This window comes from Stomoxys calcitrans, chromosome 4 (genome assembly GCF_963082655.1).
Source record: "Stomoxys calcitrans chromosome 4, idStoCalc2.1, whole genome shotgun sequence".
Taxonomy (NCBI): Eukaryota; Metazoa; Arthropoda; class Insecta; order Diptera; family Muscidae; genus Stomoxys; species Stomoxys calcitrans.
Window position 1 is genome coordinate 48,200,709 of NC_081555.1, and position 144,179 is coordinate 48,344,887.

Consider the following 144,179-nt stretch of genomic DNA (forward strand, 5'->3'; position numbering starts at 1 on the left):
GCGAAGGATTTTGAAGGGCCTAACACAACTCACTGTCCAAATTTCAGCAAGATAGGATAATAAATGTGGCTTTTATGGGCCTAAGACCCTAAATCGGTGGATCGGTCTATATGGGGGCTATACCAAGATATAGTCCGATATAGCCCATCTTCGAACTTAACCTGCTTATGGACAAATAAAAAGAATCTGTGCAAAGTTTCAGCTCAATATCTCTATTTTTAAAGACTGTAGTGCGATATCCCAGACAGATGGACGGACATGGCTAGATCGTCTTAGATTTTTACGCTGATCGAGAATATGTATACTTTATAGGGTCGGAAATGGATATTTTGATGTGTTGCTCAACTACCCCTGGATGCGTAAGGAAACTAATCATGACAAGATCCAGCGAATCTTACGAGGGTGAACTCCAGACGGACTCAGGAGACGAGGCTAACGCAGTGGTGGAAGTTCTGAATCCTGAATATGGTTCAGTTACTGCAGATAAATATCCACCTTGATGGCAGGAGGATTTGACGTTGTTCTTATCCAGAAACTTGCGTGGAGGAATGCTTCATGGACCAGGAATTCCTAGCTTTAAACTACTCAAGGGTACGGGGAATAGGAGATACAGAGCCTTTATTCTTGCAAAGAGTAGTCTAAATGTTTTTCTTCTTCCATCGCTAAACTCTTAAGATTCAATAGTAACCAGACTTGAAATAAATATGTCTCATTCACTCACTCAGTCCCAAATAAATCTCACAAGTCTCACTGGCTGGCTTCCCTAGATATGGCACACGATTCAGAGATGACGCCTTCAAGCCTTAGGTTAGGTTGAAAAGAGCAGTACCTCGTACTCGCCCTCAAGTGTCGTATCCGGTCGGAAACCTCTTCCTTTCCTTCCGTGTTTCCTATCGTCGCCTCGATACCATTGCGATGGTATGAGCTGCTCCCATCCTTAATCCAATCCATTCTCCCATCGCCTTAAGTTTCAGAGCAGCAGTGGCTGCCGCACATTTAATCTGTATGTTAATGTGTCGGATATCAAGAATAGTCTCCAGTGCCCTAGTGGGCGTGGTCCTCATTGTTCTGAATATGCCAAGACAACATGTTCTCTGTTGCATGCTTGTTGCAACTTTTTGCATGGTCCTAACGTAGTACTTTTTCTCCATAGCAGTCCACCAAACTACTGAGCTTTATGTAAGTATTGGTCTAATCACGCTTATGTAAACCCAGTGCACTATACTCGGATTCAGGCCCAATTTCGAGCCTACGGGCCGTCTACAGAGTGCCCAATATCTGTGAACCTTCTTAGTACGCTCTTGATTGTGACACTTCCAATTAAGTTTCCTTTCCAAGATCACTCCAAAGTATTTGACCTTGTCAGATATCGAAATCGTTTCATTGAGGAAACGTGGTGCGACATTCGTCTTTCTCGTGAACAGGAATATTTCAGTCATCTCTGGTTAACCTTGAGACCTCTGGGTCTAGCCCAGTCATATGCCATATGCAAGACACTTTCGGCCCTTCTGCATAGCTGGTTTGGATCCTTATCTTCTCTTCAGTCAGCATCCGTAATAGGTTATTTAAGGTGGTTAGCCTAAGGAGTGATGTTAAAATCCCCCCTGTGGCGAGCCCGTTGCCACTTTCTCCCTTATATTTATGTCATGGAACCCGCAATTTATCCAACTGCTCCTTTGCATATGGTTTATCCAGTCCCTAAGCACCCGGTACTGGTCTAAGGATTGGATCAATGTGTCGGTTCGCATATTATTAAACGTACGTCTTGGCATCGAAGGATTCTTCTATTTTATGCACAACCTCGTGTAGGGCAGTCTCCACCGACCTCCCCTTAACATAGGCATGCTGTTTGTATATAAGCTGTTCGCTGGATGTCCTACTCTTTATCATGGTATCCACATTATGTTTCATTGTTGTTTTGAGTAGAAAGGACGTACAGCCTTGCCTCCTCCCATGCTTTCAAAGTATATGCAAGTCCTAGGCACGCTGTGAAAATTTTGGCCAGACGAAGCGCCAGATAGTCTGCCCCTCTCTGTAGTAACGCCGGAAATATTCCATCAGGTCGGGGTGACTTAAATGGTTTGAAGCTCTTAAGGGCTTTCTTGACCATAAATTCCGTTCATTATTCCTTCGATCAACATCTTTATTCCAATATTCCGGTGTCTCCGCGAGTCCCGTCGTATCCTGTGGAAAATGAGTTTTCATCAAAAGCCTCAATATGTCCTCCGTTGTTTCTGCTCTCATTCCCATGTCGTCTACTAACGTTTCCGTTTGCATATGGGTTTTTGAGAGAAACTTTTTCATCTTAGCTGTTTCATTAACGCTATCGACCTGGTCGCAGAGAAGCTTCCAGGAGGCACTTTTTGCCGCTCTGGTAATGCAAATTCAAATTTTGCACTAAGGCACAGTTTGCCCACTTTTCACACATCAATGAGTGCAGTCCGATTCAAGTTTTAAGCTCAATGATAAGGCGCCTCCTTTTTAAAGCCGAGTCCGAACGGCTTGCTGCGGTTCGACACCTTTTTGGAGAGAAGTTTTCATGGCATAGCATCTCACAAATGTTGCCAGCATTAGGAGGGAAAAACCACCTTTGACAAATTTTTTTCTGATGGTCTCGCCAGGATTCGAACCCAGGCGTTCAGCGTCGTTTGCGGACATGCTAACCTCTGCGCTACAGTGGCCTTCACTTCCCAACAGACCTATTTATGCACCAAAATCCGCCCATCCCGAAAAAAATCATTTTTATTTATTGTTATTACTTTTTCAGATAATTGATTTTGAAGCAAACAAACTCGCTCATATCATTCAGTAGTACGTTCCCTCATTACTCATGGTAGCATGTTAATAAAAGTATTATCTTATCATTGAGATTTTTGCGTTGTGTTTCAAAAAAGTAATCGCGAAAAACATCAGTTTTCCACTGTGAATGGTACCGGCCTTTAAACCAGAAATTGCTTTTAAATAACTTAAAACGCTTGTATCTCCGTAACTATAAAAAATATTTTATAAATTTTTTATACTTACATTATACGACCAACTCTTAAGTACGTTATGTATTAATTGATCTCTGAACTGCCGATGCATCTATCATTTAAAAAGTGTAATTCCGTATGTTTGCTAAGTTAGTTCCCAGCAAAAAGAAAATCCGCACATTTTATTTACCTACATACATTATTCATACCTCTATGGTTTTGAATTGCTTGGGTGGCATTTGGGAACAAAAACAATAGAGCGAGTAAGTATCTGCCGTTGGCATGTTGAAAAGTATCTGAGATGTCTACCCTGAAATACAGCCACAAAGGCCAACAAGAGCGTTCGGGTGTTTGTTCATCGCAAAGCAACAAAGTATGAAATGTTGGTATGTATGAAAGCATGACCCATTTTGTTCTCTCAAATTTATCTTTTCTTCTCTTACCACAGGCTGCCAACCCATATATTTCTCTTTTTCAATGGTGCTTGGGCAGTGCGGAACAGTGTGCATTGTGTAGCGCCGATGTAGTGAAGGTTTTTTATTTTATTTTGAGAGATCAAACCTGCTTGTTGTCTACAAATTTAATCTTGGTTCATCGTGCAGACTGTATAGTTTATGTATATTTTTATTAGTTTTCGTTTTGATTTATTATACATAGAAGTGGCTAAACACACCCATTTACACTTGGGTATACATATATGTAAGTATGAAAATGTAGTGCGTGTATGTATAACAGCTTTTTCTATCAATAGCCATTTTTATGCTTCTGTGTGTTGTACAATCTTTTGACATTTCGTTTTGCTTCGTCGCACTTGGGGCTGGTGATTACACACTCGTGCGAAAGTGCAAATAAACAGTGAAAAACAACTGCATCGTGCAATGTAGCGAAATAAACAAAAATTTCGTCGTAGACGTTTTGTGTCTTGTTGGATTGTTATATGTGGTGTGTATTATATCCCTCCAAACATTTGGGAGTGAGTTTCTCACTCCCTGTCAAAAATGTCACTAAATCGACACTCCATTTCATCTATTTGTGAGAGAGATAACAACTCCCTCACAAAAGTGTCACTATTTTGTCGCTACAGGTGGATGTTTTTTTCATCTTGCAAAATTTACAAAAACAAGTTCATTGGTGCAAACTTGTTTTCAAAAATACAGTTATTCTTGAATTGAAAAAGTAAGCAAAAGAAAACGAAAACAATTGGAGCCCAGTTGAACATTGTACATTTGTAATAATTAAAAAAAGTGACTTAAAAATTAAATTGTGTATTATAATTAAACTAATAATATTAAATACTGTTTTGTGAGTTGTAAAATGAGTTCTATGACAAAAAAGCAATTCGGTTGAGAAATAAAAGAGAGACTTCACGGGTGTTGAATTATTTCTTTCAAGCCCCTTGTAATAATAAAAAAAAATAAATTGTGTGAAACAAAAAATGTAAAACATATTTTGCCTGGTGAAAAAAAAAAAATAATAATAATGAAGTACAAGGTATAATAAATGAAATAGTTAATGAGGATGTTTCTAAAATTAATTATGTTTGTGAAATCAATAATGAAGAGAGCACATTAAAATCAAGGCATAGTGAATATTCTGCCAATGAAAGGGAAAACGATGGCAGTGACAAAAATGTGAATTTCATTAAAAGCCTGAGCCAATGGGCAATAAAATACAATGTTTGCAACAGCGCTTTAAACGATTATTTATTAATTTTATTGCGCAAGAATAAAATACCGGTGCCAAAAGATTGCAGAACTCTTAAAAAAACTCCAAAGGACGCATGTGTAAAAGCAATGGTTTAGAAGACGTTCTCACCGATTTTTTTAATCCATAATTAATATGACTTGCAAACGATAGAGATAGACGTTAATGTTGATGGTTTGCCGCCGTGTAAAAGCTCAAATAAGCAGGTGTGGCCTATTTTATGCAGCGTACAAAATTACGAGGACGTCTTATTTGTCGGTGTTTATGAAGGCTATTCGAAGCCAAAAGATCCTAATATATTTCTTAACGAATTTGTAGATGAATTTCTCCAACTGGCAGAAAGTGGATTAAAGTTTAATAATAAACTTTATACATTAAAGATTCGATGTTTTATAATGGATGCTCCAGCAAAAGCGTTTATCCTGGGTATTAAAGGCAAACAAAGAATGCTATTGAAAGTCTGCCAATGGACATGGTTATGCAAATTGGACTCGACTATATGCATATTGTTTGTTTAGGGGTAACAAGGACGCTACTGAGATCGTGGACAAGAGTTAAGGGAGAAGATTATTCACTTTCGTCATGGAAAATTGCACAAATCTCAGATTTTTTAATTCAAAATAAAACCCGTAGAATTTCCCAGAAAGCCGCGATCGTTAGATGAATTGGATAAATGGAAAGCAATGGAATTGAGGCAATTTCTTTTATATTATGGTCCATTTGTCCTCAAAACTGTAATTTCTGAGGAAAGGTATGAACACTTCCTTAGGCTTTCTGTTGCTATTAGAATACTTGTCGATAAATCCAACAGCAAAATTAACAACCACTTTGCCCAGAAACTGATTTTGTTAAAAGTGTGCCGAACTTATACGACTTGTCATTTCTAACATGCAATTTTCATTCTTTGTTGCACATACACGTTGATGCTGAACGATATGGAGGACTAGACGGTGTAAGCGCTTTTCGATTTGAGAACCAACTCCAAAAAATTAAAAATGAAATTAGAAAAAGTAGTAGCGTCTGTGCTCAATTATACAATAGACAAGTGGAAAAAAGTATCATTTTGGAAAAGAGACAAACAACTGCAGACATTATTTACGAAAGGGATAGGTCGTGCGAGAATTGTGAGTGCTTCAAATATGTGAAAGTTCAACAATTCAAATATTCCACAGTGGAGCCCAATAACTTTTGTTACGTGGGTAAAAATGTTGTGAAAATTTCGAAAATTATCAAAATAGGCAATATTCCTTATTTTAAAGGACAAATCATAAAAGATGTGAAGCCTCTCTTTCATCAACCTTTAAACTCAGAAAAATTAAATATTTATGAAGTTTCTCAACTAGAAACGGAGAAAGGAGTAACTTTTTCGGTTAAAAATATTTCTAGCAAGGCAATTATCTTAAAAAACCACCGAGAAAATTGTTTTGCAATAATTCAATTAATTGCATAATGGATAACAACACACGTAAGAAAATTATCTCATTGCAATAGCCTGCGGTTAACAATCACCTTTTTTTTTTTTTTTGTATAGAACCTATTACTTACTTTATTGATGAATCCGAACCGTCGAACTATATTCATTTGCCTATAATGACCCAAGGTATACAATTTTTTTACGTAAATACTTTACTTACCTTTTGGATAATAGATTGAACCAATAACTACACCCAAAGAAAAAAGTTTGCTGATATCAGCAAATAGTGACTGCAGATATTAAAATGTGGTTTGTATTTTTAATTAAACTTTTAAAACAGCTTAACGCTTTAACAATAAATAGGTTAGGTTGAAAAGAGGGTGCGGATATTTATCCAAAATCCCTAATTGTTTTCCATGCTACACCCATAAGTAAGTTCATGTCTTTTATTTTGGCCCACCTAAGTGTCGGTATCTGTTAGCCGCGAAAGCCGGGCAATGACATAGGAATGCTCCAACATCATTATCCGGATATCTCGACATGAACTAACTTGGGGGCGTGATATGGAAAACAATTAAGGATTTTGTAAGTAGCATGGAATTCCTAACTTTAATTTCTTTATTCGAGGTTACTATTAACAATAATTAAACCATTCTGTATAAATTATCTTAGTTTCTATAGTCCCATTTTCGGCACACTTTCTGTTTTACAGCAATAAATTTTTCCATTTTTACTAAAAAATTTCTCTAAGTGTTCACATACAGTGGGTGATGAATTGTTCAATTACACTATTAAGTAGGTATTGGTTCATATGGAACCAGAGGCAAGTAAATAATTCATTTCATTAAAAGATCCTAGTTTAAGGTTCAGTATTTTGAAATAGATTTACCTGTTTTTCCAAATTTGCCGTTCGTTTCCATTGGAGATTTTAAAGATTTTTATTTGATGATGAAAAGCGGGGTCATTTGGTAAGTCAAAAAGTTTAATAAGCACTGTTTTCCTTCCTTAATTAACAGTTTACTACAGAAACGTTTATTACAACGTGTCGGAGGAAAGGACGTAACTTGTTTCATAAAAATGGCTATCAAAACGGTTATTAGTGACGAATTAGCTGTAAACTTAACTTGGCGAGGCACTTCAGAAAAACCAAGCATTCAACAATTTGCAACTTTTAGAATAATAAAAGGTAATATAAAAAACCAACATAATGTTTGGGCAGTCTTATCTTCCTCAAACCCCTACCTTATTTGGACCTTGACGAACCCAACGATAATGGATAATCAAGCAATTGGTTATCCAAAATTCGGCCTGTGTGTCATATACACCGCAAATACGTTGGATAAGCTTATTTTTTAATTGCATTGAAAACGAACTAACATAACTAAACTAAATTATGTCGATAATAAATTTAATTGCAGACCTCTCCCATTTAAATTACAAAACTGCCTCCGTTTTTGACATAAATAGAGTGTGCCAGCAACATTTTTTACATGCAAAAAATCGCGTTAACAGAAAATTGAAGACGGTTAATCATTAAACATAGAAAAAGTATGTTTTATTTATTTTTAAATATGGATTAAATATGTTTTTTTAGTTAGTTTTCTTCCCTATAAAGTTTCAAATGTAGTAGAAGAACTGCATAATATTATTACTAAGATAGAATACGCATGCATGCAAAAAAAATCGTTTCACGTAGAGGACATTTTCGCCAATTAAACTTCTTCGCTCAAGAACTCAACATCGCAAAAAAGTCCCAAACGTTTTATTTTTTATGCGTGTACAAGACTGAACATAATTTTAAGTTATTTTTACTTTTAAATAAATTTACATTTGTATTCAGTTTTAAATGAAATTTGTTTTATTAATATTAAGGCACCCTAATGTGGGACCACAAAAAAGCAATATTAAAAATCGTCTAAAATTCCCTAATCCAAGAATTTCATACTTCTCTAAAAAGTCACTTTCTGGCGTAACTAAATAGTGATAATATTCATCTATCGCCAAGTGGCACGTTTTCTCCCGCACTGAGACACTAATTAGATTAAAGAGATATATTGCCTGAGATAGTTTTCAACACCCTTGAGTGCCAATTTAGTGACTCGGGCGATAGAAAATGTTTGGAGGGATACAAGATGTTGGCACATATATTGGATATGTATGCGTGAGTAAAATTATTTTACTCTACACGTGAAGTAAAATAGCAATGCGAACAATGCCAAAATGGTTCGAAAAGATTAACTTTATGGAACATAATTACAAATTTGATTTTTTTCCTTTTGGTTTAAGTGCACAGAAAAAAAGTGACGGCAATTTTTCAATGAAATTTGTTTTCAATAAAGATTGTGATTGACATTTGTGTAATTTTCAATTAAAAAATAAATTGACTCAATAATTTTACGTACAAATATTGGTTTCCGAAAAAAAAAAACAAATTGATTTCTCATGTATTCACTATTATGTGTTCTTATGTTCAGGCGAAAACTATTGCCTCAGCTGCTTTGAATAATGTTTATGTTCTGTTTTCGTTTCTGCTTGTGTAAAGAGATCTCATACGCACCAAAAGAGTATAAGGTGCTGAGCGAAAAAGTACGGGGCACATATTTTGGCCGTCGCTGTTATATACCTTAAATAAGTAAAAATATCACGCCTCGTTATTATAAGCGTTCGAAGCCATCAATACAACTTCCAAGGTATGCACAAAATCATGTGTAGTACGAAAGAAGTGTAATTTGCCACAGAAAAGAATGTTTGTCATTACACAAAAATACATGCATTGGGAAAAAGTACAGCTAATAGACGGGGTTGTCGAGCGTGTTTAATGTGGTAATTGTATCATAGACGCGTTTTCGCTATTAATACGATTCAAATACAACGTACCAACGCACGGACCTTGAAGCCATCACACCTAATAAGTTTGAAAAGTCTTCTAACCAAAGACGAAACGCGTCCCATAATGGTTGCATCTCCGATCATCGAGCTCGTCTCGAAAGAGAAACAAAAAAAATCGTTAAATTTAATGATCTTTGCCCTAACAGGAAAAAAATTTGAAAAATGCAATCAATCACTATTTTTGCTGAAGAATATTGGAAAACATTAAGCAAATTTTTCCGATTAACCTTTTAATTGATCCAAATAAAAATTCATTAAAACATTTAATTAAAGTTTAAGTTTACTTGATTGAGTTTAATTTAAAAAATCGTGATGGAAAAACTCGGAGCCCAACTACGGTGATGGACGGAAGGGCAATGGAAAATATAGTTCACACACTCTTCCCCCGGCACGTACGAAGAAAATGTGAATAACCCACTGACAACATAAGCCCGTTTACGATAGAGGAGTAAAGGAATGCAGCCTTCAGAGCAGAAAAGACACCGGTCCCGATGGAATACCGGACAAGATCATCAGACAGATAGCTGAAAGCAGACAGGAAATTTGTCTAAAAAATTAAAAGTGTTTTGCCGGAGGTATGGAAGAGACAAAAGCTGATGGTCAAAAGCAAGGGCAAAGGTGATCTCACATCCCATCCTCAGACCACTTTGTATGGTAGATACGGCCGACATGCTTTTGGAGCGACTTATAAGCCTCGGAGGTAGGTGGACTCTCAATGAGGCAAAATGACTTTCGGATAGGATCGTCCACGATCGGAGCTCTCAGAGATGTAGTGGAGACAGTAGAGGCGGCTAGGCAAAGGAACAACTACTCTAGGCCGATTGTACTCTTTTCCATACTGGATGTTAGAATTGCATTCACTAGCTTCAGATGGTCTGAAGCTCTCCAAGCGCTCAGAGAGGACTCTAATATCCTGTCGTATGTGATGAGAATAATGAGAAGTTACTTGCATAACATACGGATGCTGACTGAGGAGGGATTTGAACTTCTAAGTGGTAAGGATCCGAACCAGCTATGCAGAAGAGCCGAAAGGGTCTTGCATATGACTGGGCTAGACCCAGAGGTCTCCATGTTAACGCAGAGAAGACTGAAATATGCCTGTCCACGAGCAAGACGAATTGCTTAGTTGTATGTCCATAGTGGCATGGGGCGGATTAATAAAGGGTGATTTTTTTGAGGTTAGGATTTTCATGCATTAGTATTTGACAGATCACGTGGGATTTCAGACATGGTGTCAAAGAGAAAGATGCTCAGTATGCTTTGATATTTCATCATGAATAGACTTACTAACGAGCAACGCTTGCAAATCATTGAATTTTATTACCAAAATCAGTGTTCGGTTCGAAATGTGTTCATTCACCGTAACGTTGCGTCCAACAGCATCTTTGAAAAAATACGGTCCAATGATTCCACCAGCGTACAAACCACACCAAACAGTGCATTTTTCGGGATGCATGGGCAGTTCTTGAACGGCTTCTGGTTGCTCTTCACTCCAAATGCGGCAATTTTGCTTATTTACGTAGCCATTCAACCAGAAATGAGCCTCATCGCTGAACGGTGAATGAACACATTTCGAACCGAACACTGATTTTGGTAATAAAATTCAATGATTTGCAAGCGTTGCTCGTTAGTAAGTCTATTCATGATGAAATGTCAAAGCATACTGAGCATCTTTCTCTTTGACACCATGTCTGAAATCCCACGTGATCTGTCAAATACTAATGCATGAAAATCCTAACCTCAAAAAAATCACCCTTTATCTGCACCCTCTTTTCAACCTAACCTACTTGCATAATAGGATATTTGTCTATAACTCTTAGGATGGAGCGAGTGAATATGAGATCACATCAGGAACGGCATTAGGTTTCGTCCGGATGGAATACTGCGAACTGAAATGCCAGACGGAACCTCTCTAGTAGGATGTGCTTTTGACATTGCTGCAGTCATCAAGGCAAGAGAAACGGAAGGTGCAGAGTGCAAACTACGAAAGGTGGTGCTAAGGACAAAAAACTGGTTGGATTCCCACGGCTTGCAACTTGCGATGCAGAAGAGGGAGCTGCTACTAATAACGAGAAAAAACATTTCACTGGATGTGGATATGCGCATGGACGACGGACTGGTGAAAGCCAGGAGATCGGTCAAATATCTATGGATCCGACTGGATACAAAGCAAACCTATGCAGAGCAAATCAGGCATGCGACAACAAAGGCCGCAAGGATTACGACGCCACTCTGTCGACTGACGGCAAACATAGGTGGGCCTCTTTTAAGCATTTGCAGACTCCTAATGGACATATGCAGACAGAATGCCGAGCGAAATCCTTTCTCTCGGTACAAAGGACGGCGTCTCTTAGGGTCATATCATACTACCGGACAATGGTATAGCCATTCGCCCTTGTGACAGCCGGAATGGTTTCGATAGACCTACAGGTCTTGGCTTTACACCGGGAGGTGCAACACCCAGAGACGACAGGGTGAGATTCAAACTGATCATACACAGGTCATACGAGAGGAGTCTTTCGATAGATGGCAACAAAGGTAGACGCGGCGATTTATACCCGATTTACAGGTATGGAGAGATAAGAAGCACGGCGGCGTCAACTATTACGTTACGCAAATGTTGCCAGCCATGTTAACTTCCGGGAGCGCGAAAGACGCAGAGAACTGAAAACAGCAATCAGCGACGTTTCTTTTGGAACAATACTCTGGAGGATGCTGGAAGACAATAAGAACTGGGAGGCGGTGATGAAATACACCGAATATCTCAACAAGTACTGCGCAGGAATAAGATGAAACTGGACTCAGTCGGCGTAGGGTATGAATGCGGAGGTCTGGACGCAGACACAAGGAAGATAATATGGCTAATCACCAGATATGGGCTCCACCTCGAAGTAATGCGAAAGCGGTTCCGAAGTGGATTTAGTCCCCAGGGTTGGAAAGAACGGAGTCCGGCGTAAGGCGAGAGACGTACTCGTCACATGCGTAAAACAAAGTCCCATACTGACGCGTAAAACAAATCAGGAATTCGTTCTGCTCACAGAACCCAAAATAGGTACGACAAGTGTGGAGCATGTTTAGAAGATGATGAGGCTTTGGCATCTTGACTTACTTTTTCCATAATTTGTTTTAATTTCAGGATTACATCTACTCCAGATTGGATCATATTTAGGTATACATACTTAACATACATGTAGATCACTATCCTAGTTAAACTTCCCGATTTCATACATAATATGTGGACATTTGGGAAAAGAATATTCAAAGACTTCTTCACCACTGAATTTTTTTTATAATTCTAAATGTTCGCTTCGATATATTTTTGCCAATGCATTGTTTTTATCTACAATATTCTTATATTTACTATAAGTTTAATGTCATTAATAAAGAAATAAATAAAATCTAAAAAAAAAGTGTCCCGGATCAATTTTATAAAATTAACAAGTAAAAGCGTGCTAAGTTGGGACGGGCCGAATCTTGGGAACCTACCACCATGGATTCTGCTAAACTATGGGTTATAGACCGATTTGAACCGTACTTGGCGTAGTTGTTGGAAGTCATAGAACACTATATACAAAATTTCAGCTTTAATTTTAATTTGAGCTTTAACTTGAATCGGATTGCACTCACTGATTTGTGAGAAGTTTGACTCTGTTCCTAAGTGGAATGTTCGTGGGAAAAATTTGCAATTTGCAGATGGAATTTAGTATATATAGACTCCGATTTGGTAGGAACGAAGTAGGCAGTCATACCAAAACGACATATGCAAAATCTCCGCCAAATTTGATAAGAATTGCTCCCTCTAGAGGCTCAAGAAGTCTAATCGGGAGATCGTTTTATATGGCATCTATATCAGGATATAGACCGGTGTGGGCCATACTTGACACAGTTGTTGGAATTCAAACCAAAACGATATTCCAAATCGAGAAAGAATTGCGCCCTCTCAAAGCTCAAGAATTCAAAACCCATGATCGGTTTAAATAGCAGCTATATCAGGTTATAGATTGATTTAGACCATACTTTGCACAGTTGTTGAATGTCATACCAAATTGATATGTGCAAAATTTTAACCAAATCGGATAAGAATTGCGCCCTCTATAAGCTCAAGAAGTCAAGACCCAAGATCGGTTCATATGGCAGCTATATCAAAACATGGACCGATTTGGCGCATTTACAATGCCAACCGATACTAATAAGAAGTATTTGTGCAAAATTTCAAGCGCCTAGCTTTACTCCTGCGAATGTTAGTTGTCATGACTATATCATGAACATACAGGGTGGCTGATGAATATTGCTACAATGATGAATATTGCTACATTTTTTTTTCGGTGTATGGAATACATTTTTCTTTTATTCATGTTAAATTAAATTATTAAATTAATTATTAAATTATTATTAATTAAATTAATTAATTAAATTAATTATTAAATTATTATTATTAAATAGAAAAAAAGTTATTACATTTTTTTTTGGTAGCGGCTTTCATCAGCCACCCTGTATATCCTTTATGGGGTCTTAGACGAATATTTCGAGGTTATACGAACGGAATGACGAAATAACTATATCCCCATCCTATGGTGGAGGGTATAAAAAGTGAAAGTAAACTGAAATGTGGAAACGTTTGCAATACGCCATATTACCGTTAAGATAGCGAAGTGGTTTCGTACAAAAATGCGCCAATTTTGCATTTAAAATTCTTCCTAATAACTCCCTTTTATGAAAATACAAAGAACTGATTATATCTTCATGGCAAAAGTCTACTAAGACTTGTAGGAAATGGATAATTATTTAGAAAATTTTGGGATTTTTGACAAAAAGTCGAAACGTCTACTTTTTGCAACAATAAGTCGAGAAGTCGAAAAATCGACTTTTACTAATTTGACAAAAGTCTAAAAGTCGACTTTTCGTCCCAACTTGAGATCCCTAGTATATCTGGAACATTATTTTCTTTCAGATTTTATGGAATTATATGTAAACATGGATGAAGTTAAAACTTGACAAATTGGTGATGAGGGCATGCATCCCAACAAATTCACCAATTGAGAAATTTCTTTAATATAACTTAAAATGCTTGTGTCTTCTTAACTGTAGATCTGTTAATAAACATTTTTTGTGACCACTCTACAGAAAATTTCATTAATTAATATATTTAATATTTATCATCAAACGATTAATTATAATAACTCACTTCCACGCAATGATTGTACTGATTGTACAGCTTCCACGGTTTTAGGGCTCAGTTTTGTATACCTGCTTAATTATTGTCAAGCAAGCAAAAATAAAAAAGAAGACAATTTACCTAACAACATACATACATACCTCAACGCAGTACTATTGTTTTTGGCGGCTTAACAGCGACTATGTTATCTGCCGTTGGCTTTCAAACGTAGCTGTGACGTATGCCCTGAAATATACTTGCCTTCAAATGTTTTTACATTTCAATGCAGATAAGTATTTGTGTTTATATGTACGTGTGTATGTGGCAGTTTGTTCTCTGAAATTTATATTTATCTTTACTTCTCTTACCACAAGCTACCTGACTGTCCATGTATTTTACTCTTTTTAAATGGTGGCATTGACAAACAGTGTGTATAGTGTACTGCTGATGTAGTGAAGGTTTTTGTTTTATTTAACTTTGAGAGATCAAACCAGCTTGTTGTCTATAAATTTAATCTTTGTTTTTCGTGTACGCTGTGTATTTCACGAGTTTCTTCGCTTTTACACGTGTGTATTCCAATAATATATCTTTGGTTGAAAAAGTAGTCGAACACATTCAATCTTACTCGAATAAATGTAAGTATGAAAATATATTCTGTATGTATAACATTTAACTTTATCAAAAGTGGTTTGCATTGTATAGTGTGTTGTATTGAAAAATGTTTGCTACACTTCGTTTTGCTTCGGCGCACTAAATGAGGCTCTTGTATGTGTGACTGTAAACTAGTGTGAAAGCGCAAATCAATATATTGATTCACCATGGTGAAAGGCAACTGCATGGTGTGCATGGCTGGCAATAGCAGATTTGGCGTTGAAGATTTTTTTAGGTTTTATGTGTGATGTGTATCTATACACATGCGAACATGATTAAATAATCGAACGAAGTACTCACAATACTTATTTAAGGCATTGGTTACGTTGAAAATCTTTTGTCAAATGGCTGTTAAATAAGAGACATGTTATACTGAATGCAGTGTGTTATACACGATTTTGGTTTGGTATATTTCTGCACTGTTGTATTTATTCTCTATAAGAGATATCGTTCACGGCACTCCGTACAGTGGTTCAAAACTGAAAATTTCGCTTAAAACACAACAAAGAGAATCAATCTTCAAACAAAACAAAAATTTATTCTCTTAAAAAAGAGATCATGCCATACTTATAGATGTCATATCTAATTATTCAGTCATCTTTCAGTATCAGTAATTGTCTGCTGAAAATAGGAAAGCACACATGACCGCTGTTTCAGCAAACAAATGGTTGCTGTTTTAGCAAACATTTACGACTATTATTAAGCTAACAAAATCTGCTGTTTCAACTACAAAATCTGCTAAAATATTAAACTCGTATTGTTGTTGGATAAGAAACAAATTTTTACTACCACCGTAGCGCAGAGGTTAGCATGTCCGCCTATGACGCTGAACTCCAGGGTTCGAATCCTGGCGAGACCATCAGAAAAAATTGTCAGCGGTGGTTTTTCTCTCCTAATGCTGGCAACATTTGTGAGGTACTATGCCATATAAAAACTACTCTCCAAAGAGGTTTCACACTGCGCGCAGTTCGGCATATAAAAAGGAGGCCCCTTATCATTGAGTTTAAAACATGAATCGGACTGCACTCATTGAAATGTGAGAAGTTTGCCCCTTAGTGGAATGCACACGGGCAGAATTAGCTATTTGCAGAAAATAAATTGCTCTGCATTAAGAGCGAGTTGTTAGTTTCAAAGATTTTCACATATAGTGTTTTACTTTTCCATTTTTAATAATTTTTATACCTATGATGGGAGTGTACTAATCTAGTCATTCCGTTTATAACACCTCGAAGTAGTGGTCTAAGACCCCCTAAAAATTTATATATTCTTCATCGTCTCGACGCTCCGACTCCATCTAGCTATGTCCGTTCGTTTATCGAAATAGCAGTCGAATGCGTAAAGCTAGCCGCTTGAAATTTTTCACAGATACTTATAATTTATTTAGTTCGTTGGGGATTTCGAAAGGGCCATATCGGTTCAGATTTGGATATAGCTCTCATATAAACCGATCTTTCGATTGGAGTTCTTGAGCCCCTGGAAGACGCAATTTCTAATCGATTTGGCTGAAATTTTGCATGAAGTGTTCCGTTGGGACTTCCAATAAATGTGCCAAGCACCGCCTAGATCGGTCAGCAACCTGATATTGCTCCCATATAAGCCGATCTTCCGATTTGACTTCCTAAATCTTACAAGCCGCTATTTTTTTTCTCGATTTCGCTGAAATTTTGCATGTGGTGTTCTGTTATGACTCTCAACAACTATGTCTAGTACGGTCCAAATCGGTCAATAGCCTAATATAGCCCTCATATAAACCGATCTTCCCATTTGACATCTTGAGCCCTTACAAGCCGCAATTTTTGGCCGATTTGGCTGAAATTTTGCATGCGGTATTCCGCTACGACTTCCAGTAACTGTGTCAATTACGGTCCCAGTCAGTCTATAACCTGATATAGCTCCCATATAAACCGGTCTCTCGATCATCCTTTCACGCAGGTTAAGGTTAAGATAAGGCAGTGAATTATTTTAAACCTCCCGACATCCGACCCGAATATGGTTAGATCGGACTGTATTTAGATAAAGCTGTCATATAGACCGATCTGCCGATCAAGGGTCTGAAACCCATAAAAGCTTTATTTATTACTCGATTTCGTTAAATATAGTTCAGATTGGATAATATCTGGATATAGCTGCTATATAGATCGATCTGCCCATATGGGGTCTGAAGCCCATAAAATCTGTACTTATTAACCGATTTCGCTGAAATTTGAAACAGTGAGCTGTCATATAGCCCGAAATACCGATAAAGGGTCTCAAGCCCATAAAAGCTGCCCTTATTACCAGATTGTGCTTAAATTTGAAATAATTAGTTATTTTAAGCTTCCAATCGAAATATAGTTCAGATCGGAACATATCTGGATATAGCTGCTATATATTGGGTTGCCCAAAAACTAATTGCGCATTTTTCATATTGTCGGCGTTGACAAATTTTTTCAACAGCTTGTGACTCTGTAATTGCATTCTTTCTTCTGTCAGTTATCAGCTGTTACTTTTAGCTTGCTTTGGAAAAAAGTGTAAAAAAAGTATATTTGATTAAAGTTCATTCTAAATTTTATTAAAAATGCATTTACTTTCTTTTAAAAAATCCGCAATTACCTTTTGGGCAACCCAATAGATCGATCCGCCGATATAGGGTCTGAAGCCCATAAAAACTGCATTTATTACCCGATTTCGCTGAAATTTGAAACAGTGTGTTGTTGGAAGCCTCCCCACATCCGACTCAAATATGGTTCAGAGCGGACTATATTTAATAACAGCTGCCATATAAACCGATCTGCCGAAAAAGGGTCTAAAGCCCATAAAAGCTGCATTTATTACCCAATTGTGCTTAAATTTGAAATAATGAGTTATTTTAAGCCTCCCGACATCCAATCCAAATATGGTTCAGATCGGAATATATCAAGATATATCTGCCGTATAGACCGATATGCCAGTTAAGTATACGCGTTCGATCTCTATCGTGATTTCGACAGACGGACGAACATGGCTAGATCGATACAGAACGACTAGACAATCAAGAATATATTATAAACATAAACATTAAATTATTAAGCTGAATCTTAAATTTATAAGGACATAATCTCTAAAATTTTGCTTGGATCTGGCACGAATTTTCTTTACCATCTGAATACCGCTGCCGAAGATCACCAAATCGATTCAACCATGTAATGCTGTTACCAAGTTTTGTCTTCCGTTTAAATAACCATTTAATTCAAAAATATATTTATGGCAACAAGAATAAACCAAAGAGCGATGAAACGTAGCACTTGAAAAAAAAGTACATGAGCAAGCAAATTTTGTATCTTTGTGCAGCTTTTTTTCTCTGTGCAGCTTTTTTTTCGACTGTTTTAATCAACGAAATTCGACTTCGACTTTTCAACTTTTTAATCAATGAAAGTCGACTAATCGATTAGTCGAAAGTCGACTTTGGGAACCGTAATCTAGCTATGTCCGTCCTTCTGTCGAAATCTCGATAGCGGTCGAACGCGTAAAGCTAACCGCTTGAAATTTTGCACAGATACTTTTTATTGATGTAGGTCGTTGAAGACCCGTGGCCGCAAGATTTGCCGATTTGACTAGTGCCCTGGTGCCACTTGCAATAACTATGTTAAGTACGGTCCTAAACGGTATTTAGCAAACCAATCTCACGTTTTCTGAAGAGCTGGAGCCTCTATATTGGATGAGGCTGGTTGCAGTATGCAGTTTCGTACCAAACTCCGACCTCAACAAGCCCGATGGAGTTGTGTCCTACGCATTCAACAAGTTGAAGCTGGCGTTCTATAGAAGCGTCGGGGTTGGGGAATTAGGAGATGACTCAGCAGTTGTTGCTAAACACCTGTCTGAGGAATCGTCCACATCCGCACTGGCAATCAGAGCACGATAACAACTCGGCTACGGGGGGCCTTTATTTACTTAAAATGCTTGTATCTTCTACAGTGCAGTCTTAAACTGAAATGCATTTTATTTTGTGCCCATTTAAAACATCTAAATACGTTAGATCGTTATATTAATACCTGATGGGTGTGCTGGACTCTACACAGATGCGATTATTTATTAAATATTTTATATGGTTTGGTCAAAGCCGACCAAATTACCTTTTTACCTACCTACATACATGAAACTTCATTACTCTGGCTAAGGCAAAGTTTACGCCATCCACTTGCTTGATAACACGAATGTCATTTGGAACAGCGAGAGAGCAAACTATCTTCACATGAGCTGTTACACCTCAATTCAGAAGTGCATGTGTTGGTGTACGCCAACGTGTACTTTATTAGTCATAGGGGGGGCATTTCACTTCTGTTCTCTTTTTGTTTTGTTTTAGTGTGAATCAATGGCTGTCTTGTACATTGTGTATTGTATGGCGCTTACATACCGAGAGATCAAACCGGCTTGTTGTCTAACCATTTCATATTTCTTCAACTTGCTATAGTTCAATAATTTCCCCATCTTTGAAAGCAATTATTCTTAAAACAAATTTTGCTTTACAAATACTTAGAGACAAGACTTCTCAAATTGAGTTTATGTAAGTACATACGTGCGTTTTTTTTATTATTATATAAAGTTATTTTATTTAATATCGTGTTGTACTGTGTTATTTTTATACAATGCTTTGCTTCGTCGCACTCGATGAATCTCGTGTGCTGTTCACTCAATTCAATCTCATGTAAAATGTAAATCAACAGTGCTGGCCAACTTTTACGGGTTGTTGTGCGTTGAGCAAAACGCTAAACTGACATCGCAGCTGATGATTCAGGGCCATGGACAGTGTCCATTGGACACACATTCAAACATTTGAAACATATCGACCGAATTCACTCACAATTTATAGAGGCATTCACTTTTGTTTAAGTCCATGTTTGAACTTGCAGGGCGAAGATGTTCTTGACAAATTGTTGCTGCGATGAGAGGCAGAGTCAAATTTATTGGTTGGTATATGTCAGCTCAGAAATAATAGAAAACAACGCAATGTAAATTTTTTAAATTACGTCTTAGGCTGCGTGCCAATTCAAAGCTAAATTTTGGGTTTTGTAAGAAGATGATGTTTGGGTGTAGTGAATAATTTTTGAGTTGCCCAGGGGCTAGTAGGATTTTAAACAGAAGCAATCCAAACTTTGACGTTTATAGAGCAGAGTTGATGTTGCTAGTAGTGAATAGATACGCAGGTCCAACAACATGATATCCCGATTGATGCCAATAAATTTTTTGGAATATATGGAAAAGAAGCTAGGTTTATAAGAAATTTATGCTGCAACCAGTTTGCAAAATCGCTGTCGTAACGACTGCTAATATTCCCATCTCAAGAGGAGTAAGACATGGATGTATTTTGTCACCTCTGCTATTCAACATCCTTTTAGAAACAACAATCCAAGAATCAGTCAAAAAACAAAAAGTCGGTATTAAGGTTGATGCCATCACTGGTAAACTTATAAATAACATACACTCAAAGAAAAAAGTTTGGTGAAAATAGCAAAAACTGTCTGCTGAATACTAGTAGTTAATTTTGCTGCTATTGTAGCAGTAGTTCTGCAATTTCTGAGCAGCAGGCTTACATCGGAAAAGTCTGTTGTTTGCTGAAAAGGACTGCTGTTTAATTATGAAGGGGATGTTAGAAGAAACAAGTAAAAGCGTGCTAAGTTCGGCCTAGCCGAATCTTATATACCCTCCACCATGGATCGCATTTGTCGAGTTCTTTTCCCGGCATCTCTTCTTAGGCAAAACAGGATATAAGAAAAGATTCGCTCTGCTATTAGAGCGATATCAAGATATGGTCCGGTTTGGACCACAATTAAATTATATGTTGGAGACCTGTGTAAAATGTCAGCCAATTCGAATAAGAATTGCGCCCTTTGGAAGCTGTATCGGGCTATAGACCGATTCAGACCATAATAAACACGTATGTTGATGGTCATGAGAGGATCCGTCGTACAAAATTTCAAGCAAATCGGATAATAATTGCGACCTCTAGAGGCTCAAGAAGTCAAGATCCAGTTGTTGAAAGTAAGAATAGAATACGTCATGCAAAATTTCAGGCAAATCGGATAGAAATTGCGCCCTCTAGAAGCTCAAGAAGTCAAGTCCCCAGATCTGTTTATATGACAGCTATATCAGGTTATTAACCGATTTAAATCATACTTGTCACAGTTGTTGGATATCATAACAAAATACTTCGTGCAAAATTTCATTCAAATCGGATAAGAATTGCGCCCTCTAGAGGCTCAAGAAGTCAAGACCAAAGATCGGTTTATATGACAGCTATATCAGGTTATGAACCGATTTAAACCTTATTTGACAGAGTTGTTGAAAGAAAAAATAAAAAACGTCATGCAAAATTTCAGCCAAATCAGATAAGAATTGCGCCCTATAGAGACTCAAGAAGTCAAGCCCATAGATCTGTTTATATGACAGCTATAGCAGGTTATGAACCGATTTGAATCGTACTTGACACAGTAGTTGGATATCATAACAGAACACGTCGTGCAAAATTTCATTCCAATCGGATAAGAATTGCGCACGCTATAGGCTCAAGAAGTCAAGGCTCAAGATCGCTTTATTAACAGCTATATCAAAACATGGACCGATATGGCCCATTTACAATACCAACCGACCTACACTAATAAGAAGTATTTGTGCAAAATTTCAAGCGGCTAGCTTTACTCCTTCGGAAATTAGCGTGCTTTCGACAGGCGGACGGACAGACGGACGGACGGACATGGCTAGATCGACATAAAATCTCGCGACGATCAAGAATATATATACTCCAAGGGGTCTTAGACGAATATTTCGAGTAGTTACAAACAGAATGACGAAATGAGTATGCCCCCATCCTTCAGTGGTGGGTATAAAAATGATGTGGTATCACTAATTTTTTAAAGCAATTGTTTTTTGTTTATTGTTTTAGGTTTACATTATGGCAGGGTCCAATGTATGTCGCTTATGTAGAAGTAGCTGTAACGACAGTATACGGCTGCGTGATTCAAGCGGTCGATGCAATGGGGTTTATAATATCACCAAAAAATATTTCAATCCAAAGGTAAAGCCCACCTCTGCGCCTCATTATAAATAATCCATTTTGTATGTTTGTACTACTTCCGAACATCGGTCCATTATTAATTTCAGTATCTAGACGTGGAACGTGGTTGCTCAACACCAAATGCAGTGCTGTGCATGGAATGTTGGCGTCACATATCCGGTTTCAACAGTTTCCAACAGACAATTCTGCTTTTGCTGGATAATCTTCACAATGACGGAGGACAGCCCGAGGAAGAAAATTTAACATCACAAGAGTTTATTAATGCAAATTCTTTAAAGGTGGAAGAACCTTCCGATGTGATTACTATAGCAGATGATGCTGATGAAAATGAACCTAGCTCTTTTGAAGTAAATTCGGTAGCCGGTTTTGGCGCAGGTCAATTAGTCGTAACAGACTGTGCTGTACAATTTTCGACTGACGTAGGGAATATTGAGCAAAATGCTGCCGGCTCCAATGGCATTGAGTATCCGGACGAAGTAGATCCTCAAACCAGAGAGCCATATGATATCGATGATGATTTCGAAGCGGCAGGTGGAGATGTTTTTATTGTGGATGAGTTTGACAATTGGGAACCGGAAGCAGCTGATTCCGTATCAAGTACGGATGATGGAAATGGTGAGTTAGTGGAACTAAGAACCAGGTCAGAATCTCCTGGAAACTCATCGCCCTTTACCTCCTGGAAGGATGTAAAAAAGAAAACAAATTCAGAAATCGATGCAACTATAGCCCAATGGAAGCCACTATTGACGTGCTATGTTTGCTCAGCACAATTTTCACAATTTTGTGACGTTAGGACGCACTTTAATCAGAAGCACCCCCAAAAGGAATTTTACATTTCATGTTGTGGTCGCAAAATCAAATACCGCTTCCGCGTCGAGGAACATGCCATCTATCACCTTAATCCCCAGGCATACCAATGTAGTTTATGTGGAAGATGTTTTTCCGCAAAATCCACATTAGAGGCGCACGAGCATTTTCAACATTCCATCAAAAAGAAGGATTCCGCCAGTTCATATACTGCGAAATGTACTGTTTGTCCAAAGACCTTTACATATCGTACCGGCGTTTACCACCATATGAAAGCATACCATCCCGAAGAGTTTGCCAAGCGAAAAACAAGAAAACGTAATTAATAATTGTGTCTAGTTAGAAGAATAAGTTCTTACTAGTTATAAGAATAGTCCGTACTTAGTGTATTAAAATAAATAATTTTAAAAAGAATGGTCTCATGCAACACTCTATAAATTTTTTATTGGGAGAACAAAACTAGCAGAGTTCACTTGAGTTTAAATAGTCATGGGATGAGTGGTTACACACACATTCGATCCTCAACAGCCGTGAGGATATTTCTGTCAAACTATAAATGACAACTTTATGATAATTTGTTTTACTAACAGCTCATTATATTGTTTACAAGCAACCTAAAGCATTGCTTGTGAGTTTATTTAACAAGTAAAAAGGCGTTGAATATCCACCACCTCGGGTATATATGTAAACCACCTTTCGTCAAAATCCGGTGAAAAATGTTTACCTTATGCCTCATAGCAGCTATATCAAAATATGTTCCGATTTGGACCAAATACTGATAAGTACAAGTCAAAGATCAACTGTGTATAACAAAATATTGATCTATTATCTATATCTAAAAACAAACCGATCTGAACCATATGCGACACGGATGTCGAAAGACCTAACATAAGTCACTGTGTCAAATTTCAGTGAAATCGGATTAAAATGCGCCTTTTATGGGGCCAAGACTTTAAATCGAGATATCGGTCTATATGGCAGCTATATCCAAATCTGGACCGATTTGGGTCAAATTGAAGAATAATATCGAAGGGCCTAACACAACTCACTATCCAAAACTTCGGCGATATCGAACAATAGATGCGCCTTTTATGGGCCCAATACCTTACGTCAAGAGATTGGTCATCGGACAACAAATGCGCCTTTTATGGGCCCAAACCTTAAATCGAGAGATCGGTTTATGCGGTTTATTCAAATCTGGACCGATCTGGGCCAAATTGAAGAAGGATGTCGAGGAGCCCAACACAACTCACTGTCCCAAATTGCGGCAATGTCGGACAATAAATTCGCTTTTTATGGCCCCAATAATTAAAACCGAGAGATCGGTCTATATGACAGCGATCTGTGCTATAATGCAGAAGTATGTCAAGTTTAACTAAACTCACTGTCCTAAATTTCGGCGACAGCGGACAGTAAATGTGCCTTTTATGGACCCAAAACTTTAAATTTCCAAATCAACCAAATTTCAGCAAAATCAGATAATAAGTGTGGCTTTTATGGGCCTAAAATGCTAAATCGGAGTATCAGTCTATACGGCAACTATATCCAAATCTGGACCGATCTGAGCCAAATTGACGTAGGATGTCGAAGGGCCTTACAAAACTCACTGTCCCAAATCTCAGCAAAATCAGATAATAAATGTGGCTTTTATGGACCTAAGACGCTAAATCGGAGGATCGGTCTATATGGCAGCTATATCCAAATCTGAACCGATCTGAGCCAAATTGACGAAGGATGTCAAAGGGCCTAACGTAACTCACTGTCCTAAATTTCAGCAAAATCAGATAATAAATGTGGCTTTTATGGGCCTTAGACCCCAAATAGGAGGATCGGTTTATATGGCAGTTATATCCAAATCTGGTCCGATCCGGGCGAAATTAACGAAGGATGTCGTAGGGCCTTACAAAACTCCCAAATTGCAGCAAAATCGGATAATAAATGTGGCTTTTATTGGCCTTAGACCCTAAATCGGCGTATCGGTCTATACGGCAGCTATATCCAAATCTGGACCGATCTGGTCCAAACTGAATATAGAAGTCGATGCGCCTAACACAACTCACTGTCCCAATTTTCAGCAAAATCAGATAACAAATGTGGCTTTTATGGGCCTAAGACCCTAAATCGGAGGATCGGTCTATATGGCAGCTGTATCCAAATCTGGACCGATCTGAACCAAATTGACGAAGGATGTCGACAGGCCTAACACAACTCACTGTTCCAAATTTTAGCAAAATCGTATAATAAATGTGGCTTTTATTGGCCTTAGACCCAAAATCGGCGGATCGGTCTATATGGGGGCTATATCAAGATATAGTCCGATATAGCCCATCTTCGAACTTAACTTGATTATGGACAAAAGAAGAATTTGTGCAAAATTTTAGCTCAATATCTCTGTTTTTAAAGACTGTAGCGTGATTTCAACAGACAGACGGACGGACATGGCTAGATCGTCTTAGATTTTTACGCTGATCAGGAATATATATACTTTAAAGGGTCGGAAATGGAAATTTCGATGAGTTACAAACGAATTACAAAATGAACGTACCCCTATCCTTCGGTGGTGGGTATAAAAAAAATTAATTAATGATGGAATGCAAGCGTAATAGTTCGATTGGGTTTTGGTTGGCTGACAAATCGCAACCGGATATTGTTGGCGAACTCAAGCACCTCAAAGTGAAGCAAATTGTTAAATATCGCACCTAAATGATATTGATGCCAAACGACATGATACTGGCACAAAAAAACCGGAACAACACCTGAAATGGTTCGATGAGTGACGGCTCGAATTCAAAGAAATCTACACCCTAGTGTCAATAAAATGGCTAAAGATCTGAAAATATTTTGTGAAGGATGCAACATATATTGAAATATGAGCTCACGGTAAAGCCTTGCAAGTTCTAAATGGCTCACGAATTCAAAAAGTGTTGAGCTCGAAAGAGCAAGGGAAATGCTGCACTTGCCGGAACATAAAAATAAATTTCCAAACTTTGCGTTCTCTGAAGAGAAAAATTTCCCAATTGAGCTATTCGTAAACTCCCAAACTGATCGTGCTTACTTGACCGAGCGCACGTGCGAAAATTCCAGCTTACCCCCCACCGAAGTAATTTTCAACCCACCCCAAGTAATTTTCCATCTCAAGTGAAGGTATAGGCATGTTTGGTTCATGTGTGACATCAAACTGTGTTAGGCTGGAAAATTCATATGTACTAGAAGGATCCATATTTGGATACAGCTGTCATATAAATCGATCTCTCGATTTAAGGTCTACGACCCATAAAAGACGCATTTATTATCCGATTTCACTGAAATTTGACACACAGAACTGTGTTAATCCCTTCAAAGTCTGTGCCGAGTATGGTTTGGTCAATCCAGATTGAAAGTCTTTTACACATAAATGGTGTATTTATTACCAGTTAATGCTGAAATTTAGTACAGTAAGCTATGTTAAGCCATTACATGCGTACAGTCTTGAATCCATTCAAGGCCTTTTTATACCCACCACCATAGGATGGGGATATACTAATCTAGTCATTTCGTTTGTAACACCTCGAAATTCGAAATTTTGCACAGATACTTAACATCGATGTAGATCGTTGGGAATTGCAAATGGGCCATATCGGTTCAGATTGAGATATAGCTCCCATAAAATCGATTTGTGATCTTGATTTTGAGAACCTGGAAGCCGCATTTTTTATCCGATTTGGCTAAAATTTCACGTGTAGTGTTTTGTTATGACTTCCTATAAGTGTGCGTAGTACGGTTCGAATCGGTCTATATAGATCCCATATAAACCAATATTCCGATTTGACTTCCTGAGCCCCTGGAAACCTCAATTTTCATCCGATTGAGCTGAAATTTTGCATGTGGTGTTTCGTTATGACTTTCAACAACAACTCTGCCTAGTACAGTCCAAATCGGTTAATAACACGATATAGGTCCCATATAAACCGATCTCCGGATTTTATTCCTTGAGCCCTTGAACAAGCCTCAATTTATGTCCGATTTGGCTGAAATTTAGCATGTAGTGTTTTGTTATGACTTCCAATAACTGTGCCTACTATGGTTCTAAACGGTCTATAACCTGATATAACTCCCATATAAACCGATCTCAAAAAAATGTTGAAGTTGTAAATGTTGTCCGATTTGGCTGGAATTGTGTACGTAGTGTTCTCTTATGACTTCCAACAACTATGTTAATGATATAGCTCCCATATAAACCTGATATAGCTCCCATATAAACCTATCTCCCGATTTGACTTATTGAGCGCCTGGGAGCTTCAATTTTCAACCAATTTGGCTGAAATTTTGCACATAGCGTTCTGTTATGACTCTCAACAACTGTGCCAAGTACGGTCCAAATCGGTCTAAAGCCAAATATAGCTCCCATATTTAAGCAGAATCCATGGTGGTGGGTTTCCAAGATTCGGCCCGGCCGAACTTACCATGCTTTTACTTGTTTGTTCAAGTAGGTATTAATGACATTACTCTGTTATTTTCAATATTTTTCCGTCTGACAACAGCAGCAATGTTGCCACTGCAACAAAATTTTTTCGACCAACATTTTCAAAAAACCTGCCAAATGCCCCCCCAGCCGACCAAAAAGTAAACTAAACCAAAATCCAAGCAAACTTTCCGTGGGATTTATTATATAGTTAACAGTATATAACATAAATTAATTAAAAATGTATTAAGTCCCGTCGGGCGGAACAAGTCGCCAAAATCCGGTGAAATATGTACCAGTTTTTAATCCAAACTCGTTTCAAATCACTGTTCCAAGTTCCTGTGATATAGGGTAATAAATGAGTCTTATAAGTGTTTAGGACTGTAAATCGGGAGATCGATATATACGGCACCTATATCCAAATATGGTTTTATCTAAGCAATATTCGAAGAGGATGTGTAGGGGTTTATTACCATAGATCACTGTTCCAAGTAAAGCAAACTCGGATAGTAAATAGGCCAAATTTGGGAGAAAGACCTTCGAGACCAATAAGGCCTTTAATCTGGGGATCGATCTATATAAGGGCTACGTTAAGAGATAATCCGATCTAGACCAAACACCACTCACTGTGCCAATATTCAGGAATATGGTGATTACAACAGACAGACGGAATCTTGAAATGGAAATCTTTTAGAATTTTACGATGATCGGAAATAGATATTTCGATATGTTGACTACGGAATGAATCATAAATCTACCAAAATCGAAATGGACCATCCCTCCGACCAAACCCTTAAAATTGAATGTAAATCTTACCAATTTTGGTAGAAAAAGCACAAAACGGCAACACTGAAAAGCAGAAAATGTTTGTTGTTTTAGAAAAAAAATACTGTTGTCCCATTTCAACCGCCCTTCCGTTGATACAGCAATATTTTTTTTTTGTTTTTGCCAACAAATTTTTTAGGGTGTATCCATATTTCCTCTAACAAGGTGTTCGAAAATAAATATATACATATTCTTAAGTTTGCATGTTTCGTATTTTTGTTTTGCAAGGGTTTGACTTATTGAGCTACATAAGACTCGTATGAATTCAAATACTTGTCCCATGTTTTTGGTTTAATATGGGAAAAGTTACCATTTAGTTCTAATATTCCTTCATTACAAATGTATACCAGCCATCAAATCTTTTAAACCCATTTGCTTAAAACTTGGCAACTCTATGCCAACTGGCAAGTGGATGCAGAAAACCAAGAGTCAATGTTATCTGTCACGCTCTTATCTACGTTATCTAAATCAATGAAACAACGAACCTACAAGTTTAACATAACATAAGAGCTTATGTTAACGCTGTTTACACTCGCACTTGGTTGCCTTTATTCTCTAATGTACTCTTTTTCGTTTTATAAACAGCCGACGGTGGTGCTAAATATGTAAACGAAATTCCTTTTTGTTGCCCCAAAGATCTACCCCGCATGCTTGGCATCGACCAGATGAATTTATTCCACAATTGTCTTGCCTGTTGTAAGGTCCTTGGATGACGGCGAAGTGTGTGTACGAATTGTTTATTATTGGATTCGAAATAAAGTAAACAGTGGTAGAGAACTGAGCTGTAGCTGTGTGTAGCCAGGTATGTGTAAATATGTTTATAAAATAACTGTACTACGTGGTTGATGTCTATCTGTAAACGTTGCTGTTCGTAATTGTGTTTTGTGACGAGTATTGTTTGTTTGTCATCATCGTGTGCATATAGTGTGTGGTGTATAGTCTTTTAGGTCTCTTGTTTGCTTGCTTCTTTGTTTATTGTTGTTACTGCAACTTATTTTCCATTTTTACAACAGTTAAAACATTCATGCTTGCGCGAGCTGTTTACAGATAAAATGTAACGAAAAGAATGAAAGTTAAAATAATAGGGCTGCTCGCGTATTTTTGGAGCAAAGCATAATAAACATAGTTGAGTAGGATTGATTTTAATGTTTCTTCAAAGAGCAAAAGAAAAGTATGGCTTCAAAATGTGGTAATGCAAAATTGGCATTTATGTAATTTTTTCTCGTGCGCCGGGTTGTTATGAATTTTTCGTGTGTCGTGTGTATTATTGGGTTGCCCAAAAAATTATTGCGGATTTTTCATACAGTCGGCGTTGACAAATTTTTTCACAGCTTGTGACTCTGTAATTGCATTCTTTCTTCTGTCAGTTATCAGCTGTTACTTTTAGCTTGCTTTAGAAAAAAAGTGTAAAAAGTATATTTGATTAAAGTTCATTCTAAGCTTAATTAAAAATGCATTTACTTTCTTTTAAAAAATCCGCAATTACTTTTTGGGCAACCCAATATTTTTTGTCTCGTCAGCGTGCGTGATGTCGTACATGAATACAATTGTGCTCGCTTAAGCGGGTAAGAGTGTGATTGAAAACTCAGATTGGCGATTCTCTACAAAAAAAAAGAAATAAGTCGTAGAAAAAACTAACAACCAAATTTGTATGTGAAACTTTAAATTCTCAAAAAATTTTAGCATTGAATCGAAGACATTCTTTGTTGAAGTACGTAAGTAAGGCTCTACAAGAGACTTGACAGACAAAGTTATAGAAATTTTGTTGACGTTCAACAAAGTCTTTAATTGAGGTAGTTGTAAAAATAGTCGTACTACCATGTAGAGCACAAAATTCTCATGCCATTCATGACTTGCAAACATAGGTTCGAGTTTTTTTTTTTAGAAAATTCGGCATATAAAAAGTAAGAATTTCGTATTCAGAAAAAAAATTTTAGATTGGTTTTTACCTTTTTATACCCTCCACCATAAGATGGGGGGTATACTAATTTCGTCATTCTGTTTGTAACTACTCGAAATATTCGTCTGAGACCCCATAAAGTATATATATTCTTGATCGTCGCGACATTTTATGTCGATCTAGCCATGTCCGTCCGTCTGTCTGTCGAAAGCACGCTAACTTCCGAAGGAGTAAAGCTAGCCGCTTGAAATTTTGCACAAATACTTCTTATTAGTGTAGGTCGGTTGGTATTGTAAATGGGCCATATCGGTCCATGTTTTGATATAGCTGTCATATAAACCGATCTAGGGTCTTGACTTCTTGAGCCTCTAGAGTGCGCAATTCTTATCCGATTGGAATGAAATTTTGCACGACGAGTTTTGTTATGATATCCAACAACTGTGCCAAGTATGGTTCAAATCGGTTCATAACCTGATATAGCTGCCATATAAACCGATCTTGGGTCTTGACTTCTTGAGCCTCTAGCGTGCGCAATTCTTATCCGATCAGAATGAAATTTTGCACGACGAGTTTTGTTATGATATCCAACAACTGTGCCAAGTATGGTTCAAATCGGTTCATAACCTGATATAGCTGCCATATAAACCGATCTTGGGTCACGACTTCTTGAGCCTCTAGAGTGCGCAATTCTTATCCGATTGGAATGAAATTTCGCACGACGTGTTTTGTTATGATACCCAACAACTGTGCCAAGTATGGTTTAAATCGGTTCATAACCTGATATAGCTGCCATATAAATCGATCTTGGGTCTTGACTTCTTGAGCCTCTAGAGGGCACAATCCTTATCCGATTTGAATGAGTTTTTGCACCAAGTATTTCGTTATGATATCCAACAACTGTGCCAAGTATGGTTCAAATCGGTTCATAACCTGATATAGCTGTCATATAAACAGATCTGGGGATTTGACTTCTTCAGCTTCTAGAGGGCGCAATTCCCATCCGATTTGGCTGAAATTTTGCATGACGTATTTCATTTTTACTTTCAACCACTGTGTCAAATAAGGTTCAAATCGGTTCATAACCTGATATAGCTGCCATATAAACCGATCTGGAATCTTGACTTCTTGACCCCTAGAGGTCGCAATTACTATCCGATATGCCTGAAATTTTTTACGACGGATCCTTTCATGACCATCAACAAACGTGTTTATTATGTTCTGAATCGGTCTCTGGCCCGATACATATCCCATATAAATCGTTCTCTCTATTTTACTTCGTGAGCCCCAATGGGCGCAATTCTTATACGAATTGGCTTGGCAGGTCTCCAACATATAATTTAATTGTGGTCCGAACCGGACCATGTCTTGATATCGTTTTAATAGCAGAGCAACTATTTTCTTATATTCTTTTTAGCCTAAGAAGGGATGCCGGGAAAACAACTCAACAAATGCGATCCATGGTGGAGGGTATATAAGATTCAGCCCGGCCGAACTTAGCACGCTTTTACTTGTTTTAATTTAATTATTTGAGACACTTATTACTGTGCAGCAGTACTTATTGATTTATTTCATCGTAAAGAAGATGATGTCGGTAGGCTAGAGGATGCGTGCAAGACTACCAAACATGAGATCTCATGAGTTCAATATCAAAATTATTAAAATTTGTTTTTAAGGGTAATACTAGAGAGTGACAGAGGAAAACCCGAGAGCAGCAGTAAAACGAACAAGACAAAGCAGCGCAAACCCGAACAAAGAAAACAAAAACACCACCAACCGATTCAAAATTAATTGTTGCAGGAAAATTAACAACTTTCGTAGTTATTTTTCCGACCAAAGTTGTTGTTTTTCACAATTATTTTTATCTGTGAGCAGATGTGTGGATGCGTACTCTAAAAGCACATTTAAAGCACGTTAACATTGAAATGTTTGTGAACTGGACTTAACTAAATCCAAAAACAAATCCTGTACGTTTACAGTGAGTTTTTGGAGATTTAAGTGACATACACAAGCGTACATGCGTATACATGAATGTGCATATCACACACATACATACACAATTCTTGAAAATAGTTGCAAATGTTGCTACTTTTATTGATTATTCAGCCATGAAATCGGTTTTATTTGGGATTTAGAAATAAAACCTGCAAAATGGGATTTATTTTTGTATGATAAAACCTGCAAAGAACCCCAGGATTTAGCACTTAATTCTCGAAAAGGCCATAAATCCAGATTTAATGGCTAATGTAAACGTACTTTTTCACTGATCATCAAAACCTGTTTGGTTTGAGCCATCATTCCGGATTTAATGAGTGTGTAAAAAAGGCCTATAAAATACACTTTTTTGCGTTTTGCGACTTCTTAAACTGGAACATGGGAGCATATGTATCTTTGTTTAATCCGTGAGACACGTTATTTGTAAGCAGAAACTCAATCAGTTGGTTATGCTTTGAAAAAGAAATTTTCATGCGTGAGTGAAATTACAAAATTGATAGGTTTTTATTCTCTTGGTAGGTTGAACTACAGATTTATGAAGGTGCTCTCACGCGAACATCTGTTTACAGCCGGCCAGGATTGACGGTATTAAGTTGTCAGATTTTTGTTTGAGTTCTCTTTGTTGTTATCTTCTTTCTCGCATATTCTCTGCTCATGTACGCTCACGTACATGAAAAATGTATTGGAAAATCGTCGATTAGCTTGATGGCAAATGGGCTGACAAAATGGTCAACTTTTTAGTGGTGGGTTTAAAACCGTACTTTTGGTTTGTAGAACATGTATAGGATTTTTCTTAAATTTTGGCAAGAAGTAATTTTCTTGAGTGGCAACACGACACAAATCACGATTAACGTAAAAATCGCCGCTTAGGAAAAAAATCACAATTCACAAGAAAACCAACAACTTTTGAGAACAGTCACGTCTTTTTTCTTTCGATGACAATGGTTTTTTCCCCCAAAACTGAGACTTGTGAATGGAGCATTAAAGTTAACTCGACTTGTCTTGGTTTCCAGTAAAAATGCAACTCTGCACACAAATTCCACAAAAGCAACGTGGAAAAGTTCAAAAAATTTCAACTTTCACGCTTGAAAGCGGTTGTCATTCTGTGTTGCCCCACTTCAAATAATGCTTTAGTCGACAAAGTTACTTGTTTGCAGAGTTGCATTTTTCAACGCGATTGTTTAGGCTGTAAGAACAGCCTTTACTATATTTTGCTATATATTTGAATCAAACAGCTTGTTTTCATAAAACAGCTGTTCGATGCTGCAAAATTTCTGCTGGAAAGAAATTTCCAAATAGAGTACGCAAACGACTTCCAGTAACAATTTGTGAAAATTTGCAAATTTTTTTTTGAGTACGCGAACACTCTTTATGTGTGTATGCACACATACAAAATATTTCAGCACACTGTGCATTTGCTTATTGACTAGTTACTAGTTGTTTGAAAGAAGTTTTTGTTGTTTATAACTTTCCGTGAGAAGTTGTAAACAAACAAACCCCAGCGGGAAAAGGCGGCGACTTTGAGGCCTTATTTGGCATACCCGAGGCCTGGTATCCGAATTCCATATTTAAATCGTTTTAACATTGAGTGACATTGCCAGGTTTGTACTTGCCTTTCATGGTAAATACATGGCCCTAAAAAGGACAAAATTACTGCTTAAAACCATCGGAAGTTCAAAAGCAACTCACATCTCAGCGGGAAAAGGCGGCTACTTCGAGGACTGATATCATTCCTTGTTTTGCATCCGCAAGGCCTGGTCTCCGAGTTCCAAGTTAATGTCTTTTTAACATTGAATGACTTTGTCAGATTAGAACTAGCTTCTACGGTAAATATATGGCCTTAAGAAGGAAAGAATCACTGCCTAAAAGCAAAAGAACTTCAAAAGACACTCACATGTGTCCCATATATTTTATGGGCTACTTGAGAAGGAAAACAGAAAAAGCGTAGTGACATCCCTTGTCAAACTTTTAGAAGCGGCAAGGTCTTCCTCTTGGAAGCTTCGTTTTAGAAGGCATACTATCCTTTTATTGAAAGGCTTTAAAGTTATCAGGCCTGATTTAAGCAGGCCTTACTAGTTTTGCCACTCGGAAATTCTTTTGTTACTCTTGAGTAACTCGTCGAAACATATTCTTGCTATCTTTTGTGGTCTTTGAGTAACTTTCTATTGAAAACTATCCGGATAGTTTTTGTCTGATTATGCATCTCGTAGCCCTGTCGCCACGAAGCATGTCTGCAATAAAAGTGAAATGTACAACAATAAGAACAGACGGTTACAGGAGTTTAAACTTGAATGTCAATTAAAACTTAAACTTATGACTAGATGGTACTTTTATACTCTCCACCTGCATGTGTAACATCTCCAATTACTCCGTAGAACAGCAAATACAGGGCATGAAAAATTCCAGATTGGGATGAAAGTAATAGCTTAGTACAAAAGAGTTTATAGTTCTCAGGCTAAACTTTTTTTAGGGCACAATCTTTACCGAAGGTTATATTTGAGATATATCAGAGATGGGTGGACCGATTTAAGTGCATTTTTGTTTGTACTTCCATAAATAACCCGAAGGGTATGTATACCGATCAGTTCAATTTGGGACTCAAAGAGAATGTATGTGATATTAGAATACCAATCTGATATTTAAACAAAGTTTCAAGTATATAAGTGTGGGGTAATCCCACTACCAAAAATCATTGGATCGATTGGAATAATGGGGGATTGTCCCAAAACTCCTCAAGAGGACATTTAATTGATCAGCACAATATGGGTATAAACACTGAATCAATAAAATCACGGAAAATAGTAGTTGTGGGTCGAGTATAAATTTGCTCTAAAAAGAAGTTGAAACGTGACAAGTAGAGATGTGCACGTGAGTGATTTTTCACGCACGCTCACGAAACACAAATTATATTCATGCACGACTCATGAAAAAATCACGACGACGGACATGGCTAGATCGACATAAAATTTCACGACGATCAAGAATATATATACTTTATGGGGTCTCAGACGAATATTTCGAGCAGTTACAATCAGAATGACGAAATTAGTATACCCCCTATCATATGGTGGAGGGTATAAAAACAAGTGAAAGCGTGTTAAGTTCGGCCGGGCCTAATCTTATATACCCTCCACCATGGATCGCATTTGTCGAGTTTTTTTCCTGACATCTCTTCTTAGGCAAAAAAAGGATATAAGAAAAGATTTGCTTTGCTATTAGAGCGATATCAAGATATGGTCCGGTTTGGACCACAATTAAATTATATATTGGAGACCTTTGTAAAATGTCAGCCAATTCGAATAAGAATTGCGCCCTTTGGGGGCTCAAGAAGAAAAATAAAGAACTCGATTTATATCGGAGCTGTATCTTGCTATAGAACGATTCAAAACATAATAAACACGTATGTTGATGGTCATGAGAGGTTCCGTCGTACAAAATTTCAGGCAAATCGGATAATAACTGCGACCTCTAGAGGCTCAAGAATTCAAGATCCCAGATCGGTTTATATGGCAGCTATATCAGGTTATGAATCGATTTGAACCATACTTGGCACAGTTGTTGGATATCATAACAAAACACGTCGTGCAAAATTTCATTAAAATCGGATAAGAATTGCGCCCTCTAGAGGCTCAAGAAGTCAAGAACCAAGATCTGTTTATATGACAGCTAAATCAAGTCATGGACCGATTTGAACCATACTTGGCACAGTTGTTGGATATCAAAACAAAACACGTCGTGCAAAATTTCATTCCAATCGGATAAGAATTGCGCACTCTAGAGGCTGAAGAAGTCAAGACCCAAGATCGGTTTATATGGCAGCTATATCAGGTTATGGACCGATTTGAACCATACTCGTAACAGTTGTTGGATATCATAACAAAACACGTCGTTCAAAATTTCATCCCAATCGGATAAGAATTGCGCACTCTAGAGGCTCAAGAAGTCAAGACCCAAGATCGGTTTATATGGCAGCTATATCAAAACATGGACCGATATGGCCCATTTACAATACCAACCGACCTACACTAATAAGAAGTATTTGTGCAAAATTTCAAGCGGCTAGCTTTACTCCTTCGGAAGTTAGCGTGCTTTCGACAGACAGACGGACGGACATGGCTAGATCGATATTAAATGTCGCGACGATCAAGAATATATATACTTTATGGGGTCTCAGACGAATATTTCGAGTAGTTACAAACAGAATGACGAAATTAGTATACCCACCCATCTTGTGGCGGAGGGTATAATAGGTAAAAATTAGTACTTTTCTTATAGTGAGGAAAATGGGATAAAAAAATTGTATTAGCAACCCTTGAAACCAATATGGCTACCATCACCGGTACCATTATACCCTACACCACCACTGGTACAGGGTATTATAAATTTGTGCATTTGAGCTAGACCCATTGATAAGTATACCGATCGGCTTGCATGTCACTTCTATTGCTAAATGATGAACGCTATTGGTTTTGAAAACAAATTAGTTAAGATTTAGATATAGCTCCCATATATATCTTTCATCCGATATGGTCTTTTAAGGCTGTGGAAGCCACAATTTTCGTTCGATCTTTACAAAATGTAGCATGAGGTATTCTATTTGATGTTCCAATACGTGTACCAAATGTCATAATAATCGGCCCAGATTTTGATATAGGTTGCAAATATAGACTTCACCGGATGTGGAAATCCTAAAAGAACATTATGTTCCGAATTTCAGCGAAATCGGGTAACAATTGCGGCTTTCGGGGGCTCAATATCTTAAATCGGTTTATATGGCTACTATATCAGGTTATAGATCGATTTGGACCCTACTTGGCACTGTTGTTGGAAGTCGTAACAACACTTTGCGCAAAATTTCAGCCAATAGGATAACTATTGCGGCTTTCAGGGGCTCAAGAATACAACTCTAATCTTTAAATTTGGGATCGGGTACCCCATCCAAAAAATGCCTCAAACGGACATATATACGGATCGGTTCTTGGGAGCAGAGTACTACTATGATACAGAAATTAAAAGACATATATACTGATAGGTGCGATATGGTGGTCAAGTGGAAGGTATGTGATAATAGAATACGAATCTGATCTTTAAACATGGGTCCAAGTATGTGGGTGTGGGGTCGCCCCACTGCTAAAAATCACCCCAAGTGGACATATAGATCAATTGGGACAGTAAGGGACTCTAATGAAAGGTAAACGGGAGTTGAGTACGAATCTGACAATAAAAACGTGGTCCAAATATCTGGAGGGTCCCACCCACCCTCAAAACTTCTCAAGGTTGCAAGTAGGTAGAAAACTTTTAAGTTAGGGTTAACGTAATAGCTGAGCGTAGTTAGCTTACGTTGAAAAGAGGGCGCGAATATAAATCCACCCCAGACCGCTATGGACTTAAGCCAGTAATCGGCTAGTGGTGTGCTCTAAATACTAAAAAAGTAACCTTGAAACTTTTTAGTTTTAGACCGCTTAACAAGCCGATTACTGGCTTAGGTTGTTATTGCTGTAGCAGTGTGCTGTGTTCTATCTATTGTCTGCTTGATTCTATTTAGGGGAGTAGTCCCTCAAGCATCGGGCGAGAGAAAGAAGATCGATCTGTACGACTCCCCCTTACTTGGGTCTTTTCCAGGCTTCAGTAGCGGGATCACTGCGCCCATTTTTCAGACATCGGGAATTATAAGAGTTTACAAAGGCAGGTTGATGGCAGTTCTTCAACATCAGTGTAGAGATTCCGTCTGGACCCAACGCCTTGGATGATTTGGCGTCTCGGATGTCATTCGTAACTTTGCCCACGCTAAATTGTCATGGCAGTCCACCGGCTCGGAGACCACGCATACGACGAATGGCTTTCCTCCTAGCCCTGCCACTCTCGGGATGCACAATAAATTAACGGTTGAACAACCTGGCGCATCTCTTCGGATCAGTCAAAGTTACATCGTCAAAAGTAACTGAGGTCCTGTCGTCCCGTCTACCGGGGTCCGAAAGAGTTTTAACAATACACCACAGGTTGCCTGTGCGTGCAACGAATCACATCACGCTCGTCTGCGAGAACCACTGCCTGCGCCGGAAAATTGGGCCGCACATGGGGTATTCGACCGGCTGGTATAAATCGAGAGCGGCTGCTGCGTTAATGATGTCTCGGAATTTATTCTTGGCGATTAGCACATTTGAGGGGGTGTCAGATATTGGTGTACTCTCTGAAGCTCACTTTGCCGCACCGATTTTACATAAGTGAGCTCGTAGTCCTATTTGTCCCGTCATGATACCAATAGCTATACTGACCTCCTTCTTGCTTCCTTTCAGTAAAAGCCTCGTCTTCTTACGATCTGGGTCTCCCCATAGGATTTTCGCCGTCCAACTGACCGTTTCTGTTCCACAGGGTTGCATGCGCATTTGTCGCCCACGCCCTTAACTAAGAATGCTCCGACCCGTCAATGGTTACCTCAAACTTAATGTGTATGTCAATGGGTCGGATATCTAGAATGGTCTGGATTGCCCTAGTGGGAGTAGTCCTCATCGCTCCGCCTATGCCAAGACAACAGATTCTCTGAACCTGTTGTATAATCCTAACGTTGCACTTTTTCTCCATCGGCGTTCAACAAACTACTGAGGCGTAATCAAGTATTGGTGTAATCACGATCCTGTAGAGCCAGTGGATTATCATCGGATTCAGGCCCCATTTCGATCCTTCTCTGTACGCTCCTCAGTGTGACACTTCTATTTCAGTTCGCTGTCCAAGATCACACCTAAGTATTTGACCTTCTCTGAGATACCGAAATCGTCAGAATGAGGAAACGTGGTGCGTTAAATTGGCCTACCTTTGTCTTCCTCGTGAACAGGCATATTTCAGTCTTCTTTGGGTTAACATTGAGACTCCTGGGTCTAGCCCAGTCGAAGGCTTTATGCAAAACCCTTTCGGCCCTTCTGCATAGCTGGTTCGGATCCGTACCCCAAGAAGTATTATAACATCATCGGCATAGCAGACGGGTTCAAATCCCTCCTCAGTTAGGACCCGTAATAGGTCATTTATGGTGGCCACCTATAGGAGTGGCGATAAATGTCAAGCTTCTAGGAGGCACGTTTTGCAGCTCTTGTAATCTTATTGTATTCCTTGAGTCGTGTGTAATACACATCCCAACAAACTTCAACTTTCTTAGGAAGAGTATGCGGACATCTTTCCCCTTTTTTAGCGAAACTCCACTGTCATCCAGGGTTTTTCTTGGGCTGATTTCCTTTTCTAAAGAGGACTACTATCTTCGAAGACTCCTCCAGTGCAGTCGTAATCCTGTTGACATTTTTCTTATTGTCTTCTTCTGAGTAGTCTTCCGAATTTGGGTTTCAACTTATTCCGGAAGCTAATCGGATTCGGCACTGGCCGTGCTATTGTAAACCTAATGTGTCGATGGTTAGAGCAAGAGTTTTCCAAAGAGTGTTTTCTATGTTGATTTGTTAAATGTGATTTTTTTTAGTTTTTATATATGATAGAATTTTTAAAATTCTCTGATGTTGAAGTCATTATAAATGCTTGCTTTTATACTCCTCTCAATTCAAGATCCTGTATGCGGAGAAATGTCCGGTTCCAATGTATGCCAATTATGTAGAAACATATCTATGGATAGTGTACGCCTGCAAGATGCCAATGGTCGTCACAACCAGGTGTATGATATCACAGTGAAGTTTTTCCACGCCAAGGTATATATCCAACAGATTTCTCTTATAATCATGCACCCAGTTATCCAACTTTTTTTGTTGATTGCTTGATTTTAGTTTTTGGACGCTGAACAAGGTTCATTCACTGTCTTGTGTATGGAATGCTGGCGCCAAATATCAGGTTTCAACAACTTCCAGCAGTCTGTGCTGCTTTTGCAGGAAAATCTTCACAAAGAAATCCAAAAATCAACAAACTTTCTATCAGACACCATAGAAATACTATCCGATGAGTCCAATGGCGGCGTTGAAATAAAAAAGGAACGCTACTTTTCTAACGTAAACACTGATGTGGGTGATGATGTTTATAAAGTTGACAATCCCTCAAGCTCTTCCACGATCGACGATGATTTCCAGGAATTTGAAAAATACTCCCCAGAAGAAACTATGACTCAGCCGGAAATCCCCGCCACAAATACTTTTGGATCCGGTCAGCTAATTGTCACTGATACAGCTGTAAAATTCGAAGCGAATTTTAAAGTTGAAAGGACATCAGACGAATGCTTGGAATTCGTCGAAAATGATGTTAGTGATGGTTGTGAAGACACAATTACACCCCTAACAGTTGATACCGAAAATGGCGAAATAATGGTCTCCCATCTCAATGAGGAAAACTCAAATGGCCAGTTGGTTGAACATCTCAATGAGGAAAATTCAAATGGCCAGTTGGTTGAACATCTCAATGGGGAAAACTCAAATGGCCAGTTGGTTGACCTTGAAAATGGACCCAGTACATCGGAAAAGTGTGTAGTAAGAAAAAAATCGGACAAGGAAATGGACGCAGTTATAGCCAAATGGAGATCATCTCTAGATTGTTATGTATGTGATAGAGCTTTCAAAACATTCGATTCCATTAAAAGTCATTTTCAAAAGCGTCATCCCAAAGATGAATTTTACATATTATGTTGCGGCCGCAAACTGAGATATCGCGGCAAAATGGAGCAGCATGCAACTTATCACATGGATCCAAAGGCGTTCGCATGTAAACTTTGCCCCAAAAAGTTCAAATGGAAAGCTACGCTCACTAATCATTTGGTTGTTGTACACCCCAAAGAAATGGATCGTTTCTATCCTCAAAATCCCCAATATAAACATGTCTGCGACATCTGTGGCAAGCGTTATAGAGTCCCATGTTCTTTAAGGGAGCACTACACTACCCACACAGGACAGCGAATGCATTCGTGTGAAGTGTGCAACAAAACTTTTAAATACGGCTCTGGATTATCATACCATCTGGCAACAGAGCATCCTGAGGAATCCGAGAAAAGAAAGAAAAAACCTGGCTCTGGAATTATTTGTTGTCCCGTTTGCCAAAGAAAGTTCAAACATCATAGCAGTATGTTTAATCATGTAAAATCATTTCATCCGGAGCAATTTGCCCAGAGAAAGAAGGAAAGGAAAGAAAAGCAGTATTTAAATTCAAATATGAAATATACTGCGCTTAGTAATAAATGTCAGTAAAACATGCATTGAGTGTTAAATGTTGTGTTGTTGGTAACTTGTTGATTATTATAAGAGTTTGTATTGCTCGGTAAGTAAACCTTAATACACTCAACCAAATTTGTTATCAAAAACAGCAAAAATGTTTGCTAAAATAGCAGTTTTTGTCTGCTGAAAATGGGAAAGCAGACATTACTGCTGTTTCAACAAACATAAGGCTGATGTATTAGCAAACATTTCGAGCAGCTAAATCAGCAAACAAAATCTGCTGAATCCGCTGAAACAAAAAATGTTATGCAATATTTTATGTGATGGCAAGTCTTCTTCTACAGCGTATTTCGCCTGCATTTGACAGCATTTTGAGGAAGGAACAGGCAGGTTTTTGGCCAGGACGTTCTTGTGCCATTAACTCCCTGCGCATAATCATTGAACAGTCTGCAGATCTTAATACACGTTTGTCACAGTTTCGAGAAATTCAATATAGAGCACGCTGTTGAATAAGGGCATCCCTGAAAAGATTGTGACACTAATTAGGAAGCTGTATAGGAATGCTGAAGTTTCAGTTCGCTTCAATGGAAAAAAAAGAAAATCCTGAAATCTAAAGGTGTGGAGATTTTACAACGTTTTTCTAAGAAAATGTGTTATGTCAGTTTTAAGAACGATTATGCAAATACATGGCACGGATTTCAAAAGTCAGAATAGAAGTCTTTATGCCAAATTTCAGCCAAATCAGGTTGAAATTGAGGCTTCGAGGGGCTCAAGGAATCAAATCAGGGGATCGGTTTATATTTGCAATCCCCAACAACCCACACCAATGTATTGGTGCCAAATTTCAAGTGGATATCTTAATACATTCGAACGCTATCATCACTTCGACAGACGGACGGAAGGACATGGCTAGATTGACTCAAAATGTCAACACGGCCTAGAATATATATACATATGTATTTACTTTACTAGCGGCCCGCTCCGCTGCGCCTTCATTAACCCTCTAATGTTTTTGTAGGGTGGGAACACTTCGCCCTGAATGTGTATATCGAATTCGTGCCACTGTAGCCTATGTCCGCCTATAACGCTGAACGGCTCCGTTCAAATCCTGGAGATGACATTGGACAAAATTTAAAGCCGTGGCAATCCCCTCATTTGCCATGCATGGTCATGTAAAAAGTTCTCCCCAAAGAGGTGTCGGCATGCCATTCGGACGCGGCTATAAAAAAAGTCCCTTATCATTGAGTGTAACTTGAATCGGAAAGCTTTCGATGATGTGTGAGAACTGTACTGCTTCTAGGTTCCTGGGTAAATTTTTTTATTCCACTCACAAATACCTTTCTTTTGAGTTTTAGAGAGACACTTGGCCCTAAATGTAAATAAACGCTTCGTGCTCTACTTTTAAATAAATTTTATATGAGCCCCATAATGGCATGATCGGTAAATAAATTCTGTTTGAGGATGGGATGGACCCCAGGGACTTTGTTCCGAAAATGAGTATCAAATAGCTTTTATATAATTCGGGTGGGGCAGCTCCCCAAACACATGGCTCTTCAATTGGATGTCAGTTTCGTTTTTTTTCTCTCAAGCACCTTTTGTTTGGGCTCTATATTGTCGTGATTGGTCCAGATACCCATTTGGCGTGTTTTGGACTGCCTCCGAGGCACCCGTCCCCAACAATAGAAACCATGGTTTGTTTTAAATGTGAGAGTGCAAAAAAGGGGTGCTTTAGGGCGTACCCCAAACTCCAAAATTCGATATCAAATTGGATATCAAATTCGTTTTCTACTCTCAAATACCCTTCATTTGAGTCCCATATAGTCATATGACCCATAATATTAACCCAAATTTTAATACGATATTCGTTTTCTTGTCTCCAACACCTTTCACTTGATACCCATATTGTGCCTATCGGTTCACTTTTGGTATTGGGTGGCGTTTTTGAGGTAAGGCGAATACCAGCCCCTTCGATGTCTTAAACTTCTATAGTCTATGTTTCCTTCCAGGCCAACCAACACAATCTATGAAAATTGGTTCAGTCGTTTCTGATTCTACGGAACAAACAAACAAACCCAGTGCCCTATAGTCAGGATTTGTTCATATACCCATTTAAGACGTTTTTGGGGGGTAGGGTGACCCCCTAACTTCAATCTGATTTTGTATGCCAGATTCGTAATCTACTCCCAAATAACTTTCATTTGAGGCCCATATTGACATGAACGTCGAATATGTCTGTTTGGGGTTGAGGCCGCCCGATTGGTACTTAGACACAAATTTGAATATCATATTCGTATTCTATTTTCTAATACCTTTCATTTGATACCCATATTGTTCCGATCGGTCAACTTTTGATTTTGGGTGGTGTTTTTGGGTAAAATGGGAGGGTTCACCCCCTTCCGAAATCAACAAATTATAAAGCCTTTTTCTCCTTTCTGACCATATTCGTAATCTACTCCCGAATACCTTTCATTTGAAAACCTATTTTAAGGGGTTTTGGGGTGGGGGCGGCATATATCTTCTCAAATATCTATATATCATTTATTTGAACCCCATATTGACGTTCGCTAGACAGTTGGCCCCTAATGTTGATATCAGATACGTGGTCTACTTCCACATACCTTTAATTTGGGGTGGTCCCCCTAGCACTTGGTCCGACAATTGGATATCAGATACGTTTTCTTATCCTAAATACCTTTCATTTGAGTCCCATATTGTAGTGATTGGTCTAAATATATGTTTGGTAGGTTTTAGGGTGGGGCGGCCCCCCTAGGTACCTCATCCGAAATTTGGATACCAAATTCGTATTCTACTTCCAAATACCTTTTTTTGAGCCCCATTTTGCGATGGTCACTAAAAAATTGCTGCTTGTGGGGTATTTTGGGAAAGGGATTGACCCCCAGAAAATTGGTCCCGAAAGTGGGTATCAATTCTTGCTCTACCCCCCAATACCTTTCATTTAATCTCCACATTGACATGGTCGGTAAATATGCCCGATTTAGGAGTGTTTTGGGGATTGGGGTGGTCCCCCAAACACTAAGCCCGGAAAATATATCAGCAACGTGCTCTATTCTCATATGTCTATGTATCATTTACTTGAACCCCATATTGCTATTGACCTCAGAATTGGATATCAAATTCGGTTTCTAATTTCATTTAAACTCCAAATTGCAAACGTCAGTAAATATGCCCGGTTTGGGGTATTGGCCCTAAACTTTTCCCGAATGTTGATATCAGATTCATGCTTTACTTCCAAAGACCTTTCATTTGAGCCCCATATGGCTATGGTCGTAAATTTGTCCCCATTGGGGGATGTTTTTGGGGAGAGGCGGCCCCCAAACACTTGGTCCCATATTTGGATATCAGATTCTAATTCTACACTCAAATACCTTTTATTTAAGCCCCATATTCCCATGGTCAGTAAATAAGTACTGTTTGGGGGATGTTTTGGGGAAGGGGTGGACCCCCAGAAACGTGGTCCCACATTTGGATATCAAATTCGTATTCTACTCGCAAATACCTTTCATTTGAGTCCTATATTGCTATGGTCGGTTAATATGTCCGATTTAGGGGTGTTTTGGGGGTTGGGGTGGTCCCCCTAGCACATGGTTCGAAAAATGGATATCAGATAAGTTTTCTTATCCTAAATACCTTTCATTTGAGTTCCATATTGTCGTGATTAGTCTAAATATATGTTTGCTAGGTTTTAGGGTGGGGCGGCCCCCCCAGGTACCCCATCCAAAATTTGGGTACCAAATTTTTATTTTTAGGGTACTATATGAGAGCGCACAAAATTTCGCTTAAATCGCACCACCCATCTCCGAGATCTGGCGTTTCTGAAAATTAGGGTAAGGGGGAGGGTCCACCCCCCTTCAGATATCAAAAAATGTAGTACCCTATTTTCACCATGGGATCATTATGCACCATCTGTGAAAATTTCAAGAAAATCGGTTCTGCCGTTTCTGAGTCTATAAGGAACACACAAACATACAAACAAACCTACAAACACAAATTGATTTTTATATATAAGATACAGATTTGAACAAAATCGGGTAATACATTAAGCTTTTATGAACTTCAGATCATTAATCGGCATATCGGTCTATATGGCAGCTATATCTAAATACAGTCCGATCGTTACTATATTTGGGTCAGATGGCGGGTGGCCTAAAACTATTTACTATTTAAAATTTCAGCGAAATCGGATAAAAAATAAAGCTTTTATTGGCTTCATACTCTTAATCAGGAGATCGGACTGTATGGCAGCTATATCAAAACATGGACCGATATGGCCCATTTACAATACCAATCGACCTACACTAATAAGAAGTATTGTCCAAAATTTCATGCGGCTAGCTGTACTCCTTCGGAAGTTAGCATGCTTTCGACAGACAGACGGATGGACGGACAGACGGACGGACATGGCTAGATCGACATAAAATCTCGCGACGATCAAGAATATATATACTTTATGGGGTCTTATACGAATATTTCGAGTAGTTACAAACAGAATGACGAAATTAGTTTACCCCCCATCCTATGGTGGAGGGTATAATAAATTTATGCAGTTTGGTATTGACCTAAACAGGGGGAAAAATAAAAAATCAACATTTTCAAAGTTTATTGCAGAGCTGCAACCTCGGACAGTTAATTTCATTTGAAAATAACATTTAACATTTAGAAGTGACGTTAGTAATTTTACTTATTTACGAAAACAGTTTCTTAAATATGATACAACGTCATTATTGCCCATTTACAGTTTAAAATAATGGGTTCCCCAAATTTGCCATATTGACAGTACAAACTATGCAGGTAGGATTAAAATTAAGCATTAAAATTTTCTGAAAAATGAATGGCAACTCTGACAACAGCAAAAATTTATGTATCTACAATGTAGATTCTACATTCGCTCTTATGTCAGTGGCATACACTGCAAATTCTCTTTCAATACGCTTCATTTTTCTTGGAACTGCTGTGTGATCGAACACATATGTGTGTATTTGTCCACATCGGCTTAGTTGAGATGATCTTTCCAACCCACTGTATGCCGTCGTTGTTAAATGTAGGCGAGATTATTTTTGCTTTTTTGTGAAGAAAGAAAAGTATGTATGTATGTAGGTGTATGTTGTAATTCGTATGTGCACACATAAACACAGAGCATTATCAATATTTTTCTGAACAGTTGTTGCCGACGTTTCGCACTGTGAGCGTTCCGACACCAGTGGTTCGATTAGTCTTGATTTGTACATCACCGCAGTGCTGTGTTGTTCGCTGAAATCGTTGAAATAAAGCAACGAAAACAAGTTTAAGTAATGTAAGTATGTATAAGTTTGTGTAGTATTGCAGTGTTTTGTGTTTACCATTATTGTATGTATTCAGTTTTCTTGATTCAACAAATGATGAGCACATTGAAGAGTACCTTGGCCATGGCTTCATGTGCACACGAACAACCACTGTGTAGTGGAAAACTATAAAAACTCTATAAAGCTGTAGAAATTAGATATACCCTACACCACTACTGTGGTACAGGGTATTATAACTTAGTGAATCAGTTTGTAACACCCAAAAGGACGAGAGATGGACCCATTGATAAGTATACCGATCGACTCAGAATCACTTTCTGATTCGATTTAGCTATGTCCGTCTGTCTGTCTGTCCGTCTGTCCATGTTAATTTGTGTATAAACTACAGGTCGCAATTTTCATCCGATCGTCTTCAAATTTGGTATGGGCATCGGCCTAGAGACAAAGCCTATTGAAATTGGAAAAAATCGGTTCAGATTTGGATATAGCTCCCATATATATGTTCGTCCGATTTGCAGTAATACAGCAATAAAATAGTCATTTGTTAACCGATTCTCTTGAAATTTGGCAGGAAGGATTTTATGATGATTCCCAATATAACTGGAGAATTTTATAGAAATCGGTTCAGTATTGGATATAGCTCCCATATATATGTTCGTCCGATTTGCAGTAATACAGCAACAAAATGGTCATTTGTTAACCGATTCTCTCGAAATTTGGCAGTGAGGATTTTCTTATGTCTCTCGATATTAGAAGTGAATATTATATAAATCTGTTATGATTTGGATATAGCTCGCATATATATGTTCGTCCGATTTGTAGTAATACAGCAATAAAATGGTCATTTGTTGACCGATTCTCTCGAAATTTGGCAGTAAGGATTTTCTTATGACTCCCAATATAACTGGCGAATTTTATAGAAATCGGTTCAGATTTAAATATAGCTCACATTAATATATATCGCCTGATTTTCGCTCCTAGACCCACTGCAAGCGCATTTATTGACCAATCTTCCCAAAATTTTGTACAACTCTTTCCTCGAAGAATTCCACAATATCCATAAAGTTTGACCGAAATCGGTTCAGATTTAGTTTTAAATATAGCTCCCATCTCCCGTCATTTGTCAACCGTAGTTACTACATTTTGAACATTTTAGCTTTGCTCGAAATTTGATTAATTAATTTTATTTTAATACATTAATTTTAATAATCCATCTGAATACATCCGCCGAGGTCCATCAAAATTGGTTCAGAATTAGATATAGTCCCACTTTTGTATTTAAAGGGTGTAGGGTATTACAAAACTCGGCACCGCCCGACTTTTGCCTTTCCTTACTGGTTACTTCTCATTTTTGTTTGGAATACAGATGATGGGAAATAGTACGATAGTACCGATACTATCGATATTTATTATTAGAAATATCGAATGTTGCGATTGTCGATAGTTTGCCAGCTCTAGTAGAGAAACCTACTACGAAAAAAAGTGCATTAGCGGACAACTGTGCACTTATCTGACATAATCTCAACTTTGATGATGTAGAGTTACTAGCACAAGAGAGTAACAACTACAGACGGTTAACATTAGAGAAGTTGCGCATTATTGACCAATCAACCCTTGTGAACAAACCTTGTGGTGCAATCTGCCAACTGACAGCTCTATCGTAATGCTTGACATTATTGAGGTTATACGTACTCAGAATGTTTTGACATACGAGCGCTATTTGTGTTGTTTACAGTAATCGTGAACATTTTTGTGTGATTATTTTTTACAGCTTTCGACGTGGATTAACTCAAAAACAGTGCATCGATGAACTTAATTCAATTTTTGGCGATGAAGGTCCATCAAAGACCAGTGTTTATCGATGCTATGCTATCTACCGTAGTCTTAGTTCACTCCAAGACGAATTTCGTGAAGGTAGATCGGTTTTTATGGTAGCTTTATCAGGTTATGGACCGATTCATATAATATTTGATACGTATATTAGAGGTCATAAAAAAGTCACTGCGCAAAATTTCAGACAAATCGAATTTCGCCCTTTAGAGGCTCAAGAAGTATAATCGGTTTATATGGGAGCCAAGAACCAAAGAATCCTTCAGATCCTGAATCCATATTGGACCGATTGAAAGATTGCTAAATTGGATGACACCGGCTACCTCGAAGACCTCGATATTCCCACACCCCCATGCCACCTGAGGTGTATAGATAGAAGCGGTGGGTTTGGGGACTGAGTAGATAGCTAAGCAATTGTTGCTGAATACAGATCTGAGGAATTAGCATACACATAGCTAAAGTCTGGCGGAGTGTTGAAAGCCGGTAATCTCTATACCTCGATCAAAAGAGAAAGGAAAGCTCTGAGACGCGTGAATGGGTCATTCGGTTGAACTAGTCTCAATGTGGACCCTGGCGGTATCATAGAAGGTCCATTGAAAGATGAAAGATATATATGGGAGCCATATCTAACACATATTGAAACATTAAAAAGAACTTCTTGTGGCAAATTTTGTAAAGATCGGACCAAAATTGTGGTTACTATAGCTTCAAAAGTCATATCGGATGAAAGATATATATGCGAATGCGAGCTAAATCTGATCCGATTTTGTTCAAAATCAATATCGTTCATCCTTCGACCAAAAAAAGTGACTTGTGCTAAATTTTATGGTAATCGGACAACAAATGCGACCTGTACCATGACTACAGGAATATCGAAAGAATAGGAAAAACAAGTAAAAGCTTGCTAAGTTCTGCCGAGCCGAATCTTATATACCCTCCACCATGGATCGCATTTGTCGAGTTCTATGCACGGTATCTCTTTTCAGGCAAACAAAGAATAGCGAATAAGAACTCTAAAGCTATTGGAGCTATATAAAGTTAAAGTCGAATCGGACCATAAACGAATTCAGTCAATTCGGATAAGAATTGCGCCTTGTATGGGCTCAATAAGCAAAATCGGGAGATCGGTTTAAATGGGAGCTGTATCAAGCTAGAGATCGATGCAGACCATATAGGACACATATGTTGAAGGTCATGAGAGAAGCCGTTGTACAAAATTTCTGCCAAATCGGATAAGAATTGCGCCCTCTAGAGGCCCAAGAAATCAAGATCCGAGATTGGTTTATATGGCTGCTATACCAGATTTGAACCATACTAAGCACAGTTATTGGAAGTCATAACAAAACACTTCATAGAAAATTTCAGCGAAATCTGATGAGAATTGCGCCTTCCAGCGGTTCAAGAAGTCAAGATCCAAGGTCGGTTTATATGGCAGCTATATACGGTTATGAACCAATTTAGACCATACCTAGCACAGTTATTAAAAGTGATACCAAAACACCAGGTGCAAAATTTGGAAGTCATAACAAAACACTTCATAGAAAATTTCAGCGAAATCGGACGAGAATTGCGCCCTCTAGAGGCTCAAGAAGTCAAGACCAGAGACCGGTTTATATGGCAGCTATATCAGGTTATGTACAGATTTACGCCATATTAAGGACAGTTGTCGGAAGTAATAACAAAACACCTCTTGCAAAATTACAGCCAAATCGAATAAAAATTGCGCCCTCTAAAGCCGAAGAAGTCAAGACACCAGATCAGTTTATATGGTAGCTATATTAGGTTATGAAGCGTTGTGAACCATACTTAGCACAGTACTTGAATGTGATACCAAAGCACAGCGGGCAAAATTTCAGTGAAATCGAACAAGAATTGCGCCCTCTAGAGGCTCAAAAAGTCTGGATTTGTTTGCAGAGTTGCATTTTTAATGCGCGCGAATTGTATGTAACGCCACATTTACCTTTTCATTGTATTGTAGTAGACCTCAAACATAATATTGGGTTGCCCAAAAAGTAATTGCGGATTTTTCATATGGTCGGCGTTGACAAATTTTTTCAACGGCTTGTGACTCTGTAATTGCATTCTTTCTTCTGTCAGTTATCAGCTGTTACTTTTAGCTTGCTTTAGAAAAAAAGTATATTTGATTAAAGTTCATTCTAAGTTTTATTAAAAATGCATTTATTTACTTTCTGTTAAAAAATCCGCAATTACTTTTTGGGCAACCCAATATCTATTATATTTTACTTTCAGAACTATATTCAATTGATAAGAACGAATGACAAGTAATCAAAATGTCTGGAAGCAATGTGTGTCGATTGTGTAGATCTACTTGTACTGAAACCATATGTCTTTTTGATCCCAGCGGCAATGCAAATGAGGTGTATAACATTACAGTGAAATTTTTTCACCCAGTGGTAAGTCAGAATACCGTTACCCATTAATATTTTATTATTAATGCTCTCTGGTCTAATTTTTATATAGTTTCTCCAAAATGAATCGAAAGGATCAATAGCTGTGGTGGCAGTCCTATGCATGCAATGCTGGCAGCAAATCTTTCGTTTTCACAATTTTCAACAAACTGTGGTACTGTTACAGGCCCACCTGTTAAATGAACAACAAGAGGGAGCAGCGTTGCAGTCTGATAAGCTCACTACTCTCAGTATCGAGGAAGATATACAAAAACACTTTAATATCGGCGGTGATATAGAGTGTGACGCAAGTGGTTCCGTGCAAGACAGTGAGACACAACCTTCAACCTCGTCACTAGGTGGCGCCTTTGGTACAGGGCAATTAATTATAACAAATCATGGTATAAAATTGTTAAGTAAGTCAGAGTGCAATGTTAACAGAATGCCTGTTTCCAAGAACCCAGAGCCTAGAGAAGAAAGTATTTGTGAAAATCAAGAAGCCGTGGAGAATGAATTACCAGGCGACGATGTTGGGGATGCGAATATGATTTTGGACATTGACGAAAACAGCCAATGCACACTCCAATCCTCTGAAACAGTCAACGTAGGTTTCACTTGCACTTGGAAGAAGTCATCCTCTGATGACGAAGCTCATGCGTTAACATCTTCCACATCCCGAGGCTCGAACCCTGCCTCGGTTAAGACTGAGCTTCCATTCGATGTTGAAGATGATGAAGATGAATCCCGTTCCGACAACACCCTTGACGACTATGATTTATGCACTCCCATAACCTCAGAGAACAATACTAACGATTCGCGCAGAGAAGTTAGTAAACAAACGTTTCAGTTCGACATGGTTATTGCCGAATGGAAACCCACACTAGAGTGCCACGCGTGCGGAGAAATATACAAGACATTTTCGGAACTTAAAATCCATTTTAAGATTAAACACGTTAATGAAAGGTTTTACATTTTATGCTGTGAACGCAAGTTTTCAGAGCGCTTTCGCTTGCAAGAACATGCATTGCTCCATCTGAAACCTGATGCTTTCAAATGCAACATTTGCAGCTTAAATTTGGGCACTAGATTCAATTTAAAGAATCACATAAGGAACATGCATTCGGTCGGTGATAACAGTGAGCACAAGCGATATGTTTGTGATGTGTGCGGCAAGAGATATGCCACTCCGTCAAGCCTGCGTGATCATCATGGGATTCACACAGGTGTCCCAATGCACACATGCGAGTTTTGCGGCCACAAATTTAAGTTTCGTTCAACCTGGCGATACCATATAGTCAAACAGCACCCAAATGAAGTGGGCAATTTAATGTGGAAACGCGTTTCCATTGAATGTAAATTTTGTGAAGCCAAATTCCAAAGTCGCCGCAAGCATGGTGATCATTTGAGAAGCAATCACCCAGATGACCCTGAGGAAAGCAAAACACCAACATAATTCACAATGCACTGTATTTGTGAGCAAAACATGTTATCATTTAAACTTACAATACCTCGTGTTAATAAATTTTATAGAAAGTATGAGCTTTTTTAAAAAGTATTCCGAGTTTTTCAAAAATAGTCCTCTACTACCAAAGGCCCTTCATTGCAGTCCCACAGACACTTTCCCTAAATGTTGGTTAGAGATTCACGGCATTATTCACAAATCTTAGTGCAGATTTATGAATAAGGCCGTAATACTCAACTCTACTTCAATCGACATTTCATATGTCCCGGTAGCGTGAATGGGACATGCAGGTACTCCGAAAGCCTGGCGAAAGCCGATCCTTAGAGACTGCATAAACCATATGCTAAGGAACAGGTGGATAAACTGTGTGTCCGATGACATAAATATAAGGGAGAAAATGGCACAGGGCACGCCACAGGGGGGCATTTATCGCCACTTCTATGGGTGACCACCATAAATGATCTATTACGGATGCTGACTGAGGAGGGATTTGAACCCGTCTACTCCGCAGACGATGTTAAAATACCGTTATGGGATGAAGATCCGAACCAGCTTTGAAGAGAAGATTGAAATATGCCTGTTCACGAGGACGACGAAGGAGACCCAATTTGACGCGCCACGTTTCCTCATCAAAACGATTTCGATATCTGACAAGGTCAAATACTTAGGAGTGATCTTGGATAGGAAACTTAATTGGAAGTGTCACATTCAGGAGCGTACTGAGAAGGCTCACAGATGTTGGACACTATGTAGACGAGCCGTAGGCTCGGAATGGGGCCTGAATCCGAGGATAATCTACTGATTAAACCAATACTTACCTACGCCTCAATAGTTTAGTGGATTGCTCTGGAGAAAAAGTGCAACATAAGAATCATTCAACAGGTTCAGACAACATGTTTTCCTGGCATAGGCGGAGTGATGAGGACCACGCCCACTAGAGCACTGGAGACTATTCTATATAACCGAACCATGCACATACAGATCAAGTGTGAGGCAGCCACTGCGGTTATGAGACTTAAGGCGTTGGGAAAATGGATTGAGGATGGAAGCTGCTCATTCCATCGCGGTATAATCGAGGCGACGATAGGAAACATGGAAGCAAGGGAAGAGGTTGCCGTTCGGATCTCGAGGCGACACTTGAGGTCGAGTGCGAGGCACTGCTGCCATCGGCAAAGTCTTGGATTGACGGAACCCTAATATTGCCATCAGGAAGATCATGTTACACGGGATGATCAAAGCTAGAAGACGGAGTGGGCCTGAGGGCCTACATTGAGAACCTATGGCTGAGATCTGTTTCAGACTGTCTGACCATTATACGGTTCTGCAGGCCGAGATCCGGGCGATGACGGAATGCGTGAGGTGTTGTGGTGCTTATGCGAGGACGTCGAGTGTGAACATCATTACAGACAGTAAAATGGCCATAAGGACAATAACAACCAGGACGATAAGGTTACGAAGGTAAGAAGGAGATTTACGCCTTTTACGAGGATGGCACGATCCGCATCGTTTGGTTACCGAGCCATGGTGGAGTAAAGGGGAATGAAAAGCAGACGATTTTGCAGGGAAGAGCAGAGATTTGCAGGGAGGGGCAGACAATTGATGTCAATAAACTTTGTTAACCCGAAGCTTTTCGAGTTGATGAATGCGCATGTAACCCTGTGGGACAGCGAAACGGTCTGTAGGACGGCGAAAATCCTATGGGGGGATCCAAATCGTGGATCTTCCCCCCGTGCAGGGCATGCGGGGAAGATGATGAGACGTTGGAGCATTTCTTTTGTCATTGCCCGGCTTTCGCGTCTTACAGATACCGGAACTTAGGTGTTGACACAATACCAGACATGAACCAACTTAGGGGCTGGGCATGGAAAACAATTAAGGATTTTGTAAGTAGCACGGAATTCCTGACATTTTAGTTTTTAGAGCGCAAAACAAGCCGATTACTGGCTGAGGTGTATGTCCATAGTGGCATGGGGCGGATTAACATCCGCAACCTCTTTCAACCTATCCTAACCTTACCTAACTTAATTGAAGAAGAGGGGTACGAATCCTAAAAATGATAAATTATAATAAAAACCAGTAAGGAGGGCAAGAGTCGAGCGATGCCGACTATATAATACCCTACACCTACCTTATAAGTAAAGGGTGATTTTTTTGAGGTTAGGATTTTCATGCATTAGTATTTGACAGATCACGTGGGATTTCAGACATGGTGTCAAAGAGAAAGATGCTCAGTATGCTTTGACATTTCATCATGAATAGACTTACTAACGAGCAACGCTTGCAAATCATTGAATTTTATTACCAAAATCAGTGTTCGGTTCGAAATGTGTTCAAATTTTGACAAATTTTGTTCAGCGATGAGGCTCATTTCTGGTTGAATGGCTACGTAAATAAGCAAAATTGCCGCATTTGGAGTGAAGAGCAACCAGAAGCCGTTCAAGAACTGCCCATGCATCCCGAAAAATGCACTGTTTGGTGTGGTTTGTACGCTGGTGGAATCATTGGACCGTATTTTTTCAAAGATGCTGTTGGACGCAACGTTACGGTGAATGAACACATTTCGAACCGAACACTGATTTTGGTAATAAAATTCAATGATTTGCAAGCGTTGCTCGTTAGTAAGTCTATTCATGATGAAATGTCAAAGCATACTGAGCATCTTTCTCTTTGACACCATGTCTGAAATCCCACGTGATCTGTCAAATACTAATGCATGAAAATCCTAACCTCAAAAAAATCACCCTTTACAATGTGGGAGCTATATTAATTTCTGAACCATTTTCGATGGATCTTGGAGAGCAAAAATATGTTCAAACTGTTATAGCTACAACTAATACTGAACCGATTCAATGAAATTAACCAGTAATGTCGGGAGTAATTAGAAAGTTCTTCCTGCGAAATTTCGGGAGAATCGGGTAACAAATGACCATTTCATTGCATTATTACTGCAAATCAGGCGAACATATATATGGGAGCTATATCCAAATCTGAACCGATTTTTTCCAATTTCAATAGGCTTCATCTCTAGGCCGAAAAACAACCTGTAGTTTGAACACAAATTAACATAGACAGACGGACGGACGGACAGACAGACAGACGGACATAGCTAAATCGAATCAGAAAGTGATTCTGAGTCGATCGGTATACTTATCAATGGGTCTATCTCTCTTCTTTTTGGGTGTTATAATACCCTGTACCACAGTAGTGGTGTAACGTACGAAAACATTTTGAGCTAAGTGCCTGTGTGGCACCACAATCTAAAGCCTTAGCTAGTTGTGATTGCCAACAATGTGGAGTATATTTGAAGTCAAGATAACTAGGAATTTAGATTATAAATATTAGTACATTTTTATTCTGTGTATTGTAGAAGGCACAGCGGAGTGTGCTTGGTTGGGCTAGTAGGTATTAAAAGGTCAACATTCTTCAATTGTTAATACAATTGCACTGTCTGTTTGAAGTTCATACAGTTGGTTCTTTCTCGGCTTTGTATATCCCTTTCTAGTTTTGACCAAGGGAACTGAAATCAAAACGATGCGATACTTATTGGTATTTATTTCCTTTAATTTTTGTATCTCTTTGCCGATTTCTGTTCGTTGTATGAGAGTAACAATTCCCACAGCACTAATAAATTCATGGGCCACAGTGTGTCTGTGTGTGTGTATGCGAGGATTTAAGTCCTTTGTGTGCGTTGTACGCGAATGAGTAGTGTGTTTTCCTTTGGTTTGTTTTATTTGCTGTTTGCTTGGCGTTTGTTGCTTTGGTGTTTGGTGTTGGTTTGGTTTATCACTTTGATCTTAATTCTTTGTGCCAATTTGTTTGGTTGTTTTATTGCTGCAGTGTCCTTTTTTGTCCTGCTTCAGTTTCATTTCTCTTTGAAAGAGTTTCAAAAGGAAGTTGGACGTTAGCAAAGGTGTGGTTCTGTTGTTTGTCATAGCCTCATGTTTCACTATTTGCTGGTGTTTCCAACAAGGCTATCAAATACACCACTAGGTTTAATTGTTCCTATCTTGCAATTGTCACATACTAGAATATTAAAGGGGGCTAATGTGTAAGAGGGCCTAATTGAAATGCTCAAAAGTTCAAAAGGTATGAAGCTATCCTCTAGTCAACGAAAATGTCTTCGCATTTGAAGTCGAAATTAATACTCCTAACGCACATCCAGTTGTCAGCCTAAAAAAAGAGAAAGAGGCGGATAACCCTGACGGATGCGCATTTAATCCTAGCCTTTAATTAAAGGTGGTGTTTTCAATTCAGACTCAGATAATGTCAATAAAATGAGTATCGGTGAGAAATTGAAAGACGGATTGGGCAGAATTTTAGCAGAAATGGGCAAGAACATCTCTAAGCTCAAAACAAAACCTAAAGTTTTTCGGGCACATGTGGAATAACGATGATGGCCCACTGACTCTGCTGGAGTATGGTTAGAACAATACTTACTTGAGCCCCAGAAATTTAGCGGATGGCATTAAAGACTGTTGTAGACATCAAATCATCATACATAAAAAACAAGTAAAAGCGTGCTAAGTTCGGCCGGGCCGAATCTTATATACCCTCCACCATGGATCGCATTTGTCGAGTTCTTTTCCAGACATCTCTTCTTAGGCAAAACAGGATATAAAAAAAGATTTGCACTGCTATTAGAGCGATATCAAGATATGGTCCGGTTTGTACGACAATTAAATTATATGTTGGAGACCTATGTAAAATGTCAGCCAATTCGAAAAAGAATTGCACCCTTTGGCGGCTCAAGAAGTAAAATAGAGAAATCGATTTATATGGGAGCTGTATCGGGCTATAGACCGATTCAGACCATAATAAAGATGTATATTGATGGATCCGTCGCACAAAATTTCAGGCAAATCGGATAATAATTGCGACCTCTAGAGGCTCAAGAAGTCAATATCCCAGGTCGGTTTATATCGGAGCTATATCAGGTTATGAACCGATTTGAACCATACTTGGCACAGTTGTTGGATATCATAACGAAATACTACGTGCCAAAATTCATTCAAATCGGATAAGAATTGCGCCCTCTAGAGGCTCAAGAAGTCAAGACCCAAGATCGGTTTATATGGCAGCTATATCAGGTTATGGGCCGATTCGAACCATACTTGGCACAGTTGTTGGATATCATAACAAAACACGTCGTGCAAAATTTTATTCTAATCGGATAAGAATTGCGCACTCTAGAGGCTTAAGAAATCAAGACCCAAGCTCGGTTTATATGGCAGCTATATCAAAACATGGACCGATATGGCCCATTTACAATACCAACTGACCTACAGTAATAAGATGTATTTGTGCAAAATTTCAAGCGGCTAGCTTTACTCCTTCGGAAGTTAGCGTGCTTTCGACAGACAGACGGACGGACAGACGGACGGACATGGCTAGATCGACATAAAATTTCACGACGATCAAGAATATATATACCTTACGGGGTCTCAGACGAATATTTCAAGTAGTTACAAACAGAATGACGAAATTAGTATACCTCCCATCCTATGGTGGAGGGAATAATAAGAATGAGGTAGCCACTTCGGATAGATAGAATGGATAGAATATGGGAGCAAGTCATGCAATCGCGGTTAGATGGAGGCGATGTTAGAAACCTGGATGGAATAGAAGAGGTTTCGGATCGGATACTTAAGACGACACTTGAGGTCCAGTGCGAGATCATACTGCCAGCGCACACTGGTATTGCCATCTGGAAGTTCATGCTAAAGGGACAGAGTTGGCCTGGAAGTCTACATTGAAGACCCAGGGACTAAGATCTGTTTCCGACTATCTGACCACACTACGGTGCTGCTGGCGAAGGACAATAGTGATATGGGCGATCACTATAGTAGATATCCGGCCCATAGACATACAAATTAAGTATGATGCAGCCACCTCGGCTATGAGACTTAAGGCGATGGGAGAATGGTTAGAATAGGATCAGGTCATACCTGCATCGAGGCGTTGTTAGAAACCCGGGTGGAATAGAATAGCTTTCGAGGCATATATCTAAGAGGACACTTGAGGTCCAATGCGAGACACTGCTGCCAGCGGCACAGTCTATTGTTGACTGAACTCTGGTATTGCCACCTGGGAGTTAACGCTAAAGGACATAATTGACCTGGGCCTCTACATTGAGGGGACCAGGGACTGAGATGTGTTTCCGACTCTCTGACCATAATACAGCCATGCAGGCGGAGATATGAGCCATCGCGGAATGTGTTTGGAACATGAATATCTTTGCGAACAGTAAACTGGAACTCTGCCAGGGTTGGCCCCGCTTATTAGTGTTGGTACTACCCCACGAAATGCGAACTCTTACCACATTTCGTGGGGTAGTACCAACACTAATAAGCGGGGCTAAGCCCTGACAGAGTTCTTGAATATTAAATACCTAATAACACTTAATATTGGTAATACCGCTACCTTTGTTTATAGGATAAGGAAGGAGGTATTAGATGTGACGATATGTTCGGAAAATCTAATCGATGAGGCTCAGGATTGGAGGGTCTCCATGGAACACTCTTTCTCTGACCATCACTACATTAGGTTTAGAATAGCACGGCCGGCACCGAATCCGATAAGCTTCCCGAATAAGTTGAAAACCAACTGGACAAACTACGGGAGCCTACTCAGGAGAAGACTTGGGCAAGATAATTTAGATTGTCCCAGCATAGAAGACATTGACGAAAATGTCAACAGGATTACGACTGCACAGGTGGGATCCTTCGAAGATAGTTGTCCTCTTCGGGAAAGGAAATTAGCCCAAGAAATACCCTGGATGACAGCGGCGATTCGAAATATTGGAAAAGAGGTCCGCACACTTTTTAACAGAGCACGTCGTAAAAAGCGGAAGTTTATTGGGATGTGTATTACACACGGTTCAAGGAATACAATAAGATTATCAGAGCGACAAAACGTGCCTCCTGGAAGCCTTTCAGATCGATAGCGTTAATGACGCCGCCAAGATAAAAAAGTTTCTCTCAACAACCCATGTCCAAACTGAAATTTTTGTAGACGATATGGGAGTGAGAGCAGAGACAACGAAGGACATATTGAAGCTTTTGATGAAACCCCATTTTCCACAGGATACGACGGGACTCATGAAGACACCGGAATCTTGGAATAATGACGTTGATCGAAGGTTTATAATAACGGAATTTATGGTGAAGGAATCCTTGAGGAGCTTCAAACCATTTAAGTCACCCTGACCAGATGGAACATTTCCAGCGTAACTACAGAAAGAGGCAGACTATCTGGCGCCTCGTCTGACCAAAATTTTCACAGCGTGCCTAGGTCTTTCATATACTCCGAAAGCCTGGCAGGAGGCAAGGGGGATTTTAACAATGAGTGGAGCGACACACTGATCCAATCCTTAGACCAGTACCGGGTGGACCCGTTCCTTAGGGACAGGATAAGCCATATTCTAAAGAGCAGGTGGATAAACTATGTGTCCCATGACATAAATATAAGGGGGAAAGTGGCACAAAACACGCTACCATACAACAGGTTCAGAGAACATGTTATCTTGGCATAGATAGCCGACCCATTGACATACAGATTAAGTGCGAGGTAGCCATTACGGCTTTGAGGCTTAAAGCGATGAGAGAATGGATTGAGGATGCGAGCAGCTCATACCATCGCGGCAAATCGAGGCGACGATAGGATCCCGGTTTCCTTTCGGGGCTCCGATCGGATACCTGAGATGACACTTGAGGTCGAGTGCGAGGCACTGCTGCCAGCGGCTCAGTTTTGGATTGACGGAGCCCTAGTATTGCCCTCTGGAAGATCATGTTACTCGGATGTATCAAAGCTAGAGGACAGTGTGGGCCTGGGGTCTACATTGAGAACCCAGGAACTGAGATTTGCTTTGGACTGCCTGACCATAATACGGTCCTGCAGTGGGAGATCCGGGCGTTTACGGAATGCGTGAAGTGGTGTGGTGTTAATTCGAGGACGTCGAGTATAAAAATTTTTACCGACAGTAATGTTGTCACAAGGGCAATAAAAACCAGAACCGTAAGATCACGAACAGACTTGGATTGTAAGCAGGAGATTAACGCCTACTTTGAGGAAGGCGCAATCTGCATCGTTTGGGTGCCGGGCCATAGCTGAGTAACTGGGAATGAGAAAGCTGCTCATACCATAGCGGTATAATCGAGGAGACGATAGGAAACCTGGAAGGAAGGGCAGAGGTTTCTGGTCGGATACCTGAGAGAAACCTTGAAGTCGAGTGCGAGACACTGCTGCCATCGGCACAGTCTTAGATTGACGGAACCCTGGTATTGTCTCCTGGAAGATCATGTTACACGGATGGATCAAAGCTAGAGGACAGAGTGGGCCTGGGGGTTTACCTTGAGAACCCAGGGACTGAGATCTGTTTTGGACTGCCTTACCATAATACGGTCCTGCAGGTGGAGATTCGGGCGATCAGTAAAATTGCCATAAGGGCAATAACAACCACGACGGTAAGGTCACGAACAGTCTTGCAGTGTAAGAAGGAGATTGACGCCTTCACTGAGGATGGCAAAATCCGCATCGTTTAGGTGCCGGGCCATAACGGAGTAAGGGGTAATGAAAGGGCAGCCGATTTGTCGGTGAAGGCCAGAGGACTACCGTCAATAATCTTGATTAACCCGAAGCCTTTCGGGTCAACGCAGTCCGAGTTAAGGGAGTGGGCGACGAATGCGCATGCGACATTGTGGAACAGCAAAACGGTCGGTAGGACGGCGAAAATCCTATTGGGGATCCAGATCGTGAGAAGACGAGACTATTACTGAATGGAAGTAAGAAGGAGGTGAGTATAGCTATTGGTGTCATAATGGGACACATAGAACTAGGAGCTCACTTATGTAAAATCAGAGCCGCAAGTGATAGCATGTGTAGGGTATGCGGGGAAGATAATGAGACGTTGGAGCATTTCCTTTGTCATTGCCCGGCTTTCGCGTCAAACAAATACCGGCACTTAATATCTGCACCCTCTTTTCAACCTAACCTGAGCATGGCAAAATCCGCATCGTTTGGATGCCGTGCAATAACGGAGTGAGGGGAAATGTAAGGGCAGATGATTTGGCGGTGAAGGTCAGATGACTGCCGTCAATATTGGCATCTTAACGGGACACAAAGGACTACGAGCTCACTTATGTAAAATCGGTGCCGCAAGTGATAGCATGTGGAAGGCATGGGGGGAAGATGATGAAGCGTTGGAGCATTTCCTTTGTTATTGTCTGTCTTTTACGTCTAACAGATATCGGCACTTAGGTGGAGACACAATATCAGACATGAACCAACTTAGGGGAGTGGCATTGAAAACAATTAAGGATTTTGTAAGTAGCACGGAATTCCTAACTTAGATTTTTATTCGAGGTTACTTTTTTTGTATTTAGAGAACAACAAGTCGATTACTGGCATGGATGTATGTCCATAGTGGCATGGGCAGGTTAATATCTACACCCTCGTTTCAACCTAACCTAATACTGCAGATCAGTGAAACTGCCTTTAGTTATCCCATAACCTGGGAGTATTTTTGTTTTGCAACTATAAATGTTTTATTCGCAGGTTATAAATTACTTTAGGCACTAAGGCCCTTACAGCCATAATTGTCACAGTCACTGCTGTTATTTATTTTAGCTTTTATTGGCATCATAGTAGAAATGAAAAATTTATTTTTTATTATGAAAATATATAACGAATGGAGTGGCTTTTGTTTTAAGTGTTTATCAAGAACATAATTTGTCACATTTATTGCCAGTAGCTGCTGCCAAAAAATGGCAGAAGATCCGGACAAAGATATTAACAACACTTGTGTCTAAGCCCTTAGTTATCCTAATTATGCCAGTAGGCTTATATGTTAACTTGTTTATTTTGTTACTTTCGAGAAAATAAATGCAAATATCTAGCACAAGATATACTCGGACAAAAGGCTTATAGAAAAATACCAATAAATTATGAAAGGTTTTATCAGTTACAGATACGAATCTATGGCGTATAAAGCGTATACAAGCAAATAGGTTAATATAGCCAAATTCAATATTTGAATACCCATTTGCATAGTTAAATCCAATATTACCATGGAGAGTGAGGTAACTGTGAGTAAAATACATGGGTAAGGATATCAAAGGCAAGACAAAGAAAATGTAGCTGAAGGTAAGATTAAATCCAAAAACTACTCACGGATACCAATGGCAACGGCTGTAAAGCTAAATGTGTGGTTTTTAGTAAACTCTATCACTTCACTTCAATCACTTTGTTCGTTGTTTTGCTTTTTAAAGTTAAGGATTCAAATCGACTTCGAATCACTTCAAAATTATTACACCCTACAATACCACTGTCGTACAGGGTACGATAGCTTAGTGCATTTGTTTGTAACAACCAGAAGGAAGAGATATACATAGACCCTTTGTAAGTATACCGATTGACTCAGAATCACATTCTGATTCGATTTGGCTATTCCCGTCTCTCTGCCTGGCTGTCTGCCCATATTAATTTGCGTACAACGTACAGGTCGCAATTTTCATCCCATTGTTTTAAAATTTGACACATAATTTTTTTTTTTGCGTAAAGACGAATTCTATTGAAATTGGAACAATTCGGTTCATATTTGGATATAGCTCCCATATATATGTTCGTCCGATGATAACCAATACTCAACATAACGTAAATTTGATAAAAATCGGTTCAGATTTAGATAACTCCCATACACATGTTCTTCTGATTTGGACTAATATTGCAATAATGTGGTATTTTGCTAACCGAAATTCGGCACAAAGGATTCGCCTATAACTACCGGCACTGCTTTCGAATTTTATAGAAATCAGTTTAGATTTATACATAGCTCCCATATAAATATGTCACCAGGTTTTCTCTTTTAGAGCCTTTTTCAATGCATTTCCTTACAGATGTTCTTAAAATTTTTGGAACATTTCTTCCGACCAATCGATACGAGCATTTTCTTGAGCGAATGACAAATTGTGTGGGATCCAACGCGAATAAATTTTTTGACGGTCAAATATTCTTGCAATTTTGAACTATGCAGGTCCCACTAATGCCTAAGATTGTCTCATTCCCTTGATAGGTCACATGACGATCTTGTAAAATCAGTTGGCGCACAGCATCAAAGGTTTTTGGAACAACAACTGATTTTGGACGACCTTCACGAAATTTGTCTTGGAGTGAACTATGACCTCGGTTGAACTCACCATACAATCGAAAAACACTGGTCCTTGATGGAGCTTCATCGCCAAAAATAGAATTGAGTTCATCGATGCACTGTTGTGGTAAAAAACACAGAAGCTGGAACTTTGAGCTCCGATTTGTGTGGTGTCCGTCGTTACCACGGGAAGCTTAGCTGAAAGCTACCGGGCTCATCCACTGGTTAATGACAATGGAAAGCTCTGTTTTTATGCGGAGTAGCTGCAAATGTGGACGCCGGCAGTCAGCGCTTTTCGGCAGGAGAGTCTCAGTGAGGAGTTAAGTGCCACTGGCTCTTAATTAAATAATGAGTCCCAATGATACTCGAGTTATTGGCGCCTTCAAACAACCAATGGCCAACATCAGCGTCAGTTCCCAGATTAGGGGCAGCTGGGAGCGAGCTTCGAATCTTGAAGCAAGCGGCTGGCCACAACTAGGGCTACATGTGCAATCCCTCAAAACCCTTGCGGTTAGAGCGCTGGGCAGTAACCCGCCTCCGAAATACTATGAGAACTACTATGAGAAACAAAGGAATAGTAAAAACGGACCCCCCTAACGCTGGCGCCCCACGCAAACGAAAAACGGACCATGATTTGCGGATCTGCACCTGGAATGTCCGCACTCTCTATACAGAAGGTGTAGTATACGAGCTGGCGGATATATTAAAGAAGTACTAGGCAGATATTACCGCCATACAGGAAGTCCGATGGACTGGGAATGGCGTCACTACAACACCAAACGGTGACGAACTATGCTATAGCTGCCATAACACGAGGCATGAATTTGGCTGTGGATTTGTGGTTAGTCGGAGACTGAAACACCTTGTCTCCAGCTTTACTCCGGTGGACAAGAGGCTAGCCACAATCCGCAAAAATTACAAATTCTTCAACATCAGCCTTATTTGTGCCCATGCCCCGACGGAAGACAAAGGGCGAGCAGACCAAGGATATTTTCTACGAGCGCCTAGAGAGAGAATATGACCGCTGCCCGCACCATGATATTAAAATTGTCGTCAACAGTCAAGAAGTTTAGCCTCCACGAGGTAACGTCTAGTAGAGGATGATTGATTTCACCGCGGCAAAAAACATGGTAGTTAGTAGCACCAGATTTCAACATAAAAGTATTCACAAAGCCACATGGCTGTCACCCGATCAAAACACGAGGAACCAAATTGATCACGTTGGTGTGATAAATGGATTGCTCTCATCCAACGTGTGGGATGTACGATCGATCCGTGGAGCGAATATAGATTTGGATCATTACCTTGTTGCAGCAAAGGTTCGCACCCGTTTGAACATGGCGAGGAAAGTACGATCTGACACTACACGGAAGCTGGACATTGAAAAGCTGCAAACACAGCAAATGGCAGCGGCATACCCCACTCGACTGACCCAATTGTTTGATTAAAGCACTCCATGTTTCGATGATATAATGGCGCAGTGGCAAACCATTGCCCACTCAATGAAAAATGCCGCAAAATCCGTACCTGGGTAGCGGAAGCCTTCCCATGGTCCAAAACCCATGGTACGACTGGACGAAACCCATGGTAAGAGTGTCGCAATGCTACTGAAGCCAAGAATGCGGCATATAGAGCAAACCTGCATTCAGTAGCAACGCGCCAAGCAGCGGCATCGGGAAAAAAGGAGAGGGGAGAAACGTCTATTCCGCAGAAAGAACAAGTAAAAAGACGTTAAGTTCGTCCGGGCCGAACTTTGGATACCCACCACCTCGGGTATATATATGAAAATCACCTTTCATAAAAACCCGGTGAAAATAGCATACCTTATGTCGCATTGCAGTTATAACGAAATATGTTCGGATTTGGACCAAATACTTATAAGAACAATTCATTGTTCAATTGTGTGTAACAAAATATTGGTCTTTTTAGTAGCTTTATCTAAAAATAAACCGATCTGAACCATATACAACATTGATGTCGGAAAGCCTAACTTAAGTCACTGTGTCAAATTTCAATTATATCGGTTTATAAATGCTCTTTTTATGGGGCCAAGACTTAAGATCGAGATATCGGTCTGTATGGCAGCTTTATGCAAATCTTCATTGATCTAGACCAAATTGCAGAAGTATGTGGAAGGGCTTAACTTAACTCTCTGTCCCAAAATTTCGGCAACATTGGACAATAAATGCGCCTTTTATGGGCCCAAAACATTAAATCGAGAGATCGGTCTGTATGGCAGCTATGTCCAAATCTGGACCGATCTGGGCCATATCGCAGAAGTATGTCAAGGGTCTTAACTTAACTCACTGTCCCAAACTTCGGCGACATCGGACAATAAATGTGCCTTTTATGGGCCCAAAACTTTAAATCGAGGGATGGGTCTATATGACAGCTATATCCAAATCTGAACCGATCTAAGTGAAATCGAAGAAGGATGTCTAAAGGCCTAACACAACTCACTGTTCCAAATTTCGGCGACATCGGACGATAAATGTGCCTTTTATGGGCCCAAAACCTTTCAACGAGGGATGGGTCTATATGGCAGCTATATCCAAATCTGATCCGATTAGGGCCAAATTAAAGAAATACAATATGTTAAAAGGCCTAAGACAAATCACTGTCCCAAAAATGTTGTCATAATCGGATAATAAATGTGGCTTATATGGCAGCTATAACACAATCTGGACCGATCCGGCCAAATTGACGAAGGATGTAGAAGGGCCCAACACAACTCACTGTCCCAAATTTCAGCAAAATCGGATAATAAATGTGGCTTTTATGGGCCTAGGACCCTAAATCGGAGGATCGGTCTATATGGCAGCTATAACCAAATCTAGACCGATCCGGGCCAAATTAACAAAAGATATCAAAGGGCCAAACAAAACTCACTGTCCCAAATTTCAGCAAAATCCGAAAATAAATGTGGCTTTTATGGGCCTAAAACCCAAAATCGGAGGATCGGTCTGTATGGCAGCTATATCCAAATCTGGACCGATCCGAGCCAAATTGACGAAAAATGTCGAAGGGCCCAACACAACTCACTGTCCCAAATTTCAGCAAAATCGGATAATAAATGTGGCTTTTATGAGCCTAAGACCCTAAATCGGAGGATCGGTTTATATGGGGGCTATATCAAGATATAGTCCGATTTAGCTCATCTTCGAACTTTACCTGCTTATGGACAAAAACGAATCGGAGCAAAGTTTCAGCTCAGTATCTCTATTTTTTAAAAACTCTATTTTTAAATATGGCTAAAGTGCGACGGCGCAGTGTGGTGTAATGGTGCCTTGCTGCGATGTTAATGATGCTTTGACGATGGTGTGCCGAAGATAGTACGCTGACGATCATACTACGATGACGCAGTTGGTGTATCACAACCGATGGCGACCGCGGTGTGAAAACGACCAGCGGCGACAGCGGAGGGATCCACCGACATTTTCTCACGAAGTCATGGGGTCTACTGCGGCTCCAATAACCCAAGACCAAAAGCTGATTACTTACAAACAATTAAGTCCTGGTTGCCGATGCATGTATACGCTTGACCACCTAGGGGCTCCTATCGGTAGGCCATAGCTGACTCGCTGTGTTCAGTGCTCGCCGTTTTATACCCTGGAGAGGGACACACACAGCCATTCACACACTTGATCAGCTGTCGACAATGTTATCGTATTTATGGTGTTTTTATCGTGGTGGTGTTGCCAACGTTGTCATCTTGGGGTATTGCCATCCGAAATGTTGGAAACAGTATGCACAAATTGGACTAAGCGGATCGAACATGTGAGGCCCAGTCACGGTCTACATTTGTATGAAATAATCTTCAAACATTATATGGACCGTACCAACGATTAAAATAAAGATTTCATGAATTTTTCGTTTTTTTAATTGAATCAATCAATTTTTTAATTGAAAACGTCTTTATATTCAATATTTAATTGAAAATTTTTTACCGAACTCATTTTTCTGTGTAGCTTTCATAACTAATTTGATCGAAATGCCGGTGTGAACTTGACAACATTTCGGGTCTGCTAATCTGTAAGGTTACTCAATGTAAGTATGTATGTATAGTCGCCTTAAAGTTAGATTTCCTCGTTTGTGAATAAGTAATGGGTTACAGATTACCAGTGGAAATTATAGTCCGTTGTTGTGAAAACCCTTTTTGTTAGTGTAACGCTGTTTTGTATTACGTTTAACTTGTTTGGTTTAAATATATTTGTTTTATTTGGTTATCGTTAGGAATACATAACCGAGAAATTGTCAAAACTCAATATCCAAGACTTGGCGCAATTCTCTTGAATTAAGTTTGTACTCCGAGTAAACGTCAATATTCTTTTGCCTTTCAAAAAACAAAAAATCTTTAAAATGCAAAGTTCTTAATGGTTTTTGGTTGGTGATGTCGAGGCTTCTCTATTTTAGTGTTTTGATAAAATGACAAGCATTAAATTATGCATAATAAAACTGTCTGGCGTAAACATAAGTGCAGTTTGCCAGCCAAATCTAATATGGCGATATGTTCAACACTTCCATAATACAGTGGTGCAATAGCTGAATAAGTCACTTTGAATCTTGCTAGGGCGGACAGTGCCAATCATATGAAAAAGATTAATTTAATTTTTTAATTATTACATCTTATATAGAACAAGTAAAAGCGTGCTAAGTTCGGCCGGGCCGAATCTTATATACCCTCCACCATGGATCGCATTTGTCGACTTCTTTTCCCGGCATCTCTTCTTAGGCAAAAAATATACCTTCCACCATGGATCGCATTTGTCGAGTTCTTTTCCCGGCATCTCTTCTTAGGCAAAAAAGGATATAAGAAAAGAGTTGCTCTGCTATTAAACTGATATCAAGATATGGCCCGGTTCGGACCACAATTAAATTATATGTTGGAGACCTGTCTAAAATTTCAGCCAATTCGAATAAGAATTGCGCCCATTGGGGCTCACGAAGTAAAATAGATAGAACGATTTATATGGGATCTGTATCGGGCTATAGACCGATTCAGACCATAATAAACACGTTAGTTGATGGTCATGAGAGGATCCGTCGTACAAAATTTCAGGCATATCGGATAATAATTGCGACCTCTAGGGGTCAAGAAGTCAAGATCTCAGATCGGTTTATATGGCAGCTATATCAGGTTATGAACCGATTTGAACCTTATTTGACACCGTTGATGAAAGTAAAAATAAAATACGTCATGCAAAATTTCAGCCAAATCGGATAGGAATTGCGCCCTCTAGAGGCTCAAGAAGTCAAATCCTCAGATCTGTTTATATGACAGCTATATCAGGTTATGGACCGATTTCAACCATACTTGGCACAATTGTTGGATATCATAACGAAATACTTCGTGCAAAAATTCATTCAAATCGGATAAGAATTGTGCCCTCTAGAAGCTCAAGAAGTCAAGACCCAAGATCGGTTTATATGGCAGCTATATCAGGTTATGGACCGATTTAAACCATACTTTGCATAGTTGTTGGGTATCATAACAAAACACGTCGTGCGAAATTCCATTCCATTCGGATAAGAATTGCGCCCTCTAGAGGCTCAAGAAGTCAAGACCCAAGATCGGTTTATATGGCAGCTATATCAGGTTATGGGCCGATTTGAACCATACTTGGCACAGTTGTTGGATATAATAACAAAACACGTCGTGCACAATTTCATTCTGATCGGATAAAAATTGCGCACGCTAGAGGCTCAAGAAGTCAAGACACAAGATCGGTTTATATGGCAGCTATATCAGGTTATGAACCGATTTGAACGATATTTGGCACAGTTGTTGGATATAATAACAAAATACTACGTGCCAAAATTCATTCAAATTGGATAAGAATTGCGCCCTCTAGAGGCTCAAGAAGTCAAGACCCCAGATCGGTTTATATGGCAGCTATATCAGGTTATAAACCGATTTCAACCATACTTGGCACAGTTGTTGGATGTAATAACAAAACACGTCGTGCAAAATTTCATTCTGGTCGGATAAGAATTGCACACGCTAGAGGCTCAAGAAGTCAAGACCCCAGATCGGTTTATATGGCAGCTATATCAGGTTATGGACCGATTTGAACTATACTTGGCGCAGTTGTTGGACATCATAACAAAACACGTCGTGCAAAATTTCATTCTGATCGGATAAGAATTGCACACGCTAGAGGCTCAAGAAGTCAAGACCCAAGATCGGTTTATATGGCAGCTATATCAGGTTATGGACCGATTTGAACCATACTTAGCACAGTTGTTGGATATCATAAGAAAACACGTCGTGCAAAATTTCATTTCAATCGGATAAGAATTGCGCACTCTAGAGGCTCAAGAAGTCAAGACCCAAGATCGGTTTATATGGCAGCTATATCAAAACATGGACCGATAAGGGCCATTTACAATACCAACCGCCTACACTAATAAGAAGTATTTGTGCAAAATTTCAAGCGGCTAGCTTAACTCCTTCGGAAGTTAGAGTGCTTTCAACAGACAGACGAACGGACGGACGGACGGACATGGCTGGATCGACATAAAATGTCACGACGATCAAGAATATATATACTTTATGGGGTCTCAGACGAATATTTCGAGTAGTTACAAACAGAATGACGAAATTAGTATACCCCCCATCTTATGGTGGAGGGTATAAAAATCAATTTATGTGTTCCTTATAGACTCAGAAACGGCTGAACCGATTTTCTTAAAATTATCACAGATGGTGCACAATGACTCCGTGGTGAAAATAGGGTACTACATTTTTTGATATTTGAAGGGGGGCGGAACCTCCCCCTTATTCCAATTTTCAGAAACGCCAGATCTCGAAGATGGGTGGTGCGATTTAAGTGAAATTTTGTGTGCTCTCTTTTGGTATCCAAATTTCGGATGGGGTATCTAGGGGGGCGCCCCACCCCCAAAACCTACCAAATATATATACACCAATCACGACAATATGGGACTCAAATTAAAGGTATTGGGTTGCCAAAAAAGTAGTTGCGGATTTTTCATATAGTCGGCGTTGACAAATTTTTTCACAGCTTGTGACTCTGTAATTGCATTCTTTCTTCTGTCAGTTATCAGCTGTTACTTTTAGCTTGCTTTAGAAAAAAAGTGTAAAAAAGTATATTTGATTAAAGTTCATTCTAAGTTTTATTAAAAATGCATTTACTTTCTTTTAAAAAATCCGCAATTACTTTTTGGGCAACCCAATATTTTAGATTAGAAAACGTTTCTCATATCCAATTGTCGGACTAAGTCTTGGGACATATTTACCGACCATGGCAATATGGGACTCAAATGAAAGGTATTTGCGAGTAAAATACGATTCTTATATCCAAATGTGGGACCACGTTTCTGGGGGTCCACCCTTTCCCAAAACACTCCCCAAACAGGACTTTTTTAGTGACCATGGGAATATGTGGCTTAAATAAAAGGGAATTGAATGTAGAATACGAATATGATATCCAAATATGGGACCAAGTGATTGGGGGGCCGCCTATCACAAAAAAAAAACATCCCCCAAAGGGAACAAATTTACGACCATAGCAATATGGGGCTCAAATGAGAGGTCTTTGGGAGCAAAGCACGAATTTAATATCAATATTCGGGAAAAGTGTGTATGGGGCCACCCCACCCACAAAACACCACCCAAATAGTAAGTATTTGCTGACTTTTGCAATATGAGGCTCAAATAAGAGGGTTTGTAGAGTCCGATATAAATTTTCAAGGCCAACTCACTGAGTGGCCGCCCATTCCCCAAAACACCCCCCAATCCGGTCATGTTTGCCGACTATGGGAATATGGGGCTCAAATTAAAGATATGTGGGAGTAGACCACATAACTGATATCCACATTAGGTGCCAACTGTCTAGCGGACGTCCCACCACCATAACAAACTCCAAATAGGACGTGTTTGCTCACCAATACAATTTGGGTCTTAAAGAGAGGGGAACTTAATATTCATAGTTTTAGGGCCAATACCTCAAACCGGACATATTTGCTGACTTTTGCAATAAGAAGTTTAAATGAGATTAGAAAACGAATTTGATATCCAATTTTGAGGGCAATGGCAACATGGGGTTCAAAAAAATGATATATATTAGATATATGAGAATAGAGCACGTTGCTGATATATTTTCCGGGCTTAGTGTTAGGGGGACCACCCCCATCCCCAAAACACCTCTAAATCGAGCATATTTACCGACCATGCCAATGTGGAGCTTAAATGAAAGGTATTGGGGGGTAGAGCAAGAATTGATACCCATTTTCGGAACCAAGTTTCTGGGGGTCTACCCCCTTCCCAAAATACCCCACAAACAGCTATTTTTTACTGACCATCGCAAAATGGGGCTTAAATAAAGGTATTTGGGAGTAGAATACGAATTTGATATCCAAATATAGAACCATGTATTTTAGGCATCACTCCTTCTCCAAAACACCCCCCCAAAGGGTAATCATTTTTCGACCATTCTAATATGTGTCTCAAATGAAAGGTATTTGAGATTTGAAAACGACATGGCCCCTATTTTGGGGCCATGTGTATGGGGGCGCCCCATCCTATAAACTCCAACTTAAATTCGAAGACCAACAAAGCTCATATGGGATTCAGATAAAGGCACTTATATTGTTAAATTGTTAGTCAAGCGATATACAATTTTCGTAGCATGGCATTTCACTAAAAGCTCTTTGTCGAAATTAAATATTCCAAGGAAAATTCCATCTAAAGTAAAAGAAGGCGCAGCGGAGCGGGCCCGGGTCAGCTAGCATGTCATAAAAATTGAAATTACATATTTTCAAATGTCGTATGAAATGGTGATGAGTGAGGCAGACGATGTAGCATACCTAACATAATTTTATCTGCCTTCAACAATGAAGGCAAAACAGACAAGAAATGAGGTACTAATAGAGTGCGATGCATACTCTCACCACATTTTGTAGGGTAAAGCCAACATTCAAAAGCGGGGCCAAGCCCTGGCAGAATTCATGAATTGTAGTTAATAGGATAAGGGAGGAGCTTTTAGATGTGACATTACGTTTAGAAAACCTGATCAATGAGGTTGAGTATTCTAACGTATTGTGGATACCGTGATAAAGAGTAAGACATCTAGCGAACTACTCAAATACAAACAGCGTGCCTATATCAAGGGAAAGTCGGTGGAGACTGCCCTAGAAGCGGTTCACAGATGTTGGACACTACGTAGACGGGCCGTAGACTCGAAATGGTTCCCGCAGCCGAGAATTGTCCTCACTGGCTCTGCAGGAGCATATTTATTTCAATTTTTATACCCTCCACCATAAGATGGGGGGTATACTAATTTCGTCATTCTGTTTGTAACTACTCGAAATATTCGTCTGAGACCCCATAAAGTATATATATTCTTGATCGTCGCGACATTTTATGTCGATCTAGCCATGTCCGTCCGTCTGTCCGTCCGTCCGTCTGTCTGTCGAAAGCACGCTAACTTCCGAAGGAGTAAAGCTAGCCGCTTGAAATTTTGCACAAATACTTCTTCGGATGGTATTGTAAATGGGCCATATCGGGCCATGTTTTGATATAGCTGCCATATAAACCGATCTTGGGTTTTGACGTCTTGAGCCTCTAGAGTGCGCAATTCTTATCCGATTGGAATGAAATTTTGCACGATGTGTTTTGTTATGATTTCCAACAACTGTGCCAAGTATGGTTCAAATCGGTTTATAACCTGATATAGCTGCCATATAAACCGATCTTGGGTCTTGACTTCTTGAGCCTCTAGCGTGCGCAATTCTTATCCGATCAGAATGAAATTTGGCACGACGTGTTTTGTTATGATATCCAACAACTGTGCCAAGTATGGTTCAAATCGGTTTATAACCTGATATAGCTGCCATTCTTCTTGAGCCTCTAGAGGGCGCAATTCTTATCCGATTTGGCTGAAATTTTGCATGACGTATTTTATTTTTACTTTCAACAACTGTGTCAAATAAGGTTCAAATCGGTTCATAACCTGATATAGCTGTCATATAAACCGATCTGGGATCTTGACTTCTTGACCCCTAGAAGTCGCAATTATTATCCGATATGCCTGAAATTTTGTACGACGGATCCTCTCATGACCATCAACAAACGTGTTTATTATGGTCTGAATCGGTCTATAGCCCGATACAGATCCCATAAAAATCGTTCTCTCTATTTTACTTCGTGAGCCCCAATGGGCGCAATTCTTATACGAATTGGCTGAAATTTTACACAGGTCTCCAACATATAATTTAATTGTGGTCCGAACCGGACCATATCTTGATATCGTTTTAATAGCAGAGCAACTCTTTTCTTATATCCTTTTTAGCCTAAGAAGAGATGCCGGGAAAAGAACTCGACAAATGCGATCCATGGTGGAGGGTATATAAGATTCGGCCCGGCCGAACTTAGCACGCTTTTACTTGTTAATTAAAAATGTTGAGCTAAAACTAGTTTTTTTGTTTAAAACCACAGTTCAATGCCTGCATCATCTGCATCATCATCAGCTTTTGACGATATCATCGTTTGCATCGCCTTGGCTTGCATACAACACAGTATGTGTGTGTGACGCAAATAACATACACACACACACACACACAAACAATCCGACTTTATTAACTGTTATCGTTCGTATGCAATCTATTTTTATTAGATTTTTCCCAACATATTTTGCCATTCCATTTTCGTTTCTTTTTTCCGATCACATGCCCTGAATGTAATGTCTTGATTTTTGTCGCAGACAAAATTATCTATAAATTGTCATTTGATTTGATTTTCAAATAAATGAATGTATGAATGAAGTGGGATGCATGAGAAAATTGCATTTCCATTGACTTCATTCATATAATGACAATTGGGTTTATACTCATAAGTGCTATGCACCTTAGGGTGGCATACGTTAAATTGTGACGATACTTATAGGTGTGGAGTGTAAAAACTCGAACTGAAAGCTCGAATATCCCATTTAAAGGGATTGACAACAATTTCAAAGTCGTTTAGACACAAGACCACATGAAGAAATTTTTAACCCTCCACCATAGGATGGGGGTATATTAATTTCGTCATTCTGTTTATAACTCCTCGAAATATTCGTCTCAGACCCCATAAAGTATATATTTTCTTGATTGTCATGAGATTTCATGTCGATCTAGCCATGTCCGTCAGTCTGTCCATCCGTCCGTCTATCTGTCGAAAGCACGCTAACTTCCGAAGGAATTAAGCTAGCCGTTTGAAATTTTGCACAAATACTTCTTAAAGGTGTAGGTTGGTGGTGATTGTAAATGGGCTACATTGGTCCATGTTTTGATATAGTTGCCATATAAACCAATCTTGGGTCTTGACTTCTTGAGCCTCTAGAGTGCGCAATTCTTATCCGATTGGAATGAAATTTTGCACGACGTGTTTTGTTATGATATTCAACAACTGTGTCAAGTATGGTTCAAATCGGTCCATAACCTGATATTGCTGCTATATAAACCGGTCTTGAATCTTGACTCCTTGAGCCACTAGAGGGCGCAATTCTTATCCGATTTGGCTGAAATTTTGCATTAGGTGCTAGGATGAGTGAAATCGGTGTATAACCTGATATAGCTGTCGTATAAGCCGATCTTAGATCTTGAGTTCTTAAGCTTTTAGAGGGCGCAAATCCTATCTGATTTCGCTGAAATTTTGCATAACGTACTTCGTTATGACTTTCAACAACTGTGCCAAGTATGGTTCAAATCGGTTCATAATCTGATATAGCTGCCACATAAACCTCCTTTATTTTGTTTGCCTAAAAATAGACACCGGGAAAAGAACACGACAAATGCGATCCATGGTGGAGGGTATATAAGATTCGTCCCGGCCTAACTTAGCACGCTTTTACTTGTCAATAATTATATATAGAATCCAAAGCAATTTGATTTGTTCTAATAGATTTAGAGAAAAGAGGTTTATTGATTTTGTTGGACCATAGGATGCATGAGTTATAGATGGATATAATAGATCAGGACAATCATATTATTCAATTTGTAGGTTAAAATTGGAAAATTATTCAGACTACTTTAGTCTTCATTCTGTTCCATCTGCCGTGGGCAATTTAAACTTCATATGGCTTTGAGGGGAGTTTACAGGATGAGGCGTCCCCCAAAAACATGACCCCAAAATAGGTTATCAAATTCGTTTTCTAACCTCAAATACCTTTCATTTGAGCCCATATTGCGATGGTAAGTAAAAAATTGCTGTTTGTGGGGTATTTTGGGAAAGGGGTAGACCCCCAGAAAATTGGTCCCGAAAATAGGTATCAATTCTTGCTCTACCCCCCAAATTCTTTTCATTAAAGTGCCACATTGACAAGGTCGGTAAATATGCCCGATGTAGGGGTGTTTTGGGTAGTGGGGTGGTCCCCTAAACACTAAGGTCTGAAAATATATCAGCAATGTGCTCTATTCTCATTTATTTGAACTCTATATTGACATTGGCCTCAAAATTGGATATAAAAGTCGTTTTCTAATCTCAAATACTATTCATTTAAACCACACTTATTGAAAAAGCCAGCAAATATGTCCAGTTTGGCCCTAAAAACTATGAATATCGAGCTCCACAGCCTTGAAGGCCAAAATTATTTTAGTGAGCAAATACGTCCTACTTGGGGTTGTTGTGGTGGTGGGACGTTCCCTAGACTGTTGGTTCCCAATGTTAATATCAGATTCATGGTCTGCACCCAAATGCTCTTCATTTGAGCTCCATTTTTCCATTGTCGGCAAACAAGACCCGTTTGAGGGTGTTTTGGGAGATAGGGCACCCACTCAGTGACTTGGCTTGGATAATATATATCAGATTCGTGTTCTACTCTAAAATACCTCTTATTTGGGCCTCATATTTGCACAGCAAATACTTCCTATTAGGGTGGTGTTATGGGGGTGGGGTAGTCCCATAGACACTTTTCCCAAACATTGATATCACATTCGTGCTTTACTTCCAAAGACCTTTCATTTGATTCCTATATTGCTATGGTCGTAAATTTGTCTTCTGTCTTCGTCTTGGTAGGTTTTGGGGTGGGGCAGCCCCCCTACGTACCCCATTCGTAATTTGGATACCAAATTTTTGTTTGTAGGTTACTATAAGAGAGCACACAAAATTTCGCACCACCCATCTCTGAGATCTGGCGTTTCTGAAAATTAGGGTAAGGGGTAGGTTCCGCTCCCCCTTCAGATATCAAAAAATGTAGTACTCTATTTTTACAACGGGATCATTATGCACTATCTGTGTAAAAATTTCAAGAAAATCGGTCCAGCCCATTTTGAGTCTATAAGGAACACACAAAAAAACAAACAAACAAGCCTACAAACAAACACAAACATTGATTTTTATACCCACCACCAAATTATGGGGGTATATTCATTTTGTTATTCCGTTTGCAATACATCGAAATATCCATATCCGACCCTATAAAGTATATATATTCATGATCAGCGTAAAAATCTAAGACGATCTAGACATGTCCGTCCGTCCGTCGGTCTGTCTGTTGAAATCACGCTACAGACTTTAAAAATAGAGATATCGAGCTAAAACTTTGCACAGATTCTTTTTTTTTCTCTATAAGCAGGTTAAGTTCGAAGATGGGCTATATCGGACTATATCTTGATATAGCCCCCATATAAACCGTTCCGCCGATTTAGGGTCTTAGGCCCATAAAAGCCACATTTATTATCCGATTTTGTTAAAATTTGGGACAGTGAAGTGTGTTAGGACCTTTAACATCCTTCGTCAATTTGGTTCAGATCGGTTCAGATTTGGATATAGCTGCCATATAGACGGATCCTCCGATTTAGGGTCTTAGCCCCATAAAAGCCACATTTATTATCCGATTTTACTAAAATTTGGGACAGTGAGTTGTGTTAGACCCTTCGACATTCTTCGTTAATTTGGGCCGGATCCGTCAAGATTTGGTTATAGTTGCCATATAGACCGATCCTCCAATTTAGGGTCTTAGGACCATGAAAGCCACATTTATTATCCGGTTTAGCTGAAATTTGGGACTGTGAGTTGTGTTAGGCCCTTCGACATCCTTCGTCAATTTGGCCCAGATTGGTCCATCAGGTCGGTCGGATCAGATTTGGATATAGCTGCCATATAGACTGATCTATCGGTTTTATGTTTTGGGGCCAAAAAAGGCGCATTTATTATCCGATGTCGCCGAAATTAAGGACAGTGAGTTGTGTTAGGCCTTTCGACATATTTCTGCAATTTGGCTCAGATTGGTCCAGATTTGGATATAGCTGCCATACAGACCGATCTCTCGATCTAATGTTTTGGGCGCATAAAAGGCGCATATATTGTCCAATTTCGCCGAAATTTGGAACAGAGAGTGAAGTTAAGCCCCGCCACATATTTCTGCAGTTTGATCTAGATCGATTAAGATTTGCATATAGCTGCCGATATCTCGATTTAAGACCTTGGGCCCAAAAGAGGCGCAATTATAATCCGACTTCACTGAAATTTGACACAGTGACTTATGTTGGGCTTTTCGACATCCATGTAGTATATGGAACATATTTCCATATAGCTGGTATGGGGTATAAGGTATTAATGTTTAACCGAATTTTGACGAAAGGTGGTTTACATATATACCCGAGGTGGTGAGCATTCAAAGATCGGCCCGTCCGAACTTAACGCCTTTTTTCTTGTTATATATAAGACAAGCATAAGTTTGGCATTGCCCGTCTTTAGCCTTCACTTGTTTGACTTGTGGCGGCTAGCAGAGAAACCCTCAAAAATAGAACGCACCACAATTATTTTTTATAAAAAGGAACTATTTTAATGTTTATTTTACGAAGTTTAAAAGATGACTGAAAAAATTTCAAACGTGATGTCACATATATAAGACAAAAAATCAAGGCCTCCTTGGTTACAATAAGCAAAAGAAAATAACAAAATTAACATGAACAGAACAGAATAAAAAGAAAACAATTAAAGGTAAAAGTCATAGCCTACTTAAAAATAAAATGTACAATTTCATGTATTGGAGTTTAAAGTAAATTATGCAACAGGCAATGTCAACTATGTTAAGAAATACTTTGGTAATTGAGGTGTCACCACAGTACTCCCCCTCCAGCGTTGTTACTCAGCGAAACGAACCTTTTTTGTTGCTTTTCTTAACACCCTCTCAGAACAGGGCATGTCTTCTTGCAGAGTGCACGGCTTGAGTCTATCAATGGACACTACCTTTTCCTTGCCGTCTACAAGAATTTTGAAAATTTTGTCGTTTCTTGATATAACTTTATATGGTCCATCATATGGGGGTTGCAAAGGTTTCTTGACCGCATCGCACCGCAAAAACACGTATTGACACGTCTTCAGTTGATCACTCACGTATTCTCTATTGCTGGAATGATGTCCAGTGACTAATGGCTTAAGTCCAATGATTTTGTTCCGGAAATTCACAATCCAATCTGAGTCATCTTGAGTCGGTTTCGCATCAACAACAAGTTCACCTGGTAGAGTCAATGTACTTCCATACACCATTTCAGCAGAAGAAACATTACTATCAGCTACAACTCTAGATCTTAAACCAAGCATAATAAGAGGTATAGCTTCTACCCAATTTGCACCTGCATGACTTCTTAAAGCTGATTTCAATGTACGATGCCATCTTTCAACGAGTCCATTCGCTTGTGGGTGATATGGAGTTGTGTGCTTTACCCTTGATCCAAGTAATAGAGCTAATTTACGAAAAAGTCTGCTTTCAAATTGCTTTCCTTGGTCCGTAACTATTTCTTTTGGTACGCCAAATCGGGAAATCCATGCACTCACAAATGCTGAAGCAACAGTTTCCGCCTTGATATCTAGAAGTGGTATGGCTTCTGTCCACTTTGTGAATCTGTCAATACAGGTTAAAATATACCTGTAACCTTGGCATGGAGTCAATGGACCAACGATATCTATATGTATGTGTTTGAATCGCTGCGATGGTGGCTTGAATTCTCCAAATGGACTTTTGGTATGTCGCTGTACTTTTGAGCGCTGACATTCCATGCAACTTCTGCACCATTCTGTCACATCCTTTTTCAAAGACTTCCATATGAAACGCGAACGAATTAAGTCTACCGTGCCTCTAATACCTGGATGCGAAAGGTTATGAAGAGTATCAAACACCAATCTTCTGAAGGACTGCGTAATATAGGGTCTCGTTGTAGTGCCAGAAGTATCACAGTAAATCTTGTGACCATCCATCTTGATCAGCTTTAAGTCTACGCCGGAGGTTTTGTTGTCTAATAAAGATTTCAATTCTTCATCGGAAATTTGCTCCTTGGCTAAAACTGCATAGTCCAAACATTGTGGAGTATTAATGGCTTGTATGCGGGACATGGTGTCGGCTACAACGTTGTCTTTTCCGTGTATATGGCGAATATCGGTAGTGAATTGCCCAATATAGTCCAATTGTCGTAGCTGCCTGGGAGATGCTTTTTCCGGCCTCTGCTTAAATGCAAAAATTAGCGGCTTGTGGTCCGAAAAAATGCAAAATTTACGACCTTCTAGAAAATATTGAAAATGCTTCAATGTGGAATAAGCAGCTAGGAGCTCGCGGTCGTATGCACTATATTTGGTTTGAGTCGATGTAAGCTTCTTGGAATAAAAACCAAGCGGTTTCCACTCACCATTTATAAATTGCTGCAGTACGCCACCCATAGCGTAATCTGAAGCATCAACACATATTGAAGTGGGGGCATTCTCACTAGGGTAACTTAAAAGAACTGCATCAGCTAGTTGCTTCTTACATAATTCGAAAGCTTGCTCCCTCTCTCCGGTCCATTTGATTGTTGACTTGTCATTCTTCTTATTCCCTTTGTATATAGAATGAAGAATGGCTTGAGCTTTGGCAGCATCAGGCAAAAATCGGCGATAAAAATTCACCATACCCAAGAATCGTCGTAAATCTTTAACGGTTTCTGGAAGCTTGTAGTTTTGAATGACTTCGACTTTGCTGGGTAATGGTTTAATCCCATTTGAAGTTACCAAATATCCCAGAAATTGCAATTCGGGCACTCCAAAAGTACACTTTTTAAGATTGATGGTGAGTCCAAACTCTCGTAACCTTTCAAATAATTTGCGGATATGTTGTTTGTGTTCGTCGATGCTCGTGGAAGCCACCAGAATATCATCAATGTAGACATATACAAAATCTAGGTCTCTCGTCACTTCGTGCATAAAACGTTGAAAAGTTTGTGCAGCGTTGCACAACCCAAATGTCATTCTGGTAAATTCATAATTACCTATTGGGGTAGTTATTGTGGTCTTCTTGATGTCGTCTTCTGCCAGAGGAATATGATGATATGCTTTCACCAAATCGATTGTGCTGAATACTTTTTTTTCCATCGAGGAGAGCGCCGAAATCGTGGATGTGCGGTACGGCGTACCGATCTGGAATAGTTCGAGCATTCAGACCTCGGTAGTCTCCACATGGGCGCCACTCACCGTTAGATTTCTTTACCATATGAAGCGGACTAGACCAACTGCTATTTGACGGTCTACAAATTCCCAGTTTCACCATTTCCTCGAATTCTTTTTTTACTATTAAAAGCTTTTCAGGTGAAAGACGTCTTGGCCTGCATGAAACCGGTGGTCCGTTCGTTGTTTCAATGTAATGCTGAATTGAATGTTTAGCCTTTGAATTGAAGTTGATTTTGGTCAAATCCATAAATTCCTGGATAATTGGTGAGAACTCTGACGGAAACGACACATCCGCTACAAACAAGTCACTCACAGAGGCAATAGAACCTTTACAGCATAGTTTCGAGTTCGGATCTATCAAGCTATTGTTCTTAATGTCAATCAGTAATCCATATTTACCAAGAAAATCTGATCCAATAATTGGCTTCTCAATGTCAGCAATAACGAAGTTCCATTTGAATGAACGATTTAAACCCAAATCTACGGTTAGCGTTTTTGTTCCAAATGTTTGAATAGGTGTTTTATTAGCCGCATATAACACGAGACTGTCTGGAGGTTGCTTGCGTTGAGATTTTGAAACAGGATAAACAGTCAAATCGGCTCCCGTGTCCACCAAAAACCTGATTTTCGATTTTATGTCTCGAACAAACAGGCGACAAATCTCTTGGCTGCAACCGTCTGTCACCAATGACGGTGCGCCATTTAGTTTTCCGAAGCGTTGTAATTGCACGGAGACGCACACTTTTTCGCTTTGTCTCCGAACTTAAAATGGTACCAGCAAAGCGATTTGTCTCTCTTCGATGATTTGGATCGACTTCGTTTTCCAGACTTTGATTTGCTGCGGCTTCTTGATTTTCCAAATGAATCCATCTTTGCACAGAGATTCTCTAGCTTTCTCTCTATATCCTCAAGACGGCTGTTGGAAGGAGTAACCGCACACACTTCTGAATCGGCGCAATCGGAAATTTTGTCGGCCATTGTGGCAAGCTTATCCAAGTTGTCATCGCTGACGGAAAGAATTGCTTTCATCTGACTGGGAAGACGCTGCATCCAAAGTTGCTTTAAAATCTCGTCCGATACCTTACCTTGAGCCAAATTTCGCATCCCGCTCAATAATTCGGATGGCTTCTTGTCTCCAAGTTCGATTGTTGTCAGGAGTTTTTTCAAACGTTTTTCTTCGGAATCGGAAAAACAGCTCACCAATTTGTCCTTTAATGTTCCATACATATTCACAGCTGGGGGATTGATTACGATGTCATGAATCTTTTCAAGGATGCTGCTCTCAATTGATGCGACAATCGTATGGAATTTCGTGGAATCTTGCGTTACGCCTGCCATTAAAAATTGCGATTCCATTTGTTTAAACCAGAGCAAGGGATCCGCATGCCAAAATGGTGGGGCGTTAATCGCTACGCGAGAAATTTCCATTGATGTTGAAGAACTGCCTTTTGACGTCGACATATTCCTCAAGGTGTTTTTGGGCACAAAAAGTTGATATACGTATTCAAACAGTTGTCGGGGGTCACCAAATTTGTGGCGGCTAGCAGAGAAACCCTCAAAAATAGAACGCACCACAATTATTTTTTATAAAAAGGAACTATTTTAATGTTTATTTTACGAAGTTTAAAAGATGACTGAAAAAATTTCAAACGTGATGTCACATATATAAGACAAAAAATCAAGGCCTCCTTGGTTACAATAAGCAAAAGAAAATAACAAAATTAACATGAACAGAACAGAATAAAAAGAAAACAATTAAAGGTAAAAGTCATAGCCTACTTAAAAATAAAATGTACAATTTCATGTATTGGAGTTTAAAGTAAATTATGCAACAGGCAATGTCAACTATGTTAAGAAATACTTTGGTAATTGAGGTGTCACCACAGACTTATTGATTATTCTGACGATTTGAATATTTTTATCATTTTTATCTCTTGAACTATACATTTGAAACTGTTAAATTTAATTGAATTACACCCTATGAACAAAGCTATTGAACTTGAAACACGCACATCAGAAAACTTTGGTATACGAGATATGACAAACATTAAAAAATGTTTGTATTGTTACATGTGCACTGTGCACTTTTTTTAAGGAAGAGCTTATGACAGAGTTTGTTGTATTTCTCTATAGGTTAGGTTAGATTAAAGTGGCAGTCTGCAATCTGACTCATTTAGACGTTTTCATCCATTTTGATACCACAGCAACCGGAGAAGGAAGTGAGTTGCTTTATGGTTCCTATCGTTGAACCTTCCAGATCGCTTTAAAAAGCTCAACACACATCCGTTACATCAGACAAGTTCTCAAGGAAATGAGAACCTAGCTGTGAGAACCTTTTTCTGACCGCCGTGCGGGACACAAATACAAAGCAGATGTTCTATAGTCTCTTCTTCCTCGACGACCTCATAGCTTCTGCAGAAGCCGTTACTTGTAACCAGCAGTTTGTAGCATGTTTTCCGATCAGACAGTGACCTACCATGACGGTAGGTCATGACAACAAAGCGGTAGACCTCTTCAAGTCTAGATTTGGCCACATTTGGCCAATTGTGGAATGTTCCATTTTGTGACCATTTATCATTCGTTGCGCTTCGGGCCTGATCCTGAAAACCTAGCTTTCCTGTCGCTAGAGGCATACCCACAGATTCCAGTTTCTCCTGGAATGTGTAAGGTAACTTCTAGTCTCGCAAGCTTATCTGCTTTACAATTCCCTGGGATATCTCTGTGGATCGGCACCCAGAACAGTTGAGTTTTGACCTGTTCAGCCATCTCTTTCAGAGATCTACGACAGTCGAGAGCGATTATGGAATTAAGAAATAGGTTCTCTCTAAAAAGGTTCTCATACAGCCAAAACGTATGGCTTTTTATTCCAGTTGTCGTTATAACATTATATCTAAGCCATTCCCCTTCTTAGTTACTCGTAAGGATCATCACCTGATACACACTACAGTGTTTGAGTAACCATCTCGATTTGACCAATCCTAGTTTTTCAGAGTGCACCCCAAAGGCCACCTGGTCGTCTAGTTTGGAACCATCCATATATATGTCCATATAAAGAAGTGATATTGTAGTTATCGAGATTGTTGTAAAGGGTGATTTTTGTAGCTATTATATTTTTGGCAACACTATTTCAAAGAACAAAGACGAACAATAGTAATATGGGTCCAAGAACCTTTACAAATATCGCTGAGGACAGCTTGGTGATGGTAGTTGTCGACAAGGGAGAAGAACAGGGCTGCATACCTAGGAACAATTGGAGTGGGAAAGTCAGTGGAGTGTCATCTGTGTACCAGATATCCTTGCGGAATTGCCTGGGCCTCCTCCATTTTGTGACGTTACATTGTGTTATAGGGATGTATACAAACTAATTGCTTTAGAGGATCAACGCCCAATTAAAAAGTAACTTTGTGTCCCAAAAAACATTGGTGCGATCAGACCATGAACACGCTTGGATACCAAGGATTTCCTCCTGAATCCATACTTGGGAGACTTAGGGACTGTAATCTCAATCTTTTAACCACCGATTGGAAGACTGGTAGATTGGATGAGGCTGATGGCAACCGGAGACATGTAGTATTCGTACTTAACTTGGGCTTTCTGGCAGGCCTCAACAAGTCAGGAGATGTTTTATCCTACGGATTCAACAAGTTTAAACTGAAGGTGTAAAGAAGCTTTGGGGTTGGGGAATCTGGAGACGACTCAGCAGTTGTTGCTGAACACATGTCTCAGGAACTATCGACCACATCTCTTAGGTTAGGTTAGGCAAGAGTGGCAGTCCTTTACAGACTCACTTAGACAATTTTAAGTCCATTGTGATACCACAATAGCGACAGACCAAGGCTTCTGGCGGATTGTAGGAGACTGAAAAGCCCCCTGCCATGATTAAAACAAGAGGGGAATGCGTCGGAAAGGGACCCGACGAGCCCTGTGTGGGTCGGTCATCCGGTTGGATTGGGCTCAAGTTGTGCGGGGAAGGACGGAACTCAATAGGCACTTCGCCGGCAGCAGCTAGTGAAGCATCTCAGGAGGAATCGTCCACACCGTAAGTGTCCAGTGCCCTGAGAAAGAAACAGTGTTTCTACTGATTTCTCAATTGTCCCTGAGTGCGTAGGGAAACTTATCATGACAAGTTCGAACGGATCTTGTGAGAATGATTACGCAACAGTGGTGGAAATTCCGAAATCCTGACTATGGTCCGTTTTCTGCAGATAAATCTTTGCCATTGTAAGGCCGCTTCGGAGGCACCAAATTTCCTTTTGATATCAGAAAGATTTGACGTAGTTCTTGTTCAGGAACCATGGGTGGGGGAAGGATTGGTTTGTGGGCTAAGAATTCCTGGATGTAAACTACTTAAGGGTACGGGGAATGGATGACACAGAACCTGTATTCTTGCAAAGAGAAGTCTAAATGTTGTTCGTCTTCCATCGCTAAGCACTAAAGATTCAGTAGTAGCCAACCTTGAAATAAATAATTCTCATTACTGGCTGGCTTTCCTATATATGGTACACTATTCAGAAATATTGCCTTCAAGCCCTATGTTGCTTATTGATTCCGCTGCAGGAAAAAAGATTGTCATTGTATAAAGTGATGCTAATGCACATCACCAGATATGGGGAAGTTTGGATATCAACGAAAGGGGTGAACTGCTTATTGAATATGTAATTAATTGCAATATGGCAATATGTAACAAAGGGATTAAACCGACCTATATTAGCAGGAACAGGTAGGAAGTTTTAGATTTTGACTTTGTTCAGGAATATATAAGCGGAAGGATATGTAATGGAGACATATCGTAGGGCAAAGATCCCTGGAGGAAGTCTGTCTTGGCAACATCATGTATGGAGTATGGGCAAGTCCATTGAAACACCCCTTCACGACTTAGTCGCCTACATAGAGTGTTCTCCCGCTGTCAAGAAATATACAATGGTAGCATTTCTTGACATTGAAGGAGCTTTTACTAATGCAATCATCCGACGTCAATCATGAAGGAGTTGGAGTTTCTAGGCATCAACTCTACCGTAAGAAAGTTTATTAATAACTTACTTACTAAAGGATGTTCCTCTACTGCTTTTGAGATCTACAGATCCCAAGCTTGCCGTAATGGCTTGGGATCTGTAGATCGAAAAAGATGAGTCAGCAGAGGAACTCCTTAAGGAGGTATACTGTCTGCTCCACTTTGGAATATAGCCATTAACAATATATTATTTACTCTGATGACGTGACTATAGCGATTAGGGGAAAGATTCCCAGCTCTCTTAGAGATATACTTCAGGAAGCTCTACGTGCGACAGCGAAGTGAACTACTGAAACTGATCTAGGCGTAAATCTATGCAAGACAGATGTACATAGTTTTTTCAGCAGGAGAAAATGGTTACCTATAGTGGCGCCTGTCTCATTGAGAGGAGAGAATGTGCCATTTGCTGAAAAGGCAAAATATATGGGTGTTTTGCTGGACAGGAAATTAAACTTCAAATCCAACATTTTTGAAAGGACAAGAAAGGCAACTCTTGCCGTAAACACCTACAAAAGAGCCCTTGGTAAAAATTGGTGTTTGAATCCGCTAGTCATGCACTGGGTATACATTGCAGTTGTCAGACCTATAATGCTATATGGTGTTGTGGTCTGGTGGACTGCATTTCAAAAATCCATCTACTGTTCAATACTTAGCCGGATCCAAAAAGATGGGTTGTTTGTGCATCACAGCCGCACTGAGGGCGATACCATCTGATGAACATTGACATTGTAGCTAGACAAATTGCTGCGACCACTGCTTTGAGGCTAAGGGAGCTTTCTCTTTGGTCATGCAGCGGCTACGGACACTATTCTTGATACAATATCCAACGTTCCAGGCAGTGTGAATTACGCATTGCCCGAGCCGATTTTTGATAGAAGTACTGTACCACAATTCCTGTTTGGACCGACTGGAACTACAATATACCTGTTAATAGAAGTTAAATAGACTTCTATACGGATGGTTACAAACTAGATGAGCAGGTAGGTTTTTGGGGTGTGCTCTGAAGAACCTGGACTGGACATTACCCGACCACTGCAATGTGTATCAGGCGGAGATCCTTGCAATTAACCCTGGTCAGTCATCCTTCGGCAAAACGACGACGCATGATTTTATTTTCGATCTATGCCAATTGCGGAATAACAAACTGAAAATATTACAAAATAAAAAAATTCGTGAATTTTTATACCCACCACCGTGAATTTTTATACCCTACATTCATTTTGTCATTCCGTTTGCAACACATCGAAATATCAATTTCTGACCCTATAAAGTATATATATTATTGACCAGCGTTAAAATCTAAGAAGATCTAGCCATGTCCGTCCGTCTGTCTGTTGAAATCACGCTACAGTCTTTAAAAATAGAGATATTGAACTGAAATTTTCCGCAGATTCTTGTTTTGTCCATAAGCAGGTTAAGTTCGAAGATGGGCAATATGGGATTATATCTTGATATAGCCCCTATATAGACCGATCCGCCGATTTAGGGTCTTAGGCCCATAAACGCCACATTTATTATCCAGTTTTGCTAAAATTTGGGACAGTGGGTTGAGTTAGTCCCTTTGACATTCTTCCACAGTTTGGTCCAGGTCGGTTCAGATTTAGATATAGCAGCCCTATAGACCGATTCGCCGATTTAGGGTCTTAGGGCCATAAAAGCCACATTTATTATCGGATTTTGCTGAAATTTGGGACAGTGAGTTGTGTTAAGCCCTTAAACATTCATCGTCAATTTGGCCTGGATCGGTCCAGATTTGGATATAGCTGCCATACAGACCGATCCTCCGATTTAGGCTCTTAGGCCCATAAAAGCCACATTTATTATCCGATTTTGCTGAATTTTGGGACAGTGAGTTAGGTTAAGCCCCTTGACTTACTTCTGCATTATGGCACAGATCGGTCCAGATTTGGATATAGTTGCCATATAGACCGATCTCTCGGTTTTAGATTTTGGGACCATAAAAGGCGTATTTATTGTCCGATGTTGCCGAAATTTGCGACAAAGGGTTGAGTTAAGCCCCTCCACATATTTCTGAAATTTGGTCCAGATCGATCAAGATTTGCATATAGCTGCCATATAGACCGATATATCGATTTAAAGTCTTGGCCCCCTAAAAGACGCATTTATAATCCGATTTCACTGAAATTTGACACATTGACTTATGTTAGGCTTTTCGACATCCGCGTCGAATATGGTTCAGATTGGTTTATTTTTAGATAAAGCTACTTAAAAGACCAATATTTTGTTATACACAATTGAACTTGTACTTCTAAGTATTTGGTCCAAATCGGAGCATATTTCGATATAGCTGCTCTGGGGCATAAGGTTTGCATTTTTAACCTGATTTGTACGAAAGGTGGTTTACATTTATACCCGAGGTGATAGGTATCCAAAGTTCGGCATGGACGAATCTAATGCATTTTTACTTGTTACTTGTTGTTTAATATTAATTAAAGATGAGCTAAAACAAATAAAAGCGTGCTAAGTTCGGCCGGGCCGAATCTTATATACCCTCCACCATGGGTCGCATTTGTCGAGTTCTTTTCCAGGCATCTCTTCATAGGCAAAAAAGGATATAAGATATGCTCTGCTATTAGAGCGATATCAAGATATGGTCCGGGTTGGACCACAATTAAAATATATGTTGGAGACCTGTGTAAAATGAAAGCCAATTCGAATAAGAATTGCGCACTTTGAGGGCTCAAGTAGTAAAATAGAGAGATCGATTTATATGAGAGCTGTGTCGGGCTATAGACCGATTCAGACCATAATAAACACGTATGTTGATGGTCAAGAGAGGATCCGTAGATTATATTTTATTCCGAGAACTCTTATACATGTCACAGCTTCTGCGAAATCTCGCAATAAATCATTTATTTTGTGGGATTAAGACCCTAAATTGGATGATTGGTCTATATGGCAACTATATCTATATAGTCCGATCTATATCATATTTGGGTCGGATATAGGAAGGCTTACTAAAATTTCAGTTTGGGCATGGGTTTTTAAGAGAAACTTTTTCATACTGGCAGCGTCATTAACGCAATCTACCTGTTCGCAGAAAAGCTTCCAGGAGACACGTTTTGCCGCTCTGGTAATCTTATTGTAGTCCTTGAGTCATGTGTAATACACATCCTAATAAACTTTCGCTTTTTTACGATGTGCTCTGTTAAAAAGTCTGCGGACCTCTTTCCCAATATTGCTATTGTCCCCGTTCATCCAGGGTTTATCTTGGGCTGATTTCCTTTCCCCGAAGAGGACAACCATCTTCGAAGCAGCCCACCAGTGCAGTCGTAATCCTGTTGACATTTTCGTCAATGTCTTTTATGCTTTTGTCCATTTGGTTTTCAACTTATTCCGGAAGCTTATCGGATTCGGCGCTATTCTAAACCTAATATAGCGATGGTCGGAGAAAGAGTGTTCCATGGAGACCCTCCAATCCTCAATATCATCGATTAGATTTTCCGAACATATCGTCACATCTAATACTTCCTCCCTAATCCTATAAACAAAGGTAGCGGTGTTAACAATATTAAGTGTTACAAGGTCTTTAGTATACAATAACTCTGCCAGGGCTTGGCCCCGCTTATTATTGTTGGTGCTACCCCAGTTCTTGTTAACATCAGCATACTTTTTCCAATAAATGTAACAAGGGGAATCCCCAAAATATTTCAATAGTTATTTCATTAGTCATGTATATCGGATCAGATCAATTGATGACTCCTGTAAATATTTTACATAGTTCAAAACAGCAGAGACTGAAAACTGACTGAAATATATGTTTTACTTTTTCTCACCATTTATCTTCTTAAACATGAATAGCTTGTAGATTCTTTGACATTAGCATCTTAAAAGAATCACATCATAAAAATGAACATAGCTGAGCGTAATTGGTTGCTCCTGGTGATTTCTTTTTAGTTTCTTATGCTATAATAAATATAATAAATGTGTTTTATCATTACTTCTTTCATTTGTTGAATTTATAAACATTATTTTTGCTTCTTTCTATGCGCCTCACTTCTGCCTTGTGCTGATGGGCCGTTGGTAGCAGTTGCACTTGCCGCCATCATATGTTGTAAATCTCGACTTCATCTGGTGACTTTTATTGCATATTCGCATTTAATTTTTAACTCAGTACTTGGCCCGCACTGCATCGCTTTGGTACTCTGTACTGAACTACTTTGCATGAGGAAATTGGTTTCCTGTGAAGCTGTACTATGTTTTTTGCATTTCTTGGTGAGTCTTGATTTTTTTTCTTTTTTTTTTGAAACTTCACTTCATCACATCCGTTTTAGTGTAATGGAATGGATGCTGCCTTGCATGTTTGTATGCGTGTTCGTGAAAGTGCTCATGGGATGAAACTTCCTTCAACAACTAGGAATTCATAAATTTAATTGTAAAAATGAAGATTGCTACGAGTGTATTTTCAGAAAATGGGATTTTCTTCATTATGAGTTCTCTGGAATAAAGTTTTCGGTACGAATTGTGATATCCATTAGGCGGAATCAGTGAAAATTTCATAGACTAAATCTAATTGGGCAAGGAAGTGGATTGTAAAGAAAGTTTTGAAGTAGGTTTCTAACTTTAGATGCTCAATAAATTTCGTTCTTTTACCCATTATTGTGATATCCTATTGTAATACTTTAGCGAATAATGCTTCTATCCAAATGCAAATTAGCAAATTTTCCCCATGAACATTCCACTAAGGAACAGGGGCAAACTTCTCACATATCAATGAGTGCAGTCCGATTCAAGTTTAAGCTCAATAATAAGGGGCCTCCCTTTTATAGCCGAGTCCAAACGGCGACACCTCTTTGAAGAGACTTTGCGACACCTCTTTGAAGAGAAGTTTTACATGACATAGTACCTCATAAATGTTGCCAGCATTAGGAGGGGAAAACCAGCGCTGAATTTTTTTTCTGATGGTCTCGCCAGAATTCAAACCCAGGTGTTCAGCGTCATAGGCGGACATGCTAACCTCTGCGCTACGGTGGCCTCCGTCGAATCTGTGCACGATTTTCTTGACTTCAACGCCAATTTAATATCAAACCTGTAATGTTCTATGATTATTAAATCATCTCCATGTCCGTCAGTCTATTGTCGATCTGAGCTGAAACTTGACACAAATGCGGTTTTAACTTTAGGGCAGGTTAATTTCCTATATGGGTTATATAAGAGGTTCTAGCCTTATAAAGGGTCATTTTTTTGAGGTTAGGATTTTCATGCATTAGTATTTGAGAGATCACGTGGGATTTCAGACATGGTGTCAAAGAGAAAGATGCTCAGTATGCTTTGACATTTCATCATGAATAGACTTACTAACGAGCAACGCTTGCAAATCATTGAATTTTATTACCAAAATCAGTGTTCGGTTCGAAATGTGTTCAAATTTTGACAAATTTTGTTCAGCGATGAGGCTCATTTCTGGTTGAATGGCTACGTAAATAAGCAAAATTGCCGCATTTGGAGTGAAGAGCAACCAGAAGCCGTTCAAGAACTGCCCATGCATCCCGAAAAATGCACTGTTTGGTGTGGTTTGTACGCTGGTGGAATCATTGGACCGTATTTTTTCAAAGATGCTGTTGGACGCAACGTTACGGTGAATGAACACATTTCGAACCGAACACTGATTTTGGTAATAAAATTCAATGATTTGCAAGCGTTGCTCGTTAGTAAGTCTATTCATGATGAACTGTCAAAGCATACTGAGCATCTTTCTCTTTGACACCATGTCTGAAATCCCACGTGATCTGTCAAATACTAATGCATGAAAATCCTAACCTCAAAAAAATCACCCTTTACTTCCCTCAGTCTGTTGATAGATACTCTTTTCCAAGACTTAGACAAGTAAGTCAAGAAAGCATATCGCAGAGCATATCACAATTGGCCGGTAATTCGCAGGGTTGTTCGTACCATCTTTTTTGGGGATGGGCTGAACGTTCGCAACATTCCAACGCGTCGGGAAAACTCCCGCACGGTAAGCAAGGTTGAAAAGATTGCATAGTGGATGAGCATGCGTTGAAGAACACTTACAAAGGACAAGTGTTGATATACCGTCCGGGCTCGGACATTTATTAACGTCGAGATCCGCAAGGATCCTTTTGACCCCACGTTTTCGAAAGAATATCTGAGTCATCGAACTAGGTACACTATCAATCACGGGGAGTGGTTGATTGCTAAACGTCAAGGAAGAACTTCCTGCAATCATTTCGGCCAGTAGATTAGCCTTATCAACCGGGTTAGTGAATACCTGATCATCCTTAACAAGAGTTGGCATTGCCGATGGGTTTCCCTTTACTCATTTTACGAATGACCAAAAGCTCTTGCTTCCCCTCGGAGAAGCAATAACTTTGGCACGAAGACGTTGTTCTTAAAGAAACTTTTTGGTCTAAGTACTCTGGCACACGAAGTTCTTGCCTGCTGGTGCAGCATTTTGGTATTGGCATTTTTGTTCAGACGCCAAGTCCTAAATGCATCCTTTTTTGATCAGACAGTATCTCTGCATGCCCGGTTAAACCAAATTTTATCTTTTGATTTAACCGATGAATTCTTAGTCGAAATGAACGATCTCATTCCTATTGATATCCTTCCTGCAGCATTTCGACAGCAGCATTTGCGTCATCGTTTAGAACATAAAGTTTCCAAAGTGCTCTTTCGTATACAAGAATTGACCGCTTTGGGGCTGGGGAAGAGGCGGCGCGAAGAGCAGAATACGAAAAGGACGCTGAAATAGTGCAGTGATTGGAATTACCGAGAGGCGCAAGGACATTAACTTCATACTTCTTAGAGTGCGAAGTTAAGAATAGGTCAAGAGTGTTATGTTGGTGCCCTTCGACACATGAAAGGCGTGTCGGTTCATTCGCTAGCTGCATCAGGCCATTCTGCGCGGCGAACAGCTCGGCGTATAGACCCTCCGGAGTCGTATGTCCCGAATGGGAAAGCCAAGAGGAGTTATGGACATTGAAATCGCCAGCAACAACGATTTCACTATCCGGAAAATCCTCTAAGATTGTTGTAATTGAGTCAGAAAGGGAATCAAAGCCACTTAAGGAAACCTCCCTTTCCGAGTTTGGACTTTTATATATAAACCCGAAGTAAAGTACGTGTGTTCTAATCCAAAATTTAACCCAAATGGATTTAAATTCCGGATCTTGTGAGTCCAAGTGTTGCTGCCTATGGAACACTATATCATTATGTACATGTAGCACAAGGCCTCTGTGGGGGATAAAAAGAGATAGAGTGTTTTACCCTGGAATTTGAAAATCCTGTGGATCAGAATCCTCACCCACCTAGGTTTCACATAAAGCGTGGACATCAGGTCGATGATAGTGAACATGGGAATATACCGAGAAAAAGTTGGATCGTAACCCAAGTATGCTTGCAAAATGTAATTTAAACTCACCAAACATTGTGTCAATCAGAAATATTTAACGTTATTAGAGTCCGAAGTCGCCAAATTTGGGACAGTGACTTAAGTTAGGCCCCTCGACATCTTTCTGCAATATGACACAGATCGGTCTAGATTTGGATATAGCTGCCATATAGACCGATCCCTCGATTTAAGGTTTTAGACCCATAAAAGGCGCATTTATCGTTCGATTACGTCAACATTTTGGGACAGGGAGTTGTGTTAGTCCCTTCGACAGCCCTCTTAAATTTGGCCCAGATCGGTTCAGATTTGGATATAGCTGCCATATAGACCTATCTCTCGATATAATGTTTTGGGCCCATAAAACGCGCATTTATTTCCCGATTTTGCTAAGATTTGGGACAGTGGGTTGTGTTACGCCCCTAGCCATCTTTTTGAAATTTGGGCCGGATCAGCCTAGATTTAGATATAGCGGCCATATAGACCGATCTCTCGATTTAAGGTCTAGTGCCCATAAAAGGCGCATTTATTTCCTGATTTCGCCAAAATTTGGGACAGTGGGTTGTGTTAGGGGAGGCCACCGTAGCGCAGTGGTTAGCATGTCCGCCTATAGACCGATCACAAAAATTTTCAGCGTTGGTTTTCCCCTCCCAATGCTGGCAACATTTGTGAAGTACAATGCCATGTAAAACTTCTCTCCAAAGAGGTGCCACATTGCGGCTCGCCGTTCAAACTCGGCTTTAAAAAGGAGGTCCCTTATCATAGAGCTTAATCTTGAATCGGACTGCACTCATTGATAGAGAAGTTTGCCCCTGTTCCTTAGTGGAATGTTCATGGGCAAAAATTTGCAAAAATTTGCATTTTATTCTCTTATGACTTTCAAGAACTGTGCTAAGAATGATTAAAAGCGGTTTAAAACGTGATATAGCTGCCATATAAACCGATGTTGGATCTTGACTTCTTGAGCGTCTAGAGAGCGCAACTCCCATCCAATTTAGCTTAAATTTAGCATGAGGTGTTTTAATAATACTTTCAACAACTGTGCTGAGTATGGTTGAAATCGGTCTGTAACCTGATATAGCTGTCATATAATCCTATCTGGGGTCTTGACTTCTTGAGCGTCTAGAGGACGCAATTATTATCCGATTTGGCTGAAATTTTGCATGAGATGTTTTGTTATGACTTTCAACAACTGAGCTAAGAATAGTTCAAATCGATCCATAACCTGATATAGCTGCCATATAAACCTATCTTGGGTCTCAACTTCTTGAGCCTCTAGAGTGCGCAATTCTTATCCGATTGGAATGAAATTTTGCACGACGTGTTTTGTTATGATATCCAACAACTGTGCGAAGTATAGTTCAAATCGGCTCATAACCTGATATAGCTGTCATATAAACAGATCTGGGGACTTGACTTCTTGAGCTTCTAGAGGGCGCAATTCCTATCCGATTTGTGCGTCATTTTGCATGACTTATGACTTTTAATAATTGTGCCAAATAAGGTTCAAATCGGTTCATAACCTGATATAGCTACCATATAAACCGATCTTGGATCTTGACTTCTTGAGCCACTAGAGGTCGCAATTATTATCCGATTTCCCTAAAATTTTGTACGACGGATTCTCTCATGACCATTAACATTCGTGTTTATTATGGTCTGAATCGGTCTATAGCCTGATACAGCTCCCATATAAACCGATCTCTCTATTTTACTTTTTGAGCCCCCAAAGGGCGCAATTCTTATTCGAATTGGCTGACATTTTACACAGGTCTCCAACATATAATTTTATTGTGGTCCAAACCGGACCATATCTTGATATCGCTCTAATAGCTGAGCACATCTTTTTTTATATCCTTTTTTGCCTAAAAAGAGATGCCGGGAAAATAACTCGACAAATGCGATCCATGGTGGAGGGTGTATAAGATTCGGCCCGGCCGAACATAGCACGCTTTTACTTGTTTAATAAAACCCAAATCTAGGATTTATGCAAACTTTAATTCAAATGCGGAGCCAGCTTGTCTCTTATAATAACACAATTTGTGGCATCTATGTAACTTCAATACAAATCTTGCCAACATCATGCTTTTATAATTTCATAATTAAGTGTGCGAATCCTTTAATCATATGTGAGTCACCAAATGGTAACAACAACTCTGCCACAGAAAGAAGCCTTGTTATACTCCATTACGCCACATGATATGTGAATAAAGGATTAAAAGTTATCCTAATTTTAATTTATCAACCGCATGATAAATTATCACATCCATCAACGACATTGCCTGAGTTTGGAGGTTTCAGCTGTGTGACTTTGATTGCCTCTTTTTGAAAAACTAGCAGGATATAATTAATCGAGTTTTCCCCCCAATAACCAATTCAATTTGAGGACAAAGTTATACTACATCCTTAAATAGGCTGGGGGCGATGCGATGCGGTCGCTCGTATCAACCATGTTCGTGTTTATGAGTGTGTATGTATGCGAAAGTCCTTAGTTGTAGGTAGGCATCATATGTCATAATTAACGGCGTATATCAATATTGATGGCCGATGGCTCAGAGAATGGGTCTTAACGAATACGCCTACTAAAACTTGGGCATTAGTTTGAGCGAAATTAGATTAATTACCACCTAAAAACACTATTTTATGCCTGAACACTTAGCCGCATGTACCCAAGGATCTGTTTATTAGACTAGGACCCAACACCAAGAAGGGGAGATATGAATTCTGGGTGTCTCTGGTGTGAATTAATACAGGAAACAAGCAAAAGTTAGATTTTGTAAGGCTGGGCCGAATTTTACATACCCTCTACCTAGGCTTGCCAGGTCCTCAAAGCAAATATAATAAATCGTGATAAGCCGGGATTCTCGAACAAAAAAGCCAAAATCAAAATTCAGTTTTTTTAACAACAAAAAAAGGAAGAGCTCTCGTATTTGAGTTTGGTTGCCTCCCGTTGATTTTATTTCTTAGTTCGTTTGAACAAATTTTCGTAGGCAAATTAGGTGATTAATTATGGGTGATTCATCCAATTATAAACCGATTTGAGACATACTCCCGGTGGTTTACGGTGTAATTGTCGAAAAATTTAGCACTTTGACTTCACCATGCCATAGCAAAGCACCATGTCCATAATTTCAGTCAAATCGGATAATAACGTCAGCGTCATGAAGCTAAAGAAATCAGATAGGGAGATCGGCTGATGTGGGACCTATATCGGGTTAAAGAAAACATGGACCAACTGTCTGTGAATGTTGGAAATAATTGTAAAACGCCATTTGAAAATGTTCACCCATATGATCTTGTTATTGCGCCCTCTAGCTGTTCAAGAAGTCAAAGCGGAAGATTGGTTTATATGGGACCATATCTGAACATGGACCCATTTGTGCCTTTTCAAATCCCAACCGACTTACTCTAAACTTACATAATGTTCTCTGGTACAACGGCCGTTTTTGGACGACCTTCACGGAATTTGACTTTGAGCGAGCGTCGGCCACGATTTCATTATACCAGTTTTCTCAGTGCTATGGCATGATGATCCATTACCATACAAAGAAGAAAATAACAAGTAAAAGCGTGCTAAGTTCAGCCGGGCCGAATCTTATATATCCTCCACTATGGAATAATATCGGTTTATATGACAGCTATATCAGGTTATGGACCGATTTGAACTGTTCTTAGCACAGTTGTTGAAAGTCATAACAAAACACTTCATGCAAAATTTCAGCTAAATCGGATAATAATTGCTCCCTCTAGAGGCTCAAGAAATCAAGATCCCAGATCGGTTTATATGGCAGCTATATCAGGTAATGAATCGATTTAAATCATTCTTAACACAGTTGTTGGAAGTCATAACAAAACACCTTGTGCAAAATTTCAGCCAAATCGGATAAGAATTGCGCCCTCTAGAAGCTCAAGAAGTCAATACAAACGATCAGTTTATATGACAGCCATCTCAGGTTATAGACCGATTTGAACTATTATAAGCACAGTTGTTTAAAGTCATAACAAAACACTTCATGCGAAATTTCAGCCAAATCGGATAGGAATTGCGCCCTCTAGAAGCTCAAGAAGTCAAGACCCCAGATCGGTTTATATGACAGCTATCTCAGGTTATGGACCGATTTGAACTATTGTAAGCACAGTTGTTGAAAATCATAACAAAACACTTCATGCAAAATTTCACCTATATCGGATAATAATTGCGCCCTCTAGAGGCTCAAGAAGTCAAGATCCCAGATCGGTTTGTATGGCAGCTATATCAGTTAATGAATCGATTTAAACCATTCTTAACACAGTTGTTGGAAGTCATAACAAAACACCTCGTGCAAAATGTCAGCCAAATCGGATGAGAATTGCGCGCTCAATTGGCTCAAGAAGTCAAGACCACAGATCGGTTTATATGTCAGCTATCTCAGGTAATGGACCAATTTGAACTATTATAAGCACAATAATTGCGTCCCCTAGTGGCTCAAGAATTCAAGACCCCAGTTAGATTTATATGACACCTGCATCAGGTTATGGATCGATTTCAACCGTACTCGGCACAGTTGTTGAGAGTCATAATTAACTACCTCATGTAAAATTTCAGCCAATTCGGATAAGAATTGTGCCCTCTAGCGGCTCAAGAAGTCAAGATCCCAGATCGGTTTATATGGCAGCTGTATCAAAACGTGAACCGATATAGCCCATTTACAATCCGACCTACACTAATAAGAGGTATTGGTGCAAAATTTCAAGCAGCTAGCTTTACTCTTTCGAAAGTTAGCGTGCTTTCGACAGGCAGACGGACGGACGGACATGGCTAGATCGACTTAAAAAGTCATGACGGTCAAGAAAATATATACTTCATGGGGTCTCAGACGCATATTTTGAGGTGTTACAAATAGAATGACGAAATAATTATACCCCCATCCTATGGTGGACGGTATAAAAATGGTCGCAGGAAAATGTTAATGATTACGATTATGCTAGAAAATGTCAGACTTTCCAATGGAAATCTATAATTACACTTGACAACACTTGGTGTTGTCTAGGCCAAAAACTTTTGTAGCAGCTCTCGTATTCATTATAGTTATGGTATTTTAATTGGATCTAGAGATGCCTGTCCACCCATCCATTAGTCTGACTAAAGCGTGCTAGCTTTAGAACTAAAGTTAAGAGCTTGAAATTTTCCACAAATATGTCTTTTTAATGTAGGTTTTGTTAGGTTTAAGTGGCAGTCTGCCATCAGACTCACTTAGACGATTTCGTCTAATGTGATGTAACAGGAATAGAATATGCCCTCTAGTTCCTACCGTTGAACCAACCAGATCGCTTTAAAAAGCCCAACAACTTGCGAATGTTCACATCCGCTAAATCCGACAGGTTCTCAACGAAATGAGAACCTAAAGTGGAACTCCTTCTGACTGCTAGTGCGGGACACGCACACAAAAGGTGTTCTATAGTCACTTCTTCCTCGATGTCCCTACATCATCTGCAAAAGTTGTTGCTGGCAACCTTCAGTCTGTCAGCATGTTTTCTAATTAGACAGTGGCCTGTCATGACGGTTACAATGACTGAGACGTCTGTTTTAGCCAATGACAACAAAACAGTAGACCTCTTCAAGTCCAGATTAGGCCACATAGTTTTGGAGTGCTCCCAGCCAACTCTTTGTGACCATCTATCATTCGTTGTTTTTCGGGCCTGGTCCTGAAAAATTAGGTTACATGTCGCTAGACGCATACCCACAGATTCCCTGGGATATCTCTGTGGACCGGCACCCAGAACAGGTGAATTTTGAACTGTTCAGCCATCTCGTTGAGAGATCTGCCACAGTCGAGGGCGGTTTTTGTGTTCAGAAATACGTTCTCCATGGATTTAATGGCTTCCTGGCTGTCTGAGAAGATATTTATGCCAATCGTCGTAAGGACTTTATATCTTAGCCATTTCATCACTTCTTTAATTGCAAGGATCTCTGCTTGATACAAACTGCAGTGGTCGTGTAACCTTTTCGATATGACCAGTTCTAGATCTTTAGAGTACACCCCAAAGCTCACCTGATCGTTCAGTTTGGAACCATCTGTATAGAAGTCTATGTAACTACTGTTACCAGGAATATCGTAGTTCCAATCGGTTCTATCAGAAATAGTGGTACAGAACTTTTCATCAAAAAGCGGCTCAGGTAGGGTGTAGTCTGTAGCCACCACATGACCAATGAGAAAGGTCCCTTAACCTCACGATAGTGGTCGCTGCATTTTGTCCAGCCAGAATGTCCTGAGGCAACAGTTGTAGCAATAAATTCAGTGCATGAGATGGTGTCGTCCTCAGTGCGACTGTGATGCGCAAAGAAGCAATCCTTTGGATCCCGTTAAGTATTGAGCAGTAGGTGGATTTTTGAAGCGTCGTCCATCAGACCACAACACCATATAGCATTATAGGTCTGACAACTGAAGTATATACCCAATGCATGATACGCGGTTTAAACCCCCAACTTTTGCCAATGACTCTCTTGCGGGTGTATAGGGCAAGAGTGGCCTTTCTTGCCCTTTCCGAAATCTTGAATTTGAGGTTCAATTTTCTGTTCAGCAAAACACCCAGGTATTTTCCGCTTTCTGTAAATGGAACATTCTCCCCCTCCATGGAACATTCTCCCTCCACGAAGACAGGTTCCACTGTAGGCAACTTGTATCTACTGCTGAAAGGAACTACGTCTGTCTTGTCCGAATTTATACCTAGACCACTTTCGGTTGCCCACTTTAGTGTAGCACTTTAGTGAGCTACCTGAAGTATATCTCATAGAGTGCTGGGAAACTTTCCCCTAATCGCAATTGCCACGTCATCAGCATACGCGACCACTTTTACACCTTTTTCTTCCAGAGACAATAATATATTGTTAATGTTTTTATTCCAAATTAGAGGAAGGAGACAGTACACCTTCTTGAGGTGTACCTCTGCTGACCCACTTTTTTAGATCCACAGATCCCAAGCCTGCCGTAATGCAACTTTTAGCAATTAAGTTATTAATAAACTTTCTTACGGCAAAGTTGATACTTAGAAACTCTTACTCCTTCATGATTGACGTCGTTTTTACATTATTGAAAGCACCTTCAATGTCAAGAAATGGTACCGTTGTATATTTTTTGACAGCGATAGACTTGCGCTTACTATATGCATGCTGCTGCAGCGACAGGCGATCTCCAGGGATCTTTGCCCTAAGATATGTTTCAACCAACCTCTCAAGAGTCTTCAGCATAAAAGATGACTGACTAATAGTCTGAAGAAGTCCAGAAAATTTACCAAAGTATCAGACATCAAAGCTACGACTTTGTTGCAGTCACATCCTTCTGTAGAGCCAAAAACGAAATTTTTTAGGAGATACATATGGTGTGCTGAGGATATGTGAAGAACATTATTCCCATTTGCAAGTTTCCGACGATAGAGGATACCAGAAGTGATCCCTGAAGATAGTTTGGTTTACCTCCTTGACTGAACGAGGTCCAAGTAGCGTTGACCCGAACAGAACAGAACAACAGGGCAGTAAGAGCCCATGGGTTGCCAGCCAACTTAAGACCGGCGGCGCAAATTTATAAGGCGTATGCATCAGCTAGCTGGCACGATCTGGCTAGAGGAACTAAAACCTGTTGATTGGAACCTCATCATACTCTACGCCGTACACACATAAGAAAACAAGAGGAATTGTGCCAACTACAGAGGTATAAATCTCCTCCCAATCGCATACAAGGTACTCTCGAGTGTACTGAGTGAAAGATGAAAATTGGTCCATATCAATGTGACCTTAGACCTAGTAAATCCACCAAAGACCAGGTATTCACACTACGCCAAATCGGTAAAAAGACCCGAGAAGGACAGCTAAACTGATACCATCTCTTTGTTGGCTACAAAGCTGCTTTTTGACAATTCTTTACGTTCAAAGGTATTTTAAGCTCTGTCTGAGTTTGGTATTCCTGCAAAATTTATAAGAATCAGCAGGATGACACTTGCTGATACACGATCCTCAGTAAGAATATAAAAGAATCTCTCCATACTATTCAATACCAAACGTGGTTTCACACAATGAGACAGCTTATCTCGTGATCCCTTTAATGTCCTGCTGAAAAAGATTATACGTGAATCAAATGTGAATAGACATGGAATACTACTCACAAGAGAACACATGCTACTCGCCTATGCCGACGACATTGATATCATGGATCGGTCACCGGAAATGACCTGCAGCATTTGAACGAATCGAAAGAGAATTAGTGAAAGTGGGTCTGGCTGTAAATGGAGATAAGACAAAATTGATTGTATCAACTCCCACAACGTCGTGTACACTAGATGAGTTAAGTAAAATAAAGAAAGTTGTGAACTACAACTTTGAGATGATCAGCAACTTTATTCATCTCGGCACCGCCATAACCGAATCGGATGACACCAGTTTTTAAATAAAACGAATAATAATAATGACCAGTTTAGAAGAAGACCAACTCTCGAAAGATGAAATTTACATACAAGACATAGAAGCATGGTTAGTTGCGAAAATAGATAAGGCAGTGCTTGGAGTGTTTGAGAGAAAGGTTCTTCGTTAAAGTTATGGACCAGTTTAAATTGATGCAGAGTATCGTCTTTACATGAACCACGATCTGTATGGCGACGTTAGTATATTTAAACCTATCAAATTACAACGGTTGCGGTGGCTTGGTCATGATGTAGGAACGATTGAAGAAGCTCTAGCGAAGAAATCTTTTTTGAGGTACGCACAGTATCATACATTTTTACACATTTTTATACCCTACACCACCACTGTGGTACAGGGTATTATAAGCTTTTGCATTTGTTTGCAACGCTAAGAAGAAGAAGAGCTAGACCCATTGATAAGTATACCGATCGATCCGATCCGTGAATACATATACTTTTGTAATCAAAGTGCAGATCGTATTTGTTGTCCAATTATCACTTTTTCGCCCAACGACGGACAATATGGATATCAAATGAAAGCTATTTAAAGGTGGAGTCCAATGCTGATTCTTTTCCCGCCATCTCTTCTTAGGCAAAACAGGATATAAGAAAAGATTTGCTCTGCTATTAGAGAAGAAAAGATTAGCTCTGCTATTAGATATCAAGATATGGTCCAGTTTGGACCACAATTAAATTATATGTTGGAGACCTGTGTAAAATGTCAGCCAATTCGAATAAAAATTGCGCCCTTTGGGGGCTCAAAAAGTAAAATAGAGAGATCGATTTATATGGGAGCTGTATAAGGTAAAGACCGATTCAGATCATAATAAACACGTATGTTGACTGTCATGAGAGAATCCGTCGTACAAAATTTCAGGCAAATCGGATAATAATTGCGACCTCTACATGCTCAAGAAGTCAAGATCCCAGATCGGTTTATATAACAGCTATATCAGGTTGGGATGTACACAAGAAGACCTGCGGATCTTTAAAAATGTCATATCCCAAGTGGTCGCTTTGAAATATGATTTTGAATGTAGATAACCAATACAAAAAAATGAATTAGTGTGAATTTGAACGAGGCCCATAGCCCTGAATATTTTGATAGCCTCCTTCAAAATGCTTGACATTATGGGGCTCAAACAATGTCGTGCTCTAGCACGATGCAGATATTACTTCAGGGTCCGCCTCTAAACTCCCTTCAAACTGGTCATGATTTCTTATTATGGCGATAAATAATAGGTATTTGATAGTAGAAAACGAATTTGATATCCAATTTTGATGCCAAATGTTTGGGGATCGTGTCACCCCTTAAACTCCTTCTAAATCAATGGAAATTGAGGCTAAAATTTGAAAGTAGAGCACGATGCTGATATTTTTTCAGGGCTAAGTACGTGGGTGGCCGCTCCACCCTGCATACCTCTCATTCTGGACATATTTGTGGATTATGGCAAAAAGGGGCTCAAATCTGATCTGTGTCATGGCCGAGTGTTTCGGGGATGCCTCATCTCATAAACTCCCCCTAAACCACACCACATATACCGACTATAGCAATATGTACTTCCAATGTGGTTTTTGGGAGTGGAGTATGAATCTGATATCCACTTTCGGGGCAAAGAGTTAGGCTACTCCAATCCACCACCAAATCCAAGAAAATGATGTAGATCTAACATTAAAACTTTAAGGGCGGATCCTCCCCATACCCTATTTTCAAAAACGGCAGATCTCGGAGATGGGTGGGACGATTTAAGCGAAATTTAGTTAAATTCAGAAATTTGCATCCTTATTTAGGGTGGGATATCTAGGAGGCCGCTCCACCTCGAAAGCCACCAGCAAAATGAATTATAAACCAATAATGACAATATGGGACTCAAATGAAAAGTATTTGAGACCAGAGCACGAATCTGATACATGGGGATCCGCCTAATCCTCCGGATCCGCCTCATACGGGACATATTTATCGACCATAGCAATAAAAAGCTCCAATGAAAGGTATTTGGGAGAAGAGCACCAATATGATATCCACATTGGCACGAAATATCTGAGAGGCCATACCAGTACCCCCAAACAGGACTTAGTTCCTGACGTGACCGTATAGAGTTCAGATAAAATAAGAGAGCGCAAGAAGGCGCAGCGGAGCGGGCCCTGCCCAGCTTCGTATATATAAAAATTAATTTGTGTTTGTTTGTTTGTTCCGTATAGACTCAAAAGCGGCTGAACCGAGGGGGGCGGACCCTTCCCCTTACCCCAGAAATACTACCGAAAAATAAAAGTGGACCGATCGGGACAATATGGGATTCAAATGAAAGGTATTTATGAGTAGAGTACGATTTTTTAATAAAAATGGGGTTTAAGTAACTGGGGTTTATTGAACGAGCATGACAATATGGGACTCAGATGAAAGATATTCGGGAGTAGATTGTGAATATAGTCAGGAAGAAGGAATGGGTTTTATAATTTGTTGATATTGGAAGAGGGCGGATCCTCCCCCGCTACCAAGAAAACACCACCTATAATTAAAAGTTGACCAATAAGGACAACATGTATATCAAATGAAAGGTATTGAAGTGTAGAATACGAATATGGTATTAAATATTGGGTCCAAGTAACCAAGCTGACAAATTGATTGTCCATATTATTATGGGACTTAAGTGAAAGGTATTCGGGAGTAGATTACGAATCTGGCATACAAAATCAGATCGAAGTGTAGGGGGTCACCCCACCCCACATAAACGACCCAAATGGGGCGTTTGTTTGTTTGTTTCGTAGAATCAAAAAAAGGAAACATAGGTTATATAATTTTTACATATCGGATGGTGGCTGACCCTCCTACACCAAAAAAGCCCCCCAAAACCAAAAATGGCCTGATAGGCACAATATAGGTATCAAATGAAAGGTAATGGAGACTAGAAAAAGAATATCGTATTAAATTTGGGAAACAGCTAGCCAGCGGGTCACCCCAACCCCAAAACTCCTCTAAACAGATATATTCGACGTTCCTATCAATATGGGAAATGTATTCGGCAGTAGATTACAAATACAACATAAAAGATTAGGTCCAAGTAATAGGAGGTTGCCCCGTCCGACTATAGCAATATGGAGCTCAATTTAACTGTATTTGGTAGTAAAGAACTAATTTGATATCTAAATTCAGGGCAAAGTACCGGTGGCTGCCCCAGCCTCAAAACACCCTCCAAACGGTTCATACTTACCGACCATGACAATGTGGGGACCAAAGTATAGGAATTTGGGAGTGGACACGAATTTGATATCCATACTTGAGTCAAAATATCTCCTCTAAAAAGCACTTCTCATAACTCTTATTTCAAAAATAGAAGATCTCGGAGATTGGTAATGTGATTCGTTCGAAATTTTTTGCACTCTAACAGTCCCAAAAAAAAAAAAAATTGTTTCTATTGTTGGGACGGGTGGCGGGGCCGCCCAAAACCCCGCCAAATGGATATTTAGATCAATCACTACACTGTCACCCAAACTGTCACTGTCTCCCCAAACACAATCACTACACCATGTGTTTGGGGAGACACCCACCTCAAAATACCTCCCTATCATGTAAAAGCTATTTGGGGTGGAAATTTATGAATTTTTGAGACAAAGACCCCGGGGTTCACAGCACCGTGAAACACAACTTATTTACCGATCATGCCATTATGGGACTTATATGAAATGTTTCTGAAAACAGAGCACGATTCTTATATTTGCTTTAATGGCCAAGTGACCACACCCGAAATACCCCCTAAACCCGAAATATTTACCAATACGGTAATATGGGACTCAAAACGAAATGTATTTGGGAGTAGAGTAAAAATTTGCCCAGGAACCGAGCAGGGGCAAACTTCTCACACATCAATGAGTGCGTTAAGATTCAAGTTGAGTTAATCAATGATAAGGGACCTCTGTTATTGCCGAGTCCGAATGGGGTGCCGCAGTGCGACACCTCCTTGAGGTGAATTATTTTTATTACCATGCATGGCATGGTACCTCGCAAATGTAACCAGCATTAAGAGGGGATAACCACCGCCTTCAATTTTGTTCTCGCCAGGATTCGAAGGTGGCGTTCAGCGTCATAGGTGGACATAGGCTATAGTAGCAGGAATTCGATATCCACATTCAGGGCGAAGTGACCCCACTCTAAAAAGATACTAGAGAGTTTAAGAAGGCGCAGCGAAGCGGGCCCTATCCAGCTAGTACATATAGGGTAGGTGTAGGGTATAATATTGTCGGCTCCGCCCGACTTTTGCCTTTCCTTACTGGTTCATTTAAAATTTTTTAATGAAGTTTGACGGTTGTTCACATGGAAAGCTGAATAGAGTACCAACATTAAGGGGTTAACCACCACTGCTCAAATTTCTCTTTGTGCTCGCCTTTGGAGTATATCTTTCTTCGGTTTTCATTGTGTGTGTACACCCTAGCTAATTTGTACAATAACGTTATGTCAAAGGAGCCAGTCTAATGTTTGACGTATACACATTTATGAACTTTTGATATGCCAAATAAACCTCCATGATGTGATTGTATGTATGTATGAACGGGCCAATGAGTGTTAGTGAGTTTATTGATTGCAAAACCAGAGCTAATTGTTACTTTTGTGCTTCCATTCAAAAGAGTGAATGTGTGTGGTAACATAGCCAAAATAGCAAAGAGCTGCATACACATACATATGTATAAGCATGAAATACGAAAATTTTCCCGAAACAGGCCCAGTAAAAGGCCTTTCAAAAGATTAAAATGTTTTTTTTTATAATCGATAACAGAGGATGGGGGTAAAACAAGTAATTCTGTTTGTTACACCTCGAAATATTGAGCTGCGAGCCTATAAGGTATATTCTTGATCGTTTTGATATTCCTGGACGATCTACCCAAAACTTTTAGTCTGTCAAAACACGACACCAGTCAAACTTCTTATTGATATAGGTTGAGGATTGTAAATGGGTCATATCAGTTCAGATTTGGATAAGTGTTTTTATATAAAGTGATCTTTCATTTCGAGTTCTTGATCCCCTCAATTTATATCTGATTAGCTTACATTTTGTATTGGAAGTACGATTATACCCTCCAATATTTAAATATAGTACCAATGTAATTCGATCCCAATTTTTGACTTCTTGAGCCCCCAGAAGCCTCAATTTGTTTCCGATTACGCTGAAATTTACATTCATGTTTGTTAGTATTTATTGGCAACACCAATCACCTTGGGCTGATTTCCTTTCCCGAAGAGGACAACTATCTTCGAAGGACCCCACCAGTGCAGTCGTAAACCTGTTGACATTTTCGTCAATGTCTTCTATGCTTGAATAATCTAAATTATCTTGCCAAGTCTTCTTCTGAGTAGCCTTCCGAGTTTTGTCCAGTTGGTTTTCAACCTATTCCGGAAGCTTATCGGATTCGGCGCCGGCCGTGCTATTCTAAATCTTATGTAGAGATGATCAGAGAAAGAGTGTTCCATGGAGAGCCTCCAGTCCTAAACCTCATCGATATGATTTTCCGAACATATCGTCACATCTGACACCTCGTCCCTAATCCTATTAACAAAGGTAGCGGTGTTACCAATTTTAAGTGTTATTAGGTCGTTAGTATTCAAGAACTCTGCCAGGGCTTGGTCCCGCTTAGTAGTGTTGGTACTGCCCCACGAAATTTGGTGAGAGTTTGCATCGCACCCTATTATTACCTCGTTTACTGTCTGTTTTGCTTTCCTCACCAGCCGTTGCAGCTCCGACGTGTGTGGCGGTGTCGGAGAGTCGAAAGGCAGATAAAGTGATGCCAGGTATGCTCCAACGTCACCCTGTTTCACCACTGTTGCACCCGACGTTGACAACTCTGGGAAAAATATATATAATTAAAAATTTTATGACAAATAACGTAGGTCCTCGGCCGAGTACCAGTGTTAGCATAGAATAATGGGTAGTTGATATGGGTCTGTCCAGAAACTTTGTTCCGGGTCATCCATGGCTCCTGAAATAAGGCAATATGAATATTGCCCGTGCTGATTTTCTCCATCAGAGCGTGTGCAGCTGTCTCGCTCCGGTGGAGGTTTATCTGGATTACCTCAATCATTGGTCCTCCAGTAAATGGGCATCTTGGGAGTAGGTGATCGTCTGCTACCTGCTCTTTCGACTGCATTGACTTTTCTGTCACAGCACTGCCTGATGTCATCATTTTAGGTTCATTGCCAAGTCTAGTCTTCCGACTCTATATATAGTATTATATAGTCGGGTCCCTGTTCGTTAGGCTGTATTTGGTTTCCATTCCCTGTACTGCCTGATGTTCCAATACTAGGATCTTTGCCTATCTTAGCCTTCCAAATCTTAAGTAAATTGACTTCTTGGGAGTAGGTGATGGTACCATCATCGGCTCCCTGTTCGTTGGGTTGCATTGACACTCCTGTCGCTGCACTGCCTAGTATTTCAGTATTAGTATCTTTACCTATCCCAGTATTCCGAATCTTTAAGTCGGTGATGGGTCCGTCGTCGGGTCCCTGTTTGTTAGCTTGTGTTGGGTCTCTCGCCACTGCACTGCCTGATATTTAAGTATTAGGATCTTTGCTTATTCTAGTCTTTCCAATATTGAGAGAGGCCGTGATTGTCTCGTTGTCTGCCCCCTGTTTATTGGGCGATGTTTGTTCACCTGCCACTGCCCGGCCTGATGTCTCAAAATGAGAATTTCTGCCTATCCTAGTTTTCCCAAACTTGAAAATTGCTTTGCTCCCGTATTGCGCCATGCCTTTAGTCTTAGCCAAACTTGTCACGGAGAATTGATCAATGCCAAACACAAAGAGAGTTCCTTCCTCCTTCTCCTCTCTGTGGAAGACTAACCCTGTGGAAGACCTCCCAAAAATTTACTACCCCATCCCTTGATGAAGACCGTAGCTTTTGTGAGCTGGGGGATGACCACCTTTCACACAAGCTCGAACTTGGCGCAAAGTCCCAGGTAGCGTGAATACCTCTGGCGAGCTGTTTGACGGTATCAATACATTCCGCCGACGCAAAATGCAGCGTAAAGATGTCCCCTCTAAATTTGCAGCTCATCATTTGTATGGATGAACCCTCTACAGAGTTCCACACATGTTCAAAAATCCGATCTTTAACCAGATCCTCCACTGGGGACCGATGATCTGGTGGAATCCTACCGGATGTACAGCCGATATTGATGACTACATAGGTCAGCTCTTCTCTGTTCTGCTTCCTTGCGACCATCTTCCCCTTCCGTGATGGCTGTGATGGCTTTTGGAAGTCACAGTCCTCCATGAAGACTCTGGGGCCGTGCGCGCTTCCTTCGTTCCCGTTCCAACTTTGTCCACCTCCACAGGACACTGTCTGGAGTCTCCATTGCGGGATGGCTGGCTTGGCTCTTTTTCAGTATTTTAGGGAGATCTGATTCTTTTTCCAGCTTTCGAGCGATTGCGCTGCCAGTACATACTCCTCTGTCTCGCCATGCACCGGATCGCATTCTCGGTCTGCTTGTGAGCTTAGCAAAGCCATCTTACTTCTGCCGTCATCTCGATGACCTCATCTCTCGATTCGGCTGCGATGACCGTTTCATTGACACCGTCGCTGTCTGAATCCGAGGCAAAAACACCACCTTTACTTAAAGGCTGGCGACGGACTGTGCATCGATCTGGTTTGTCCGTCTCTTTCTTATTTATTAGTCTGACGACTAGTTGTGCGCTTGAAGCATTACTCTCGACTTCAGGTGCCAAGGCACCCACACCTATAGGAGGAGAGGACAACACGCTACGGTCTGACGTCACCACCACAGCTGTTGAGTCTTTGGAGTCAATTTCTAGCAATTGCAATCTATTGCAATCTTTTCCCACGTTCATTTCAAAAAAAGAGCAGTTGTGCCCTAAAAACTCCTTTAAGGCCTTATAGTAGGAGTTACTTGCGGCTTTCTTTTCCCGTTGGGATGCTCACCATGAGGATAGCACACACACACGGTTAAGGTTTAGTTGGAAAAACGTACACAAACATTTCCAAGAAATATCGTGACATTTAAAGTGTAGAAAGAACACTTCAAGTTGGGAAATATGTACTGTTAATCAGACTTTATATATTTTTATCATGGAAAGAGTTCGAAAACTCAAAGAAAAAATTCGTATCTCGGAATAGGTACTATAGGTACCTATTACAAAAAAAAAAATTAAAGCCTTTTGGAGTAGGCTAGAAATGGACTCCAAAGACTCAAAATCTGCGGTGGTGGCGTCAGACCGCAGCATGTTGTCCTCCCCTCCTATAGGTGTGGGTGCCTTGGCACCTGTAGTCGAGAGTAATGCTTCAAGCGCACAACTAGTCGGCAGACTAATAAATGAGAAAGAGACGGATAAACCAGAGCGATGCACAGTCCGTCGCCAGCCTTTAAGTAAAGGTGGTGTTTCTGCTTCGGATTCAGACAGCGACGGTGTCAATGAAGCGGTCATCGCAGTCGAATCGAGTGATAAGGGCATGGAGATGACGGCAGAAGTGAGCGATAGCTTTGCTAAGCTCACAAGCAGACCGAGAAAGCGATCCGGTGCACGACGAAGCAGACAGAGGAGTATGTACTGGCAGCGCAATCGCTCGAAAGTGCAGGATGCTGGAAGGGATAGAACCGACATTCCAATCACTACTACGGAAGCTGGAAAAAGAATCAGATCTCCCGAAGAGCATAACACTGCTAAAATACTGAAGGAGAAAAAGAGCTCCCCGCTTTCAACTACTCTGGGAAATTCAAGCCAGCCATCCCGCAATGGAGACTCCAGACAGTGTCCTGCGGAGGTGGACAAAGTTGGAACAGGAACGAAGGAGGCGCGCACGGCCCCTGAGTCTTCATTGAAGACTGTAACTTCCAAAAGGCCACAGCCATCACGGAAGGGAAGATGGTCGCAAGGAAGCAGAACAGAGAAGAGCTGACCTATGCAGTTATCAATATCGGCTTTGCATCAGGTAGGATTCCACCAGATCATCGGTCCCCAGTGGAGGATCTGGTTAACGATCGGATTTTTGAACATGTGTGGAACTCTGCAGAGGGTTCATCCATACAAATGATGAGCCGCGAGTTTAGAGGGGACATCTTTACGCTGCGTTTTGCATCGGCGGAATGTATTGATACCGTCAAACAGCTCGTCAGAGGTATTCACGATCCCTGGGACTTTTGCGCCAAGTTCGACCTTGTGTGAAAGGTGGATATCCCTCAGCTCACAAAGGCTACGGTCTTCATCAAGGGATGGGGTAGTCAATTTTTGGGAGGTCTTCCACAGGGTTAGTCTTCCACAGGGAGGAGAAGGAGGAAGGAACTCTCTTTGTGTTTGGCATTGATCAATTCTCCGTGACAAGTTTGGCTAAGACTAAAGGCATGGCGCAATACGGGAGCAAAGCAATTTTCAAGTTTGGGAAAACTAGGATAGGCAGAAATTCTCATTTTGAGACATCAGGCCGGGCAGTGGCAGGTGAACAAACATCGCCCAATAAACAGGGGGCTGACAACGAGACAATCACGGCCTCTCTCAATATTGGAAAGACTAGAATAGGCAAAGATCTTTATGCTAAAATATCAGGCAGTGCATTGGCGAGAGACCCAACACAACCTAAAAAATAGGGACCCATCACCGACTTAAAGATTTGGAATACTGCGATAGGTAAAGATTCTAATACTGAAACACTAGGCATTTCAGCGACAGGAGACTCAATGCAACCCAACGAATAGGAAGCCGATGGTGGTTGAATCACCTACGACCAAGAAGCTCATTTACTTAAGATTTGGAAGGCTTAGATAGGCAAAGATCCTAGTATTGAAACATCAGGCAGTACAGGGAATGGAAACCCAATAAAGCTTAACGAACAGGGATCCGACGATGGAACCATTACCGACTTTATAAAAAGTCGGAAGACTAGACTAGGCAAAGAACCTAAAATGATGACATCAGGCTGTGCAGTGACAGGAAAGTCAGTGCAGTCTAAAGAACAGGGAGCAGACGGTGAAATCATCACCTACTCCCAAGATGCCCATTTACTGGAGGGCCAATGATTGAGGTAATCCAGATAAACCTCCACCGGAGCGAGACAGCTGCACACGCTCTGATGGAGAAAATCAGCAAGGGCAAGATTCATATTGCCTTAATTCAGGAACCATGGATGACCCGAAACAAAGTCGCTGGACTGAACCATATCAACTACCAATTATTCTATGCTTACACAGGTACTCGGCCGAGGACTTGCGTTATTTGTCATAGAAATTATATATTTTCCTCAGAGTTGTCAACGTCGGATGTAACAGTGGTGAGACAGGCATACGGTGGAGCATACCTGGCATTATTTTATCTGCCTTTCGACTCGCCGACACCGCCACCCACATTGGAGCTACAACGGCTGGTGAGGAAAGCAAAACAGACTGGAAACGGGGTGCTAAGAGGGTGCGATGCGAATTCTCACCACATTTCGTGGGGTAGCACCAACACTAATAAGCAGGGCCAATAATAACACTTAATATTGGTAACACCGCTACCTTTGTTAATATTGGGTTGCCCAAAAAGTAATTGCGGATTTTTCATATAGTCGGCGTTGACAAATTTTATCACAGCTTGTGACTCTGTAATTGCATTCTTTCTTCTGTCAGTTATCATCTGTTTCTATTAGCTTGCTTTAGAAAAAAAGTGTAAAAAAAGTATATTTGATTAAAGTTCATTCTAAGATTTATTAAAAATGCATTTACTTTCTTTTAAAAAATCCTCAATTACTTTTTGGGCAACCAAATAGGATTAGGGAGGAGGTATTAGATGTGACGATATGTTCAGCAAATCAAATCGACCAACCCTACATTAGGTATAGAATATCACGGCCAGCGCCGAATCCGATAAGCTTCCGGAATAAGTTGAAAACCGACTGGATAAAATTTGGAAGGCTACTCAGAAGAAGACTTGGGTAAGATAATTTAGATTATCCAAGCATGGAAGACATTGACGAAAATGTCAACAGGATTACGACTGCACTGTGGGATCCTTCGAAAATAGTTGTCCTCTTCGGGAAAGGAAATCAGTCCAAATAAAACTCTGGATGACCGGGGGAATCGCAATATTGGAAAAGAAGTCCACGGACTTTTAAACAGAGTTCGTCGTAAAAAAACTGATGTTTATTGGGATTTGTAATACACACGGCTCAAGGAATACAATAAGATTTCCAGAGCGGCAAAACTTGCCTCCTGGAAGCTTTTCTGCGAACAGGTCGATAGGATTAATGAAGCCGCCAAGATATAAAAGTTTCTCTCAAAAACCCATGTCCAAACTTAAACTTTAGTAGACGATATGGGAGTGAGAGCAGAGACAACGGAGGACATGTTGAGGCTTTTGATGAAAACCCATTTGCCACAGGATACAAAGGGACTCAAGGAGACATCGGAATCGTGGAATAATGACGTTGATCGAAGGTTTATAATAACGGAATTTATGGTGATGGGATCCTTGAGGAGCTTCAAATCATTTAAATCGCCGGGACCTGATGGAATATTTTCGGCGTTACTACAGAAAGAGGAAAATTTTCTAGCACCTCGTCTGGCCAAAATTTTCACAGCGTGCCTAGGACTTGCATATATTCCGAAACCCTGGCAGGATGCTAGGGTGGTGTTTATACTTAAGCCCGGCAAGGCAAGTTATGCGACACCAAAGGCCTATAGACCCATAAGCCTAACGACCTTTCTACACAAAACCATGGAACATATTGTGGACACCATGATAAAGAGTATGACATCCAGCGAACTGCTCAAATACAAACAGCATGCCTACGTCGGTGAAGACTGCCCTGCACGAGGTTGTGCCAAAAATAGAGAATCCTTCGATGCCAAAACGTACACACAGGCGGTATGCATTGAGATCGAGGAGGCTTTTAACAATGTGCGGAGCGACACACTGATTCAATCCTTAGACCAGTACCGGGTGGACCCGGTCCTAAGAGACTGGATAAACCATATGCTAAGGAACAGGTGGATAAATTGTGTGTCCAATGGCATAAATATAATGGAGAAAGTGGCACAGGGCACGCCACAGGGGCGCATTTTATCGCCACTCCTATGGGTGACCACCATAAATGACCTACTATGGTTCCTGACTGAGGATGGATTTGAACCCGTCTGCTACGCAGACGATGTTATAATACTTCTAAGGGGTAAGCATCCGCACGAGCTATGCAGAAGGGCCGAAAGGCTCTTGCATATGGCATATGACTGGGCTAGACCCAGAGGTCTCAATGTTAACCCAGAGAAGACTGAAATATGCCTGTTCACGAGGAAGACGAAGTTGGGCGAATTTCACGCACCACGTTTCCTCAATAAGACGATTTCAATATCTGACAAAGTCAAATACTTAGGTATCATCTTGGACAGGAAACTGAATTGGAAGTGTTACATTCAGGAACGTACTGAGAAGGCTCACTATGTACACGGGCCGTAGGCTCGAAACTGGGCCTGAATCCTAGGATAGTCCAATGGCTCTACAGGAGCGTGATTAGACCAATACTTACTTACACCTCAGTAGTTTGGTGCATTGGTATGGCGAAGGATGCAATAAGAGAGCACACAAAAGTTTGCTTAAATCGCACCACCCATTTCCGAGATCTGGCGTTTCTGAAAATTAGGCTGAGGGGAAGGGTCCGCCTAAAGACGAAATTTCTGAGATTTTTTCTGAATTCTTGTTTGTTTCTCTTTCGAGACGAGCTCAATGATCGAAGATGCAAATGGAAAAGGAAAGCCAAAGATAGCAACACACACCAACCGCTAGGTGACGCATTTCGTCTTTGGTTAGAAGACTTTTCAACCATATTAGGTGTGATGGCTTCAAGGGCCGTGTGTTGGTACGTTGTATTTGAATCGTATTAATAGCGAAAAAACATCTCAGATACAATTACCACAATAACCACGTTCAACAACCCTGTCGATTAGCTGTACTTTACCCAATGCATGTATTTTTTTTTTGTGTAATGCCAGACATTCTTTCTGTGACAAATTACACTTTCTTCCGTACTACACATGATTTTTGTGCATTCCAAGTTGTATTGATGGCAATGGCTCTCGCCGCTGCTCCGTGTGCCCTGTCTCGAATCCCGGCCGGGCTCTGCCCAATTTTTCATTTTTCAAGGTTTTTTTTTGTCTGTTAGGGCGAAGATCATAAAATTTTACTTTCAAAAGAGTAAAGCTAGCCGCTTGAAATTTTGCGCAAATACTTCTTATTAGCGTAGATCGGTTGGGATTGTAAATGGGCCATATCGGTCCATGTTTCGATATAGTTGCCATATAAACCGATCTTGGTCTAGACTTCTTGAGCCTCTAGAGGGCGCAATTCTGATCCGATTGGAATGAAATTTGCACGACGTGTTTCGCTATGACTTCCAATAACAGTGCTAAGTTAGTTTCAAATCGGCCCATTACCTGATATAGCTGCCATATAAACCGATCTTGGGTCTTGACTTCCTGAGCTTCTAGAGCGCGCAATTCCTATCCGATTTGAACAAAAATGTTTGCATGACGTATTTTGTTATGACTTTCAACAACTGTGCCAAATAAGGTTCAAATCGGTTCATAAGCTGATATAGATGCCATATAAACCGATTTGGGGTCTAGACTTCTTGAGGCTCTAGAGGTCGCAATTATTATCCGATTTGCTTGAAATTTTGTATGTTGGACCCTCTCATGACCATCAACTTACGTGTTTATTATGGTCTGAATCGGTCTATAGCCTCATACACCTCCCATATAAATCGATTTCTCTATTTTACTTCTTGAGCCCCCAAAGAGCGCAATTACTATTCGAATTTGCTTTAATTGTGGTCCGAAGCGGACCATATCTGCGACTTCAGGAAAATTGTTCGACTCCAACTCCGAAGCCCTGGAGGCAGTTCTAGTGTTTGAGAGAAAGATTCTTTGTGAAATATATGGGCCAGTCTGCGTGATGGAGAGTATAGGCGTCGTATGAACCACAGTTTTATGAGCTCTATTGTAGTGTATTACACTATTATGTTAAGAGAAACAAGCGGCCTTGTAAGTATTCAAATGCTTACTGTTTTCTTTATTGCAAATCAAAGCTGCAAGAACTACTAATGGGAGCTTAGTACTAAATATATGTATAAACAGGTGTATGTGTGTATGTGTCTATGAGATACATCAACTTATGACAACAGATATGAGAGAGAGTGTTAAGATGTTAGAATGTTAAGATTTATGTACAATGTATAATTGTGTATTAGAGTGGTACTTAACAATTAATACTCTATATGCTCCTTCTAAAGCTGATAATAAATAAATGATTTTATATTGAAAATACATAGAAAATTGTAATTGAGTTATTTCTTTACAACTCTACCTCCCTCTCGTGGTCTGAGCTCCATTCTAGTGAGTGAAACATCCTCATTCATTTGCATAGGAACAGGTTCAGATGATGATGTGTTGTTGTTATTAGTTGTTGTTGGTTGCTCGATTGGCTGTTGTTTTTGTGTTAGATTATGACCACGAATTTGATCAAGATGACGTTTGATGACGTTGTTGTTGTGAGACAAAACACAGGAGTAAGATTGTAGACCTAGTTGCCGTTGAATTACTGCCTTAGTCCAACTAGGTTTATTTGGATTTCGATAATCGCGTACTAACACAGTTTCACCTTCAAAAAAAAACTCTTTGCGATTACCGTTGTGATGAACTATGTTGTTGTCTTGAGACTTAAGTATGTTTTGTTTTGTTGTTGGGGGTTTTAGAAGACTAAATCTGGTTTTCAGTTTCCTGCCAAAGAACAGCATAGCTGGAGATTCAGTTGTTGTGCAATGTTTCATGTTTCTGTAATCCATTAGGAAACGACATAATATTTGATCCAAATTGGCATCTTTGTTTTGGTATAAATTTGCTAAAATAGACTTTTTAAAAGTTTTGACAAAATTTTCTGCTTGACCATTTGTGGACGGATGTCCCGGAGGAGTCAAGACATGTTTTATACCATTTAAGGCCAAGAAATTCTTGAATTCATATGATGTGAACTGTGGTCCGTTGTCACTAACGAGCGTGTCAACCAAACCATAGCGTGAGAACAGTTCTCTCAGCTTTCTAATTGTAAAAGCAGTTGTTAAATCTTTGGTTTTAAATACTTCGACGAATTTTGAAAAAGCATCGATGATAATGAAGAAATGAAAATTTTTAATCGGGCCAGCATAATCAATGTGTATTCTGCTCCACACAGAACCATCAGGCACCCATGGAATTAGGCTGCTCTTTTCCGGGCTGGATTGCAATTTTTGACAATGAATACAATTCCTGATTAAACCTTCGATATCTTTATCAAGACCAGGCCACCATATATACGATCTAGCCAAAGCCTTTGTTTTTACAATTCCCAAATGGGAACGATGTAATTCTGTTAAGATTGCAGATCTCAGTTTCTCTGGAATTACGATTCTGTATCCCCACAGAACGCAATCATTTTCGACAGAAAGTTGTGTATCTTTTTCACGATATGGCGTATACAAATCTTCTTTTAAATTGTGCAGGGTTCCACTTGCAATACATTCTACTACTTTTGACAAAACAGTGTCACGTCTCGTTTCACGAGATACAGTCTTGAAATTCAAGTTGAAATTTTCCTCATTTTCTATGAAATTTATATAGGAATATTCAATATTATTGCTCTCAAAATTTCTTTGGGGCATTCTAGAAATAGCATCAGCTTCATTTTGCACTCCCTTAACATGTTCAACGGTGTAATTAAAACCGGATAAAATCAGTGCCCAGCGTTGCATACGTGCTGAGGCCATCATAGGCAAACCTTTATTTGCACCAAAAATTGCAAGTAACGGACGATGGTCCGTTCTTAGTACAAAAGTATTTCCAAGTAAATACTGTTTGAGTTTTGTTACACAAAACACAATCGCCAACGCCTCTTTTTCAAGCGTACTATAATTTTTCTCACTTTTTGATAATGCTCTTGAAACAAAAGCAATGGGCTTGAGACCATCCGAAAATTGGTGAGACAAAATTCCTGCTACTGCACTATTCGAAGCATCCGTTGTTAATATTATTGGTAATTCAGGGTTGAAATGGACCAGAACCCGATCTGAAGTTACAAACTTTTTAATCAAATCATACGCCTGCTGACAATCATCCGACCAGACAAACGGAACGCCCTTACCCAACAAGTGGTAAAAATGAGACATGATTTGCACAAAATTCTCAATAAATCTGGAATAATAGTTCGCCATACCAACGAAAGCTCTTAATTCCGAAACATTTGTAGGAATCGGGGCAGAAATTAAGCTCGAAATTCGATCATTATTTTTGCTAAGTCCATTTTTATCAATATTAAAACCCAAATACGATATTTTGGATTTGAAAAATTCAGACTTCTTTAAATTCAGTTTTAATCCAGAACTTTGTAATTTTTGTAGAACCAAACGCAAGGTACTTATGTGTTCCTGCATATTTTTACCAGTGACTGTAATATCATCTTGATATACTACAACATATGGAATTCCTCTGAATAGATTTTCCATAGTTTTTTGAAAAATAGCTGCTGCTGTCTTAACACCAAAAGGTAAACGTTTTACTTTTAAAGTTCCAATGTGCGTACTCCACGCACACAACAGTTGGGAATCCTCATCAAGAACAAGTTGATTGTAGGCATTCGACAAATCAAGTTTAGTGAAAAGTTCACCACCCTCCAAAGAAGCAAAAATTTCTTCAATCCGAGGCAAAGGATACTTAAAATCCTCCAAAAACTTATTAATTGTGACTTTATAGTCTCCACAAATGCGAAAATCGCCATTTGGTTTCAAAATTGGTACTAAAGGTGTACCCCAATCGGAGTTATCTACTGGTTCCAACACACCAGTCGCAATTAAATCGCGTAATTTCGCCTCAATCTTGTCTTTCCAAGCCAAAGGGACAGGCCTTGGTTTACAAAATACAGGTGTTGCATTTTCAGCAACCCTCAGTGAAACAGCATTGATATTATATTCACCCAACTTTTCCTCAAAAACCTCAGAAAATTCCATTCTCAACTGCTCGATCACGGAATTTAAATTTAAATTGTATTCCGATCACGGAATACAATTTACATTGTTCACTTGCAGCAATTCAAAGTTGAAAGCACGTAAAAACGAACGTCCAAGTAATGGGGGATTCGATGACTCAACAACAACAACAACTACAGATTTAGTTTTACCTTCAAAAGTAATTGAGGCATCATATTCACCAACCAGCTTCAATTTGTCTCCGCTATAATCCACATATGGTACATGGCATGGACGAAGAACCTTCTTAACATCGTTGTTTTCATAAAACGACAAAGGCAACAATGTACATGGCGCACCTGTATCACACACAGCATTCAATTTGACACCATCAATTATTACTGGAAGGGAATACACGTCACTAGAACCTCGCTCAGCCACACTAAAAATAGAATAATTGAAAACATCATTATCAGCATAATCTTCACTAGTGTCATTAGAAACGTAATTAACACTTCTCTTTTTATTGTAGCAAACAGATGCCAAATGGCCAATTTTTCCACAGGAATGACACTTGCTGTTCTTGTATTTACAAGACTGCGAGCTATGGTTACGCCAACCACAATGAGAGCACGATGATTTTCTTTCACCGTCGCCGTTATTGTCTCTGCTGCCACCAAAATTTCCTCTGCTGCCACTGCCTCTGCTACCGCTACCACCGCTGCTGCCACCACCACTTATGTTACCGCCATAACTATTGCCGCTGTTACCACCACCGCCATTTTTTCTCGAAGGCTTCGATCTGTTAACAAAGTTTACTGAACTTTGATCCCTTTCTGCTACTTTCGCCATGTTTTTTGTTTCCAATATCATAGCTTTTCTCAACGCACTTTGCACCGTTAGAGTTTCATCTTCCTCACATAGCCTCTCGAACATAAAATTTGGCAAACCCATTACAAATTGGTTTAAGATGAATGCATCTAAATGGGCTCCAAATTTGCAATTAAGTGCTAGGGTCTTCACACGAGCATACCACTCACCACTTTACATATGCACTTCACTTTTTTTTATAGGTTATTGAACCTCAAACTTGAAATTGCAATCGTTGTTGCTGTTTTCCGTTATTTTTTTTTCTCCTCGTCGCCAATTATGTAGTGTATTACACTATTATGTTAAGAGAAACAAGCGGCCTTGTAAGTATTCAAATGCTTACTGTTTTCTTTATTGCAAATCAAAGCTGCAAGAACTACTAATGGGAGCTTAGTACTAAATATATGTATAAACAGGTGTATGTGTGTATGTGTCTATGAAATACATCAACTTATGACAACAGATATGAGAGAGAGTGTTAAGATGTTAGAATGTTAAGATTTATGTACAATGTATAATTGTGTATTAGAGTGGTACTTAACAATTAATACGACGACGATAGCATAGTTAAGCTTATCAATACGGAGTGGTCACGTTGGCTAGGTTATGTCGTAAGAAGAAATGGAGAAGCTTCAGCTAAAAAGTCTATTGAAGGTGACCAGAACGGAAAACGCAACCAAAACGATAGAGAGACCAAGTGGAGAAAGACATCTCGAAGCTGGATTTCAGAGTTTGGAGAAGGAGCACAGAAAATCAAGTCATTTGGAAATCTTTTATACGTTGGGCTGGAGGACCAAACGTTTTGTAATGACCAACTAATTAATATTTCCCGATTGTGTAATTTCAAGAGCTGTACGTACTATCCTTTTTGAACAGATTATAAAATTCTCCCCCTTTTTGTCATCGAAGAGTTTTGACAAATGCTTGAATTTTGATTTAAACATGGTTTGGCTTTTATTGCCTCATGTAATGGATGCCATAAAATTTTATTCCTCATTGAATGTGCGGCCATTTTGTAAAATACTTTCATATGCACTTGAATTTAATTGGCTCCCCTCTGAGTTGAGAGCATATTTAAATTCGTACATTCATATTCGACATTTGAATAGGGAACATTTATTATCTTTTCAAAACAAAACTCATTCGTGTGCGTGGGTCCTTATACGGCCGCATAACAGAGACCGATAAAACTCTGTGCAATCAGTTAAGCTATAAATAATAATTGCTCCTAAAATTCTTTTCGAGCATGATGGTGTTAGTGGATGTTGGCTGGATGGTCTATGCTGATTTCCTATTCCTGTTGTTTAGCCCAGTTCAACTGGTGTGACCCGAAACGACCCTACCCCCTGTAGTGTTTACGTTACAAGTTAAAAATGATATCAAATAGTTTTGAATTCACATTCAAATATTTGCTGATACGAAGCCAAAGTCATAAACAAATACAAATGCCAACAAAAAAAAAAAAAAAAAATATTTGTTCCATTTTTATATCACGGCAAACAACGGACCGACATCAAATATCTCCCCATGGACGCCGATAGGGGAATATAAAAAAATTGCACATATGACCCCCTATCTGCTAAACTATGGCTACACATACTTATGTATGTATTAGTTTGTGAGTTTCTGCGTGTGTGTGTGTGTGTACAAATGGCATCTAGGATATTCCAAGTCCGCCGGAGGATGGCAAATGTGGGCCATAGATGGTGTGTGCTTTGGGTGGTCTCTGTTCGTAAATAAAGTTCTAAAATACGATTATCTTGATGAATTGCTATTTGAGTTTTGTTGTTCGTTGTTATTACATTGCTGTGAACACACAAATGTACAAACATACGAGGCATAACTGTTTGTATCTAAGAGAATGTGTACATTAACGGATACAACATGCGAGTAAAGTACATGGCCAATAGATTACAATAGTACGAAACGTGGGTTTTGCTTAGTGGAAAAACACACAATACATCGAAAGAGCGAAGAAGTTCATTGTAAAGTATCGGCTTAGAATTACTTTATAAGTCAAATATGGCATCATGAAGTACTTGGAGAATGAGTCAGTCATTCCAAAGCATACTGGTCGTTAAGTATACAGTCGAATCCGGATAAGGGAAACGATAAAAATACATAGATTTGGTTGCATTTATCCGTAATTTGCAGTTAAGCGTAGTTCGGATATGTGAAATAAGATTCCAGTTAAGCGACAAAAGCATAAGAGCAACGTTATAGTTAAGTATGAAATTGAATTTGGATTGAAAATGAGCAATGCTAAGAGAACTCTTAAAAGTCGGAAACACCGTAAGCGATATATCAAAATATGTTTTTGCAAATTTTTTTATAACCTCCACCACAGGATGGGGGTATACTAATTTTATCATTCTGTTTGCAACTCCTTGAAATATTCGTTGGTTGCATTTATCCGTAATTTGCAGTTAAGCGTAGTTCGGATATGTGAAATAAGATTCCAGTTAAGCGACAAAAGCATAAGAGCAACGTTATAGTTAAGTATGAAATTGATTTTGGATTGAAAATGAGCAATGCTAAGAGAACTCTTAAAAGTCGGAAACACCGTAAGCGATATATCAAAATATGTTTTTGCAAATTTTTTTATAACCTCCACCACAGGATGGGGGTATACTAATTTTATCATTCTGTTTGCAACTCCTTGAAATATTCGTCTAAGACCACATAAAGTATATATATTCTTGATCGTCATAACATTTTAAGTCGAACTAGCCATGTCCGTCCGTCCGTCCGTCTGTCTGTCGAAAGCACGCTAACTTTCGAAGGAGTAAAGCTAGCCACTTGAAATTTTGCAAAAATACTTCTTATTAGAGTAGGTCGGTTGGGATTATAAATGGGCTACATCGGTCCACGTTTTGATACAACTGCCATATAAACCGATCTTGGATCTTGAATTCTTGAGCCGCTATAGGGCACAATTCTTATCCGATTTGGCTGAAAATTTGCATGAGGTTTTTGGTATCACTTCCAATAACTGCGCTAAGTATGATTCAAATCGATTCATAATCTGGTATAGCTGTCACATAAACTGATCTGGGATCTTGACTTATTGAGCCAATAGAGCGCGCAATTCTCATCCGATTTGGCAGAAATTTTGTACAACGGCTTCTCTCATGACCTTCAACATAAGTGTCTAATATGGTCTGAATCGATCAATAGCTTGATACAGCTTCCATATAAACTTATCTCCCGATTTTGCTTCTTGAGACCGTACAAGGCGCAATTTTTATCCGAATGAACTGAAATGTTACACAATGACTTCTACAATGTTCAGCATTCATTTATGGTCCGAATCGGACTATAACTTGATATAGCTCCAATAGCATAACAGTTCTTATACAATATTATTTGTTTGCCTAAAAAGTTATACCGCGCATAGAACTCGACAAATGCGATCCATGGTGAAGGGTATATAAGATTCGTCCCGGCCGCACTTAGCACGCTCTTACTTGTTGACATTGCAAATGTTTAAAATTCCAGGTAAGTTAGGTTAAAGTGGCAGTCTGCCATCAGACTCACTTAGACGTTTTTCTCCATTGTGATAGCACAGGAACAGAAGAAGGAAGATGCCTTCTAGTTCCGTTGAATCATCCAGACCGCTTTAAAGGCCCAATAGCTTGCGAATGTTCACATCCGCTGAATCAGACAGGTTCTCAAAGAAATGAATGAAGAAATGACTTCTGACTGCTAGAGTGGGCACACAGAAGTTGTTCTATAGTCACTTCTTCTTCGATGACCTCAGAGCTTCTGCAAAAGTCGTTGCTGGCAATCTTCAGTCTGTCAGCATGTTTTCCGATTAGACAGTGACCTGTCATGACACATACAATGACTGAGACGTTTTTTCTAGCCAGTGATAGCAAAGCAGTCGACCTCTTCAAGTCTAGATGAGGCCACATAGTTTTGGAATGCTCACAGCCCCCTCTTTGTGACCATCTATCATTCGTTGTCCTTCGGGCCTGGTCCTGAAAACTTAGGTTACATGTCGCTAGAGGCATACCCACAGATGCCAGTGTCCCTGGAATTTGTAGGGTAGTTCCAAGTCTCGCAAGCTCGTCCGCTTTACAGATGCCTGGGATATCTCTGTGGCCCGGCATCCAGAACAGGTGAATTTTTAATTGTTTAGCCATCTCGTTCAGAGATCTGCGACTGTCGAGGGCGGTTTTTGTTTTAATAAATACGTTCTCCAAGAACTTAATGGCTGCCTGAGAAGATATTTATGCCAATCGTCGTAATGACATTATATCTTAGCCTTTCCACCACTTCCTTAATTGCAAGGATCTCCGTCAGGTGTGGGTGCCTTGTTCACAACTAGTCGTCAGACTAATTAATGAGGAAGAGACGGATAAACCAGAGGGATGCACAGTTCGTCCCCAGCCTTAAAGTAAAGGTGGTGTTTCCGACTCGGATTCAGACAGCGACGGTGTCAATGAAACAGTCGTCGCAGTCGAATCAAGAGATCAAGGCAGCGGGATGATGGCAGAGGTGAGCGATGGCTTTGCTAAGCTCACAAGCAGACCGGATCCGACGAAGGAAACAGAGGTGTATATAACGGCAGCGCAATCGGGTGAAAGTGCAGGATGCTGGAAGGGATAGAACTAACTTTCCAAGCAAACGGAAACTGTAGAAAGAGTCAAATTTCCCGAAGATCATAACACTGCTAAAATGATGAAAGAGAAAAAGAGCTCCCGCTTTTCAAGGAAAACCAAGCCAGCCATCCCGCAGTGGAGACTCCAGACAGTGTCCTGCGGAGGTAGGCAAAACAGGAAGAAGGGAAGCGCGCACGGCCCCTAAGTCTTCCTGGAGGACTGTGACTTCCAGCCATCACGGAAGGGGAAGATGGTCGCTGAGAATGGCAAGGAGCCGTCCTCTTATGGCAGAGTGGCAAGGAAACACAACAGAGATGAGAAGTTTCGATTCGTTTAAGTCGCCAGGCCCTGATGATGTATCACCTGTTGAATTACAAGCTGTGTCTGATAGACTGGTTCCTTTGCTTAGGGAGATATACTCTGCTTGTATCAGCATGTTATATTGGGTTGCCCAAAAAGTAATTGCGGATTTTTTAAAAGAAAGTAAATGCATTTTTAATAAAACTTAGAATGAACTTTAATCAAATATACTTTTTTTACACTTTTTTTCTAAAGCAAGCTAGAGTTAATAGCTGATAACTGACAGAAGAAAGAATGCAATTACAGAGTCACAAGCTGTGAAAAAATTTGTCAACGCCGACTATATGAAAAATCCGCAATTACTTTTTGGGCAACCCAATATATACCTGTGGGATGGAGGGACATGCAGGTCATTTTTATTCCGAAAGTAGGAAAATCTTGCCACACGAAGGCAGCATGCATTTATTCACTGAAGCAACCCTTCACGACCTAGTCGGCTACATAGAGTGTTCTCTCATTGTCAAGGAATAAACAATGGTAGCATTTTTTGATTTTGAAGGTGCTTTCAATAATGTAAAATCAACATCAATCATGAAGGAGTTGGAGTGTCTAGGCATCAAGTGTACCGTAAGGGCAATAAAGGCAACTCTTGTCCTATACATCTGCAAGAGAGCCATTGGAAAAAGTTTGGTGTTTAGACCACGCGTCATGTACTGGGTATATGCTACAGTTGTCAGACCTATAATGTTTTATGGTGTTGTGGTCTGGTGGTCATCATTTCAAAAATCAACCTGCTGTTTAAAAGTAAACCGGATCCAAAGTTTGACCCGTTTTTTTTTTAGCATCACAGCCGCACTGAGGACTACTCCATCTGATGCACTGAATTTAATGCTACATCTAATGCCTCTGGACATTGTAGCTAGACAAATTGCTGCGACCACTGCCGTGAGGCTAATGGATCTTTCTCTTTGGTCATGTGGCGGCTACGGGCGCTGTGTTATCCTTGATACAATATCCGATATTCCAGGTAGTATGAATTACACCCTACCTGAGCCGCTTTTTCATAGAAGTACTGTACCGCTATTCCTGATAGAACTGATTGGAACTACGATATCCCTGGCAATAGAAGTTCCATAGACTTCTATACGGATGGTCCAAACTAGGCGACCAGGTGGGCATTGGGGTGCACTCTAAAGATCAAAACTGGTCATATCGAAAAGGTTACCCGATCACTGCAGTGTGTAGCAAGTGGAGATGCAATTAAGGAAGTGGAGGAATGTCTAAGATATAATGTCATAGATAGCCAGACAGCCACTAAATCCCACGGGAACGTATTTTTAAATTCAGGAATCGCCCTTGACTGTCGCAGATCTTTGAGCAGTTCAAAATGCACCTGTTTTGGGTGCAGGGCCACGGAGGTATCCCAGGGAATTGTAAAGCAGACGAGCTTGCCAGACTAGGAACTACCTTACACATTCCACGGAAACTGGAATCTGCGACATGTAAGGTAAGTTTTCAGGACCAGACCCGAAGGACAACGAATGAAAGATGGTCACAAAGAGGGGGCTGTGAGCATTCAAAAACTATGTGGCCTAATCTAGACTTGAAGAGGTCTACCGCTTTGCTGTCACTGGCTAGAACAGATGTCTCAGTCATTGTGCCCGTCATGACAGGTCATCGTCTTATCGGAAAACATGCTGACAGACTGAAGGTTGCCAGCAAGGACTTTTGCAGAAGCTATGAGGACATCGATGTGGAAAAGACTATAGAACACCTTCTGTGTGTGTGTGCCGCACTGGCATTCAGAAGAAGTTCCACTTTAGGTTCTCATTTCGTTAAGAACCTGTCTGATTTAGTGAAAGTGAACATTCGCAAGTTAATGGCTTTTTTAAAGCGATCTTGATGGTTCAACGGTAGAAACTAGAAGGCATCTTCCTTCTTCTGTTCCTGTGGTATCACAATAGACGAAAACGTCTAAGTGAGTCTGACGGCAGACTGCCACTCACCTTCGATCCGAATTTTTTTGCATTAACTGATATAGCTGCCATACCAACTGATTCTTTGTTTTGACTTCTTGAGGCCCTATAGGCGTCTATTTGCGTCCTATTTTACTGAAATATGGCACAAAGACTTGGGTTCTGTCTTCCACTATCCGTGCCGAATATAATCCGAATCGGTCTATAAACTGATATAGTCCCCATATAAATCGATCCCCGGATTAAGCTTCTTGGGCTGAAATTTGGCACAATGACTTCTGTTATTACTTTCAGCACCCGTGGCAAGTATAATCTGATCGAAATACCTAAACCTAGATAAAATTTCTTGAGAACATAGAATCCGCAATCAAATCGGTATTTGATTGTTACAAGATAATTCAAATAGAAACTAGGTTAGGTTAGGTTAAAAGAGGGTGAAGATATTAATCCGTTCCATGCCACTATGGACATACACCTAACCCAGTAATCGGCTTGTTGTGCGCTCTAAAAACTATAACGCAACCTCTAAAAAGAAAATTTTAAGTTAGGAATCCCGAGCTACTTACAAAATCCTTAATTGTTTTCAACTCCACTCCCCTAAGTTGGTTTATGTCTGATATTGTGTCTCCACCTAAGTACGGGTATCTGTTGGACACGAAAGCCGGGCAATAACAATGGAAATGCTCCAACGTCTCACCATCTTCCCCGCACCGATTTTACATAAGTGAGCGCGCAATCCCGTTATGATATCAAAAGCTATACTGACCTCCTTCTTGCTGCCAGTAATAGCCTCGCCTTCTCACGATCTGGATCCCCCCATAGGATTTTCGCGGTCCTACTGACCTTTTCGCTGTTCGACAATGTTGCATGCGCATTCGTCGCCCACTCTCTTAACTCGGACGGCGTTGACCCGAAAGGCTTCGGTTTAACCAAGTTTATGGACGGCAGTTCTCTGGCCTTCACCGCCAAATCGTCTGCCCTTTCATTTCCCCTTACTCCGTTATGGCCCGGCACCCAAACGATGCGGATTTTCCAATCCTCAGAGAAGACGTTAATCTCCTTCTTACACTGCAAGACTGTTCGCGACCTTACTGTCCTGGTTGTTATTGCCCTTATGACGACGTCCTCGAGTTAGTAAGGGTTGATTTTTAGCGGAATGGTGGTGGGTATCCTAGTTACGGCTCTGCCGAACTAAGCATATTTTACTTGATTTTTGTCTTATTCTTCCTGTTACTAACTGAGGTAACTAATCGATTGCCCTCCACCAAATCTAAATAGAGATACGCTGTATATCTACTAATGTGACCATTGAAATTTCGTGTCAGTGAGAGAGCCTCCTATATCAGTTTGATAATTTGTCACAAAGTTTGAGTCCAGGGGTAGTACTAAATCTAGACAACGACCATTGTCGCAATTGATATGGAAGCTACAGTCTTCTGTTGTCTGAACGCCCCATATGCAACTTCCATGAATCCATCCATGCCAGATCTGTTCTGAGCCTTTTCAACTCACCCTAACATTTTCGTAATTCAGCTTTATAGATGTTCCAGTCCTGGAGTGGCTTGATCTACTTCCGCCGTATTGGAGAGTCAGTCACATATCCTTCTATTGATAGTCTTCAATGCAAAGGTAACATCCAGTATTTCCTTCCAGTTCCTAGTAATAAAGACCGGCTTTTTCCTTCTATTACAAATTACTAAAGCGCAACAAGGCTAGGTTAGAAGACAATCGTATTTCAAGTTCCCGTGCTGTAGGCAATGGCAGCCATTGACCATGTCAGTTGAATGTATTGTGGCAACGTATTGGTTTGAAAGGCATCCGAATGTACTGAGAACAACTTAAATGCCGACGGGATGCTAGACGGGTATATACCCAAATCCACATTTGTACATTTGCGTGGTATTCATGAAATGAGTCAACAGACGAATGCTTAAACCAGCCATCATACTAAGTAGTGAAAAAGCAGTAAAAATAGTTAAAATCATAATAAAAAGTCCCACGGCATTTAAACTTTTCCCGTTCACAATTTGTTCAACTTTGACTCGGGTGTGTAGCATGTAAAAATATTTTGGGACAGTGTTATGTGTGGGAGAATTTAGATAAAATTATAAAAATGGGTTGATCAGTAGGCGAAGGGTGCAATTTGAATTTTTCTTGCAGGTTAAAACGGGTAGCAGTCATATTTTGCTCATTCTGGGTCTTAATCTGATGTCCTTGCACTACCACTGTCCTAGTCTTATATTTGCATAGCAGTTTCTCCTTGGACATTCATATGTAGTCGTATGTGTGTTCAAAGCAAGCGTGACAGGATAAATCTAAAATGTCCTTTGGCAGACATTAGTAAAGGATGTCCGAAGCACAGGCCACAGTCATGTCTCCTTACCTCTGTCAGTCAATCGTCCTAGATTGATGTTTTGATTATTTTATTAATTACGTATTGGTCATCAAACTTTGCCTAATACACCGATGTCACCGCACCATGAATGCACAGGACGTCAATTTTAAATCAATCCCATTATATCAATTAAAGCTAAGAATTTTACATTTGCTTCTAATTATGAGGGCTCCTTTGGGTGTGTGTGAGTGTGTGTGTGTGTGTGTGTGTGTGTGTGTTTATGCAAATCCATAAAATTAAATTAACATTAACACTTTTGTGGACGATTTAGCATCGAGCTGATGTAATTAAATTGCTCACAACTACAAAAACATGGTGAGCACTTAATGCGTTTTATTACTTAGGGCTACATTAAAAAGGGTGAGCAATTGGGGAACGATGCAAATTTTAGTCATATCCTATATATAAAATTGAATTTGTGTTTGTTTGTTCCGTATAGACTCAAAAACGGACGAACCGATTACCTTGAAATTTTCACAGATTATGTAGGTTGGTCTAAAAGGCAACATAGACTAAATGATTTTTTGAATACCCAAAAAAAAAGTGGACCGCTCTCGATAATATGGGACTCAATTGATAGGTATTCAGGAGTAGAGTACAAATTTTATATTAAAAATTGGGTCCAAGTAACGAGGGGGCCGCCCAAACTCCAAAACCCAATAAAATAGGTTTTTTGGACCATCATGACAATATGGGACCCAAATGAAAGGTATTCGGGAGTTAATATGCGAATATGGTCATGGTCAGAAGGGAGAAAAAGGCATTATTTAACCAAAACACCACCCAAAATCAAAAGAGGACCGATCGAAACAATATGGGTATCAAAAGAAAGGTATTGGAAAATATAATACGAATATGATACTAAAATTTGGGTCTAAGTAGCCACTGGGCCGCCCCAACCCCAAAACTTCCCCAAACAGATATATTGGACGTTTATGTCAATATGGGCCTCAAATGAAAGGTATTCGGCAGTAGATTACGAATCTGGCATACAAAATCAGATCGAAGTATAGGGGGTCACCCTACCCCACAAAAACGCCTTAAATGGGCATATAACCCATCATGACTATATGGGACTCGGTTTTTTTTGTTCGGTTTTGTTCCGTAGCATCAAAAACGGCTGAACCGATTTTCTTAAAATTTTCAAAGATTGTGTAAGTTTGTCTGGAAGGAAATATAGGCTATATAATTTTTAGATACCGGGTGGGGGAGGTCTCTTTCCCTTAGGTACAATTGAAGACTAGAAAACGAATAGCCATGTGTTTGGGGAAATTTAAATTGATTGATTTTCGGGAAATTGATACACATTTTCGCGACAAAGTCCCTGGGGTCCATCCCACCCCCAAATAGAATTTATTTACCGGTAATGCCGAAGCACGAAGCGCATATTTACATTAAGGGCCAGGTGTCTCTCTTAACCGGAAATATTTACCAATACGGTAATATAGGACTCAAAAGAAAGGTTTTTGGGAGTGGAGTAATAATTTACTCAATAACCGAGAACGGGCACACTTCTCATACAGCAATGAAAGCTTTCCGATTCAAGTTTGAACTCAATGATAAGGGAGTCCGAATGGCAGTGCGATATCTTTTTGGAGAGAAATTTTTACATCACCATGCATAGCAAATGTCGCCAGCATTAAAACGCGATCACCACCGCTTTAAATTTTGCCCGATGCTATCGCCAGGATTTGAACGCAGGCGTTCAGCGTTATAGGTGGACATTGGCTACAGTGGAACGAATTCGATATACACATTCACGGCGAAGTAAATATTAATATTAAAAAAATATTTGCTGAAGATATATCTGAAGAACTATCATACAAATGCTGAAAACTGAGGAAGGAGCTGAGAAGCTCTTTACAGCTGACTTGATTAAAAGAAATTGGAAGACTCCAAACAGGAAGTTGGGCACATCATGGGCACCAGCGGCAAAAGAGGAAACTCTGTAGGTGCTTCGACATTAGCAGCTAGGGTACTAACGAATCTTTCACACCGCAAGTGCCCACAACCTGAAAAAGAGTTATACTCCCACTCTCTCAGCTGCACATGTCTGTGTAAAGAAACTCATCTTGAAAAGGTCAAGCCAATATTATGAGGATTAAAATCATTTGAGAACAGACGATGAGGGTATTACAGAAGTGGAATAAAATCGGATTCATGGGCATGGTAAAGCTTGGTTAGATTGTGGGGCATACGACCAGCAAACTTGGCTGCTGGCAGCTTCACTCAGAGACCTTAGGTATAAAGTGCGCGTCTTTTCGATATGACCGGTTCTAGATCTTTAGAGTACACCACTTGGTGGTTCAGTTTGGAACCATCCGCATAGAAGTCTATGTAACTTCTGTTACCAGGGTTATCGTAGTTCCAATCGGTTCTATCAGTAATAGTGGTACAGTACTTTTTTATACCCACCACCGAAGAATGGGGGTATATTCATTTTGTCATTCCGTTTGCAACACATCGAAATATCCATTTCCGACCCTATAAAGTATATATATTCTTGATCAGCGTAAAAATCTAAGATGATCTAGACATGTCCGTCCGTCTGTCTGTTGAAATATTGCTACAGTCTTTAAAAATAGAGATATTGAGCTGAAATTTTGCAGAGATTCTATTTTTGTCCATAAGCAGGTTAAGTTCGAAGATGGACTATATCGGACTATATTTTGATATAGCCCCCATATAGACCGATCGGCCGATTTAGGTTCTTAGTTCCATAAAAGCCACATTTTTTTATCCGATCTTGCTGAAATTTGAGACAGTGAGTTGTGTTAGGCCCTTCGACATCCTTCCTCAATTTGGCTCAGATCGGTCCAGATTTGGATATAGCTGCCATATAGACCGATCCTCCGATTAAGGGTCTAAGGCCCATAAAAGCCACATTTATTATCCGATCTTGCTGAAATTTGGGACAGTGAGTAGTGTTAGTCCCTTCGACATCCTTCTTCAATTTGGCCCAGATCGGTCGAGATTGGGATATAGCTGCCATATAGACCGATATCTAGGTTTTAGGTTTTGGGGCCATAAAAGACACATTTATTGTCCGATGTCGCTGAAATTTGAGACAGTGAGTTTGGTTAGGCTCTTCGAAGTCTTTCTTCAATTTGGCCAGATCGGTCCAGATTTGAATATAGCTGCCATATAGACCGATATCGCAATTTAAGGTTTTGGCCCCATAAAAGGCGCATTTATAATCCAATTTAACTGAAATTTTGACACAGTGACTTATGTTAGGCTTTTCGACATCCGTGTAGTATATGGTTCAGATCGGTTTATTTTTAGATATAGCTAGTGTACTTTTAGTATTTGGTCCAAATCGGAACATATTTTGATATAACTGATATGGGACTTAAGGTATGAAATTTTCACCGAATTTTGATGAAAGGTGGTTTACATATATTCCCGAAGTGGTGAGTATCCAATGTTCGGCCCGGTCGAACTTAACGCCTTTTTACTTGTTTTATCAAAAAGCGGCTCAATTAGTGTGTAATCCACACTGCCTGGAACATCGGATATTTTATCAAGGATAACAACAGTGTCCGCAGCCGCCACATGACCAATGAGAAAGCTCCCTTAACCTCACGGCTGTGGTCGCTGCAATTTGGGTAGCCACAATGTCCAGAGGCATAAGATGTGGCTTTAATTCAGTGCATCAGATGGTGTCGTCCTCAGTGCGGCTGTTGTGCACAAACAAGCCATCCTTTGGATCCGGTTAAGAACTGAGCAGTAGGTGGACTTTTGAAGCGCCGTCCACCAGACCACAACACCATATAACAACACCATATACAGAGGCAAACTTTTCACATATTAGTGAGTGCTGTTCGATTCAAGTTTATGCTCAAAGATAAGGAACCACCTTTTTATAGTCGATTATGAACGGCGTGGCGCAGTGCGACACCTATTTTTACATAGTTCCTTACAAATGTCGCCACTATTGGGAGGGGATAATCACAGCTGAAAAGTGTTTTACTGATGTTCTCGCCGGGATTCGAACCCAGGCGTTTAGCGTCATAGGCGCACATGCTAACCCCAGCATTACAGTGGCCCCAAATGTAGGGCTGTGACACAAAAACTGCTCGACCGTCTTCAACTCCTCCTCTTCATCGCATACCCTGCAAGTTTTTTGTATCTCCCTGCACCCAGCTTTACGTCAAGGACCTGACCTTGCAGTGAGCGGTTATGACTACTGTCAGCAGTTCCATGTAATGCTCTCTCGAGCCCGAGATAAGTGTCGTTCCGTTCCACAAAATACTACAACTCACAACACCAGGCCTTGCTTTATTTAGGTCGCGCAGGGAGGGGCTCAATGATTCCGTGGCACGATCATGGTTCCCCGCCAGCCATGCAAAATTGCATAAAATAACACAAAAGCTATTTTTCATCTGTTCATCAATAATATGTCTTCAATAATTTAACAACTAATTTTGTTATTTGAAATAGCAGTCAAAAATGTTACCTAAAACAGCAGCCCTATATTTGCTAGAATCTCAAAGAGTCATCACTCCATTTTGAAGCCACTGCAAATTTCTTGCGTCGTTAATATCGAAAACGTTTAAATGTCTAAACTCATCAGTCGTAGAATCTCATCCAACCGTTCTCTGAAGTAGAGTGCAGGACATTAGTGACACATCGTAGAGCATTGTAGCTAAAAATGCGTAACGCCTTAATTATCGTTGCTAAAATTAAGGGCGATCCATGAAGTGAAGCCATCAAAGTGAAGCAACTTCGAAAAGGACAGAAGGTACTCAAAGTAATCAGTTTCTCTAATGTTCTGGGTTTGTTTTTCTGGAAATGTAGGAAATATTTGTTTAACTTTCAATGACACATCTAAGTCTTCTCTCTTGGAAAAAAGGAAAATGAACTTTGGTCTTGTGGCTTGTCCGTTCGCATTTTGTCAACCTGCCCATAAAAGGAACATGATACGGCAAGTTGATTTCAATCCAACGAAAATCGTTAGATGGAATTCCTTTTTGCATCATTAACGTTGGGAAATTTAATTAAATTGAGTTTTTTTTAGATTCACCTGAGCCGCAATCTGGGGAAGGTGTGTGTGTGGCCAGAATCAAAGTGGTTAGCCGTTTAGTAGTCAATACAAATTCCATAATGAAACGTGAAATCACCATAATGGAAAAATGAAATTTTCTAACCCTTGGATGATAATAATGCTAAAGGTTCACAGTTGTTAAATTGAATACCCGTGGGTCACTCTGAAATAAAAGTTCGTAGTATATATATGAACAGAATTCATAAAATTTCAAATTATTATAAACCATTACATAATTTAATTAAATTTTTTTTGTTTGGAAATTTTGATGCTGTTTATTTGTCCTTTGTCCTTTGCAACAACAGCAAGTCACCCCGATTCCGATCGGAGTGCCGCAGTGCAACACCTCTTTGGTGAGAAGTTTTTACAAGACATGGTACCTCACAAATATCGCCAGCATTAGGAGGGGATAACCATCGCTAAAAATTTTTCTAATCTTCTCGCCGGGATTCTAACCCAGGCGTTCAGCGTAATAGGCGTATAAGCTGACCTCTGCGCTACATAGTTCTATAAAAGAGCATATAAAACTTTGCTGCGAGTAGACTGAAGTCTTCCAAGAAAACTTCAATGGCCTTTTTCCTAATGCAACCGGATGGTATGGATGCCCCTCTAATACAACACCGCAAAGGTTGTCAGGAATTTGAATTCGTTTGAATTATACAAGTTAAAGAATTGGCTGATATGTTGTAAAGGGCAGGAGCGTATGCCATGCGAATCCTTGAGGGGAGCTTCGTTTTGCTGAACCACTTGGTGAATAGATTACAGCAGGTTAGGCTAGTTTTCATCCTCAAGTCGGGGAACCCGATTTCACTTCGTCAGCCTTTTTGAACATGGAAAAGGGTTTTGAATAACGTGAAGTCAGCATCCATTCATGTCGCTTTAGTGGACATGAGAATCTCCCCTGTATTGGAAAATTGTGTTGATACGATGCTGGAAGTCAGGATTATGTATGCATCCCCCTGTTAAACACCAAAAAGGTTGAGCTGATTCTTTTCACATAGAGGATAGAAAGATAGGTGTTTTTGGAGGACCTGTTTTGGGTGGGGTGGAGGTGCTGCAGACGGGAGTTGGGCCTTACAGCATGGATAGTTAATGGCGGTGCTTCAGCTGATTTTCACCTCTTGAAGTTTGGTGAGGCATCGGGCTGTGGATAACTGTGTCCTCCGCGGGATTGATGAAAAGAAACAGAGTACCGCGGCGATACTTATCTCTGGAGCTTGGGAAAGTTCCCTTAAAGAAGTGCTGAATAGATTGCTTGATCTTAGGCCTTTGCACCCGTATATAGCAACGAAAATCCTCCTTAAGCCTAGTACTGACTTCGACATTTCGGCCGAACAACTGTCAAAACGCATTATAAAAAAATGGTGACGAAGAAAATGCGAACACATTCCGTAGAAGTGGTACTGAGTTCTATAAGCAAAATTGTAGCGACATGTCGCTGCGCCAATACACATTTCGCTTCAATTCATTGCCTATGTTATTAAATGCTCACGAAATGGGAAGAATCAATTCAATGATGTTGCCTTTGTTGTGTGTTGTTGTTTGACTTATGTTTGTGTTCTGGCAGAGAGTCCGTAGGATTTTGCAATAATTTGATGGGCGTTTTCGCTGCTAATGAAGTCAGTACTAGGCTTTAGACTGAGGTAGTCTGGAACCCTTCGCTCCTCAAACTGTGGGCATTCTTCTGTTCTGTATGGGAAGTGGCGATGAGGCGTGGCGGCTGGTTATATGCGGCTCGACAGATTATTCAACCATTGTTTTCCATAAAACGAATGTCCTACGGCTTTTCCGGTACCTTCTGTAAATACGGATGTTTCCAAATTGGATGGAGGCATCGGGGCGGAAGTCGTAATTTAGTTCTTTGTAATTAAGACGGATGCGGCGTCCTTCATGTGAAGGTCTTCGCGGTGCTGAAGGTACTTGGGTAGGGTCATGTGAAGTCGATACTGTCTAGAAGATGTGACGAAGTTCCTTGAACCATAGGGCAGGTTATCAGGCTTTGCTGGGTCTCGGGCCATCAAAGTGCGGAGGGGTACAAGGTGTCTGACAAGCTGTCAAAAATTGTAGGCAAATCGAATGAAAATAGCGAATTTTAGGGCTCAAGAAATCAAATGTGGATATGTGTTAATATCAAGCAGCAAGTTTAAGTCGATCGAAAGTCAACGATCGACATCCAACGCACATTGTTAGATTGACTTAAATCGATGATGAAGAATAAACACCTCGACCCCATATATAAACAAGTTCAAAGGTATTGAATTCGGCCGGGCCGAAATATGGTCCGATTTGGACCAAACTCGCCGCTGAAATCGAGTGCTCTTAAAAATTCAATTCACTGTTCAAGTTTTTAAAACGAAATATTCGCAGCTATATCCAAATATACATCGATCTTAACCACGGATGCTGAAAACCTAACATCGGTCACTATGCCAAATTTAAGCGACATCGGTTAATAAATGCGCCTTTTAAGAGCTCAAAGCCTTAAATCGGGAGATTGGTCTTTATGGTAGCTTTGTCCAAATATAGACCGATGGAGGCGATTTTGATCGCGGACGTCAACGGGCCTAACTCAGCTCAATGGGCAAAATTGGTTTGTAAACGCTCTTTTTGGACCCAAGACCATAAACCGGGAGGTTGGTCAAGACAGCTATGTCCAAATATGGAAAGATCTGGGCCATATTGAACATGTATGTTGAAGAATGTAACATAACAATGCCAAATTTCAGTGAAATTGCATAATAAAAGCGCCTTTTATGGACCCAAAATTATAAATCGGAATACCGTTATATATGGCGGCTATATCCAAATACAGGCAGATGTGAACCATATATGGCATGGATGTCGAAAAGCCTAACATAGGTCCCTGCGCCAAATACGGGTGAAATCGAATAACTAATGCGACTTCTATGAGCCAAAGGCATTAAATCGGTAGATCGGTCTACGTGGGGCTATATCAAATGAACAAAAAATTTCAGCTAAATATCTTTACTTTCAAACCTGCAGCGTGATTTTAACAGACAGACGGACGGACATGGCTAGATCGTCGTAAAAATTTTTAACAACTTCGGCTCTAGAAGCATATATTAGGCCTTTCCATCCTAGAAGGGAGAAAATTTTGTTTGCACATAAATAAGCGCATACCCTTCATTTGTTTCCTTTTGATCCCAATAAGTGAAATACGAAATATTAGGAGAATCGGTTAACGATAACATGTGCCGCAAGGACGCACAGTGTGAGAAAATCGAGAGAAAACTTTTAAGAAAATATGCTGTATGAGAACAGGTAAAAATCTCTTTGAAGTTATAAATGGTTTAGAGCTGAGGTCTAAGTGAGATCGTGTGGAAAATTTCAAGGCCCTAGGTTGCCCTGGCGTCTTTTGGCTGGTCCCTAAAGTTCGTCACCTCGGTATGTTGAAAATTTGTTGGGGCTGCCAAACTTCATTTACGGTCCGATTTTCAAAATTCTCAAAATTTTTTCTGGATAGTGCTGAAAAATATCAAATATCTTCACTAGTTGTAGTTGTTGTAGCCACATTTTCATGTGGGGGTGGCGATCCTCTTCAAGCTCCAGTACTTGAACAAAATCGTTTCAGTCCAAAGGACCGATCATTGCGGGAACAGGGTAGCCATTGGTTATTTAAAGGCGCCAATAACTCGCCCTGTCATATCGAGTATCATAGGCACTCAGTATTTGTGCACGAGCCGGTGCCACCCGGCCTCTCACTGAGACTCTTCACTCGATACCGCTGATTGTCTGTGACTGTCGTTGCAGCTATTCCGTATGGAGCATTCCACTTTCCCAACCTGCCCGGTAGCTCGCAGCTAAGCTTCTCGTGATAGCAATGAACACCATACAAATTGGAGCTCAATGCTCCAGCCTATGTGGTGCTCACAGCTATCACGTGGTTTTGGGGGTATACGAGCATTATTATACCCTTCACCATAGGATGGGGGGTATACTAATTGCGTCATTCTGTTTGTAACTACTCGAAATATTCGTCTGAGACCCCATAAATTCTTGATCGTCGCGACATTTTATGTCGATCCAGCCATGTCCGTCCGTCCGTCCGTCTGTCTGTCGAAAGCACGATAACTTCCGAAGGAGTAAAGCAAGCCGCTTGACATTTTGCACAAATACTTCTTATTAGTGTAGGTCGGTTGGTATTGTAAATGGGCCATATCGGTCCATGTTTTGATATAGCTGCCATATAAACCGATCTGGGGTCTTGACTTCTTCAGCCTCTATAGGGCGCTATACTAATCCGATTTGGCTGAAATTTTGCATGAGGTATTTTGTTATGACTTCCAACAACTGTGCTTAGTATGGTTCAAATCGGTCCATAACCTGTTATAGCAGCCATATTATCCGATCTTGGGACTTGACTTCTTGAGCCTCTAGAGTGCGCAATTCTTATCCGATTGGAATGAAATTTTGCACGACGTCTTTTGTTGTGATTTCGAACAACTGTGCTAAGTGTGGTTCAAATCGGATGATGACCGGATATAGCTGCCATATAAACCGTTCTTGGGTCTTGATTTCTTGATCCACTAGAGAGCGCAATTCTTATCCGAATTGGCTGAAATTCTTCATAAGGTATTTTGTAATGATATCTAACAACTGTATCAAGTATGGTTCAAATCGGTCCATAAACTGATAAGGCTGCCATATAAACCGATTTGGGATCTTGACTTCTTGAGGCTCTGGAGTTCGCAATTCTTATCCGATTGGAAGGAAATTTTGCACGACTTGTTTTGTTATCATATCCAGCAACTGTGCTAAGTATGGTTCAAATCGGTCCATGTTTTGATATAGCTGCCATATAAACCCATCTTGGGTCTTAACTTCTTGAGCCTCTAGAGTGCGCAATTCTTATAAGATTGGAATGAAATTTTGCACGACGTGTTTTGTTGTGATTTCCAACAACGGTCCATAACCTGATAAAGCTGCCATATAAACCGATCTGGGATCTTAACTTCTTGAGCCTCTAGAGATCGCAATTATTATCCTATTTGCCTGTTGTACGACGGATCCTCTCATGACCATCCATATACGTGTTAATTTTGGTCTGAATCAGCCTATAGCCTGATACAGCTCGCAAATAAATTAATCTCTCCATTTTACTTCTTGAGCCCCCAAAGGGCGCAATTCTTGGCTGACATTTTACACAGGTTTCCAACATATAATTGTGGTCCGAACCGGACCATATCTTGATATTGCTCTAATAGCAGAGCAAATATTTTCTTTTATCCTATTTTTCGACAAGGAAGAGATGCCGGGAAACGAACTCGACAAATGCGATCCATGGTGGAGGGTATATACAATTCGGCCAGGCCGAAATTAGCACGCGTTTACTTGTTTGTTTATGAATAGGGAAATTAAAAAAAAAAAAATTGGAAAAACCCCTCGAGCTCAAATTTTCCAAAACAAACATTAGCCCAGATCTCCCGATTGGGCAAATGTTTGTTTTACTTTATATGTCCCCTAAACCCATGCAAAAAATATTTTGCACCTAACAATATTTGTAACCTCCACAGCAAATTTATGAAAAAATGAAGATTTTAAAATCATCTTTGCCCGAAAAGGGTATTTTGACCTAAAGCCTTTGTTTTACACACGATCTCACTATCCATTTCAAATTGCTAACACGGCATATATTTTACTAATTTTTTCCATTTTCTCCCAAAATTGGAAAAAGTGAATTTTTTACGTTCCTTTCGAGGAGTTTATGTCTTAGCAAAATTAATTTGTGAAAAAATTAAACATTTATATGGCACTTTTTGTTATCTAAACACAAATTAAACCTAGAACCACTACTTTGGCAGTTAATAGTGTACCATTCTAGGTCGATCTAGTTATGTCCTTCTGGCCGTTAATCGCCTGTCTGTCTGTCAAGGTACAACTCCATGTTACAAAGCTACAATATCTTAAAATTTTTTTTCTTCTTGTCATCTTAAACTCAAAATACGTACATTAAACGTTATATGATGCTTTGAAATTAGCAAACTGACTGGTTACAGCACGTTTCCTATTTGCAAACTCTCATTTGATGGCATTCCCTTAAATGTTTTCAATCTTTGTTTACTGTGAAAACAAAAGACATAGACGCCAAAAACATTGGTGCTTGTCGGAGTTTATTGCTCCTTCTCTATCCTTACATCGTGTGCTCACACATACATGTACTCCCTCCGACACATTTGTTGATTTCCGTTTTGTGGTATTTGTTCAGAGCTCCTACATTGCATTCTTTATGTTTCCACTTTATCAATGGTTGGCAAAAGTGCCTTAAATGCTGTCCACTTTGTATACACGGACGTGGCGATTCCTAACTTGTTGCCAATATCATTTTTCACTTCTGAGTCCAGTTGTTAAGCTCCTCCACCCCTCCACCACTCCATTACAGACGAGTGTACTGGGCTGATTTTAAGCTCTTGGCGAAACATGGCACTGAATATAGCACGCGTTAGGAGATGGAGCGAGGGAAGGGTTGGGGGTGTTTGGTGGTGCTTCTGAAGTCAGTAACCACAGGCAAGAATTGAAAATTTGCAATGGCATCAGTATTGTTAGCCACCGGAGAAGTGCATTTGTCGCATTGCATCAGCACTGTCTGTGTTGTTTGGGTGGCGTGCTAAAAAAGGACAAAAAGGACCATTTGGCACCAACAACGACAACATTCGAATTATTCAGCTAACAGCTCTCTAACCAGTAGCGGCACAACCATCCAGTTACTCAGGTTGACAGCCAAACCTAACTAACTATGGAGGACTTAAGGCACCTGGCAGCGGCAAAACCATTTATCATTTACTTGAAGCTACTTTTTCCATTTGCTGCTGCTGCATTGCGTTTCTCTTTTTGGTCGTAACAGGTGGACATGATAAGAGGATTTTGCACGCTCAGATAGAATTCAACATTTCATCCATAGTTGTTGGGCAAATGGACTTCGACTAAGTAAAGCGAAGGGTCACATGAAACAAGTTAAAAACAAATTTGATTCGGCCATTGCGAACATTGGATACTCACCACCATGAATTTCCAATGAAAAATATTCGATTGAGACTGAAAAATGCTACCAAATCTGTTGAATTCGTCGACAATAATTTCCTAGTTGAATAAAATTAACAGAACTAGGCCCTAAATCGTCATGTCATGCATCTTTCATCATGGATGGCGTTGAAGAAAATTAAGAAATCAAGTTGTCTGTGTTAGGTTTTTTTAAAGACGTAGATAAGAATAAGTAAAATCAGAAAACTTTTTAAATTTGGAGCTATAATTAACAAGTAAAAGCGTGCTAAGTTCGGCCGGGCCGAATCTTATATACCCTCCACCATGGATCGCATTTGTCGAGTTCTTTTCCCGGCATCTCTTCTAAGGAAAACAAGTAAAAAGGTGTTAAGTTTGGCCGGGCCGAACTTTGGATACCTACCACCTCGGGTATATATGTATACCACTTTCATCAAAATTCGATGAAAATTGCATACCTGATGTTCCATAGCAGTTATATCGAAATATGTTACGATTTGGACCAACTACTAATGAGTACAGTAGCAATATCTAAAAATAAATCAATCGGAACCATATACGACATGAATGTCGAAGAGCCTAACATAAGTCACTGTGTCAAATTTCATTAAAAAAAAGAATTATAAATGCGCCTTTTATGGGGCCAAGACTTTAAATCCAGATATCGGTCTACATGGCAGCTATATCCAAATCTGGACCTATCTGGGCCAAAATAAAGAAGGGCGTCGAAGAGCCAAACTAAACTCCTTTTATGGCCCCAAAACCTAAAACCGAGAGATCGGTCTATATGACAGTTATATCCAAATCTGGACCGATCTGTGCCATATTGCAGAAGTATATCAAGGGGCTTAACTTAACTCACTGTCCCAAGTTTTTGCGACATCGGACAATAAATGCGCCTTTTATGGGCCTAAAACCTTAAATCGTGAAATCGGTCTATATAGCAGCTATATCCAAATCTGAACCGACCAAGGCCAAATTGAAGAAGAATGTCGAAGGGCTTAAGAGAACTCACTGTCACGAATTTCAGTAAAATCGAATAATAAATGTGACTTTTATGGGCCTAAGACCATAAATCGGAGGATCGGTCTATATGAGAGCTATATCCAAATCTGGACTGATCTGGGCCAAATCAAAGAAAGATGTCGAAGGGCCTAACATAACTCACTGTCCCAAAACTTCAGCAAAATCGGATAATAAATGTGGCTTTTATGGGCCTAAGACCCTTAATCGGAGGATCGGTCTATATGACAGCTATATCCAAATGTGTACCAATCTGAGCCAAATTAACGAAGGATGTCGAAGGGTCTAACACAACTCACTGTCCCAAATTTTGGCAAAATCTGATAATAAATGTGGCTTTTATGGGCTTAGGACGCTAAATCGGGGGATCGATCTATATGGCAGCTATGTCCAAATCTGGGCCGATCTTGACCAAATTAACGAGGGATGCCGAAGGGCCCAACATAACTCACTGTCCCAAATTTCAGCAAAATCGAATAATAAATGTGGCTTTTATGGGCCTAAGACCCTAAATCGGAGGATCGGTCTATATGAGAGCTATATCCTAATCTGGACCGATCTGGGCCAAATTAAAGAATGATGTCTATATGGGGGCTATATCAAGATATAGTCCGATATAGCCCATCTTCGAACTTTACCTGCTTATGGACAAAAAAATAATCTGTGCAAAGTTTCAGCTCAATATCGCTATTTTTAAAGACTGTAGCGTGATTTTAATCGACAGACGGACGGACATGTCTAGATCGTCTTAGATTTTTACGCTGATGAAGAATATATATACTTTAAAGGGTCGGAAATGGATATTTCGATGTGTTGCAAACAGAATGACAAATTGAATATACCCCCATACTTCGGTGGTGGGTATAAAAAGGATAAAAGAAAAGATTTGCTCTGCTATTAGAGCGATATCAAAATATGGTCCGGTTTGGACCACAATTATATTATATGTTGGAGACCTATGTACTATGTCAGCCAATTCTAATAAGAATTGCACCCTTTATTGGCTCAAGAAGTAAAATAGATAGATCGATTTATATGGGAGCTATATCGGTCTATAGACCGATTCAGACCATAATAAACACGAATGCTGATGGTCATGAGACCATCCGACGTACAAAATTTCAGGAAAATCGGATAATAATGCGACCTCTAGAGGCTCAAGAAGTCAAGACTCAAGATCGGTTTATATGGCAGCTATATCAGGTTATGGACCGATTTGAACCTTTTTTGACACAGTTGTTGAAAGTCATAATAAAATACGTCATGAAAAAATTTCAGCCAAATCTGATAGGAATTGCGCCCTCTAGAAGCCCAAGAATTCAATTCCCCATATCAGTTTATATGGAAGCTATATCAGGTTATAGACCGATTTGAACCATACTTGGCGCAGGTGTTAGATATCATAACAAAATACTTTATGCAAAATTTCATTCAAATCTGATAAGAATTGCGCTCTCTAGTGGCTCAAGAAGTCAAGATTCAAGATCGGTTTATATGGCAGCTATATCAGGTTCTGAACCGATTTGAACCTTATTTGGCAAAGTTGTTGAAAGTCATAATAAAATGCGATATGCTAAATTGCAGCCAAATCAGATAGGAATTGCGCCTCTTGGTCGATTCCCCATATCGGTTTATATGATAGCTATATCAGGTTATAGACCTATTTGAACCATACTTGGCACAGTTGTTGCAAGTCATATGGCATCATCATGTTCAATTTCATTCCAATCGGTTAAGAATTGCGCCCCCTAGAGGCTCAAGAAGTCAAGACCCAAGATCGGTTCATATGGCAGCTATATCAGGTTATGGACCTATTTAAACCATTCTTGACACGGTTGTTGGATATCATAACAAGACACGTCGTGCAAAATTTCAGTCCAATAGGATAAGAATTGCGCCCTCTAGAGGCTCAAGAAGTCAAGACCCAAGATAGGTTTACAATCCCAACCGACCTACACTAATAAGAAGTATTTGTGCAAAATTTTAAGCGACTAGCTTTACTTCTTCGAAAGTTAGTGTGCTTTCGACAGACAGACGGACGGACGGACATGGCTAGATCGACATCAAATTTCACGACGATCTAGAATATATATACTTTATGGGGTCTCAACTGAATATTTCGAGTAGTTACAAACAGAATGACGAAATTAGTATACCCCCATCCTATGGTGGAAGGTATAAAAAATTGAGAGATTTTGGTTATACTAAATACCAAATAGAGCGCCCCGGTAGCTGAGCTAGTAGAAAATTTGGATTATTCGCTAAATTTGCAGCAAAATTCATTATTTTTAAAGACACTAAGGAACAGGGGCAAACTTCTCAGTCCGAGTCCGAAGTTTTTTTGTAGAGAAGTTCTACATAGCATAGTATCTCACAAATGTTGCCATCGTTAGGAGGGGATAACCACCGCTGAACATGTTTTCCGATGGTCTCGCCAGGATTCGAACCTAGGCGTTTAGCGTCATAGACCCAAGGGCATACTAACCTCTGCGCTACGGTGGCCTCCTTAAGACAATGTCTTTGACGAAGTTTTCGGGATCTCACATCAACATTTTGAAATGTTGCAGACGAAATGATGACTAGGATAGTGAGCCCATACAATGGTAGTGGGCATGAGAATATGTCCTGTTTTTATTGACAAGAAGTGAGGAATTGTTTCTATGGCTTTTGAGGTCATACACTAAGCGTTGAAATGAATGAAAT

General features: G+C 39.9%; 4 protein-coding genes across 6 annotated transcripts; 3 read left to right on the forward strand and 1 right to left on the reverse strand.

Moving 5' to 3' along the window:
* Nucleotides 1–3,276: 3,276 nt before the first annotated feature.
* Nucleotides 3,277–40,961, forward strand: LOC106085280 (zinc finger protein 652-B). Its single transcript, XM_059367874.1, has 5 exons — nt 3,277–3,358; nt 3,421–3,671; nt 28,474–28,690; nt 39,326–39,465; nt 39,541–40,961. Exons 4-5 carry the CDS (start codon nt 39,343–39,345, stop codon nt 40,939–40,941), a joined length of 1,524 nt encoding a protein of 507 aa, XP_059223857.1. The 5' UTR covers nt 3,277–3,358; nt 3,421–3,671; nt 28,474–28,690; nt 39,326–39,342; the 3' UTR covers nt 40,942–40,961.
* On the forward strand, nt 14,599–23,051 carry LOC106085281 (transcription factor grauzone-like). Of its 2 annotated transcripts, none has more exons than XM_013249459.2 (3): nt 14,599–14,769; nt 21,684–21,815; nt 21,902–23,051. In XM_013249459.2, exons 2-3 carry the CDS (start codon nt 21,693–21,695, stop codon nt 22,946–22,948), a joined length of 1,170 nt encoding a protein of 389 aa, XP_013104913.1. In that variant the 5' UTR covers nt 14,599–14,769; nt 21,684–21,692; the 3' UTR covers nt 22,949–23,051. The 2 variants fall into 2 exon arrangements, with proteins under 2 accessions (XP_013104913.1, XP_013104915.1); XM_013249461.2 differs by lacking the exon at nt 14,599–14,769 and adding an exon at nt 18,988–19,307.
* A 5,126-nt stretch (nt 40,962–46,087) lies between the features above and the next one.
* LOC106085278 (myoneurin) lies at nt 46,088–51,982 on the forward strand. Of its 2 annotated transcripts, XM_059368079.1 has the most exons (4): nt 49,394–49,668; nt 49,743–49,978; nt 50,289–50,452; nt 50,520–51,982. In XM_059368079.1, exons 3-4 carry the CDS (start codon nt 50,330–50,332, stop codon nt 51,897–51,899), a joined length of 1,503 nt encoding a protein of 500 aa, XP_059224062.1. In that variant the 5' UTR covers nt 49,394–49,668; nt 49,743–49,978; nt 50,289–50,329; the 3' UTR covers nt 51,900–51,982. The 2 variants fall into 2 exon arrangements, with proteins under 2 accessions (XP_059224061.1, XP_059224062.1); XM_059368078.1 differs by lacking the exons at nt 49,394–49,668; nt 49,743–49,978 and adding an exon at nt 46,088–46,219.
* Nucleotides 51,983–115,297: 63,315 nt separating this feature from the next.
* On the reverse strand, nt 115,298–119,252 carry LOC131997337 (uncharacterized). The gene is made up of 2 exons (XM_059368187.1): nt 118,457–119,252; nt 115,298–116,082 (listed from the first exon to the last, which is right to left on the reverse strand). Exons 1-2 carry the CDS (start codon nt 119,196–119,198, stop codon nt 116,075–116,077), a joined length of 750 nt encoding a protein of 249 aa, XP_059224170.1. The 5' UTR covers nt 119,199–119,252; the 3' UTR covers nt 115,298–116,074.
* Nucleotides 119,253–144,179: the final 24,927 nt, after the last annotated feature.

What these genes read in the sequence shown, in the direction of transcription:
- LOC106085281 (XM_013249459.2), top strand. Translation starts at nt 21,693, where the DNA reads ATGGCAGGGTCCAATGTATGTCGCTTATGTAGAAGTAGCTGTAACGAC. An exon ending in AAAAATATTTCAATCCAAAG is followed by an intron (nt 21,816 to 21,901) that starts GTAAAGCCCACC and finishes TATTAATTTCAG; the next exon opens with TATCTAGACGTGGAACGTGG.
- LOC106085280 (XM_059367874.1), top strand. Translation starts at nt 39,343, where the DNA reads ATGTCCGGTTCCAATGTATGCCAATTATGTAGAAACATATCTATGGAT. An exon ending in TGAAGTTTTTCCACGCCAAG is followed by an intron (nt 39,466 to 39,540) that starts GTATATATCCAA and finishes GCTTGATTTTAG; the next exon opens with TTTTTGGACGCTGAACAAGG.
- LOC106085278 (XM_059368078.1), top strand. Translation starts at nt 50,330, where the DNA reads ATGTCTGGAAGCAATGTGTGTCGATTGTGTAGATCTACTTGTACTGAA. An exon ending in TGAAATTTTTTCACCCAGTG is followed by an intron (nt 50,453 to 50,519) that starts GTAAGTCAGAAT and finishes ATTTTTATATAG; the next exon opens with TTTCTCCAAAATGAATCGAA.
- LOC131997337 (XM_059368187.1), bottom strand. Translation starts at nt 119,198, where the DNA reads ATGGGTTTGCCAAATTTTATGTTCGAGAGGCTATGTGAGGAAGATGAA.